Below are 107,293 nucleotides of genomic sequence, written 5' to 3' on the forward strand. Positions count from 1 at the left end.
TCAATAATAATTAAGTTAATTTTTTCGGTGATTAGTTTAATCCATTTAGTGACTATATTTACTTTTATACTTATTAAAATAAGACCGTCTCTTTTAATATTTTTTGTGGACCTTAATTAAACGTTTATATGCAAAGCTCATAAACTAACATTTGGAATAGCCAACTAATGCATCTGCAACTGGGTTGGGCTGTATTGGGCTTTAGGAATTCAATAATGCATTCTCTCTTTCCTTAATCACAGCCAAATTTGAAGGTCGAGGTCAAACTTGTAATTCCCACCTTCTCAATCAACGCCATAGTTGAAGGTCAAGGTGACAATTATGTCACGTGCATGACTCCTAACCCACGTGACCTCTCTACACATGCTACCACGTTGATTAAGTAAGTAGACGCACGTGTGAGAACCCACAAAGAAATTAGGGGAGCTCGAGTGGTGAAAGATTGTCATTGACCACCGTTCTAGGTTGTAGCTTCCTTGGCATTGTGCAAGTAAACTTATTTGACAAATTCAAAAAATATACTTCTTTCGAGCTGTTTTAAATAAAATATTAGATGAAATGATATTATCTATTGATCAATTTTAACTTTAATTTCTCGTCATTATATAAAGAAAAACATAGTCAAGTGGGATCTTGTTAGATCCGTCTTGGTGCATACTATCAAATTATAACTTTTTTATATTTTTTACGTTTGCACAATTAAAGAAGCGTGTTGAGTTGCGTGAAAAAGCAAACGTTTCAAATTAAACAGAACAGAGGAAGTATATATATTTTTACGTAATATAAAATAATTTTTTTTATAAAAGAAACAAATTATTCTTAGAAAAAAGCCCATAAAAAGAGGTCACATGATGGCTTACACCCACTTCTACCTTTGTCACGTGCTTGCCCCCCCCCCATAGTCTCACCTTATTAAAGAAAAAACAAAATAAAAAATCTTTTAAAAAAAGAGAGAAATAAATAATTTGAGGAAACCACTTTCTCACTTTGACAAAGAAGATAGAGGAGGCTCCCCACTTATAGTTATGTTATGTCACATAGTATATAACTATATACTATAAGATAATATATATGATTGTTCCCAAAAAAAAAAGATAATATAAATGATTGAGGGTATTAAAGATGTAGAAATAAAAGAGAGGTTAATAAAAATAAATAAATCAGACAAGAATATGTATTGATTGAGGTGGGAACTAGGAAAGGGGTATGGTGAATGCACCACTTGAAGGGTAAATAATTAAACTAATGTCAAAACCTTATCCACTTTTACCATTACACAAGCACTAAGAATATTTATCTTATAGTTTTTTTATTTCACTATCTCATAGTTGTGGTAAATGTGAGCACACATCATTAGTTATATATTGACTTTAAGCCTTGTACTTTTACTTTTTTTTCAACTATATATTTTCTTAATACTAATCCTAGACCGGTTGAGATTTTCCAAATAGTATACATGTTAATTAATTATTATATAAATATTTATTGATAAAAATTACAAATCTTTTTTTTACATAAATTAATTGAAAACTTCATTCAATAATAAAATGATAGATGATAATTAATATTATAGAAAGAGTATATGCAATTAGTAATTTCAACAATAATTCAAATTAACATTGCAGAAAGAGTATATGCAATTAGTAATTTTAACAATAGATCAGAATTAACATTGTAGAAAAAAAACTATGATTTCCTGTTAACTAATATATAGAAATAATATACATGGTTAGAGGAATCAAATATTTTTATGCTATATCTAGTTTTCTAAAAATAACAATAACTTAAGGATACTTTCACGTTTGATGCTCAAATTTTTGATGTCAACAAGTAAATAAGTTTATGATGGACAATTGAATAACACTTATGCATGACTCATTTCTAATTGCATTCTATCTCTTAATGGAGAACCTTTTGTCCAAGTAAAATGAATAATTTGAGATTGTTCAAACTTATTGTTGTCTATTAGAAGATATCAATATATCTTCAAATAGTTTTCTTTTTAAAAGAAAAAAAAATCTAAATTCAATCCAAATAATATTAATACATTTTCATTTGAATTTAGTAAACAACGATTAAATTAGATCAGATTTCAATTTATATACGAGTAACTTTCACCTGTACAATTTACAAATATCGGGCAACTTTGTATTATGATTTGTGAGTTCAATACACCTAAGTTCCTACAGCTAATAATAGACATACAAATTACAATATCGATAATTACAATCTTGATACCATCTACAATTTACAAATGCAGAATATCATAATTATAACGTATCATCACACATGCTAACAATCGCTCATAACTAATTAAATTAATCAAATCAAACTATATGAATGCACACAAATGGCAAAATATCTTTAAGACATGTCCAATTGCTTGAAAATGATTGAAACCAAGTGCAAAAACCGAGTGCCAATTAAGCTATTGGACCCAACTTTGCTAGTTGCTACCCACCAAACCAAAGCATGGCCGCTTAACCTTTGTTCAAACTTAGGAGTGAGAAAAATATATTATCTTATCCATTTCTTGATACATACAATATTGACAAATGACGTATAAAATATAAATCAAGGAGTCGGCGAAATAGTGAAATATGACCCGTGTGCTTAAAATAAAAACAATCAAAACATCTTCCATCCCACGTGGCACTTTGCGACAGTGTAACAGATAAAAAGTGAAAGTAAAAAGAAGTAAGAAAATGCCACGTGGGAAGGACTATTGACGTCGTTTCTATGGCACTGAGCTGTAGCACTCGGGCGTTAACATGGGTTAAGGGATGTAAATGAAAACGGATATGAACAAAGGCATTCGAAATTCAATGAGGAGAATAAAGGAAAAGTAAATTAGTTTTCATTAAGGAATATAAAGTTTAGGAGTGTAATTTTTGGGTAAGTAACATTTTACTCACTTCCTCTATTTTATGGAAAATGATATACATAGCTTTAATTTTACATTTTACTTTTTAAATAGTAGTTGTTTAGCTTTAATTTTACATTTTTCATAATATATTGCTTTAATTGTATATAAAAACAAAATTTATCATGCACAAAATTATCAAATTTCTCTTAATATATTTGCAATACCAACTTCTTATAACTTCTGTAGCAATCTTATTATTATTTTAAAAGTGATTAAAAATATTAACAGACTAAAGTTATGAATTGACAAATTCAAAAGTCAAATTAAAACAACAACAACATAAAACGGCAATAAAAAAAAAGTGCAAAAGTTATTGTTAAATATTGATGTCTAAAGTTTTTGTTTCATACATAAATAAATGCAAATTCTAAGTTTTTGACGGACAAAGTTATATCTATTATCTAATTTAGATTATTCAGATGAAATAGATGATTAAATGCTAATTATTTTTATTAAGTTAATTCGACCACTAATTTTATATCTAGTTTTACCTAGCATCATGATTGTGGCCTTGTGGGTGAGACTTTGGTTTAACAAATAATTTACACCCAAACTTTTCATCCTTGTATCCCTCATCAAATAATTTATTGTTTAGTTCGAATTTATAATTTGCAAGGTTACTTAAAGAAAAAACAGTAAAAAGAGTACAATTCCTAGAGAGGTAAAAATAATTATTAAGTGGGAGCAAAAAAACTCGGCTACAGACTTGGATACTAATGGGATTGGGAAGGGGAAGAAGAAAAACCTCAAAAGATCGATTCTTTAGGAGTGAAAATTGCACTAATTATGTTTTATGAAGTATGAATTACGATAATTGATTATCCATAATTAGTGTTTGGATTTTTGTTTCTTGCACTTATATTATAAAGTCCAACATGCTTTTCTTTTTTACATAACATGTCCACTCCATTTTTAAATAAGTGTAGTTTTTAAGTTTGTGCTTGTCTAATTTCAAACTATTCTGAACAATTGTTTGCTTTGAACACATGCAAATGTTGTATATACAATTCTAAATGTTAACATTCGCCCTGTTTGGCAAAATAGAGTTTAGAGTTAAGCTGTTAGAGTTTAGAGTTTGCTGTTATAGTTTTAACTTTTTGTTCAGCAGATTTGACTGCTGATTTTACAACTTTTTTTTATAAATGTGTTTGGTAAAAATTAACTGATTACTAAAAGCTTATTGCCATTTGTTTGTGTAAAATGACATTTATAGACATTTTAATACATATGTGTAGTATTATTATTAGGGGCAAAAAAGTCATTAAATATATTTCTACCTAATCCTCTAAAGAAAAAGCTCCTAATAGGAGCTTTTTCATTTTGAGAGTTTTCATTCCAAAACTATCTCTAAAACTCTCTTTTACCAAATACCCCTTTTAGAGTTTTTTGTCCAAACCTCTCTTTTTGCTCCAAAACTTTAATTGCCAAACACCCCCATTGGAAAACAAACGTTTTGTATAAAATTCGACCATTATCTTATATAACTAATAGATGATAAAATGGAAATCTGATTTTTGTATACAACTTTCATAATTCTATATACAACACTTATGGTTCAATATACATCATTTTTTGTTAAATATACATCAACTAATTAATTGTTATGCACAAGAAAAACAAGCAAATCGTAAAATTTAAAAAAAAAACAGAATCGCACAAAAATCTATTGTAATCGTGATGGATTACAGAGATGTTGAACATTTTGCATTATTTTTTGAGTAATATGGTGCTCAAATAAAATTATTTAACCTCAATTGATTTCAAAACAGTGTAGTTAGCAGAAATAATTTATCGGAAATTTGATAAAATAATTTATTTTTCTAATTACCAATACATAGCCAAAACATAAAATTACTAATGAAAATTTCCCTAAATTATTATAAGTCTTCTTGCACTTGATTAACTAGCTTATTCATTAAATTCAGTTGTAGCTCCTTTACATACCATAGTACTGTTACTATTATATTATTTGAACAAAGTACTATATATATATACAAAGGCAATTTGCCCATAAAAAAGTATAGAAGTTACTCCCTCCGTTTCCTAAAGATCTTCCCACTTACTGTTCCTACAGATACCAAGGAAAATCAAGTTGTGTGGGGCATGGTGTGAGACTGTGAGTAAAGTAGGAGAGAGAAAGGGGTTAAGATAAATAAACAAATAAAAATGGGTTAAAGTAGGAGAGAGAAAGGGAGTAAAATTGAATTAATAATGTAATGGTGGACCATATGATAGTGACATGAGAGGGTAAATAGGGAAATTTGTTTTGCCAAATAAGGAATAAAACAAAAGAGGGAAGATCTTTTGGAAACACCCTTAAACGGAAAGAGGGAATATCTTTAGGAAACGGATGGAGTATTTCAGTGTAAGTTCTATTATTGGCCAATTTAAATATCATTATAACTCCAAGGTTGTGACTATAAATTCACGAGCTTCTCCAAATTAACTTTTTTTTTTTTTTTTATCATTTGAGTTTGTTTCCATATGATGCATATTAGATCAAAGAATATCCATGAGAATGAAAGTCTTACTCCTTCTAGATCATATATTTGTCTCACTAAGGTAAAAAATGATGAATTAAATTGGCAAAATTATGAATTTTGTAGATCAGGAGTGCACTATCTTAACCTGAACTTATTTGATTTGATTAGACTCGATCAAGCCTGATTTCACGTTATATTTTTACCTAATTACACTTGATCAGGCCTCATTATCTTAAACTTATTCTTTTAAGGTGAAGAAAACGCACTATAAGACCACAATTGAATGATATATATATATATATATATATATATATATATATATATATATATATATATATATATATATATATATATATATGGACATTCACCACAAGATGTAGGTGAGTGAATGAGCTATATTTTTAGCATAGAGCCATCAAAATATCAAATACATCATGCTCCTTAGACCAGCAAAATCATACATATAATGGAGCATATTTTTATTTGAAAGGTAAATAAAAATGGAGTAAGTTGGGATCACTTTGTTCAAGGGTACTCCTTGTCTATCCAATACAATAATGAAGGAAAAAACATCTATATGTATAATCAATGATTGTCATTGAAATACCGGATGAATTCTTGTTAGCTATTTAATTTGTTGTCCAATTAGCTACTTTGCATATACAGAAATTTTTCAATGGTCAAATAAATGAAAGAGATTGTAAGTATCCTTAATAATAATGTTGTAAATTTTTCATGACGATGGCCATTTACTTTGGACAGAGTTGATTAACAAAAATTTCATTAACCTTTTGTTTATAAAGCAAACAGATAGAATTAGATAGATATATATCATATTATTTAGTTTCCAAATAAATTGATTCCTAAATAAAGAACACAATAGCCTAAAATAGAGAAGTAGTATATGAGGGGAAGACAGGGTTGTCCCAAGCATGTACGACTATAATTAAACGAAGCCTTCGTCGGTGAACATGAACTACTATTTAATGGTAACGAGTTTAGGCCTGCCCAAATAATTATAATTTTCATTTCTTAACATTTTACTTCATAAATATAACACCAAATATTACTTGATTTGGTGGTTAAAGCTTTAGTGTATAAGTGTGAGGTTATGGGATCAAATTTTATAAGATGCATTTTCTATTTATTTATCATATGCGTGTTTATATAAAGTAAGCGCACTAAGAGATAGCGCCACGTGGCATAAATCCTTGCTTAGGAACACCTTTTAATATATTAGTATAGATATGTTGTTAAAGTTATAATTCATAATATAATGATTTTGAGTTTTATTTTTAACCTTCTAATGCTGAATGATGAAGTAACGGATCGTGAAGGATTTGACCTCCTAATTTCATAGTAACTAAAAAAAGATGCCAACAATGCAAGCTACGAGTCTGTTCTCCCCATCTTATTTTCAGTTCAATTCATTTGCAATCAGTTCATTTCAGTTCGATTGCAATCAGTTCAATTCAGTTCAGTCATTTAATTCTCTGATAATAAAACAATGACAATTATTATTACTATCGTTATTATTACTACTACTATTACTATTATAAATATTATTATCATGAATACAATTATTATTGTTCTTATTACTCTTATTACTATTGCGTTTAATTTTATTATTAGTATTATTTTAATATTGCTAATTATTATCTTGCTAATACTTTTTTCTATATGATTTGGCTAATTATATTGAAATGATAATTTAAGCCTAAGAAATACATATTCCAATAATATTTGTCATTGTTCAATGCACAAACTTTTTAATAGATAACAACAATAATATTATTACTAAAAACAACAATAATACTTGTCATTGTTGTAATGAAAAAAAATACACGTTTGATAGTTGAATTACTAGACAAAATAATAGTACTATCAATTATCAAACATTAACTAGTTTTCATAATCGGTTAATTATTATTTATTTAATAACTTATTATTATTAATAAATCATTATTATGAATTTATTATTGATTAAATAATATTATATTATATTATATTATATTATATTATTATAATTACTCTTAGTTATAATTTAATTACGTTCAGTTCAATTGTTTTATATCGAAGAGAACAAACCCTAATTCCTTCACCACTCAAATTGGAGGCCTCTCATCTTTCCGAGCCCATGCTCATGGCCGGGTTTGAGGGTAGAGATACCCACGTAAAAATGAAATGTGTGTAACAAAACCATATTTGTATAGCTCTATATCATTATTAGATAATCATAATTACTTCCAAGTAAAAGGAGAAAAAGTGGAAGACTAGAGTAGCAAGTCAAGCATTTTTTGGATGAAAGAAAAGGCAATACATGGCAGAGCGAAAATATTGCATTCTTGACTAGTAACTCACACTCACAAGTGACACCCAATTTAATCATCACAACTTACAAAGTTTTTTTTTCTAGAAAAAAAATAAAAAAATTTAACGGATAAATAACAATAAAAAAATGAAAAACTTATTCTCCAACAAATTAAAAGGAGAAATTAGCGTAATGTTCATAATCCACAACTAACATATGCGGTGGTAAAAGAATATACCAATCAATCCAACTGAAGAAGTAAAACCAAATTAAGGTTAAAATAGTAATTCCTCATATCTTAGACCATTTAAAAGTTGGAGATAATACACTATTCCTTTCAATAGTGTTATGAGTCACAAAAATATGTAATTCACTATTTATTTGCAATGCGCAATCTCAACCCTCCATTTTATACAAATACAATTAATACGTGTGTACTCAACGTCTTTTTAAAATACGTGCTAAATAGATATTTCACCACTTAAAGCTAACGGAGTACAAATATCACAATTACACTATTTTAGAGCGCCATATGCATAGGCGTACGGAGCAACAACTAGTAAAAACAAAAAATGGTAAGTAACTAAGTAGTAAAAAAATGAAAGCAAAGGACCCCAGACAAAAATTGAAAAGTGACCTTCAACCCACCCCCTAAAAATCAAACATAAACAACTGTAGACAGTTTAATCTAACATTAAATTAATGTACTAGTATACTACACCTTACACTTAGCCAGGTAAAGATGTTTCACATAAAAATACTAATATTTATAAACACAAAAAAAATAAAAACAAAAAAAACATAATTTAGGAACCCTCTTTTTAACACCCTCAAAATCCAAACACTCTTCCATCATACTTTCACCATCCACATACATTCCACAACTCTTTTTCTCTCAATACCACCTCTCTTTCATTCATTCTCTCTCTTACTACTAATCAACATTTCTATCAAAAACAACCAAATTCATACATCTATATATTTCAATTGGTTATAAAGTTAGTGTTTTTTGCGACGGTTAATAATAATAATAATAATGGAGGCACCGGATTTCTTCGTGGAGGATTTATTAGACTTATCTAATGGTGTTGATGAAATGATGACCGACGCTTTCTTCGACAATGTTACCGGTAATTCAACTGATTCTTCGACGTTTACTCCTGCGTCTGATAGCTGTAATTCATCTGTTTCATGCGCTCCTTCTTTTCCTGACTCCTATTTTTCCGGCGCCGACCTCTGTGTTCCGGTATGTTACATTTTTCTACTATATTATTGTTTGGTTTTGTTTAAAATGTACTTATTACTTGAGTATACATTATGCTAGTTTTTACTATTTTTTGTCGGCATTAAAATGATTTAGGATCGACTAACATGGATTATTGTAAGAAATTGTTGAAGTGATAAGTGTGACAAAATTGGAAGTGAAAAGAATTACTAGATGATGATTTTATTTTATTTTTTTTTACTTGGGTTAATTTTATTCCAAATATTGTGGAAAAGTTGAATTGAATTTTTTTTTTCTATTGTTTTTGTGAACAAAACAGTATGAAGATGTGGCGGAGTTGGAATGGCTCTCGAATTTCGTGGAGGAATCCTTCTCAACCGACGACTTGCACAAACTCCAATACTTCCCCGCGGGCCCGCAGCAGCCCGGCCCGGTTCGACCCGGCCCGAACCCGGGTGCGGCGGGGGTGGTACCGGGGAAGGCTAGGAGCAAGAGGTCCCGGGTGGCCCCGTGCGACTGGTCCACCCGGCTGCTAATGGTGTCGGCACCCTCCCCGGCAACTTCGTCCTCGGAGGCCGACATGAGCCCGTCAGGCACGAAGAAGCACCCGCCGTCCTCCTCGGGTAAGAGGAGGGATAGCGGGGGCCCCGAGGGGGTTCCCGGGGAGGTGAGGAGGTGCCTGCATTGCGGCGCCGAGAAGACGCCGCAATGGAGGACCGGGCCTATGGGCCCGAAGACGCTATGCAACGCTTGCGGGGTCCGGTTCAAGTCGGGCCGGCTTGTACCCGAGTACCGGCCCGCAGCGAGCCCGACATTCGTGTCGGCCAAGCACTCCAACTCTCATAGGAAAGTCATGGAGCTAAGAAGACAGAAGGAGGTGCAAAGACATCATCATAATCATAATCATCATCAACAACATCATCAACAACAACAATTTATCAATGGTGGTGATCATCATATGATTATGGGTGGTGGAGGAGAGGATTATTTCCTACACCATCATCATTTGGGCGGAAGTGATTACCGGCAAATGATATGATAGTAAAACATTATTCATTATCTCGGTAATCACTCTAATGTGGTGGTTTCATTCTAATTAGTGTAGTAATTTTTGATTCTTAGAATGAAAATTTCTTGTTTCCTTCAATTTTTTTTGACATTTTTAGATAATTCAGAGAATTTTACCACTTGAAAAAAATAATTAAAAGTAGAGTTAATTAAGTTTAAATGGTAATTTCTTGTTAGTATATCCTTGTCCCCTTTTTCTTTATTTCTTTTTCAATGCGGGAAAATAAGGAGAAAAGTAGAGCTAATTAGTGGCGAGACAAGAGGAATGAGGAAAATTCTCATTGTTGCTAGAGACTATAGAACAATAGAACTCTAATAATGGTTGTATTAGTCTTTATTTTTCTACTTTTCATAGTAATTGTGTCATCTTTTTGCCCAATTTGGCAAATGATAATGTTAATTTTTGTAATTGAAGCTAAGCTAAATATTTCTCCAATTTTGATAAATTGAGCTTTGTTAAAATCATATGTACAACTTTTATATTTAAAAATTCTCGATGTGGACGAGTAATATGGTTTAGGAACATAGGATGATAAGTGGTATTGCCTATTCACTTTCGTATGGTCTCTGATGCATATTTGTGATTTTTGATATTTTCAACAGAGTATTAATTAGTAGGAATTATAAATGTTGATATAGTATAATTATATGTTGAAACCAATCAAATTACATCATTTGACTACAATAATCAATATTAGGAGGTTTATAAACTTGAATGGACCTGGTACATGATAACAAGTAATGTATGATATAGTCAAATTTTTTATATATTAGTCAATTTTCTCGGTTATATATGGTCAGTTTTGTATGATAGAACAAATCTGGGTTTACAATAAATTATTGTAAACCTTGTCTACTTAACACTTGTAGAAACTAATTAAGAGGGAGTATTCCTTTATTAATTATTGTGTAAAACCGCCTTAAAATATAACTATCATAAGAAAATCTTACATTTCACCCTAAAAGAACCATTTTCTAAGTTAAACACTTAAACGAGTTACTTTAGGTCACTATAAGACAAGTGATTGCCATGAAAACTACCAATTTATTATAAGTTATTCTTTTTAAGATACCAAGTTACCTCGTCTTATCATAAAAGTGATATAAGATGGTTTTAGATGAGATTTTGTATTATACCTTTATGTATGCAACAGTTATCATTCTTGCTATATTAATACTCTGCCTATTATAATTGGTTGCCATGAAAAGTAACAATATATAGCTTGGATTCTAAGTCTAGAAATTGAGTAACAAGGCACAAAAAGAAAAGGTTCCGTAGGGAGGGGGAAGGGGTACTTACAGAACTTGAAATCACATGTTGTTGTCCCAGTTTTGACTTTTAAGTTGTGCAAGCATATGCCGACTACGGTAAATCAATTAACTATGAAAGGGATAAATTATAAAAATATGGTTTCGCCAATAATCCTACATTCAAGTTTTAATAAGATATACTTATGAAAATGTTAAGGTTTGACATTTTATTGTACTCATATCACTTGAAATACCAATTTAATTAATTCATAACGTATTAGAACATTCAATTGTAAACCATAAATTTTTTTTTTTGAGGGGAACAATTGTAAACCATAATATAATAGCATATTAGGCCAGATTTAGTAAATATTAATTTTGGGAGAATTTTCATCATACATTGTTGTGGTTTGAAAGATTGATATATAACATCATCTCAGCAACCTTTCGCTATATTCGGAAACACTAGCAGAAAATGAGCTGAAAATGATATGTTACTTTAAATTGATAAGGTAACTATTAAAACTGATAGATAATTGATTACTTTAATATAACTTTTTTGGTCTAGTTACTTTTTTTTTTTGAAAGAGAAATTTCATTAATTGAAGGCCAAACGGCATCTACAATAGTTATTGAAGTAAAACAAGATACAATTAAACAAGACTAAATCAAATTCGTCTTCGAAGAAACTACAATGAACCAGATCGAACAATACAGCACAACCCTCTTGTATTTGCTGAATCAAGCAGCTATTGATGAGGAAGTCTATCATTCTGATATAGTTTGGGAAGAACATTCTTGATCGAATCAGGTTGACCGCATCTGAGATTCTAATACCTTCATGTTGAGTCTCGAACTTCAACCAATGAGAATAATTTCTCATACATAAAAACAAAAGAACCATACTCACAACTCCCATAGGGGAGAAGGAGATTTCCAAAACAGAAACTAAAAACCCCAGAACAGAGTTTGAGAAAATCTCATAAAAAGATACTAATTTATTGAACAAAACAAGAAAATAAATTAAAAACTGGAAATAAAAGGGGAAAAAGGGCTTATCGTACCATGGATGAAAACATCCATGGCAACCCCTAATTGATGAAGAAGGAGTAGGATAGGCTAAGGTTTGAGAGAAAGAAAAAGAAAGGGGAGGCTAGGGTGAAATTCATTTTTGGTCTAGTTACTTAAGTTGCTAAATATTTTCACATTATAAATTGTAATTGTTTTTCTATACATTTCAACACTTACTTTTTTAAAAATATAATTAATCAATAAAATTACAACATTGAGATTTTAAAATTTTAGCTGATGTTTCTACCCTATAATACCCTTGTATTTTTTCAATTTACTACGTTTTACTCAAACCAGTTTGAAATTCCATGTAATATCCTCTGACGTACGCTAACTAATTACAATAGCCTCGTGGCTGGTTATGTGTCAATAACAACATTGAGTTTCACTAGATTACAAGCAAGCAGTAAACGAAATTGATGACGTATAATTAACAGCGGGGGAATTATGCAATATATATAAACGATAAGCTTGAGAGTATCGTATAGATTCTACAAAATATAAAGATATACAAAAGGTAAGCTTGGGAGTTTTGCCGTAACACAAGAGTATAATCAGAAAACCCTACTTTATTTGTATAATTTTATATATTTATGTAAGAGTAGCTAGTATTACATGTCGTATTTATTTTGAAAAATGTAAGAGTAATTTTGCCGTTATTATTTCAAAATATCATCGCAATAGTTTGTGTATTAATAGCATAGAGTCACAGCACAGGTTTCCATGTGTGAACTCTGTGAAGAGGCCTCACTCTTCAGCAAACAATTAGTACTGCTTCGGGATTAGGAGAACGAATTAAGGAAGGAGAATAAATCTTAATAGAAAATGAAGCAAATGTAGAAGCCGAACCTAGGCACCTTGAAAGGCCTTAAAACTTTCTTCAACTTATTTTTCACTTGATTTCAACTAAGTTGACCTTTTCATGTTTCATGTTTAATTCAATAATATCATTAAATGTACTTATACTTTTTTTTTTTTTTGTAGGGATATGTCTCAATTTTTTTTTCTTTTTTGATATGATGGAGTACTTGTTCAATAAGGTGTTCATGAATCATGATTGGAGAAATCTAAGTTCTTTTTACCTCTACTATATTTTTCATTCTTTTTGTAATATATTTATATCATCACTAAGGAATAATGTTGCATTGTTTTTTGAAAGTTAGAGTAATTATTATTTATATATGTATATACGTTTCCATCATATATATGAAAAAAAAAATTGATAATTAGTTCCTCTATTTTTCAAAGTTCTAGCCGCTTTCCTTTTTCATCCGTTATTTAAAGTTCTACTCACTAGGCTTTATTGCTCATTTGGCAAAAGATATACAATAATTTAATCATCTTTGGCCCACACTATCTCTTCTCATTAACAAAAAAAAGTAAAGAAACTAAATGAACCTACTTTTTCCACTATCTATCCAAGAGTTTGTCTTGTAAGAGACCACATATTTTTAAATTTAAATTAGGCAATGGTAAGTCCAATATTAAAAAGAGAATAAGCCTAATAGTGACTAGTTTATTTCTTTCGGTGACTAGTTTAATCCATTTAATAACTAGGTCTACTTTTATGTCAAAATTAAACCATCTCTTTTAATAAATTCTAATCTATCCAATTTGCCTTAAAGTATGTATCTAGAGTAACCGAGTAGAACTTTAAGAACAAAGAAAAGTGTTCCGGTATGGAATAAATGGTAGAGTGTGAACCGGTATGTCCTTTGTACGTAAGCCAGCTTGACTTCCTGCAAGAGAAAACACGTGAATTAGCCTCGGGGGTTGATCCGAGGAACGCCCCTCCCATGCCTAAGTCAGCAATGGTAAAATCGGTAGCTCTCAAGTAGAGTATGATTGTGTTTGTCAATGTACCTTATGACTCAGATCAACGGGGTATTTATAGGGGGTCGGTGAAAGTCCTTGTTCAAGTAGGACTCTGCGCCTATTGGAATATTCAGACCGGTATGGAACTTAATCAGCTCCCATATAAAAAGTATATGATAGTAATACTTGCCTAATTTATATTGTCTTCTATTGAAATTACCCAAATCATAAATTGAAAAAAAACTGGTCTAATTAATACTTGTAGTATCATATTACCACAAAAAAAAAAAAGGTTGAGGAAAAGATATGATTAAGCGAATGGTAGAAGTAGAGAATCTTGGTACAGATATTCGTTTACTCAAGCAATGAAGGGACGGTGGCCCTATGTATGTGTTATTAGGAGTAAATAACCTTAACTATTACACACTTACTCCAAGGAAAATTTCGCACTCACTTTAATATCCTAATCTGATTGGTCAATTAATACTATAATTAATTAATCTTTGGGATTATCAAGAGTAAAGAGGAAGAGAGCTCCTAGATTAGCCAGCCAATAGAAATTAATATTTATGGTTTGTTTGGAAATAAATATGATTTGTTCCTCTGCTTGGATTTCAGTGAGCTTAGAGATACACCGTGGTGGGTACGAAGGGTTTTCCATTTAAATTGTTTTGGATAATCTACTTTTCTTAAAGTATTCTCTTAATATTATTTAGAAGGTAAAATATTTATTTATAGTTTCAAAGCTATGTGATGACTACAGTATAGAAAAATCCTCTAATTAAATTAATTTTGTCTTAAAATTTCAATAATAATGTTCATATAATAATATTATAATACATTACAAAATATAATGTTCTTGTACAATTACCCTATCACATATATGTATTCATGTGTCCATATACAGAGCATGCATCAATGTAAAGAAGAATAACTTTTATATCCGAATATATAATAAATATATTATAATATTATTATAGTCCATTTATTTAGGGGTGGCAATGAGATGAGACAACTCGTTAGCTACTCGAGTTTGACTCGGTCAAAGCTCGACTCGAGTGAGCTCGAATTGAACTCAATCTCGAATCGAGATGTTGGTGAGTCGAGTTAAACAACTCGATACTCGACTCGAAAACTTGTGAGAAACTCGAATACCCAATTATCAATAGCAAAATACTTAAATTCAACATTTTTCTATACCTTATTTTTGCTTGTAACATGAGACACTTGCAAGTTACTCGAAATCTACTCGGTCAAAGCTCGACTTGGTCAATGCTCAGTCAAAACTCGGCCAAAAACCGACTCGAAATGCTAACAAGTCGAACTAATTCAAACTCGAACTCGACTCGCATCATGCCACCCGTAATCTTTACATACAAGAGAATTTCGACCTTGAATTTAGAAGCGTCTTTTATCAAAATAAAATAAAATAATTAGAAGCTATATATTAGAAGGGAATGAGTTGGGGGGGGGGGGGATATGCTTCTCTTTAAAACAGAACACAATGTCGACAATATGCCTAAGTAAAAGGGATATATTATCAACCCTAGAAATTACTATTGCTAATTTGTACACTAAATTTGATTTAATTAGCACTTATATAGTTATAGTAAAACAACTTAAAAGTAGTTGTAGTAAGGGACTAATCTTTGCATTTGGGGGTCATAAATTTTGTCTACCTGATCCTAGACAATATGCTGTCTTCCCACGGGGTCCACTCTAAATGTTCTTCATAAGTTTAGTGTTACACTAATTAATATAATATAATCATATTATTAATTAATTTTTTTAAAGATAATTATTCCTAGGTTGGAATATGGGCAGTTGGTTCACCCAAGGTTCTCCATGTTAGTGATCAAAGCAAGGGGGATCACGTGCAATATGCGTGAATGTATCATTACATTTTTATTCTTTTTTTTTTGGGGGGATGTGATCATTATATGTTTTTTGTGTACTTATATAATGTAAATAAACAAATAACGAATTTTACTGCGTTTCTTCAAAATTCTCTAACCGTAAGTTAAGTTAACCTTAAATAATTTTAGATAGGTTTAGTTATAAGTTTGATTAATTTAGTTGAAAAAATTCTAACATTCTATGAAATAAACTAATAAATTCTGATAAATTAAGGAGCATTGAGGTGAAAAAACAACACCTTTATATAGTAGCTAGTATTCTTAACAAGATCTTCCTTGATGTGATTGGTTAATAATAGAGGAATAATAATGAAATAAATATCTCATTAATTGTCTTATCATCAAACTTTCATGATTTGGGAGGAAGGGAAAGTAAAGATACTACAAAGAGTTTATTGCTTTTTTTCTTTTTTTTTTTGTTAAAGGAAAACTCATATGTGATTATGTCTTATGATAAAGGAGGAGGAATAACTAAAATACAAGTATGGTGGATTGAACAACTTACCGTCAATTGGTTTTAGGATGTAAACAAACTAAATTTACATATATGATCAAATCAAAATCCCTTCCAACAAAATTTTTGTGTGTGCAATATCATTTACCATTTATATATATTATGTATCAATACGAAGTTCAAAAGATTGTCGAACAAGGATGTTATGAGTTATCCATATTGTTATAGAATATAGGTTCACATGCGTGAAGGATTGTTAACGGGAAACTCATACGTGAACTTCTCACACGTTGAGAAAAATGACGCATAATTAAGGCTCAATTCTTCCGCAGTGAGAGAAACTAAACTAAACTGAAATTGAACTGCATTGAACTGTGAGAAAATTGAGCACGAGAGAGTGTTTAAACTGAACTGAAACTGGACTTAGAATAAATCCAAAAGTAGAGGACCTAACGTACGAGTCTATTGAACTACCTCACTTATTGTCAATTGATTTTAGGAAATACTAACTCTTTTGGGTTTATAATATGGTCATACTCTTTTATGTGTGCAGATACACGTTGAGAATATATCATACTTGTATTTTAATTTTCTAAAACGTAATTTGCAAAAATTAATTACTCCATATAGAGAAAATACATTTTCTATCTTATAATCAAATTCCATCCTCCCAATCAAAATAGCTAACTTGTTACAGACATTGTGAAGTTTTGAGTTATTTTTAGAGTTCTTTCTTTTGTTCCAATGGGTAATAAGGATATTGAAGTATGTCTAAGAGATTAAACATTACTTCCTCCGTTTCAAAATATAAGACATTTACGTTTACGAAAATTTACTTTGACCACAAATATCTCTCATAATATGATAAATAAAAATTATAAAAATTATACCTTTGGATCAGTCTTGGAAAATACTATAATAACATTATTTTTTAAGTTTTTTTATTAACATAAATTGAGAGTAATTAGTGGTTAAAGTTCGACCTCAAATATTGTGTGTGCCTTATATTTTGAAACAGAGGAAATACTAGATTAATACATACACACTATTATCAAGTTTCTTCATGAAGATGAAGAAGCTATGTTGGAAATTATAAATAGAGTAACCTACTAACCTTATTGGTAACTGGTCAATCAAATAATGCGTTTGACTTTAATTTATAATATATGTAGTCAAAGTTCGACAACAATTATGGCTAATTATTTCTCAAATTATTATAGAACGGTAATTATAAATAGGATTTTTCTAACCTATGCTACAAGTCATGGGGTAAGAATATCAAAAATTTTATATAATATATCATTATACAAAAGTTTACATTTCAAAATGTAACCAGACTAAAAAAAATTACATAATTATCTCTATCTTGAGTATCTATCCTTATTTGTTATCCACAGGTAGAATCTTATTGTATTGTATATATTTTTCAATACTATCTTAGAATTCTTAACATATACTTTGTGGCATAGGTTAGAAAAATTCGTATAATAATAAAGTGAAAATATACCCTTAAGAAAAATGCTTTAGCTCAATTATTGCAAGTGACAATAAGGGTCTGTTCTCCCCAACTTATTTTCAATTCAATTCGCTTCAGTTGCAATCAATTCAGTTCAATTCAGCTCCAACTATTAATTCTATTAGTTATAATTCAATTTATTTCAATTTAGTAATAATAAGTTCAATTCAATTCAGTTCATGTCAATTATATGTATATATATGGACCAACTAATTTAACTTTACATTGTAATTATTACACATTATATACCAAGTCACCAACTCCCTTTCGAAAATAAAAACCAAGTCTCAAACTTGGAATTCACATTCTCCTATATATTAGGCATTCATATATATATTCACTATGCCAAAGGAAAGACAATATTCTCACTTTTGGTTGAATGGAATTGATTACACTCAAATTGTTATTATGCTCTATCTTATTCAATTATGGAATTGAGGAACAAACACTTCTCCGATTCATAAGAAGAAAAAATAAATCATTTTACATTTTGTACTTGTAATCCTAGTAAATATTAGAATCTGGTTTTTAAGGACGTACAATTTTGTTTACTAAGAAACTTAATGTATCTAATGTAACTAAATAGATGTCTTTCTTTTAATTAATGCTTGTGGTCCTCCGTGCTAGCCTTATTTTGTTTTTTTTTTATAAATTCATGCAGCATTTTAAGAAAATAATTTGGTTTTATAGTTATCCGACTAAATCAACATGACACTTTCAATGCTTGTAGTCCTAAACTACTAACATTATAGATATATATATGCAACATATATATATTTTAAGAAAGTGTTTGGTTTTCTGATTATCCAACAAAAGCAACATGTTATTACATATTCATTAACCAAATCTTGTAGTTGTGTACACTACCCTACTAGAGATATCATCTTGTACATGCATGCATGACACAATAGTAAAGATAACTATTGAACAAAGACACCAAAAGAGAGAGAGAACATTTATGCGTATACTACTTTGTTGGCTCAGAATGGTACAATGTCAAGTACATTGCATTGTACATATTATTTGTGATAATATCATATCATGCCACAAAAATAAAAATAAAAATTAACAAATAAAAAAAATTATATATGTGCATGGACAGAGGATGACCTACGTACATGTGATACCAAAGCTTATGAGACATGCATGTGGGGGCGAAGGAACCTGGCACATGCGCTACGTGAGTGCATGACTTAGCTGTGTCATCAGATGTCCTTTTCTTTTCTTTTTATTTGAATTTTCTTTTGTCCCAAAAACATCTCACTTTTGTATCAAAAACTTTATACTTCTTCCGTTCTGTTTTAAATGAAATACTGGATGAGATAACACTAGTCATTGATCAATTTTTACTCCAATTTATCGCTATTATATAAAGAAAAACATAATCAACTGAGATTTTGTTAAATTTGTTTCGATACATATTATCAAATTAGAACTCTTTGATATTATTAATGTCTGCATAACTACTACAGATATTAATGATTAAAAAAACGTGTTGGGCGTGAAAAAACAAATGTTTCATTTTAAACAGAACGGAGGAAGTATTATATTTCGCGTTACGTATAATTATTTTAAACTAGTATGATAATTTATCCAAAATGAGGCACGGCTCAGTGTCCTTTGTCTAGGGATCTTTCCATGTTATTTGGTATGAAAATCAAACGATTCTTGTCCCCTATTGCCTTCATTACCCCATCCCTCTTCAAATTTCTCTCTCCTCCACCTTAATTTTCTGACAGTCTGATAGACTTTATAGTAAAATTTATCCTTTTGTTTTTATTATGATAACCCTCTCCCTTAAAAGTAATTAAATTAATTCACTTTATAATAATCTTCTGTAATTAACTCTGGTCATTAGTCATTAAGTAATTATATATGTTGTATTGTTGTGCCATCAATTATTACTGTAGAGGACAACTTCATGATTGTTGATCATCTGTATATTAATTTGATAGGAGAAGGTATTATTGTATTTCTGACCATTCCACATGCATATATGTGTAGTAAGAGAGAGTAGATGTTCTTCATTTAATTAACCACTTAATTATTCATTTTAATATCGAGTTTTTGTTCTTTTGGACTGAATTGAGTTGGACTAAACTAAACTTAATTTGTTTTTACTATCTTATTCAATACAAACTGTGAGAGAAAACTAACTGAATAAAAAATATGAAAGGAAACTAACTAAACTGAATTAAATTTGTCTGAACTGAATCTCTATTAATTCAGTGCAAAAGAATAGAGAATTAATGTTTTATATATATAGTACGGGTCATTATCATATATTAGGCTGGTAAATTGAATGAATTAGATTAAGGGTAGACATTAGTGACCCATTTTTTGGGTGGTACTCCACTTTCGTTAGGTGATTTGTCTCCAACCATATGTTATTAGTTGTGGGTGAAAGAAAGACACTAGTCAAAGTATATGTATGTGTTTCTAGTTTAAATAAAAGAAAACAAATTTGAAGTTACATTTTTGTTAGGTGCACTTGCATGTACTTATTGTACTACTACCTCAATATGTTACTCATAATAAATGCCTAAATATCAATATATATATGAGTATACTCTAGTAGTAGTGTTACTAGTCGTTTTCACTTGATTTAATTAATTTCTGTGGTCAAGTATAAAGTTAAGCACTTCCGGTGGGGGATGAGTTGAAGACTATTAAATTTTTGGGTGTAAATTAGACACTTAGCACAGTGACGACGTAGACAAATTCGATCTCAGGTTTTACATATCATCTTCACAAAACTTTATCAACTAAAATACATGATATCCATTGAAAACTATTAATAAGTAAAAGATAAATGACAATATCATATATTAACAATCTACTAACCGTAAATTAAAAAATGGTAAAGTTTTATACATAATTATTGAACTCCAAAATTACATGGGTAACTTTATTTTAGTCGAGCTCTGATACTCTGACCTAATTTTGAATAAGTAAAGCTATTAGTAATTAGTAGAGATGTTTAAAAATCAAGTTTGATTATATTATGTACTAATATGTTGCTAATCAAAGTCAACCCTTTCAATGCTCCGTATGTAATGCTTTTCAAATTCGGGCAGAGTGTAATTTTGCTTAACAAAAAGCTAACATATATGTTCCAAAGTATTATTTGATCTACTAATAATAGAGGTTTGTATCTCATAATTAAGATTGTGGGATCAAGCTCTATCATTAGCGACCTTTTGGCGGATGATTACCCTTATTCCTTGTTCCCAACAGGTAGTCTTTTATGTTGAGATGTTCCAAGTTAACCCTGTGAAATTGAGATTCCGGTCGAATAAGTGACTATTCTATACCAACCCAAACAAAAGCTTATAGGTAGGTAATTAGTAACTTAGATTAGATAAGCCAACTTTTGGAGACGATGTAATAGTATATACTAATTATTTATCAACCATATGTTAGTTAGTTTTATTTATGCAAAGTAAAATATCAGAATGTCAGTTTATATGTGAATTAAGGAAGTCACTTTCCCATATACTTCCTCCATTTTAAATAATTCGCAATAAATGGACTTTTACACTATTCATAGCATAATTAATATACATGTATGGTTAAATATACTTATCTAGAATCTTTTTAGATTTTTCTCGATACATACTTTCGAAATATCAACTTGTTATAGTTTTTAGTTATAGATAATAAATCATACCATGAAGTTGTGTATTGGGAGTGGTAGCCTTGTAGGTTGTAACTTATAATTATACCAGATCTATAACTAAAAGGTCGTTATTTTAAGCCTAAAATCCTTTCGTTAGTTTTGAGTCAAATTAAGCCAAAAGATCATCATTACCTAATTAAGTTTAGTTCATCTATTTGGTAGGCTTAGTTAACAAAGCACTAACAAATTAAAATTTCGAAGGTCAGACCAAAATAATTTGGTAATTTCAGTCAAAGCATTCCAGTTGTAACTAACAAATCTTCAAATGTCAATCATAGAGTTGAATTTGCTCTCGTATGCATTATATTGTGTGTGTTCTTCCCAAACATTATTAAGTAGGCACACAAACACACAGAATCATTCCAAATGTATAATCAACTTCAATAATACATAGCATTAGTTATTAGTTAACTAGCTAATTACGTGCTCTTTCAGGCTACAATTAGCCTTGATAATCAAATAATTAGAATACCTAGAAACTTGGACATAATGAAGATGCTAATGAAGTAATTAATTAAACAAGATAATTAAGGTAAAGAATGGGAAATATATATAAATTATTAATTATGATAGTTGGTAAGTGCACGAGAATGGTCACTCTGAAGGTGACTATAGTACTAGTGTTAGGCTGCTTAGTGCGTGGGCACATGGCTAGGAAGTTAGGCACAGCCGGCCAGTTGCTCTGTGATTATTCTTAATTTCTTAGACTTCTTAGGCTCCAGCTTAACTTAGCTTGATAATTTAATTATCATGGATTATATTCTTAATTAACTTGAATAACTTCGTCTCAATATATAAATTTTTAGATAATATATGGTGTCATTCCATTTCCTTACGCGTAGACTTGGATGAATTGAACATTATGAAAATTTTAATACTTCCTCCGTTTCATTTTAAATATAACAAAGAGGTATTTTTTGTGAGATATAAAATAATCAATTGTTGCACTTAAAACGAAACAGAGGAAGTAATAGCTAATGAACATGGCTGATTAGTTTAATTCTACAATATAAAGAAGTGTAAAATTGACTTAGACTTGGTGACTTGGTTTTATGAAATTGAACCCAAAACCAAACTCAATATGAACTTGTTAGTATTCATTTTGTATTTGCTGATGAGTAATTGTATGCCATATCATATTGTTAAAGGCTCAAATTTTGCTTAATATATATATTTTAATTATACACTTATAATCAATAAATTAGGATTTTGATTTCATTTTTGTTACGCCGGACCTTTATAGTAATTGAGACACCCCTTTCTTTAAAAATATATATTTGAGAAAAAGTATATAAAAGCGACGTTTTAATTAAATTTGTCTCAATTACGTGTTTTTATGTAAACTTCTTAGATATTTTCACTAATTCATAACTAAAGATATTAATGATTCGTCATCTAATACTTACATTGTATAATACTTATATAATTATATGGCTCATCTAGATCCATAGTCTATTCTCCAAAAATATTTAAAGTCTATTTCTTGGTTTGATCCTCACCAGGGGTACTTTGGTGGAGGGTTTCCCCTTACCATCCACTCAATCTTAAAGTGTCTGTCCACAAACTCAGGCCGGCTTAACCTACGAGAGGTGTCGGTCTGATAGGATCCTTCAACTTATCATGATTCATGGAGTACCCACTGGGCTCCAAAAAAAATTCAAAGTCTATTTCTTGTAATTTCTTGCATTGTTATGTATATTTTGTTAGCCATCTACTTTGCCATTTCCATTGCCACTCTAAGCTAGAAGAAACTCGTGGCAAAGCCAATACCTTAATATTGATACGTGATCCTTTAGAAGCTACAATTTTGTCCATATCGTTACTATATCTTTGGTATAATGGAATACATAACTTCGTTGCTAATAAGGTTGTAGAGTAGTAGCCCACTAGTGAGTGCATGGCTACTGCGCTTCACTATTGTAATATATTGGGCCTACGATGGACCTATAATTGGAATAGATATGAGCAATACCTATGTGGGCCATATCTAGTAATGGAATCAATTGATAAAAGGAGACAACGTAACAACTAAGGCCTTGTTCTCTTCATCCAATATTGAAAAGTGAAATACTTTTTATTGATTAATTGATCTTCTTGATTTAAACTGGTTTAACAAATTCCACCAAGTGATTAAAGTTAGTGATTTAATTTGTCTTTACTAATTTAGGTTGGAGGGGATTGATTTCTCATTCAAAAGTTGGCCCATATCTTTCAGCAGGCCCGTCTCGAACTATATAGAGGCCCTGTGCGATCTCGTATTTGAAGAATTCAATAATGTAATAGCTTATCCATACTTCACATAATCATATTATGAAAAAAAGTAGTCCAAATAAGTAGATAAACTTTTTCTTTTTACTACTTGAACTTTCTCTATTTTGGGGCCCTCACAATTAAGGGGCCCTGTTCCACAGAACATGTTGAACATGCTAAAAGTCGCCCCTGTCTTTCAGATGGAAGCTCATCCTTCTAGGAAGCATTGACACTTTATTTCTTTTATATTAGGGGAAAACCCAATGAGGGATATTCTATTAAATCAGAACAAGCAATAATGTTCACAACGCTATCCGGAAAATCATCCTCTCAACTACGCCAACCAAGTTTTATAGGTTGAAAATGGGCTAGATAGTGAGCAACTTTGTTGCCGGAGCGTTTTATAAAAGACCAAATAATAGAATGAAAGTGAGACAATAAAGAAAAAGTATAGAAATTAAATTAATTGTGTAGAAGAAGTGTCTTTATATTTTGTTATTTCAAAAAACTATTGTCCAATTTAAATGTGATACTTTTTCTTCATTCCCTTTTTAACGAAGTAGTAAGTTATCCTCTTTTTTTTTTTTTTGTTGCTATCTCTCATGTGTTGACATATATAATAGAAATATAAAATTACACTGTATTACAATAATACTTCTAATACTCTTAGGTAAATATATCCACTATTAGATGTATCATTACTCAAAGATAATGGTATTGGAACATGTAAACAAACTTTCTTTATCACTTATCTTGAGTTGACAATTAAGATAGGTAGGTAAACTTACAAAAAGAAAATGAGTAGGTAAATTACATACTTTCCACAAAAATTCCAGCAACATAACAGCTAATTTGTCCACAAGAAAAGGATGTGTAGATATTTTTTTTTTAATATTTTGATCACACTTATGAGTTATAACCATTCAATTATAAAACAAAAAATAAATAAATTTAACATGCACTAGTTATAACCATACATACAATTACAGTTGGAAAAGAAAAATAAAGTTAACAGCTGGTGAAAATGCCTTGTGAAGTTCATATACTTCTAATAATTATATCAACCAATTAGAACGACCTAGCTTTTGCATGCAAAATATAGTCGTACGTATATAAATGCACGAGATGCGAATGAACGTTACTTAGGTTATCTTATTGGTTGTATGTCCTTCTCTGTGATCTTATTACATTGAGTCAACATCTCGTGATCATGCTAGATTTTTCTTGTTTAGCTCTCACCAAGTTATTATTACTTCTTTTTTAAGTAAAGAACTGAAGAGAAAACTTAGCTTATTATTACTATTTGTATAGCTCTTTGAAAGGTTTTGATTATCTTACTTGAGAGTTTTGTAAATTGTTGTCGTTGTCGTCGTCGTCGTCGTCATTATTATTATGGCTTGTTTGCCTTGTGCCATTGAAATGGAGCCTAAGACCTTGAATGAAGGACAGATCAACCATGCTAGGGTAACCTTTTTCACTCTCTTATAGATAATTTTTATTTATTTGGTTTTAGTTTTGAAAGAGATTATTTGATCTAATTAGTATAATCTCTTATGTATATTATTCTTTAACTTGATTATACAACTGAACTAATCCTGTTGGTATTAGAAAATTTAGATTATTCTTCCATGTTTTGTTGTGTAGATGAATGTATATGTTATGCTACTTTTATTGTTTTATAGTATACATGCATGAATGATGAATGTATATAATCTAATTATTCTAGATTTTGTTTATTGAGGTATGCATAGTACATACTATGAGTTAAACAATTTGAGGTTTGGTTTGGTTATTGAGACAATAACATTCAGGGCTTCACGTACAATTTAGGACGTCTTCTTCTTACCTTATAAAAAACTAAGAAATTAAAAATATATAGAGAGACGGCTTTTCAATTTTCATTATACTTCATATGCAGATTATTCTCTTTACGTGTTTTAATAATTATTTATTTATTTAGTAGTTTACTGTTTAAAACACGAACTTAGAAGCTCTAGATTACAAATGAAAAATTTAAAGTTTGAATTATTGAATAACAACTCATTAATCAATTATCAATTATACTATATATAATAAGTCCATCTAACTAAAACATTCGATTTACAAATAGGAGCAGGCAGTAGCAATACAATTGATGGAGCCAGAAAGAGCCTCCGATATCTTCGTTCAGGTAAATTAATCAAAGAGTTTCATGTACTTATGCCAAGATATGTTGGGCCAATATTAATATATTAAATCTCGTGGGAGGTTAACTTGACATAAATATTGTCTTGTCAATATTAAATGACTCACAAGTCATAACAATTGTTATTCAAGTATTCAGACATCTCCCTTGTCTACTAATTAGTACACCAAAGTTCTTCAAATGGTATTTCATGTTCAATACTACTTTATAATTTTTATGGTAACAATTAAAAGAGATATGAGTACCCATCTATCGAATAGAGTTTAATTTGGATTTGATCAGATAGACGTGTATATCAACTCATATTTGATTGCATCATGTATAGTTATCTTCTAAGTATTTATTTAATTGATGCTATGTCTATATGAGATAAAAGTTGAATGAAAATTGAGAATGTTGATCTTCTTAATCCTAATTTTTGTAAATTTAAATTATGTTAGATTATGAAGGTTTATTTGTAAAAAGAAGTCATTCATTAAAAGTGAAAAATTATCTCAATTTCATAATAAATTATTATAAGTCTGTATATAATACACGATTTTCAGTACTAGTGAAACTCATGGAAAAAATCAACCTTCATTTGGTCGTTAAAATATATGAGTAGTTTTTTTGTGGATATATGTTTTGAAGCATTAATGATGATGAATAATATTGGTGATTGAACAGGGATTAAGAGAGGTGGAATCTTTGGAGGGAATTGAGCAAATCATTAAAGAGGATGAAGTAATTACAAAACTTGGTAATAGTAGGGTTGATGATTGCAGCAAGGATGAAAAGAATAAAAATGAAAGCTCACACCATTGCTTATGCACCACTATTCTCATTAATTCACCTGATGAACTTACTCGAAGGGAACCCGTTACAGCTCCATTTTAGACTCTTATAGCATACAAGTATTTTTGTATAAGGGGTAGGGTATTGGTTTCCGTATCTTAAGGGTAACTATTTACACCCATTTAGGCCGTAATTACCCTGCTCAACGCTAAAGTATGGTAACAGATTATGTTATCTTTCGAAACACTACACTTGTAAGTGTTACCTTTTCATGGTGTAACTATACACCTAATAAGAGTAACTATTGTTACCGTTTCTTTTCTTCGGTTGATTCTATTTTATGGTTTAAATCAACATAGACGTAATTTGACTAAATTACATGTACAAAGACATAACTTGAATAGTCAAAGTATGTAAATCCTACAAGTTTTATGCTTTGAGTAGTGTTGTCTTTTAACTAAAACATTAATTTTACTTTTCATCTTGTAATGATCTATGAAATCAGTTTTATTCATATTAGTATAAAAAGTGTTGAGAAAATGGAGATTAGATCAAAGCATGGGTTCAAGTAATATCTTATATTTGGGAGACTTACCATAATTTATCATGAGACCCTTCTATTAGAGACAATTAATACTCTTACGATAAGTTAGTCTAAGTCTACTTTACCTAAGACTTATTATGTGCAAAAGATTATACTTTATTAACCATGGAAACAAGAATGTAAAATTACCAACAATTTGTTTTTTTTACAAGTCACATTATAACTATCCCACGGAGATCGGCCATATAAAATATATATTGTCAAACACTAGAAAATATTACACAACATAGAAATCATTGGACATACTAAGTTTCCTATAAAAGGTATACAATATCCATAAAACACTAAATATAACAAGTTTCGATATCAAAATAATCATTCCTGATTTTTCTTGTTATGTCCCTTTCCATGCAATCGAGCAAATTTGCCGACTCTAGTACATACAACCAATGCTTGATCAAGATATGTCATAGAATCCACGACATTCACCTTTGCAAAAGGAATGGTGGTCATATTCTACGGTTTACCAACTAATCAAATATAATCTTGAACCACGACTTCAAGAGAACCTCCTCAATCCGAGATTCCAGAGCCTATCCTTATTGCTTCATGCCATTAGTTTCTCAGACATAAAAACCATATAAATAGTAGTGAGTTATAAGTGATCGAATTTGCATCAGGTTGCAAAATCACTAGTACATGTCACAGCTCTACTGGTGTTGATGTGCCGTTTTCCTTCTCAACTAGGTAAGCTCTTTGCCACCACAAACAAGCTATTCAAGCAAATAAAAACCGAATCCTACTTAACTAACCTGCTTTCATATATAATTCTTACCTCATATTTTCTTCTCATATAACCCTCAACAATATAATTTATCAAAAATCAATCGATCATACTCATGATACACCCGTACTTTAAACGAGTTTAAAAAATAACACGGCCATTAATTATTGTCAACAATACATTTGTACATACATAATTTGAACGCCAACTACCAAAAATGGAAAACCTCGCAACTTTGCTACTTTTATTCCGTTGGCAGCAATTTCCCTCTTCCCCGCTCTCTTCTTCTTCATCATTTGAATCATCCTTCACTCTTTCACTCTCGCTCAAAATTTCTCTCCCTCTCTCCTCGGTGAAACTAGCCGAATTCGCCGCCGCATCAACTAGCAGCGCCGCCGTATCGTACTCCATTTTCTCTCTCCTCTACTCGCCTTTATAAACCCTAACTCTCTTAAACCCTACCTACACCTTCAATTTCTGCTGCACCTAACTTTTTGAAGAAAAAGGTATATTCAACTTCTTATCCTCGCGTTTAATTAATTTGTTCATCCTGATTTTTCGGATGTGAAAATTGTTCAAATTCATGCCGCTTTTCGATTTGGTGCTATTATTAGTATTATTTGATTCATTTCTTTTTTGTATAAATTTGATTTGGCAACTTTTATGTGTATAATTAATTTCTTTCTATCGCGATTTGGTATGTGAAGCTGTTCAAATTCATTGAATTGAAATTTGAAATTTTTGATTCGGCGCTATTGTTAGTAATTTTCAATTCTCGTCTGATGATTTTATTTTCGGTTTTTTTTTTTCTATCGATAATTGTGGAGTATGGAGTTATTTGAGTTTGATGTTTGAGCCATCTATACATGTCTTTAGTTTCACTGGACTGTTTATTTATGTTTGTAGCTTGAAATTGTAAGCGAAGAAGTTTATGAGATTTTGTTGTTAAAAACTTGGAATTAGAGGGAAAATGATGGAAACCTTTTATATCAATTTCCAACACTTTTCTCCACTTTTAATTGTTAGAAGTTGTTGCTTTTAGTTCTGGATCAATGAGATGATTGACTATGATTTCGCCTAAACTTTGTCGAATTTGCGATGAGAAGATGAAGAAACTACTTGAAACTTTTGCAACCTTTTACACTGTTAACGGTATTTTTTTTAAATAGATTTGTTGTTGAATGTAGCTAATGACATAAAATCTCTCGAAAATTCTTCGAACTTCCCAGTCTTATTAAAGGAAGGAATATATTGTTAGTGAAAGCAATTGTTCATATCTTATGCTGAAGCTCGTTTCTATGTCGTTGGTATTTGTACCACAACTTAGGAGTGGTAGCAAGCTTTGCTCCTTACATTCACTAACTTCATTTTTTTTTTTAGATTTGTAATTGTTGCGGAGGTTTTTTTAAAACTATATATCAAAGATGAGTGCGACAACGCAAAGAACTCCTAAATCTGGAAGACAGTCATTGTTTTTCAACGATTTAGCTACACCTGTCTCATCCAGGAGGGGTAAATTTTCAACCCCCGGTCAGGCTGCAGCAGTTTCTGCCCTTTGGCGTGAAAATTTTGCAAGTTCCGATCTTCCCCCTCCACCAGTATTTACTTTAGAAGACCGCTCGGACTTCTCAACTGAATCTGGACTTATGGACTATCCAATGTCTCCTGAAACTAAGTCAGATCCTAGAACTCCCAATCAGAATTCTGGCAGAGAATTTGTAACACCGCTTAAAAGCAAAACAGAGGCTAGCACATCAATGGCTTTGACAACAAGTCAGCAAAATCAAGGGTCGGCAAGTTTGAATTGGTGGTCTCCTGGGAAAAGTGCTAGTGACCAAGAAGAGAAGGGAAAGGGTTCCCCAGTTGAAGGTGTTGTACAGCCAGGAGCTTTGATTACAGTTCCTGCACCAAGGGAAGTTGCGAGGCCTGAGATGCAAAGGAGTAGTTTACCTGCTGGAAATCTTAATGAAGAAGAATGGGTTACTGTTTATGGGTATGTTATGATATTCATATGATTATTATGCATGAACATGATGTTTATTGAAATATAAACTTAGAATCAATGCCATATTTTTTTGACTCGTAAAACAACAAATTTTTACAGATTCTCTCCCAGTGATACCAATTTAGTCTTAAGGGAGTTTGAAAAGTGTGGTGTGATATTGAAACATGTTCCAGGACCAAGAAATGCTAATTGGATGCACATTCTCTATCAGGTATCTAATTTTAGTATAACCTTGTGTTATTGCTTTTCTAGTGCTAAGCATGCTTCTCGTAGTAATCTTTTGGCTCTGCCTCCCCTCTCTGATTACATGTCCTTAGGTTTTGTATTACATTGCCAATTGATGAAATATCATAGCAATTAGTAAACTTCCTTGTCTGTGGAAGCAGTAGTGGACAGTGTCCAAATTTACCTGCTGAGGAAAAGAATGGGGCTCAGTCAATTCTTATCCAGAGATATCTGTGAGAGCCTAGCTGGATTTTGTTGCCAATCCTTCCTCCCTCAGCCCCAGTGCCTAGCATCTGACGCTTTTCGTTCAACTTATTGAATACCTTTATCCTGTTGGATTAGAATTTTCCTCACTGCATGCTTCTGTAATGAGTGCTTCTAGAGATGTGTATTCTGTCATAAAGCATTTATGCTATCTTTAGGGTCAGCAGTTATCTTATCTTTAGGGTCAAATAGTCAGGAAGAAGCTTTATGGAATATACTGCTGAATATCTTTAGGCTCAAATAATCGGAGTTTATGTTTCCGTGCATATATATTGAACCTAGAGCAGATTTCATTATGTTTTATGATTGAAGAAAATAATGGATATGGCACACTTTAAAATAGTTAAGGAGATTTGGTATTAGCCTAAGGACAAATTGAACATCGAAATTGATCATGCGGAATTTGTATTTAGGACTTTTAACGACGCGCAACCAACTTTTGTAATCTATTTATTAGTTGTATCTATAACTACTACTCTTTTGTTTAATTATATATATATGTGAGTCACAATGACAATAGTATAATGTCAATGATAATATTTGTAGAAGTTAAGGGAGTATTATTTTTTGGAATTAATGACCAAATTACTCATGGATTAGTGTTATTAATGATTATGTAGTGCTTATTATTTCTACTGTAAGCTTCTTATACTTATCCTTTAGGGATACATTAATTATCCTTATTGACATTCACATTTATTTTTATCATCATTAGATATAGTAATAGTAAATCTAGTAATGACTTACGCTATTGCTATTAGTATTCTGATTTCATAAATGTTCACATCATATCAGATAAGTTCTAAAATAAGTTCAGATTAGAACTAAATTCACGTGACAGTAGATGTAAAAGTAAGTCTAAGTAAACAAAGCCTAATTGCATGGAAGTCTTCAAACACGTGAAGCTGGTGATTCCACATGTTGATTGATGGGTCTGTCGTCCTAATAACAATTAAGAAGTGAAGTATTTTAAGTGGGAGGAGAAGTAGGCTATTCAAGACAATCATGGTTCTATGACAAATCATAGGATGTCATAAACATCTGGGTGGTGTTCATTGTTTTGGAGCAGACTTATCACACCTCCCTTAATTAGATAGTATGCTTACCCTGAACTTAGTGAATTGCCATGGTAGCTGATGATTTGAATGGTTTTCTTTGTGCGAGGTTCCATTGAGTTCTGGCTTTCTGGAGAATAATATAAGGATATGGAATGTGAAGAAGATGGGCTGTCCTTGTGTGCTACTCATGTTGTACTTCGTTTAGGGTTGCCTTTTTTCCGTCTCTCCATTGGAGAAAGGTTTGCTCTAATTAAGTAAATATGAAGTATATGATGAGACAAATAGAAAAGGATTAAGTGCGGGAGTTGATGGTTGCAGAATCCAGTGATTCAAGCAATATATCAATTATAGATATTATACACTGGTTAATTTTTTTTTTCTTTTTTTTTTGTAGTGGAGTTGTAGTAACTAGTAGTGTATAGATGGGATCCCCATTTTTTATACACAATTACATGTGTTTCGTATACTACTCCCTCCGTTTTTAAGGTTCTACGCGGTTACTATACATAAACACTTTAAGGCAAATCGGAGAGAGTGTGTAAAAAGTGGATCCACTTGGTTTCTTTACTTTTTTTTTAATGTGGAGAGTGTTGGTTTTTATATCTTAAGGGAGATAGAAAGTATGGAAGAGAGAGAGTAAGCCAAAGATGATTAAGTTATTGTATATCTTTTGCAAAATGAGGAATAAAGCATAATGAGTAGAACTTTAAAAAACGGATGAAAAAAGAAAGCGAATAGAACCTTTAATAAACGGAGGGAGTATTACAGAGTAAATGTTGTACTATGGTTATTATCAGCTTATATGTGCTCTATTTCAATAGCCAGCAACTCTGTTCTACAGTGTAGCTGTCCATCTTATGAGCTGTAATTTGTTTTATTCTTCTTTGGGTCTGAACTCTGATGATTTTGTGATTGCCTTTTATCGCTCTAAATGTACCATGTTACATTTTCTGCCACTACCCTACTCCTATCAAGGGTTCGAGAATGCTGGTTTGTAATTTGTACGATCCATGCCGTTGGAATGCAGGTTTTGGTGGCTTATCTGATATGCTGAATATCTGACACAGAAAAGTTCTATTATCAGCTCCAATTTTGGGTCAATTGCTAGTCATGTAATAATTTGCTGATACTTTTGATTGCAATGGCACATTTCTGTCGTAGTAGTCCTGACTAGTTTGTTCTCCCATGCTTATACTTTTTCATATCACTGGTGAAGTGGTAATAGCTGGAGATGGGAGCACCACATACATGGTGACAAGATGTGGAAAATCTAGTGTATAATTAGGTCTTTCATCAGCTTAAAGTTAGTGATCTAAGAGAAGTGCCTTAAAAGAGTACTGGTTATGTTAAAAAACTTATGAAACTTAATTAATTTTACGAAGTGCTATTAAGAAATCTAATTTTCCTTTCAGCAATTTTGTCAGACACTTAAGGTTCATAAAGTTGGGGCCATGTCTTGCTTTCCTAGAATTAGACAGGGTGGGGGTGGGGGCACCGTCTTCATGAAAGATATTTCTATTTCTTACAGACTGTTGCATGTTTTTGACTCTTTTCACATCACGAAAACGTAGACACACCTTTTAGATGGAGTTGTTTGATAGTTCTGTCAATATTTTTACCTCAAGAGTCAAGCCCCACTTTCAGCATATATCAGATGACTTTTCTATATTCCCATAGGCCATACCTCTAGTCACCTCTCTACAATTGTGTAGATCAAAATATTGAGGTCTGAGCTAAGAGTTTGATTGTCAAGAGTCGGATGCGGGTACTTAAAGGTATCAAAGAGTCTAAGTAGAACGATTTAAATGATTCTAAAACACATGGGTTGGGGCCTGGGGGTTGGCAGGTGGTCTGTTCTTATTCTCACTCCATCATTTCACCTTTCCACCATGAGTCTTAGTTGCCTCTATTCTTTGCATATTCTTTCTTTATACTTTTTTCAGTAGGCCATTGGTACTGGAAAACAGAGACCGATTTATATGGTTGGACTTGTCATCGTCACTTTTTTTCAGCATCTCCATGAAGCTTGAGCCCGCTTTTGCATCCTCCCCCCCCCCCCCCCCCCCCCCCCACCCACCCAAATGAACAACCTTTCAGTGGCCTATTACTGATTAGCCCTCATTCCTTCTGGCTTTACATTCTTTCCCCCTACCAATTTTGTGATAGCCGTCTAATTGTTCATTGCTGTGCAACACTTCTCTTTGCTGTGATTCTAAATTCTATAGGCTATGTCAGTTGTGAGTTGTTAAAGTGTTTATGTGAATTATTATGTGTCTTCTTCGAGGGTAACATTTGTGATTCAATACACAACATTTATGAGTCACTAACAACGTTGATGTTACTGGCAAAATATTTTTTGTGAATAGAAAAGGTACCTAACAGTTATGAAATGGGAATTTCTTCTCCATGCTTCTGGTGCATTTCTTGTATATGTGTTACATTGTGCCCTCATTTCCTGTCATTGGGCTTCTTGAATGGTTAATCTCTAAGCTATTGCTACTTGCCTTTTGTTTGCAGAATCGTGCTGATGCTCGTAAAGCACTTAGCAAGAATGGGGCACAAATAAATGGAGTCCTTATTGTTGGTGTGAGGCCTGTTGATCCGGTTCAGTGTCAGGCTCTTGATGAAAGGGCCAACAACCAAGGATTTATGCCTCTACCCATGTCATCATCAAATTTGAATACTGAACAAACTTCTTCAAGAACAACTGCTCGACCTTACTATCTTCAGAATGGTAACAGTACAGCGAAGCAGTCTGGTGCAATTGCTTCCCCTGCCAAATCCGTTGTAACTAGGGTCATGGATCTAATGTTTGGTGTCTAGGTGTGCCCTTCAAAACCCCGGGCTCAGTTATCTGAAAATTAGTAGTGTATTATCTTGTATTTCATCATTATTTCGTCGAGAAGCGATGTATGTGCAATGAGGAACCCAGATGATGATCAGGGGGGAAAATGTAATTTTTTTGTAGCAGCCCAATGCTGGATTATGTTCCTTTATCATTCTTTTGGTTCTTGACTTTGGATTTCTTTAAATGGAAATTATAGTGGGGGACATCGTACATCGTACCAAGTTGATGTTTGTTTAGTCTTGTCATGCTAAATCTTTCAGTAAAAAGCTCCATTGAAGGATTTGAGAAGCAACATAGCATGTTCTCACTTTAATTGTGTATACGACCTTTCCTCTTGTTACTCTTTTTCAGATGTTGGGATGTTAATAAATGAGGTTTAGTGGTCTCATGAAAATGACTCTACTAATCAAAGTTTAAACTCTTAAGTGTGGAAAGATTAAAGGTATGATAACAAGAGCTTAAACTCATGTGGCATATTAGTTGAATCTCGAACTTTTTTTTTTTTTTTTTTTGGACATCATCTCGAACTTTTTTGAGTTTAGATTTTCAATTCATACTTATTAAAACTCAACTTAGGTTTAGTTGATGTCACCAAGCACATCTGTATTATGCAAGTTTTTAATGTGAATTACACATCAATGTTAAAAATACGAGATAATGAAATTGTTCAATGTTTATTGACCCTAGTATCGAGTCTTTCAAGTCGAGGTCAATGTGCATTTGATTCATGTAACTTTACAAATTGAGTTTGAGTTGTTAACCAGCTAGACTCATTATCACTTATAAAATAAAATTACCTTAAAGTGAAACGATCTCGATAATTCATTAATATTAAACGTCCTAATATTCTGATTTTGGAGTATACTTTTTTGTATTATACTTCCTCTGTTTCTTTTTACTTGCAACAGTTTGACTTTCACGCTTGCCAATGCATATTTTCAACCATCAATAAGTTTAATTACCGATAAATAAAAATTATAAAAAGTATATATTCGGAAAATATACATTCAGACGAATCTAACAAGATCCCACATAAATATGTTTTTCCTTAACTATAAATCACCAAACACAAACTAAGTAGAGTTGGTGAATAGTGTAAAAGTCAAACCGTTGCAAGTAAAAAGAAACGTAGGAAGTAATTTGTTGTGAGTAAATGTTATAAAAGAGATTTAAAACGCATAGATTCACGTGTATTTGCCTTTACACGAACACAACTCACGGCATATTTACGGGTCTGAAGTTTAAGAAAATATTGGTGCAAGAAAGTAGAAAGTGCAGTTGTTCCAATATCTGTTCAACAGGTGTTGAACATGAATTCCCTCTTAGTTTGAACATAACCAACAAACAAAGAATCATATTTTCACCAAAAACAAACAAAGAAGCAATTCCCACTGCACTGTTTGGTCACGAGATCTTCTTCCATTACTTTTCTTTTCTTTCCTGATTCATCTCACTGTGTTCTATTATTTTTAAAGTCACTCATTTTTACTGCTTTTCTTTTTACCAACTTAACATAAATAAAGATATCCTTCTTTTCCCTTTTCTTCAACATTGTGCTAACTGCTAGTCAATTATTGCAGATTGACAGATTCTATCACTTTAAAGAGTTTGTCTTGTAAGAGATTACTTACTTTTAAATTAAAATTAGTTATTAGGCCCGGATTATGTCCCAGATAAAAAAAAGTCATTTATTAATATAATACTTCATGATAATAACACTAAATATAAATGATATGAGTTAACTCAAGTGGGTAGAGCGCTCTCTTTTGGCTAAAAGAAGTCACTGGGAATGACAACATAGCAAAATCTTGCAAAAGACTGAACCTTTTAGGTATGTAATGCTTATGTAACCCTTGAAGATAGATATTTAAAACCGTTTTTCAAATAATTTATAAAATTGTAATGTTTCCTACAAATCTCCTGTCTCCAGTCATGTTTTAGCTATTTTTTATTCATGTAACTTTCTTTGCGTCTTTGATTAATATGATTGGTCCTCTGCAAAAGAAAAAGTTATTATCTCTAGTTTTAAATTTTAACTAGTGAGTGTTCCGGACGATGTTTCAGGTTATTTCTTTATCGTAAATTTTTGTCTTATGAGAAAAAAATTGACGTCATAATTTGAAGAATACAAGAAATTGGAGTTAGAGTTTTGTCTACAATAGTCTATTATCGTTACCATTGATGTGTTAGTTATATAACTACTTATGTGATATTTTAATGAGATATAATTACAAGACCTAATTATATTTTATTTTGAAACATTAAACAATGATGCTATGTTCGATCAATGATTAAGCTCACTTTTCGTTTCAAATGTCACGTGTTCAATACCTTCTAACCACACAACATTGAGCATATGCATTAATATAGATACTGTTAAACCTCATGTTTATTGCGCACATAAGAGTTGTTCTTCATTATACCATGATGAGGAAAAGTATCACATTATAAGTTAAAAGAGTTACTCCTACTATTGTTAATTGATTTTAATATGAAACCTACTTTAAGCTTTTATTTAAGCCGAACTCTCCACCTCTTTATTGAATTGTCCAACCTATTTTAACTTTTATCAAATTTATCATATACTCCACCACCAATTAATAAGAATTAACAAATATTTCTTACTTGGGGTTGGAGGGTGATGAAATGTGACTTGAGAGTTGAGACTGTTGAGAGGACTTGGGTGGGACTGGGGAGTTTGAATTATTTGTCTTTCCAAGACACAATTTGATGAAAAATATAAAACGACAATATTGTTTTGTTAGTTCTAATCGAATAAGCCTATTTTTCGTAAATCTGTTGTTCATATCCTTTTTCTTTTTCAAGCTATAGTCTTTTCAATATAAAGAGAATGTTTCAATTATAAAATTCTTAGTTAACTCATGATTGAAAGATAAAAATTACTCCCTCCATTTTTCGATATAGATTTCATATCTTTTGAACATAAATATAAAAGAGGAATTGTAAGTGAGACCTTATTTATATTAAATCATAATTAAAAAATAAAGTTAGTACACTATCATTAATGGTTTATTAAGGAGAAAGAATGTAGGCAACTTTACAAAGTCATCTTGTTTATGAAGAAGTGGGTAATATAATAAAAGATAAAAGCTAAATAATATTTTAGTTGGTGAACTCATACCAAGTAAGAAATTGGAAATATATTTAGAACAAAAATAAATTAAAAAAAATGAGAATTCTATTTAAAAACGGATGGAGTAGATAGTTAAATATTACTTTATATTTATATTTTAGAATATGAATTATAGAATATTTTTGTAAATGCAATTATTCGATCATCACTCTCTCTATTTCACATTTAAATATTTAGATTAGATGTTTAGCGAGAATATTTATAGTACACATGGGTGTACCATGCTCATGGTACACCCAAGACTGTTTTCTCCAAATGAGCAAAAGGAACGAATGAGCAAATGAACTAAATGAATGAATGAACAAAATGAACAAATGAGCAAACATTTTTACTCATTTAATAAAATGAGCAAACACTTTTATTACAAAATAAGCAATTGAGTAAATGAGCAAAATTGCCGAGATGAGCAAATTTGGTGTCAAATAAACACCTGAAATTCTAATTTATTACAAAAATACCCCTGAATATACTATACAAATGTTGCACTTATTTAAAAACGGAGGAAATAGATAGCTAGTTAAAATTTGGCCAAATACTCATATGCCGGCCAGCGGCCATGCTATATCATTATTATAAAGTCATGCATGCCTACTTTTCATGAAAGGAGACTAGAAATAGTGCCTCCCTTTCTCAGTTTTTCTCCACTTCAGTTTGTCCTTTCAAACATAGAAACCCCGGGAACCCCAATGCAAACACACTGTCCTTATTACCCCATGAAAACATAGTAATATAGATTAAAACACAACAAAGACACACATTTCCAAATTTCAAAAATCCCCCATTTTTCAACTAAACATATATAGTATAAACTTCAACCTTAATGGGTGAAGTTGTGTTAGAGGGAAAAACTCCGGCGATCCAACCACCGGTGGCGGCGGCAGAAGCGTCGGAGACAGGGACTATGAGTGGGCCGTTAGTGTCTGCTCCGGCGTATCTGATAAGCCGGAAAGTTAGGCCAGCAACCATTGATGGAGTTCATGTAATATTAAGGCTTGTTTGTTTAATGACTTGTGTTGTAGGACTTAGTTTAATGGTGACTGCAAAACAATCATCAACTCTTTCTCTTTATGGCTTTCAGCTCCCTGTTTATGCTCACTGGTCTTATTCTGACTCCTTTGAGTACGTCAATATCTTCTCTCTCTCTTTTTTTTAATAGCTTTGCCTTAATTTGATACCTTTTGTACTACTTTCGTTTAAGGAAAAAGCAAAAGTAGAAAGTGTTGCGAGTAATTAATTATTTTTCTTTAAGGAAAGTGTTGCAAGTAAAAAAAACGGAGGAAGTATACAATTATAATTTGAATTTGGATACTTGAGAATTTGAGATGTTTTTTATTGGACAAATCTCGAAGATGAACTGAATGTCTTTTTTTTTTCAAGTTAGGTAATTCTAATAAGATTTTGTGTGTCGTGGGGAATTTTTTTGGGTACATTGTGGTGTTCCAGGTCTGATTAATTTCAATTTTGAGTCACATTTTTGTGTTAAATCTTGCATGGACCTTAAGTAAATTATGGGTTTGGTTAAGTTGGGTTTTTTTATTTGTCATGGAATGATGTTCAAAACTTATAATTTTGCTCACCCCATGATCTAAGGGTCTGTTCTTCTCAGCTTATTTTCAGTTCAATTCAGTTCAGTTCAACTTTGGACATTATTTTTACTCTCACATATCAGTATTCATTTCAGTTCGATTCAGTTAAGCTGTTTTATGTCGAAGAGAACAGACCCTAAAAAGAGTGTTGACAGATCTGTACAATGAATTATAGGATAAATTAGTTAGTTCAACTTGTGTGACTAAGTTGATATGTATGAATTAGCTGAATTTTGTTCAATGTTTAAGCATTGATGATTGAACATATGAAACATGTGAATAATCTTTTTGTCAGAATTTATCTGAACTTGGGGTTGTTATACAGGTATCTGGTTGGAGTTTCAGGAGCAGTTGTGGCTCACTCTTTACTTCAGTTGCTAATTAGTGCGTCGAGGTTGCGAAGGAAAGCTCTTGTTATTCCTTCTCAGAGATATGCATGGGTTATCTATGCTGGTGATCAGGTGAAGTGTTTGTTTGTCTATGATCATCTACAATGTGTTATACCTTCTCTTTCGAAACGAATGAATTCGAAAATGCATCTATGTTGCGTGAAAGATATTAATGTTTTTATGTGTCATGAAGTTTTTGCCTCTAATTGCCTTCCATGAAAGGCATCACTTCTGTTAAGCTTTAGGAATTCCTAATTGAAAGATGTGTCCTGATGATTGTAGTCAGGTAATTAGGAGGATAGTATGTAAATTCCCAAGCTTAACGCAGTCTGTTAATTAACGGCTTGTTTGGTAGGCGGTAAATTGCTAAGAGTTTACATATAGGACAGTTTTTTTGCCTTGTTAGTTGCCTAAAGTAGTTAGACAAATAAACTTGTTTTGCTTGTCGAGTTATAGATTGTTGCGAATTAGTGCCCAATATAGATGCTTTTGGTGGGTTCATAGATTGATCTGCGACAGATTGACATTTTATTTAGTGTGGATGCGAACTACTTTAGCTGGTGAAATTATATGGGGCAAAGGACTTGATTTGTTCATGGCAGCAGATTATAATCTTATAAGAAAATGCTGAATCTTTTTTGCCTTGTATGATTTTCTTGTGAGGCAGATTTTTGCATATGCACTGATGAGTGCAGGCTCAGCAGCCTCAGGGGTGACTAGCCTGAACCGAACAGGAATCCGACACACAGCATTGCCCAATTTCTGCAAGCCCTTGCACGCCTTCTGTAATCGAGTTGCTGCCTCCATCGCGCTCACCTTCTTGAGTTGCTTCTTGCTTGCTGCCTCTGCTGTTCTTGATGTTATTTGGTTAACTTGTTACTGATTTTTAACTGATCTAGAACCTATTCCTGCTATATATCCTTGTGAATAACAAGGTTCTCTGGAGATGTATTCTGGTGATCAATCCATTAGACTCGATTCCTCGAGTGAGATTTGTAAATGTTGGAAATTGGAAGTAACATCTTGATTGAATGATTGAATCATCTTAAAATCCTATTTTGAGAAATTGAAGCATATAGTAGTTCATCAAAGAACTGTGGCTAAAGCTTCATTTTTATTTATTTATCATGAATGTATGGAACAATATTGTACTTGTAAATGTCATTGTGCTCATGAAATTGGAAGAAGGGAGGAGGCAAGGAGTTCAATTGAAGCGGAGAAGCCCCCACGCGGTTAAGCAACCGAAATAGAAGCTCAAAATACTAAGCACATAAGTTCAAAGTTGCCATAACTGTTGGTATATGATCTGATTTATTGAAGGCAATAAGTTCCAAGTTTACTCTCCTAAACAATCAAACAAGCATGTCAATCATCGTAACATATGCCTTTGTGTTATTGTGTAGTTGGAGTTTGCTTTACTCATCATGAGTTTTAAGGGAAGGGACTTTACTGGGAGATTAGTCAAGTACTGCAAGAAATTCAGCTTCAAGTACATATATACACTCTCTAAATTGCCACTAAGCCTACCAAAACCTTGAATTAAGATGCGCTCTATTTACTTTTCTCCCATATGCATTTCCAATGTTTGATTTCAGAAATGGACCATCAATTTTTTTCTATAAACGAAAAGGATCGCGTTTCAGGACAGTATCACCTAATTGTTTAGGTTATTAGTTATAATCACATAATTGATAATACTCATCCCTTGTAAACATCCAGCCAAGTAAAAGCTTTTTTCTTAATACACATCCTCAAATCTCTCCTAATCTCCCCTAAACAATCTCTAATTATCTAATTATGGCTTTTCCTTAGGTATATAGAAAAATTACTACTGCTTACTAGGCAAATGAAACTAGCCTATCCTTTGTTTCCAGGCATGAGCATATTTTTGTGTGATTTGTGGGAATGTATGTGATTGAAAAAGGCCAACGTATTTTTGAAAAAAAAGACATAATAAACCTTGTTGAATTTTATAAATAATATACTCCCTCCGTCCCATAATATAGTGTTTGTTTCTTTTTTACACGGTCTTCAAGACGTAACTTTGATCTTTAATATCTTCAATTCTGTAGTAATAAAAAAATATAAAAATTTGATATTATAAAACTAACGAATCTAACAAGATCTCACATGAATATGTTTTTTATATATATACAAATGAGAATATTCAGTCAAAGATTTTAAAGTTTGACCCAACAAAAATGAGTAAGCATTATATTATGGGACGGAAAGAATAATTATGGGACCATTAAAGAAACATAATTCGTCCTAGATATGAAACCCGCGATTCCTAAAAGGATACCCAACTATTTTGCTCACCCTTAACATCAACTTATCAGGGGTGGAATTTGGTTAAATTACTCTACAATAGATGACATAGTAAATTAGTAATATTGCCATATTGGACAAGCCACATGTGACTTGTGAGTAGAACGAGCAATTGGGTTGGGTCATATGAAAACGCGTCATTTTAGATCTATTTTACTTTCGCATCAGTTTCAGGTTGGTTCGCGACTGGTCATGTTTTAATTTTAATTTGATTCTTTTTAGGGTCCGTTTGGTTGGAAATATTTTAGGTTTGGAAACGGATTGAGGTAACACACTCCCTTATTTTATGTTTGGTTGGGTTATCCATTTTTTTCACTCCCTTACTAGCCCAATTTTGATTCCCCCCATCTTGAAACCCTCCTCACACCATAGGAAACAAAAAGTAAGGGAGTCATTAGGCCAATGATTCCATTCCTACATCAAAACAAACAAGTGTCTAAAGTAACACATTCCATTTCCATTCCATCCTTTCATCCCATTCCATTCCCTTTCCATTTCTTATTTTGAACCAAACGACCCCTTAGTAGATCGGGTCAGTTAGAGTATTAGGTTTGGATTTTGAGTATATTTGGTCAGCTTCAATATGATCAGGTGGATATTGGGTCTATCATCCTTTGAAAATTCATGTGTTTTGGAGTATGTGTTTACATCGAGTCATTAAGGATCCGTTTGGTTGGAAATATTTTAGGCTTGGAAACGGATTGAGGTAACACACTCCCTTATTTTATGTTTGGTTGGGTTATCCATTTTTTTACTCCCTTACTAGCCCAATTTTGATTCCCCCATCTTGAAACCCTCCTCACACCATAGGAAACAAAAAGTAAGGGAGTCATTAGGCCAATGATTCCATTCCTACATCAAAACAAACAAGTGTCTAAAGTAACACATTCCATTTCCATTCCATCCTTTCATTCCATTCCATTCCCTTTCCATTTCTTATTTTGAACCAAACGACCCCTTAGTAGATCGGGTCAGTTCGAGTATTAGGTTTGGATTTTGAGTATATTTGGTCAGCTTCAATATGATCAGGTGGATATTGGGTCTATCATCCTTTGAAAATTCATGTGTTTTGGAGTATGTGTTTACATCGAGTCATTGGGTCCGTTTGGTTGTAAATATTTTAGGTTTGGAAACGGATTGAGGTAACACACTCCCTTATTTTATGTTTGGTTGGGTTATCCATTTTTTTCACTCCCTTACTAGCCCAATTTTGATTCCCCCATCTTGAAACCCTCCTCACACCATAGGAAACAAAAAGTAAGGGAGTCATTAGGCCAATGATTCCATTCCTACATCAAAACAAACAAGTGTCTAAAGTAACACATTCCATTTCCATTCCATCCTTTCATCCCATTCCATTCCCTTTCCATTTCTTATTTTGAACCAAACGACCCCTTAGTAGATCGGGTCAGTTAGAGTATTAGGTTTGGATTTTGAGTATATTTGGTCAGCTTCAATATGAGCAGGTGGATATTGGGTCTATCATCCTTTGAAAATTCATGTGTTTTGGAGTATGTGTTTACATCGAGTCATTAAGGGTCCGTTTGGTTGGAAATATTTTAGGCTTGGAAACGGATTGAGGTAACACACTCCCTTATTTTATGTTTGGTTGGGTTATCCATTTTTTTCACTCCCTTACTAGCCCAATTTTGATTCCCCCATCTTGAAACCCTCCTCACACCATAGGAAACAAAAAGTAAGGGAGTCATTAGGCCAATGATTCCATTCCTACATCAAAACAAACAAGTGTCTAAAGTAACACATTCCATTTCCATTCCATCCTTTCATCCCATTCCATTCCCTTTCCATTTCTTATTTTGAACCAAACGACCCCTTAGTAGATCGGGTCAGTTCGAGTATTAGGTTTGGATTTTGAGAATATATTTGGTCAGCTTCAATATGATCAGGTGGATATTGGGTCTATTATCCTTTGAAAATTCATGTGTTTTGGAGTATGTGTTTACATCGAGTCATAAGTGTAGTAATATGCTTAATTATTAAATTTATTACTATTCTTATTAAGAATTTATATTATTTTTATTATTGAAATTATACTTTTTTCTTTCTCGAATTCACGACACTATAAAAATATCTTCAACCCAGCCCAGCCCGAAAAAACGAGGGCTTCCTAATATTTTTTATTTTATTTATTTTTTTTTATTATTATTATCATTATTATTATTACATCATCATCATCATTACTACTAACATTATTAATACAATAGGTTCGTATTATAATATTATTACATTATTAGTTTTTTGAGAATTACTTCAGTTGTTATCTTCCATTTATCCACTTTTTTTTTCCAACTTTTCTCAAACTCTTTTTTGACATTAATGTTTTAATGAAATAGCTCGAATAAATCAAATTTGAGTTATCTCGCATTGGATCAATTTAGGTATCATGTTACTTTCTATCCACGTTAAATCTATTTAAATCACTATAGGTATTAGGTCAAGTTAATTTCGATTCGATTTCAGTTTAGTTCAATTTATGCCAAGTCTTGGTTGGGTCTCACATCGGATAAATCGATTCGGGTATTCAATCAACTTAGCTGGGTTTACTTGTGTTTGTGTTGTAAGTGGATATCTCCTTACAGGCCCTCTCCAATTACTCTCCTATTTCTCCCATATCCATATTCTCATCAAATAGTATAATTCTTCCCTTGAGCTAATGAAATCCTTCTTAAAACTTCAAATTCATCACTAAAATTATAACTACTCTAGTCTCTAACTAAGCATGTTGCAGCAATTCACTAATTTTAGTGGCGCCTCAATCAAGTTTGTCTCTCTCCTCTCTAAATTTTCTTTCTTTGTTATTTATCAGTTGTTGTAGTTTTAATTTCATGGCTTCTCTTCAAAATTCATTTCACTTGTTTAATAACCCATTAAAATCTTATAAACATAGTTACCCATTTCGTAAAATCCCACAAATTTCATGTAAATTGTCCAAAAACTTACAAGATGATGATGAGAACAAAAAGAGCAATGATAATAGATTAGAACTGCTTAAATTGTCTGTCACTCTAACAGTGATATCAACTGCGCTGCCACAACCAGCAGTGGCAGCAAAAGTTGCTGAAAAGAAGCGTAGTGCTAAGAAAACAACACAACTTTGGACCCCACAACAGTTGAAATCATGGTCACAAGGTTTGCCTGTAGTTAGGGATAGGTTACCCTATACTGATGTATTGAATTTGATGGAGGAGGGTAAGCTTAAGCATATAGTTAAGCCTCCGAATGCGGCGTTGAGGCGAAAAGCTGAGTGGGTTTTGGTTGTGTTGGATGATACTAGGGTTTTAAGGACTGTGTTACCCTCTTTTGAGGGTAATCCTAAGTTTTGGGATAGATGGGATGAATTGAGTATTGGATCCTTTTGTGTTAATGCATATAGTCCGCCGGTTAAGAATCCAGATCTTCCTACCCCGTATATGGGTTTCTTGTCGAGGATACCCATTCAGGTGGCTTCTTCGTTTTTTAAATCGAAGCCTCAATCAAAGAAGGCTTTAGAGTTGAAGAAGATGAGGGAGGAGTTGAAGAGGCAGAGGGAAGAGGATTTGAAGAACATGAGGGAGAATAGGGAGATAATGGAGAAGGCGATGAAACAGCAGAAAAGGATGCAGGACAGAGAAAAGAGAAGGGAGTTGCAGAAGATTAATTATGAAAAGTCTTTGCTTCAGGCGAGGGACAATTATGAGTATATGGGATCTGTTTGGAATACTTTGGCTAAGGACTCCAATGTGACTACTTGCATTGGGCTTGTGTTCTTTATCTTATTCTACCGAACGGTTGTTCTTGGGTATAAACGGCAGAGGAAGGATTATGAGGATAGACTGAAGATTGAAAAAGCTGATGCTGAGGAAAGGAAAAAGATGAGGGAGCTAGAGTGGACAATGCAAGGAAGGGAAGGTGAAGAAGATGAACAAGAGGTGGAGGGTGGTGAAAAGACTCCTTACATGAAGATGGCTTCGCAGTTCATGAAGTCTGGTGCTCGCGTTCGTCGAGCACGCCACCAAAGACCGCCTCAATTTTTGGAGAGAGATGTGGATGTGAAGTTTGCAGATGTTGCTGGGCTTGGTAAAATACGACTTGAGCTGGAAGAGATTGTTAAATTTTTCACACATGCAGAAATGTATCGCAGAAGAGGAGTGAAGATACCAGGTCCGACAATCTGCAAAATTGTCTTATGTCTCTATTAATATATTTACCTAAAATTGTCTTATTATGTTTTTGTTATTCCAGTCTCCTCTTGGGAAAAGAGCTATCTTTCATTAAGCATCCTTGTGTGGTGATGGTCAAATCATCTTTCATAACTTTGTACAGTTGCTACAAAACGTCTTTACCATTTATTACTGTGGACAATTATTATGATGATGCATCAATGGAGGGATATTAGAATCACAAGTTATCGACCAAGTTGTTAATAAAACCTCAAAGAACCAGATGAAAAAAATTTGGTTGAGTCAATATAGTGCTTCAATTGTCTTTTGTGTTGAGTGTCAATAACGTGTTGCATCATCATATTAAAGGTGGAATTCTTCTCTGTGGACCTCCTGGAGTTGGGAAGACACTGTTAGCGAAAGCTGTGGCTGGTGAAGCTGGTGTAAACTTCTTTTCTATTTCTGCTTCTCAATTTGTGGAGATATATGTTGGTGTTGGTGCTTCTCGTGTGCGAGCACTTTACCAAGAAGCAAAAGATAATGTAAGCAGTATTTTGCTACTTACAGGCATATGTTGTCAAATTAGAAATGTCCTTTTTTCTCTGAAATCTACATCTCTTGATAATCTTTTGATGCATGTGAAAACTTGCTCGAAACATGTTCAGCATTGGCAATTTTCACTCTTTTCTGTTATTACAAATTTCGAAATCTCCGCCGCTGAATTTTTGTGGAGGTCTCGCCGCTGATTTTTGTGGAGGTCCTCATCAGTTCTGTTTTGTATGTATTGTTTCTTTATTTCGTGAGCAAGAGACTGAAAGATGAGCTAATAATATCATGTCTTCAATGATTTGCACTTGGATAGGCTCCATCTGTTGTCTTCATTGATGAATTGGATGCTGTTGGGAGGGAGCGTGGCCTCATAAAGGGTTCAGGTGGACAAGAACGTGATGCTACATTAAATCAGGTTTCTGTGATGTCCTGCCCCATTTGAATCATCTGTTGAAGGAGAGAAATGAGAGATATCATGATATAAGGTGTTTATTGTCTTGTTTATCAACCGCAGCTCCTTGTGTCCTTGGATGGGTTTGAAGGTAAAGGGGAAGTGATAACTATTGCTTCAACCAATAGACCAGACATTTTAGATCCAGCACTTGTCAGGCCGGGTAGGTTTGACAGGAAGATACATATACCTAACCCTAGCCTTCAAGGGCGTATCGAAATTCTGAAGGTGCGTCAGCTTCACCTTTATTTTCATTCAAAATTTAGACATTGTCACCAATTCACCATATGTTATACAGTTATAGTATTACTTGCTTCTCGCCCTCTTGGACTAACCTTTTCCTAATAATCTACTTACTATTCCTGCGTGTCTTCTTGGCTTAGGTTCATGCTCGCAAGAAACCTATGGCTGAGGATGTTGACTATATGGCTGTTGCTAGTATGACTGATGGTATGGTAGGGGCAGAGCTTGCAAATATCATTGAGGTTGCTGCTATCACTATGTTACGTGATAACAGAAGTGAGGTAATTTTATTCTTAAAAGCATTGGACTTTGATGATTTTGTCAAGCCTGTGATAATGCTTGCTAGTGAAAGACTGCAGAAGTGGGAACAAATTTCAGTTCTTTTCTGAAACATTATTTAAAATGACATACTGAAGATCTCAAATATTAAGGTGATAATTTTTGCATGACTGGTATAGAAGTTTTAAAGAATCTAACACAAAAGGGAAATAGCCTGCAGGCGCTGCACTATTTCTTTCTTGAGAGACTCCTTGCTATAATTGATCCAACCCAGGAACCTAATTGAAGCATGCTTTGACATCTTGATCTTTCAATATGAATTTAATCTAAAGCAGATATCATAAGATCTCTGTAAGATTTCTTAGATTGGATTTGAGCAAGGAAGCTATGTTAATCATCCTTAACTCTTTAAATTTCAAATTCTGTTGCTGAGTGAATATGAAAACACAATATTTGAGACAAAATAGAATACAACCACAACAGTGATTCTGAAGCTAAAGCAATGTAACTTAAAAAAGATTCTGAGCATCTTTTGCCTTTAGAAATTACATTGTTTGTTATTCTCTTTGTTTCAGCATGTTCAATAATCTATATACATTATCTCTTGATAATTCTTGGAATTCTCTATGTAAGCAGTCATCAAACTTCATTGGAATTTACTTCATATGCCAACTATTACCCCTAGTATTCATCATTTATTCAGATGAATGGGAAACATAGCAGTAAAGCAAATACATCTCACGTTTATATATCCAAAGTGCACTGACGAAGCTGACATGATTGACCTGATTGGCTGATTGCACCTCTCTCAGTAACCACCATTGAAAAGCTACCAAGGTAGAAGTAGATCACTACTGTCTCTGAAATCATCTCATAATTTTCTTTGCGGTGTGCAGATAACAACAGATGACTTATTACAAGCTGCTCAGTTGGAAGAAAGAGGAATGCTTGACAGGAAGGAGAGGAGTCTTGAAATGTGGAAGCGAATAGCTCTTAATGAAGCAGCACAAGCTGTAGCAGCTGTGAACTTTCCTGATCTTAGAAATATAGAATTTGTATGATCATTTTGTATTTTTTCTTTCAAATTTTGTGCTAATTGATGAAGTTATCTCTGTAAGGATACCAAATTCAAATTTCTTTTGTTTATTGGGCAGCTGAATATTGCTCCGAGGGCTGGTAGGGAACTCGGTTATGTTCGTTCTAAATTGGATCCTATCAAATATAAGGAAGGAATGCTAAGGTATATTCCTCACCCTACTTCTTTTTCCAGTCCTTTTCTGTTTTGAGACTTACAACGACAGAACAGCCTATGTGGATCTTGCTGCTGGTAAGGACAGATTGTGTAGCCTTATACGAGGCTGTTTCCGAGATTTCTCATAAAACAGGTTTAGGTGACAGAAATCAGTAAGCAGAAGTAGCAACAAAACTGTATTAGTGTTGTGGTAGAAGTCATAGAGTCTAGCGCACTTACTATAACTAACCGAACTACAAAAGCCAGAGAAGGGACCTCCTGTCTTAAGTTGACATCCAAAATTTAGTACTCATGCCTTTTGCGCATTTATCTGAACCTCACAAGCAAGCAGATGTTATAGCTTATTGAGACATCTGGCTGACTATATCCATATTACATGGTGTCTTAAGAAATAAGATGCATATAGCTGCTAGAGTTTTCATCTGCACTTATAGAACTACTCATCTTCTCTATTGTCTTCTATATGCAGCCGGCAGTCCCTTTTGGATCATATTTCAGTTCAGCTAGCATCTCGAGCAGCTGATGAGCTATGGTATGGTGAAGACCAGGTGAGGAAAAATCAGCATGCCTTGTCCTATGTCTTGGAGATATGAAAACTCAAAATTATTCCCTTGTATCTTTAGGGATTGGAAGCTTCAGTCTGTAGATTGCTAATTCTGCTACCCATTTTGCTCCCTTTTTGTCAAATGTTTATTTCTGGATATTTTTCTTTGGCTTGATAGTTCTTGCCATCCGTATATTTTTGCTTTTTATTTCCCTTGCAAAGTTTGATATTTATCTTCCATTTGGATCCCATTTTTTTCGGAAAGGGTAAATTGTCAATTATTGCCTACTCAATATTTCACTTTGTGACTAATAGCCTTTTCAGAATTAATGCAAACACTTCACATCTACTATTGCTGCCTCCTAGATTCTGATGTTTTTATTTCTTTTTTTTTTTTGGGTAAGGTGGTGGTTTTTTTTTGGGGGTGGGGGGGGGGGTGATGAGGGAACTACTTGTAACCTTGACAATTACAATACACATTATGAGTCATTTTTGAGCAAAAAAATCCACCGGAATCCGCCAAAAGGTAGCAATAGGAATTATTAAGTACTTGAAAGTCTAGTAATTTACCACCTTCTTTTGAGAAGGATATAAGTCACCGTGTGACCTATTGAATAGGTAGAAATTGACATGTCGACATTTCCGTTTGAATTGTTGTCCATCTTAAGTTGCAATAAGGCTTATTAGCCTTACCCCTGTATTAGCAGTACACCTTTTCTGCTTGGCCTTTGATCCAAAAGACGACTGACTGGCCTATTGCTTGACAGTTGATAAGAAGTAATGTCAACTTAGACATTTCATATAGTTCATCGTGCTTATAGTTAAATTGTCTTCTATTAGGGACTCATGTACTTTCTTTATTTAAAACAATTGTTAAAGCGGCTTGTTTGAAGCATCACAGTTAAGTTCAGCAACCACATAAAGTCATTGTGTCTGCACACGTGTGATCCCCGGTGGCTGGTTGGGTGACTGATAATGACGCCTGAAGTCCCTATATTACTTTGATTGACAAATGTTTCTGATATCAGTGATTGGACAATTCTTAGGTGCATCTTATAAATGTAGCGTTTACTTCCTGGTGATGCCAATCATGGGGGACTTGCTTCTGGCCATGAAATTTTAAACTCTGAATACTCTAAATTGCAATGTTGTCCTAAGATTCTAAGAATAGAAAATGTTCAGGAATATAGTTCTGTGTTATGGTTAAGCCTTTCTCCAATATACTTATTGATTACATGTGAAACATGGAATTTTTTCGAAGATGGTGCTTGAAAAGTGATGGGTCCTTGGAGTCACTAGGATATTAGTATTTTACTTCCTGGTGATGCCAATCATGGGGGACTTGCTTCTGGCCATGTAATTTTAAACTCTGAATACTCTAAATTGCAATGTTGTCCTAAGATTCTAAGAATAGAAAATGTTCAGGAATATAGTTCTGTGTTATGGTTAAGCCTTTCTCCAATATACTTATTGATTACATGTGAAACATGGAATTTTTTCGAAGATGGTGCTTGGAAAGTGATGGGTCCTTGGAGTCACTAGGATATTAGTTTTTGAGCTATTGAGAAAAAGTTGTACTCAAATACTCTGTAGTCTTAATTATGTTTTTATTTTCTTCTTGGACAACTCATTTCTGTGCATCCGACTATTGTTAATATGTGGTGGTGCATTAATCCTCCTTTATTTGGTTTTCCTCATTTGCTGGTGTAATCAAATAGCCGACCAGGGTAAACTTGTGTACATCTGAGCAAAAATAAGAAAATGTAAATGAAGGCAAAGGAATGATGTGGTAGAGAATTAATTTCAGCCTTTGGCGTTGGGTACACTATATTCTGCTCAGTGCCTGCATGTTAATTTATGAATTTTTGCTTCTGCCTGCGTTACCATTTACTTGGCCCTATATGAAATTCTTTAGATATGACTAAAATTGCTCTGAACTCTTGCAGTTGAGCACGATATGGGCTGAAACAGCTGATAATGCTCGATCGGCAGCTCGAAGTTTTGTTCTTGGTGGCCTATCTGAGAAACATCATGGTTTAAACAACTTCTGGACTGCTGAGAAAATTGATGTATGCATTCCTAACAGGTGCTTTTTGTTTTTGCATTTGTAGCTCAGTTTCTGGCAGTGTATGCTGAACCCCCCCCCCCCCCAAAAAAAATGAGGCCCGTTCGAAACTTCTAGTCTGAACTTGCGTATTCCTAATTTCGTATGTGTATTAATGGTATTCAGTACTATTTTGCAATCTAATATTACCAGGATATCGATCTGGAGGCTCAAAGGATTGTCAACCTGTGTTATGAACGTGTGAAAAAGGTATATAATTGTAATATAAGAGTGTGACGATGTATCTGTTGTCTGCTTCTATTGTTTGACCATCATCCCCTATTAGATATTGCAACAAAATCGGAAGCTTGTGGATATTTTGGTTGAAGAATTACTGAAGAAGAAAACTTTGTTGAAGAAAGAATTGTTTGACCTGGTTGAGATGCATGGGTGTTTTGAACCTGATCCTCCGAGTATTCTTGACATCAGAGCTGAGAAACGTAAGCAGTTCCAACAAGTGGTAACGAATCAGAAAGCTGTTATTGCAAGCAATGTTTAAGCGAAAAATTCAGTGGATCTTCTGTCTCCTTTCAGGTGACTATTCTTTTCTTTTGTCATCTTGGAATTTCCATCGTTTCCTCTGGACGTTTCTTTTTTGTAAGAGTTAATTGGAAACATCTTCTTTATTTTTTAGCAATGAAGCTAAGTACATCCGACCTCCCTTTTCACTCTCAAGCTGAAAGTGTTTTTGAGTAATTCTTTGTTATACTTAACAGTAAACAGGATATCTGATCTTGCCAAAATGATGATGATGCCTTGTTAGCACAACCTGTAGATTAAACTTCTGAGATTTATATTTTTGTACATATGATTTTTGTATTTTGTACCAGCTCGCTTATTCTTTTTTTTTAGAAAATCAATTACAGAAAAGCAATAGAAGTATAGAACATCAAACCTCTTTCTAAAAAGATTGCTAACTTTTCCTTCACATCTCAGTTTACTTGTATTGGATATGTAAGATGAAGAAATATAGCATTTTAGTGAATAATCATTTATGTTTTATGAATACTATGCTTGAAGTAGACATTTCATGAAGCCATTGCATTATGTTTGCACTGTGTTGTGCAAAGTTGGCCAAATTGTGTGATTTAAGTAGTTTTTTTTTCATTTTCGTTGTACAGCCCGTTTAACAGCCTCCCACCCCTCACCCTTCCCTCTCTTGGCAGGATTTAGAGGGTAAGGAGGTGATGTCAAAGTGTCGTCTCTTGCTAGTTTGCTTGAGCATAGAATATTAGCATTTGATGGTTGGACTCGTTCAGATTGATGGAGAATGCTTGTTCGCTTAACCTATATCTCATTGGTTCCATAGTCGTGGAGCAGAAGTCATAATGCACCAACTTTTACTGCAGCTTTGGTTGAGTACGTTTGTCTTGTTCCTAGCTCAGCCTCAAACTCGTGGAATTCTGGTCATATAGAAGATAGATACGGCCGCAGAAGAGACAACGCCACATCTTCCAGTACGCTGATGTTTACCTTTTGTATATGAAATTGTTAGAGCTCTTTAGCTTCACCCCTGTGGAAACATATTGAGGGTTCTTTCCTCTTGTTGCTAGGTTTCCATTGTTGTAAACTCTAGCACAATCATAGAAATCCAACTGAATTCTTTTTCCTCTGTAAGACCAGTTCCGATGTCTTCAATTCAGTTTCGAAGTTTATCTCACTGACAGATGTTGAAGCATATCACAATCTTTCCCCTCACTTTATATGATTACTGTCCCGAAAGTTGTGATAAACGAATCCGGTTGTATGATGTTCATCATGCTCACGAAATAACGTGCAGTTCGAATATTAATCTGTGATATGGTTTGTGCAATGGAACCTGCGGCGACTGGCCAGGAGCCTTTTGTTCAACCAGCTTCACTTTTGGGAAGGCTAGCTTGTTTGAATGGAATCAATTAAGTTCTATGCATGAATTTTACTCATACATGATGGAGTATTATAGTATCATACATGTAGTAGTTCAAACTGACTTGTGTAACTTGGTCAACAATATGGTTCGTTAAGATAAACTAAGTGATCTATAGAAATAACTCTAAATTTTGTTAGGGTAAAAGATTGGCTTGAGAATATTTAAATTTTTGAAAAAAATATTACCTTCTCTAAATACTTCATCTAATAAAGTTTTTTTTTCCCTTCCAAATGGAGGGAATTTGAAAATTCTATTTTACAAGAGGTGGAAGGAGAAAGTATACGGTTTATAATAACATAGAGAATGAACTATGAATCCAATTGCGTACCTAAACCCACATGATGCACCTATTAAATAAAGAGGAAGTATAGGAATTATAATAACATATTCAATGTATTCTCGCTGTCCATGTTCAAAATTAATATTATAAGTATAAATACGACTAATTTTTTTTTTATCATGCAACTTACATCACATGATTTTCTAATCTTAGAAGCCAAAAAAAATGATCTTAAACTGAAAAATGAAAGTTGGTATTTGACAAAGATGAGAAATCATGTATAATTCTATATAATACATACAATCAAATAGAAGTGTATATCTTAAAAACCTAGTACCTAAAAATTTAAATTTTAGACAACATTAAGCTAAAACTTCATTTTTGACAGTCAAGATGAGCTCCTTTAAATTAGATACATTCTCATTTTCATTGATAAAATTACCGTTATCCCATCTTCAAAAAAAAATAAATCCCGTTATCACAATATTGTAATTTTCAACACTTTTTCATCATATAATTAAAAGTTACGTGAGGGTTTAACAAAATTAGCGAAAATATAGATTCAAAGCACCCACGTTTTTTTCCCAAACAGTCAACAAAAAAATCACCACTAAAATAATAACTTCTATAAAATAAAAAAAAAATAACAATAACTTCTCCCACGTCCCATAAAAAAATCCTAATTTTTCGAGATTATTTCAAACCGTTTTTAACCCGTTAATATTCTTCTTTTTCTTGTTATAAATACAAGCTAGTTTCTTCTATTTTATACACATACATATATTTGTTGTACTTAATAAATTACTCAAGTGAAAGAGAGATTAAGATACTTAATTAAGATGAAGATTAATATGAAATTTGCTTTATTAAGTATTTTGATGATTAGTGTGATGCAATTAGGAGGAGTGAAAGGTTTTAAGAATGTGAAAGTTGGTGGTGCTATAACTTGGAGAGTTCCTGATGGTAATGACACTTCTTTCTATGATCAATGGGCTTCTTCTAAGAGATTTCATGTTGGAGATTCTCTATGTAAGTATTTCTTCTTCTAATAAAATCATATTTTTGTCTTTTATTCATTTGTTTTAAGATGTAACCACGGTTGTATACTTGTACTTTTTTTTAACCGTTAATATCTCTTATAAAAGTTATAACTATTTGATCTGGTTTGATCTTGGAATATTATCCGTGTCTATCTCTTATAAAAGTTATAACTATTTGATCTGGTTTGATCTTGGAATATTATCCGTGTCTTATAGAAAATGGAGGAAGTACTTTTTGGTAATGATATTTGTTTTTAATTGAGTACATTTTTTTTGAAAGAAATTAGTACATACTTTGTTTCTTATTAGATATTTTTGTGTAGAAGAACAAAAGTATCATGTTATTTAGATTTAGGGTTTCATCATTAATCATTAATAATGCTCTCGTAATTATTTTCTATATGTGATGGTTCAGATTCTTTTTATGTATTTGTTTTTGTTTATTACATTTTAAAATGGAAAAAATATCATATGAACATATTGTTTACAATAAATTCAAATACTGTATACACGGGTCAATTTCTCGTTTCCGACACTTTAGAATACTTTCACAGACTTTGAATTTTTGTTTGAAGATATAGTGAATTGAAATGAGACGATAGTTTTTTTTGTTACTTGAAGAAATATTATTCCTCTCAACCTTACTTTTTCGGTTTTTTTTCCTTTCAATATCTTTAAATCTCTCAAAATATATCCTATTCTACTACCAAAACTGTAAATATTGTATTTCTCAATGTTTCCTCCGTGTTTTCTCACTTTTAAAATTTGTGTTTCCCCGTATCTATGAGTCTGTGCCAGTGTCTCGTGTCTATGCATCTTAGATAAATTTTTTTATTTATTATTGTAGAAACTTAATACTTAATTTTAAAAAACTGTAAATTAACTTCGAAGTGTGTGTGCGTCTTATAAAAACAAACTACTCCCTCTGTAAATTAATATAATACTTTGCGATAATAACACTAGTTACAACTTAACCTAGTGTTTAAAACTTTATTATATGTAGTTGAGGTCTCGGGATCAAACCCTATACTATACAATTTCTTAATTTTTTTATTGTACATCGATTAAATGAACTAAAACTCTCTAGGAAGAGTGCCACGTGACACAATTTCTTGTTTTCGCACGCCTTTTAGTATATTTGTATAGATTTTCATGACTGTGAATTGAGAAATATCGTGTATTTAATTCGACTATGGTATGTAAGAGCTAGAAAGCTTGAACCTAGTAGCTTTAGGTTGTAATTTGTCTTTCAATTAGTGCACATTTTAGCGATATCAAAAAAAAAAATTGAGTATGAACCATAGCATGATTTCAATTTCAATGCATCTTGTTATGCCTTAAAAATGTGAAAATATTGATGATGCAGATTTCCAATACAAGAATGACTCAGTTTTAGTAGTGGACAAGTATGGGTACTACCATTGTGACCCAAGCAAAGCCACTGGTTACTTCACTGACGGCAACACAACTATTAAGCTGGAACATTCAGGCCTAACCTACTTCATAAGTGGTAATGCTGAGCATTGCAAGAGTGGTCAGCGGTTGATGGTGGATGTTATGTCTCAACACTCGCCGTCGGTGGCGGCTCCACCAGCGTCTCATGATCACCACGCTCAGTCGCCGACACCGGCTCAGGCACATAACTCAGGCTCACAGATTGGTCCTATGGCTCAAGTATCAGCAACACTAGTAGGGCTAGTTGCTACTTCTTTGGTCTTGGTTTGATTATGTTCTTTTATTAGTTTTGGCTATTTGAACTATGCTAGTTTGCTATTGTTTAGCTAATTTATTATGCAATCAAGATTGTATTGAGTTTGGATTTTGGATTTGTTAGTTTGGTTATAGTGATAAGAATGTTGTTAGAGATACATTTTGATGACATTTGATGTGTTTTGAAGCTCAATTGATAGTTATCTTTACATGCATATTAGGAGTAGTATATTATACGTGGTGGAATCAATCACCTATTAATCCATTAGCTAGTAAGGCATAATTTCTGTTTATGGGGTAAACATCTCATTTTTCTTGAGCTTTTCAAAATTCATATTTAAGTTGTAGATACATTAGATATTGAAGGATTTAGGGTGCGTTCTCTTCAATTTATTGATCCTGAACTGAATTTATTGGAACTTATTAAACCTGATTGGACCTGATTCAACTTATTGGCAAATGGAGTTCTAGTTGCTAGCAATGGGATTAGATGTTAGCAGAAGACTAGTTGTTTATTTTGAAATTTGGAAAAGGTGTTCGATACAAACTACCAACCAACAAGATAATGGTATTATGATAGTATTTCTTTTTGACGAATTACATTTCATATTTTATCATAATGACACTTAAAAATAAAATCTCAAAAAAACCTTTTTCTCTAGTTGATGCATTTCCCATCCACTAATTTAAGAAATTTAACCAAGTGCATACTGGACAACTTTTTTTTGAGGTACTTTTAGAGATTTAACTAAGTGGATACACTTCTAAAAATAGAAAGTAGTGTTTGATGAATAATGTTTAAGATAGCTTTTTTTTTTTGAAAGAATGTTTAAGATAGCTTAGCGAATAGTGATTCACTCATTCAAGTGGTATTTTAAATTAGCTAAAAAAAGATATTTTTGCAAGTGTAGAAAATTTAAGATAGCATACCTCTAGGCCACTACACAACTTCAACTCACACCTATAAATAAATTAGATAAATCTAAATAGGTTAAGGGTCGATAAGATTTTGCTATCATTATGATCACAGTTTAGATCTCGCGACCTCAAACATCATCATTAAAAACTTACGTCAATGATCTAATTAAACATAATCATTACAATCTTAACTTACTATTATATTTGCGATCCTATTAACATTTTTTATATAATAGGGCATTATTAAGGCTCAAAACTCTTCCATCCATTTTTTACTCGCTACATTTTTAATAAATGGATGTCTTTCTTTACTTGCCATATTTCTTTTGGTAAACATGACCTCCAAAAAAGTATCTATATTTCCCCTTGTCTTTGTCATCTTCTTACCTATAACTCTCACATATTTGTCTTTTTTTTTTTACAAAGTTATTGTCCCCACTCCCCACTACAGTTTTTCGTCTTTCCTTAATACTGGAGCTCATAACACTGCAGCAATTAGATAAAGATGGAGTAGTTATTCTAATATAATATTCTCTCTGTCTCAATTTATAGTGCATGTAATTCATTTTAGATATCCTAAAATGTTCTTCTTTCTCATCTTGTATCCCCATTCAATATTTGAACTTTCTAATCAAAATATTTGTCTTTCCGACACACATACTTATTTTTTTAATGCAAGTAGTAAAAATATTTAAAGCAAATGATAAGTACTTTCATTCTCGAGAAACAACTAACAAGCACTATAAATTAAAACGAAAAACATATAATTCTTTTATAGTAAAGGCCTATGATAAATTAAAGTAGTTCAAAATCAGGATTTTCCTAAAAAAAAATCAGGGTTAATAATTTTTACTATCTTATTGAAATTGTTGAGAACAAACACCAACCTCATCCAGAACCTTCGATAACTCCTTATGTTATCTATGACTACCCTTTAATCTTTTATCTCCACAAATTCATTTCTCACTCACTTCAACGTCCATCTTCTTCTCCATTTTCACTTGTAAGTTCCTAGCATACTTCTCCAACAACTTAGTTTTCTCAGAACTTACTAATTTGTTTGGCCCTATTATCTGTTAACTAAATTTATGTATATGAAGCATGATTGTTTGTAATTGTTTTATGCATTGGGTAATAAAGTTTGTTGCTTTTTATCTTATTATTTCCAGTTTACAGAGATTTTCCACCAATTAAACATATTGGCATTTGTAGGTTATTTTTCTGTATATTTCCTTACTAGAGAAATAATGACAATTTAGGTTTTCATTGCTTTATTGAATAGTTTTGTGTTTCTCTTTTTTTTTGGTGTTTGATGAACTGGGAAATTGGATTATACTTTGCTTATTGTTCAGAAAATGCTGTTCATATTTAGAGCGTTAGTAAGAAATTTTAGGGGGTCGAATAGCAAAGCTCTATTACTTTCAATCGTTTTCTGGGTTTAGGAATTTTGTGGGTTTAGGAATTTTGTGGGTTTAGTTCATATGGAAGATATAAGAGTTATTGTCCCCCTTTCCAATATGTTATGCATTTGCATTTTGTTGGTGTAGCAGTGATGGAGGGTGAGGTAGGGGAAGGAAGGAGAGAGAGATGGAGGAAAGAAAAAATGAGAGAAGAGTGAGCTTGCGTTTTCCTTCCGTATCTTTACAATATTGGAAGGATTTGGTTTACAAATCGGAGAAATAAAATGAATATCTCCGATTCCATTATCTCCTTGGTGTATTGAAACAAGGGAAAAAGGGTGTACATCCTTTGTCCCTCTATATTCCCTTACACAAACAAACTATTACAGTATGTTTGTTTTGAGAGTTTGTGGCTAAGAATGGGAATTCTAATTCCAATTATTGATGAATTCTATGTTTGGCATACTTGTGAGTGGGAATATAGGGTTATTGGGATGAGGAGTAAGGTGGGTATATTCCTTCCTTTTTAGTACCTAAGTGGGGGTGGTATTAAAGGGATGGGAATGGATATGGGTTCGTTTCCGTTTAATGAAATGGAAGGAAGATATATTAGTAATGGTGGTTTTGCGTGTTTGTTATGTGTTCCTCTATTTCCAAGTCCAACATCTACCAAACAAGAGATTGATACCATCTTAACAAAACATCCCATTACTCCCACCTTATAATCCAAAATTCTCATTCGCGCATGGGCAATAATTTACTAATCTATTATTAATAAGTTACTCTTATTAATCTGTTTGTTTCATACTTTTTAGTCTTTGTACTAATTTGTTATGAACTGGAATCTGATCTTAGAGGATAAAGATAGATGGTGATTCTTTGATTAATAATCTGGAAATACAACTGAAATGAAAGATAAATGTCAGTGTCTTCGAGTGACTTGACATATTCCCGAACTTACAACTAAAGTTACTCTCAATAACTTTCTTCATGCCTCTTCCTCACTGATCTCCTATTTTTATAGATCTAACTCAAGGGTCTTTCTATCCAAGCTAGACTAATTATATTGTACTTCCAATATTACCCCTTCCTAGTTCCTAGACCCAACACATAACATAATCTACTCAGTTTTATCTATCTTATAAGAGGATGTGGTGTACTTGTCAATGAAGTTTTAGTGTCCTTTTCTTTTAGTTTCTGTATTTATTTCATAACCGAGGGCATCTTTTTTATGATGATCTGAAGTTGCATTTTTTCATTTCAGGACCCTAAATAGATGGCGTCAAGTTTTGTAACCATGTCCGCTGTTGGATCTTTGATATCTATGGGAAGCCACTCTATTGACAAGAGAAGTTTTAGCTCATCTCACAAATTATCTTCTTTTGATTGCATATCTTCGAGTTTCTCGAAAAACAATCAGATTAACATAGTACCCAGGAAAAGGTGCTCCTTTAAGATTAGTGCCGCTACAAAAAAATTGCATTTCAACAAGAATGGTTCTGCTATAAGGAAACTACAAGTATGTATTCAGAGTATTGTTTGAACTTGAAGTACTGATTTGATGATGTCAGCTTTGTATTGATGTATTGTCCATCGTGTGAACTGTAATTTGAAACTTTAGGCAGGTGTGAATAAGCTTGCAGATGTGGTGGGGGTTACTCTCGGTCCTAAAGGGAGGAATGTGGTTCTGGAGAGCAAGTATGGCTCCCCTAGAATTGTTAATGACGGTGTGACTGTGGCCAAGGAGGTATGAAAACTATTAAGAGATTAGTTCCTTTAGTGTTGATATTTACTACTACAAATATCAAAGGCTGAAATGGCTGTTAATACGAGTTAATTTCAATCTACTCCACAGCATGAGACACATTCAAGTTGGGGTTGAGCTAGCCATTTAGGATCATTTGGAATTTATGTATTTTTCTTGGCATCAATAAGTTGATTTTATATGCAGGTTGAACTCGAAGATCCTGTCGAGAATATTGGTGCACAGCTTGTTAGACAAGCTGCTTCTAAAACTAATGAGTTAGCAGGTGATGGGACCACTACATCTGTAGTTTTAGCTCAAGGTTTGATTGCTGAAGGTGTAAAGGTGTGAGGAAACTACCCATTTTCACTGTAGGCTTCTGAAAGTTGCATGTTATTGGCGTCGAATCACCTGCTTGACCAATATGATTAAATTATTTCAGATTGTATTAGCTGGGGCAAACCCTATTCAAATAGCCAAGGGGATTGAGAATACTGCAAAAGGTTTAGTAGCTGAGTTGAAGATAATGTCCAAAGAGGTAAGTTGCCTTTTGCAGTGATATTGGTTACTCTATAGCTATACGCATTTTGTTGTGTTTCCAGGATAAGTATGAAATCTTCATATGTTTTACAGATAGAAGACAAAGAACTTGCAGATGTTGCTGCTGTGAGTGCAGGAAACAACTATCAAATAGGTAATATGGTTGCTGATGCCTTGGGCAAAGTAGGGCGCAAGGGTATTGTGACTCTCGAAGAAGGAACCAGTTCTTCGGATAGCTTGTATGTTGTCGAAGGAATGCAATTTGACCGTGGCTATTTCTCACCCTACTTTGTCACTGATAGCGAGAAAATGATTGTTGAATATGAGAACTGTAAGGTATATATTCTGAAATACAGTACATTTTGTTTCAAATAATCTCGTTTCTTCAATCAGGATGATTAAATTATATCTTGTTTGCTTGCAGTTGCTCTTGGTTGATAAGAAAATTACAACAGCGAGGGACCTTGTTAATGTTCTGGAAGATGCAATCAAGAACAATTATGCAGTGGTGATAATGGCAGAAGATATAGAACAAGAACCGCTTGCTACATTAGTTGTAAACAAACTCAGAGGATCGCTTAAGATTGCTGCAATGAAAGCACCAGGTTTTGGAGATAGGAGACAGCAGTATATGGATGATATTGCTATCCTTACTGGAGGTCAATTGCCTGATTATTCAGAATCCTTGCAATTTTCACCTAGATTTCCCCCCAACTTTTTCTGAGAGCTCACTGATTTATCAACAGGAACTGTGATCAGAGATGAGGTTGGTTTGTCACTGGACAAAGTTGGCAAAGAGGTGTTGGGACATGCTGCAAAAATTGTGCTCACAAAGGAGACAGCTACCATTGTTGGGGATGGAAGCACGCAAGAAGCAGTTGTCAGGAGAATTGCTCAGATTAAGAAACTAGTTGAGGTAAAATTCTTATACTTCCTCCGTTTCTTAATAAGTGCAAGAGAAAGTGGGGGAATACCAAGGAATGTAGAGAGAGAAAGTTGGGACAACAATAAAGTAGAGTAATTCAAGTGATGAAACAAAAAAGTTGTGGTCCCCTCTTGCTTTTTGGTGGCATATTTGTAATAATATTGAACTTTTTTTACCATTTTGAGCTTGGTTGCACTTATTGTGACTATTCCAAATAAGGGAAATGTTGCACTTACTAAGAAATGGAGGTAGTATTGTTTTTCCTCGAATTCCGGTTGCTCTGCTAAATAGGTTTAAACTTGATCCAAACAACATTGCTTTATAGGATGTCGACTCGAACTATGAGAAAGACAAACTAAATGAAAGAATTGCAAAACTTTCCAGCGGGGTTGCCGTTATTCAGGTGATTCTTCACGGTGTTGAAAACATATTCATTTTGTCCTCCCAAGAAGACATTATTCCAACTCATAAGACTATTATGTCCTCTATAAAAATTATCACACAGGTTGGAGCACAATCTGAGACTGAGCTCAAAGAAAGGAAGCTGCGAGTGGAGGATGCTCTTTGTGCAACAAAGGTATCCTCTTAATATGATATTTTTGGGCTTTCTGTCCACCCTATAGTTGGCTGAGGGAGAACTGAACTGATTCAGAAACTTCACATCTTGTCAGGCAGCTGTAGAGGAAGGTATAGTTGTAGGTGGAGGGTGCACCTTGCTGCGTCTATCGACTAAGGTTGATGCCATCAGGGAGAGACTTGAAAATAATGAACAAAAGGTTCTCTGAACTTTCAAATCTGCCCTTTATCATTATGCTGTGAATTTCTCTCTCCCCTTTAGGATAAATCGATACTGATGCTTATACACAACTTGTCAGCTTGGAGCAGATATCGTCAAACGAGCTCTTAGTTATCCACTGGACCTGATTGCCAAGAATGCAGGAGTAAACGGAGCTGTCGTAATAGAAAAGGTTACAAGGAATATTAGGTCATTCGATATTTTCATACATGATAACAATGTGATATGGCAAATCCTCCTGTGATTGACTGAAATGCACATTATCTTTTCAGGTTCTCTCCAATGATGACCAAAATTTCGGATACAATGCTGCAACAGGAAAATACGAGGATCTGATGGCTGCTGGAATCATAGATCCTACCAAGGTTAGTTTCCTATTGTTCCAAAATTGGTCATGTTCTTATAAGCTTAGGGTGATGCTTTTGTGTTAGCTTTATTGGGTTGTTTCGTCGACTTTCAAATGTGTAAAATTGGTTTTTCTAGGAAGTAGTTAGCAAGTGCAATTGTTTGGTCAGCAACCATAGGAAGTTCTACTAAGTTATACTTCCTGTCAAATTGAGGAAGTTGCACAACTAGTTCGCCCTAGGTAAATGGGACTTCCTATGGGAAATTGAATTTCCTATGTTCAACCAAACAAACTTTAAAAACCTCATATGATATAAAATGTCACGGGCTTTACAACTTTTTTGGAAGTTATACTTTCCACATCCAGCCAAACAACATATTAAATTGGTTACTTTCTCCTGTATTAACGAGTTTTGCAATCTGAAGGTGGTAAGGTGTTGCTTAGAGCATGCTGCCTCTGTTGCAAAGACATTCCTCACATCAGATGCTGTGGTCACCGAAATCCCGGAGCCAGAACTTGCACCTGCTGCAAACCCAATGGACAACTCGGGTATGTTCCTGTTCCGTTATAGATAACTCCCGATCTTTTCATATATCTTCTTTCTAACCATTATTATGTAACAGGTTTCCCACCATACTAAGCGCCATGTTGAGAGTCCTGAATACAACTTCAACCAGTGCATGTCATTCTTTAAGGTTCTAGAATGGTGATGTTTGGAAGAGAATTTTTCCAAATAATACGATGCAAATTTAAAACAATACGGGTGGCGTGATCGTAATGAAAAGGATCTTATGTTAAACAAGATTTTATCTCTTGTTTGTGTTTCTTAGAGCAATTTTGAGAGGGATAGTGGCAGGAACAAATATCTGATGTAGGCTGATGTAGTTGGTGATAACAGGGTGTTCAGGTAACTTACCCAATTTTTGAGTATAATTATAAAAAATCTATTGTTATCCCTTCAGCTGGTGCTTAGAGATATGATTATAAACTATTAAGGCTGTTCTCTTTTTTTTTATCAAATAAAGAGGTCTGTGTTTTCATATATGGGTATTAACAAATGCTGTTTGTTTTGAAGGTTATTCTTTGGAAGGATTATCTAGTGATTTTCATTGTGTTGCTGTTTGTTTTTGTAGAATTGTTCAGCTGGGTGAAAGTAAGGGTCTGAATTATTTAGACTAGTGGGTCTGGGGTAAGTCTAGGTCCGCCTTCGAAAAAATTGGGTCTAGGTTTAGGTTTGGGTTTTGCCGGACCCGTCCTAGATCCGATCCACTGTCATTCCTACTGTAAAAATTAAACTTTCTGATGCATGCATGCATGCCTATGTGTTTTCATGGAAGCAGTCTTAAAACAAAATTGAAATGCCATAAAATTTGGTAAAGGATTTTCAAAGAATATGGTTGACAGTGATAACCAGCAGACTAACCAATGAGGTATATTAGTTAAACAAAACAGGTATGTATGAGGATCTTCCTTTGCTACCAAATTTACACTTTAAAAATTTAGTCAATTATCTTGTTTAAAGTTGTTTATTATTTGTTGTGTAATCGTAGTACTCCAAGATCTGTTTTTCTAGCATGTTTTCCATAGTATTCTTTATCATTTCTGCTGTTAATTAGTTTTGGTTAATGCATATGTAAAACAATTCTGAGTAGGTAGGCTTAAAGTCTAAAACAGCCGTAATAAAGCAGTTTGAGTCTCAATCACAACTTTTACTACAAATTTTATCAATGATTTTTATATTTAAGGTTCTTTAATAAGATATCCTTGAGGTTGACAAATTTCATGAGGGTATCTTCGTTGTTTCAGAAATTCAGGGGCTTATCTATGGTTTTGAAAAATACAATATAATATTCTCATAAGTATAATTAATAAAACACTAACTTCGTTAACAATAAACTTTTTGTGAAGTCGTCTGTCCAACTCCGTTTATGGAAGCTATAAGCAATTATTTATACTAATATATTAAAAAGTGTCCTAAGAACATATAATTGTACATGTGTTACGTGTCACCAACACACATTCAATAACGTGTTATTTCACGTCTTTCTCATATTGTAAAAAAAAAGAAGCTTCTTAACATGCAGATTTGAGCCCGCATCTTTAAGTATGAAAGAAAGAGATTCAACCATCACTTTACTGTATTATTATTGCTTATTTAAACAAAAATAATTAATAATGATATATGAATTGGAAAAATTTGAGATTCATACAATGAATGAGATGACCTTTTTAAAATGAATATGAAATGACTTATTTAGGTGTTACTAAATCGTAGCACAGAGAAACCTCGAGTATCGCCCAAGCCTAAATTTTAGTTAACAATACAAAACAAAACATTTCGCCTTTTCTCTCATTAATTGGCGAAAATCAAGTTTTATTTTTTTTTCTTTCTTCTTATGGAATTTTGTTGATACCGAATTTGTTATTTTGCTGTCAATCGCTGATTGCAAACTGGCTGAAATATTGAGGTTTTTCGGAAATCTTAAACAATGAACTAAAAATGGGGGATGATTTTATCATACTAGTGCAAAATCATTAACATGTATTTCTTGTATTAATTTAGGTGACAACACTAGGATAGCCACAGATATTTCCATAGTAATAGAGAAATATGTTATAGATTAAGGAAGGAAATGTTTTTTTTTTATCCATATGAGTCATAAAGGCAATACAAAGTATAAATAAGGGGAAGGAGAATTCAAACATATGACCTATCGTTCACACCACCTCAATCTTAACCATTAAGCCAAGACATCCTTGGAGGGAAATGTGCTAACGAGGCTAATTAATTGTTTTGAAGTTACAACTATTAGCAAACATCTCTTGAAATCTCAAGGTACTCTAGAAATATCTAAAATAATAAGGATAACTTATAAATTTTATCATATTTTGGGGATATAATTCCATAAAAAAGTCCCTAATTATTTTATACCATGAAACTTTGTTTGAAAGTATATTACTCCATGGAGTAGTATATTGTAGTAAATCAAAGTTCCATTTATCAATTCTAAATTGATACTAATACGTTTCTAGTCAACATCTAACTATTAAATTTGACTTATATCACTTAGTTAATCATATGATGTAGGATTACCACTAATATCATTTCAAGAACAATTCCTTTCAATAGGCATGATAATTGATAATAAATTAAAGTAGGTAGCATATATCGAGATAAGAACATCTTGGATTTAGTCATTCTAAATTATTCTAAATTTACAGTTAGATAGTCATGTATTTAGCAAACACTGTAATACAAGAATGTGACCACTCACCGAAAGCTGCTTAATCAAGCCCATAATTATAATTATGCATGCTATTGTCATTTGCAAGACATATTATGTGGAAAAAAAAGAGTAATGTTTCTTTTTGCCGTTCTGGTTCTTTTTGTTAGACTAGACATAGTATTTGACCACTCAACCAACCAACCTAAAAGTCAAAATCCCAACAACGTTTTTTTAACTAAGATGTTCACGGTCGACAATAGTGATTAATCTTGCCTCGGGTGCTCCACTTAAGGATAAAGGGTTGGTCAAGAGTCTCTTTCCATTTCCAAAGATTGCGATTATTAGTTAACGGACAAAGTGAACAATCACTAATCCACTATGTCAAGACCACTCGATTCTAAAAATATTTGGTATAGCAATTTCTTAGAAGAAAAAAGAAAGGGTTTAATGAGAAGTACCTAGCCAACAAGGTATTGATAGAAAATGTACTTATTTTAACCCATCTTTTGCTTCATTTGTAGCATTTGCTCTGGTATTTGAACTTCATTTAGTGCAACAATCATTTTTTTTGTAATTAATCATATGTTAATCGTTTCAATTGATGTATATATCTCAAATAATTGGGTCAAATCGAGCAAGCTCAAAATTGGTCATGCCTAAAATTTGTCCCTAAGTTAAAATGATCAAATGGAGGCCAAGTAGGCCAAGATGCTGGATTATAGAGGCAAGTTTAGTAACGTACCTAGGCCGGAAGTCCGAGAATGAGGTCAGTAAACTGTACAAGGTTAATAACTTAATATGTGTTGTCAATTTGTACCAAGCATTTTGAAAGTGATTCCAAGCTTATAATGACAAAAGTTGTCAATGGAACTAACATATAGCAAAACATTAATGATTTATTAATACTCTTATGAAAGACCCTGTTACAGTATTGATATCTACGTTAGAGGAAAATTTTTGGGAGCCTAGAGTATGCAATCTAAGATTATCATATCATATTAATTTATAAATTAAGTTTGAAATAAAGAGTTCATAGGGTGTCACGTGACGGATAAATGTTGTCAAGCACATATTTTAATATATTTGTATAGATTGTTCCCATGTGGCCATAGCAATTAATAGAAGTCATTCATTTGTGTCATGTGTCGCCAATTGATTAGTTGGGGCATTGGGGAGTAATTTACCATTTCTTCCAAATGGTATTTGCTTCCAAGAGCCCCATCAGATATATGTTTTTTAAAATAATGATTACCTGACTTATTGTTGGTTAATAGACATGTGGCAAAATTCTAGTGGCAGAAATATTGTGACACGTGGCAGATAGACGTAGTCAAGCACACCTTTTAATATATCTATATAGACGGTTCCCATGTGGTCATGTCAATTAATCGAAGTCATTCTTTTGTGTCATGTGTCGCCAATTGATTAGTTGGGTAATGGGGAGTCATTTCCCATTTCTTCCAAATGGTATATGCTTCAAAGAGTCCCATTGTTAGCATGTTGGGTAAGAAGTAAGTCTCCATTTTCCACTCTTCTTCGAGAGCTAATTGGATAACCCTCACAAGAACCTCATTGTACATGCTAATAACATGGAGCTTATTGCATGAGTCGGAGTATTATTCCATGATGTCATCCATATAGATCAAGTGCCTCTATTTTCTTATGTAAATGCTATACTAGAGATAAAAATCATCACCTTAATCCTAATAAGATGTAACTCATTTCCTAAGTTACTCCAAAATTAAACGTGTTTGGTAGGGATTAGTTTTTTGATGGTCATATAGATTGGCTCTTTACTCATAGTACTGTTTTAACACATAATACTTTTATATTGCATGAGTTTAAACTAGATTGACCTCCAAATATACTATAATTCCAAATATATTGCAATTTCGTAACAATAACTGCAATTCGCCACTTCTTCTTACCAAGAAAAAAAAAATTATCAATTAAATCCAATTATAGTCCTAGATGGCTAGATACCATATAATGACAACCATTGCCATCTCATATCAATTTTTGCTACACTTTGGTCTCTACTCTAAAAATGTCTCCTAGTACTCAACTTGTTGGGGGAGAAAATTCCATGTCAACTAAAACGGTATAAAAATGCAAACAAACACACCTATGATTCTTAATTTATAAAATTGTAAATGACAAAATCAATAATCATGATAAAGATTTATAATTCGGAATACTACATTTGAGTTTATTTGTCCTAAATTCCTGGTGCAATGTAGTGAATAGTGAATCTCTTTTATTCATGTCCGTACATGACCCTTTCAATGATTTCATAGTAGAAAAGAGTGAGTTGGAAATTACAAATAAAACTTAACTTAGCCTAAAAATACAAACAAATTAGTCATTTTCATGCTAGAAGTCATTTTTTTGGCTTACAATCAACAATAATATGAGGGTGGGTCATTAACTCATAAAAGAACCTTTAAATAGCTTTGACAAGAAAGCACTCTCTCCTTCCTCATGACACTTCCTAGATAGAGCCCACTTTTTTAAAAAATTAAGGTGTAAAAGAAGCCACATCATATCTACAGTAACCATGTCTAAAAGTGACACTTGTTACAGCTGGAATGGGCAAAAAACTTCATATATTTGAGCTTCTTGTCATTTTCAAATGAACATAACATATCACCAATCACCATATTACATTGATTATGCAAATGCACAAGGGTAAATCACTTGTAACAATCAATAACTTCTATTACGATTATATTATTTACACATGTAATTTTTTTTAAAAGCTCGCCTATTACACGAAATAAAAAAGTAGATACGTCTTTGACGAACTACATTAGTTCTATGAAGCATATTAAAGCGTGTATTACTCTTTCCAAGTCATACATGATGAATAGCAGACTTTATATAACTTAATTATGCTTTAAGTCAAATATATAGTCTTCGATCTGCATGGCAATATCAATTGATGATATGATGCTCTTACACTATTATTAGTTAAGACTTAAGAGCTAATTATCATATCATATGCAATATCAGTACATTGCATTGTTTGTGGGTGACCTATGACAGTCTTAAAACTTATTATTATCAGAATACTTTGAGATTACTTAGAATTACTTATGTGATAAAAACTTGTTTTCTTTTATATAATATATCTTTGTCAAAGAAAGAAAGTCAGCATTAAAGCCTAGATGGACATCAATACTACCATAAATGAAAATACTAAAATTGATCTCAGAACCATCAACTTATTCGTGAAATTGATAAAGAAAATATGTCTTTTGTGTATCAAGAAATCCGCAAATGCTATTAATAAAACTTTAAATGGAAATGAACTACGAAGTACTAAATCGTCCCATATCAAATTTGGAAAATTTGGTTTTCCTCCAAATTTAAATATTCTATGAAGCATATACTCCCTAAAACCTCGAATAATACCAATTAAGGTTTCATTCATCATGGACTCATGACCTACGCTAGTACCTACGTGAGAGATAAATGGCCCGGGTTAGTAAATTACATTCCCACACGTAAAACAAAGAGAGTCATTTTTATCATTTTCTTTTGTTTTACACAATTAAATCCTCACCATCACAGTATTACTCCAAGACATCAATGGAGGATGAAGGTAATGAGACTCCATTCTCAGCTTCTCACAATCTAGGAAAATCGAAAGAGCTAGCATGATGTCAACTTCTCAAATTATTTTTACTTCTTTTCTGGGGAGGTGTAATAAAAATAGAGTAACTTTTGTGTCATACGTTTGGATGACCAAACCTTTTTTATCAAATCATCACTTAACATTTTAACTTATCTTTTGGAGTTTTTGAGTACTCCTTCGTTTCATTTTAATTTAGTCATTTCACTTTGGGGAGAATCAAGGAAAAAATATAAAAGTATGAGAGATAAATTGAAAAGTGACAGAGAGAAACAAAAGAGTGGTTTAAAATATTAAAAAGTGAATGACATAAGTGTGGAAAAGGAGGAGAAATTAGATGTGATATATTACCAAAAATAGAAAAAACAACAGTGTGTAGATTAAAAAGAAACGGATTAAAAAGGAAAGTGTGTAGGATAAAAAGAAACGGACAGAGTATTACTTTTTAACTATCAAACTTTTAAGATTTTCGTATAGATTTATTTCATTTCTTGTCTTTTGTAACTTTAACTTATTAATTAATTGATGATCTGATCATCGAACCATCAAACCGTCTTTTTTAAGATTTTCCGTTGTAAAAAGCATTATCGTTATTACTATGAGGCAAATTGTTGTGCATATGCATGTTAAGTTTTGATGATGAAAAATAATATAATACTACCTCCGTTTCTTTTTAATTGTTACACTTTGACATTTTACACTATTCACAAATTGCACTTTGACCCTCGTTTGTGATTTATACGTGAATAAAAACATAGTCATGTGGGATCTTGTTAGATTCGTATTAGTATGTATTTTATTAATATGTAGTTTTTATATTTTTTACAAATACAAAATTAGAGATATAAAGGCTCAAAGTAGTGCATCGGCATGCGTGAAAAGTGTAAGTGTAACAATTAAAAAGAAACGGAGGTAGTATGTTATAGTATGAAAGTTTGTAACAGATGATTGAGAAAGGAATAAATAAATGAAGACTTTGAAGAAATGAAGAATCAAGATTGAAGTCCAAGTTTATATTCCTAAGTGTAGTTACTTTATGCAAAAGTGTAATGTACTTAAATTAGGTGATATACTCCCTCTAAAAAAAAGGTAATATACTATGTGTTAAATATAGTAATATAAAATTAGTATAATTATTATTTTCTTAGAGTTAAGGAAATAAATAATTATATTAATATTATATGTCTATATAAAAGGAAATTAATATTCGAAAAACAAGTTTATTAAAAATGATAAATTTTTAATAAAAACGTTTTGTAAAAGAATTTTTCAATAAAACGTGTTTTGTTACAAATGTGTAAAATAGTTTTTATAAAATATAAGATTTTCGAATATGGTTTTTTGGAAAAAGAATTTAAGATAATAAAAGAGTATGAGATAAAAAGAAAATCTATTGGTTAGTCAAAATATAGATAAACATTGATTTAATAAAAACTTATATATCTTTTTAGAATTGAAGATAAAGATGAAAAAGGATAAAGTTTATTTTTCTAAAAAAAAAAGTTTTATTCCTTAAATTAAGGAATAAAAGATAAATATATTTTGAAAGATTTTCGTCCAAGCCATGTACTATAAAAGGGTTTTAGAATTCACTTTTATAACTCACGTTTTCAGAGAGAAAAATCGAAGATATAAAGAGCTAAAAACAATTCCTAAGGCACAGAGTATAGCGTTGTTCGAGTCAGTTTGAGTTACTATTTTACGATTGTAACTGTCCTCTAAATTGCTTGAATAAGAAACACACATTTGAGGATCTTTTCTTTCTGTAATTTCTACATTATAGAGAGTTGCAACACTTAGAGTTAAGTGTTGGAGAGCACTACTAGGGTTAGTAGTGGATGAGTCTTATTGTATCAAGAGGTTGGTATTTTAGGATTCAAATAAAGGAGTTTGGTTCGTGTGGACGTAGATCTCAGAGGTGAGATTGAACCACGCACGTTATATTTGGTGTTTGAGTGATTTATTTCATATAGTTTTCGTTTTAATTTTCGCAAAAACTCAAATCAAAGATTTACGAGTATTTCGCACAGTGCCTGGCACAGTGCCATAGAAGAAGTTTTGCGAAAAGCAATTAGAGTTCGTCACTCAATTCAAATTACCCCCCCCCCCCTCTTGAGTGTCACCTTGTGCTCCAACACAAACTATTGGAAATAGGCATTAAAGTTTTCGAGGATGAAGTATATAAACTTGATGTGCTACTCCCATTACCAAATTTTAGGATGAAACTTTCATTGGGGTTATAAGTTGTCTAAAATCTCCAATAACAAGTGTACTTGGTGTTTATCAGTGTTCCTTAACTGAATAGTAAACTGAAATTAACTGAAATAAAATCAAATGAACTGAAATTAACTAAACTAAAATTAACCGAACTAAATTGAAATTAAAATAAATTCAAAAAACAGTGCTGGAGCACTCCCTTTTATATAAGAGTTTTTTATAAAAAGTGTATCACTTAGGGCATGTTCTCCCCAGCTTATTTTCAGTTCAGTTCAATTCAGTTCAGTTCAGTTCAGACCAGTTCAGTTCAGTTTAGTTTAGTTCAGCTCTTGACAATACTTTTACTCTCACATATCACTATTCATTTCAGTTCAGTTCAATTCAATTCAGTTCAGTTCAATTCAGTTCAGATCAGTTCAGTTCAGTTCAACTATTTTATGCCGAAGAGAACAGGCCCTTAAATGCAAGAAGTATTTATAGGATTTTTTTAAAAAAAAAAACGGGAGGAGAGGTGATAACTGTTAAGTATAATTCCAAAAATAGAATACTGCGGGAAACTTGTTTTGGCTGTGCACCATTTATTGGATTGGAATAATATCCAGTGAAGCTGTGAAAAGAAAGGAAGGGATAATTACCTATCTCCCCCAGTTAAGAGTTAAAGACAATAAAGACAATTAGATAGCACTGTTCCTAAACGAGTAAAAAGTCACTATCATGTCCTCTTAATTGCTTTGCTGTCTCCCAAAAGCCAGTCCAAAGTTTCTTTTATACCCAAATCATTTCATCAATTTACATTTCTGTCATAGATACATGGCAAAATTTGCACATAAAAGTTGGAGTGCTAACATCACTTACCAACGGCTACGTATATTAAAACTATTGATTTTTTTTTTTGCCTTCATTGGGTAACCCCGTAGTAAGATGACAAAACGTCGAAACCTGTTCCATCGTAATCTCTTGCAGGTTAATTTAGTTTGGATTTATAGACAGATACTTTGATAATGGGAAGGAGCAGTGGCGGATTCAAAATAACATATTAGTGGGTGCAATTATTTTTTTTTATGTATTTTATTTTTAGTAGGTGTAAATAGTTCAATTTTACAGAAATAAAACTAAAATTTTGATTGAAAAATACTGCAATTTGAAATTTAAGTGGGGTCAAATGACCCAACATGTCAATGGGTAGCTCCGCCCCTGGGAAGGAGGATGGTAAGGAAAAACGGAAAACCTTTCACAAAGTGTTTCTAGCGAGGATCAAACCCTAATTTTGAAGTTGGAATTTCTTTCCTTACCAATTAGGTCAAATTTAACTTGGTATCAAGACTATTGAAATTGGACCAACTTTTTTGTCCAATTAAAAGATTGTAAAATATCATGTTCAATGAGGAAAAAAATTAGGGATAATTGCACATGGTTGTTACGTGCTAATTCGTTCGTTAGTAGTATACAATTAGCATATTTCTAGATTGCCAAGTTCTAACTAATCTTGGGAAAATAATTGAACATTTGTTTTGTTTTTCTTGCTTTTTGAGCATGAATATAGTTGAATATTGTTGACCCTTGGCTTGTAGTTTCAACTTTCAAGGTTGATTCATCATTCTACCATTATATATTTCCATGTAATATATACTCTATTAAAAAACTGCACAAGGAGTTAATAACATACACCATTTTGGAACTTGACTTTAGTCGCTTAGTACCTAATTTGTTAAATCATACAAGTTTTTAATTTATAATCTCTATGTATTATGATTACTGATTAGGTTATTACATGACTATATGTTAGCAAATGGTGTCTTGTGCAAAATAAGTTTCTTATATGCTATTTAATGTAACGACGACAATACATTGTAAGACACTTGTCACACATACACCATACATTATCATCACCAGAATGTACGATATATGCTCTACATTGGAGTCTTTTATGTGAAATAATTATTAATTGAATATATATACTCATTTATTTTTATATTAGAACTCCCAATAAAAAAAACGATAATTTAATTGAAAATTGATAAAAGCAACAAACAAACAAACAAAATACTCCACATTTATGGACATTGTAGGCAAAAAAAAAAAATCATCTAACACACATCAATCCTAGAAGCTAAGAATATTTATACAAACTACTCAAAACATAAAATCAAAAAATAAAATTAACAAAGAAGTTTTGGTATTAACAAGATGAAGTTTCTACTTTCCTAAAAAAAAAAAAGTATGTTCACCTTTTCATAATGGCTACTTGGTCTAATGACAAGGTCCGTCTCTAATATGAAACCTCGTTAGAGGCACTTTAGGAGTGAAAAATCATGTACTTTCCCTCCCACCTCAAAAGGACCTTACTTGTATAGCCAAGTCGATTGGATTAATCTATGCGAAGTTTCGATCTAATATAACGGCTAAATATATATATATCCTACCCCACAATCAGCCAATGAAATGTGGGCCGTAGATTCATACATGTTTTCACACAAACCCATCTCCTCCGTCCAAAGAGCAGAGTACGTCCATTTCTCAGCCGAGTCAACAAAAAATGACTCGGCCGAGTCATCAGCAACCTCGTTTTCCAAACTCGGCAACTCAACGATTTGACTCAGTTCTTCTTCAGGCCCATTAACTTCCGAAGAAGACGATACTGATACTGATACTGCTTGAGCCGACTCCAATTCCATAGCAGCGGCTAAAGCAGCCGCTGCTTGAACATCACGTGGCGAACTCGACGCCGGTCGAGGTAGTGACTCACTGAGTTCAGGGAAGTTAAGGATTGCCGAGTTTCCTTTTATACATAACGCCGCCACGTCGTGTGCACGCGCCGCCATTTCTGGTGTGTTGAAGGTGCCTAACCATATTCGTGATTTTTTCTTGGGTTCTCGAATTTCCGACACCCATTTTCCCCACGCGCGCATTCTCACTCCTCTATAAACTGTGTGTTTGCTATTATTATTTGAAGTATTGTTATTGTTGGTCTCTCTCTTTCTCTTGTTGTTGTTGTTGTTGTTGAGGATGGAGGTGGAGGATGAGGTGGAAGAAGTGTCGTTCTGGGAGGTTTCGGGTTCAGAGTTATTGTGGTGTTCAGCCACTACTGAGAACATGTAATTAGGGGTATTCATCTTTCAATCCGAACAGAATGTGTTAATGATGAAATGAATGTCTCAAAGAAGGGAGGAGAGAAGAGAACAATGTTTGGCTAAAGATGGGAAGTGTGGAGTAATATATAAAGAAAGGGAAGGTGATGAACAAGGTGACAAATGTAAGAAGAATGGCTAGTTAGAGAGTGATAATTAGAGGAGAGAGAAATGGATGACTAATGAGGGGGAGACTAAGTAGGTGGAGATTTATAATAATGAGAAGACTCAAGAGTACTAATTGGGTTGGGTTGGGTTGGGTTTGGGTTACAAATATTATGGTAAAGTCCACCTGTTAAGTACAGCAGACCTCTCATTCTCTCAAGTCTCAATGTAGGATCAAGTCACTATTGAGGGGGAACTTTCTTATTGGCTTATTGCCTACTTAGGGTGGAATGTAGGATAACGAGAGAATAGAGGGTAAAAGTGGTCACTCAAGGTTTATGATCACTAATCACTATGGCCTAGTTTAATGAAGAACTGGTATTTAGGCCCGGACATTGCTCTGGGTTGGTACTGTCTTATAAATTTGATATACACTTTTTTCCATTCCCATTAAAATATATTAAGAAAAACTCAACATTTAAAAGGTACAAATATAATAATGTGAAAACTTAAACCATGATTAAAAGTTGGTTGAGATGGTAATTGTGTCATATATAATTGCAAGAGGTCACGGGTTCAAATCTTTTTGCAAGCTAATTTTACTTTTGTTGATTGACATGACTTGTCACTTGCACTGGAGTAATAGAGGTGTCACGTGGCGTGTATACATTGTCAAGCACACCTTGTAATATATTTGTTGAACAGCCAGTATGTCCATTTAAAAAAATAAAATTCTAAAAAGTTACTTTTATGTAAAAAAAAAAACTTTATTATTAAATAAAAATATAAAAAGACAACTTTTTATCAAAAAGTAAATATATGATCTTTGTCATAAAGTAAAAAACTGCATTCATTTACGTGTGCGTTCAGCTTTTGTCCCAAAAAAGTACATTTGTTTATTTATAAGAACCCTTATTTCAGTTATTTGTGTACTCAAAATCCCGGTTGTTGATAAACCAACTCCTGTTTGTGCGTTTGAAACCCTTGTTTTTGTTAAACCAACCCATGTTTGTGTATATAAATATGTTGAAATGACCATATTGTCCCTATTAAATATATGATCTCTGTCAAAAAACAAAATTTTCCATTTATTAGCGTGTCCCATTCAGCTTTTGTTCCCAAAAGTACAATTGGCTATAAGAACCCCTATTTGTGTGTTTAAACCCTAATTATTGATAAATTAATTCATTTTTTTGCGTTTGATATACTTGTTATTGTTAAAACAACTCTTGTTTATTTCTATGAGTGGATAAACTTCCCACTCAAATGAGAGTTTTATCACTACTACTCGTTTAATAAGGAGTATGGGACCGGCACTGGTTACATGCAACGTAGGTGACTACACAACCATGGCTCTAAAATAGACTTCATTTCCTATAAGTGAAATCATGTGCTTGGATGTAGACTGCATATGATATATGTATATATCAAAATACTAGTTACATGTTAATGAGTGTTATAAAACACTAGTTACATGTTCATTATGAAACCTATAAAGGACAACGGTGACCTCTAACCACACTTGGACTTACACCATTGTGTAAAAATTTGTTTTTGTATTTGTTTCGAATGACATATTAATATATTACACCCCCCTAATTTAGTGTTAACCCTTGCTCTTTCACGATAATCAAAACATAGAGAAGTATATTTTAGCACAATAATTGACATTGTTAAAAGTTTATATATATAAAACAATCATTATCTAGTTTCCTTATCTATCATCTTCTTGAAATTGTATATCAATGAGCTAGGTTGCAGCACTTGAAAATAAATAGATAAAATATATATAATAAAATAAATCGAAGTAGCTAAAAAAAACTAACAAAACTACACATGAATACATGATAATATCTCTCTTTTAATACTTCACAATAGTAAAAAAAAAAATTACACTTCATGTAACTCACACGCCAAATCTAACACTTAATTACTAAAAACAGATGGTTTAATTTCACAATAACCTTTACATTTGCACATTCACCTTATTTGTTATTTATTCAATCTTTTTCTTGTTCATCTCTAATACATAGAGCCACCTTTATATATAAGTACATATATTCTCCGTTGTTTTTTCTTGCATAACTCCAAATATTAAACTTATTATGAAATCGAGAATATAAAACACAAACATGTGAATAAGGAACAAATATTTGCTAACTACAATACAAGTATACAACTACGTACTACTAATTTGGGATGGTGTAGCTTGAGACGAAGGAAAGATGACCCATTAAGTTCGTACAATGGGGTCAACATGTCTTGCAAGTAATAAAACTTCAATAAACTTTACTTTGTTTGGCCATGATTCAGCCAAAGACCTTAACCTAGGGGCTACGGCCATGCACGTCTACATCAATCAATCCGTTAGGCCCCCTTACATATTTATTTTTGTCCGTTATTAATTCACTCATTTGGCATAAAAAAGAAGACATATTTTTACCACCTTTTTTTGTTCTCTTTTAACCATAGATTATTATCCTTTACTATTATTGTATATTGGCTTTCGTTTTCAACTCTTTTCTGTCTCATCTATTGTTTCATTGCATGAGATTTTTCTCATAGTATTATTCTCCCGTTGGAAACTTTGGACTAAAAATCTAATAATTCATGAGGTTGGTACGTATTGTTGATTTTGTCATGGTTAGGCATCAAGAAATGTTGTATTCTTGTAATATTCTTGTTATAGTATAGATTTCCTCACTGTTTTGTCATGGCATACAGATATTTTTATTAAGAATAATGACTCTGTTCAAATTTAATATATTGTACGGATGACTTGCAATTGACTATAATTTGCAGCCATTTGATTTGTATACTTCCTCCGTTTTTTTAGATGTTACACTTTTCAAATCACGGACTTCTAGGTAATTTTTGGAGAGGAGAGAGATAGAGAGAATGAAAAACAAAAGGGATCCATGTGAACATGTGATATAAGAGAGATAGAGAGAAGTTATTACCCAAAATAAAAGTGTAACATCTAATTTAAAATTTCCTAAAATAGAAAGTGTAACATCTAAAAAAAACGAAGGAAGTATATAAAAGAAAACCAATATTAACAAGAAGTATTAAAAAAATTACTTTTATATGCGTTTGAACTATTGTTGGTCATATTTCTTTTTATTGAGAAATTGAATAAGCTATACAAAGATTTTGTCAAGCTTATTCGTAGGGTATTTAGTCATATTGTACTAAGCTATATGTAATTCTCTTACACCAGTAGAATTTTAGTCTGTCTGGTTCAATTAGGAGAATAATTTGTGTAATTTCAAAGCGCTTACTTGAAAAATGATCGGATTTGGCCCATTCCTCAAAATAAGTTTTTAAGGGATCCCTGTTTGCCAAAATATTTCCTTCTAGTTTCGAAGAACAAATGATTAAAATATATTTATATATTTATTATAACATATTGAAAAATAGAAAATATATGTTTAGATAAAATTAATAATATTTTACATAATAACATTGTTTGTTTGTTTTTTGAAAATAACAATTATTTATTGATTCAAAGTCATACGACATCTACAATAGAAGTATAAATTAAACAAATACATATCAAAATGAAATAAATACAATTCTAGTATGACCAAACAACGATCGTTGAATAGATCTAACACTTCTGAAAACCTTCGTCTTTCACATCGTTGTCTGATGCAGCCTTCTGCAAGGGGTCTGTCGATCTTTTGCAGTTTTGAAATATAACTGGATTAATTTCAAGTTATTGTAAATAAAGTCTTGACATCTGTTGCAATTCCGCACAAATTTCGATCAACAAATCAACATCTTGAATTACACAAAAATCCAAAAACAAAATCTCCAAACTCTCACATGGAGAGAGATAAAACCCAATATACGGGTAGAAAAACTCTCCATTAGAGAGAGACTGAAATTTATTATAAACATAAACATAAAAAAACTAGTAATAAAAGGATAAAAAAAGGGTTTACCACCGCCCAAAAGGGCGGTGGTTTCCCCTAGGGCGAAAATTAGGGTTTTGCGGGAGAGGAGAGAGAAGAGAGAAAAAAAAGGAGAGAGGACGCGGTAAGTTACATAATAACATTGGTTTATACTCTATTAGTTATAAATACCGTACGTTAGAATATAGCAATGAATTTCCATGCATTATGGTTAGAAACCGAAAATGTTGATTCAAGTACTCCATTCGTTTCTTCACTATATCCTTTTTTATCCGTTTTTTTTTTATCTACACATGTCGATCTATTTTCTCCTATTTTTATACCCATGTGTTGATTCACTTTCTAATACAATACTTCAATATTTTGGATTACCTCTTTAGTTCTTCCATACATTTTTCCCAAAAATAAAGTAAGTAAATTAAAAAAATCGAAAAGAATACTAATTAAGGAACTTTTCCCCTTTTTGCCATCGCATGAAGATATCTCTACTCCCCTCAAAAAAAAAAAAAAAAAATCTCTACTCGATTCAAGAAATAATATTCTGTTCAAATTCAATTTAACGTAGAATTTTCGTAGGGGACACTTAAGTCGCAGGAGACTAGATTTAACAGTAGTGGGGAATGTGAAGGAGAAGTTCCTTTTCTTCTTCAACAACGTAGTTTAGCCTAATTAGGCATTATAAACGTGATTAGTCCAAAACAATTAAAATCTTTTGACCTATACAGCCAAGTAGTTAGTGGATCTACGACAAGAATTAAATAGCAAGGTGAACAAATCGATTGATCAAGTTGGAGTTGCAAAATCTTTTTCTTTAGGGGAAAGCATTAGTTGACAAAGTGTCGATTTGTTGTAATAAGTTATCAAATAATATATAATTAGTTTCTACAAAATTCTGCGTGAATTTTTCTTAATAGATTAGAGTCAACTACTTGTTAAGGGTCAGAAAATATTATAAACTTGGACATAATCAATCTTATTTCAAGTGAAGAAAATATAGGTCGAATATATTTGGCTCATAATCATTTGGTTTACTTCTGCACCATTTTGGAGCTTGTAATCTTGTATGATGCATACCGGCATTTTATTATCCAATAAAACCGAAACTTATAAAATAAAACAGAGAAAATAAGTCGGATTGAGTTTAATTTAATTAAGTTTTGTCTTCCATTCCCTTCAACTTTCACTATATATATCCAAAATATGACTTGATTATCAATAAATATGATGACTTGATATTAAACTAAATTGGTTTGGAGTAGATGTCCAGACAGTAGGGGTAAAAGTTATTCGGATAAAATCCAAAATTAAATCCAATTTAATCCAAATTAGTAATTTGGATCGGATTTGAAATATGTTATGATTGGATTCGGATTGAGTTTTTTTTTTTTGAAAAATTGGATTTTTCGGATTGGATTGGATCCAAAATCCAATATAACCAAATAGCAATGTTCATTGTATTATATATCTGGATTGGACTTAAGTACTAAACTGGATTTTTTTAAGAATAACCTAGTACATAGTCCAATAGGCGTATCACTTCAACCCTTTTCCTAAAAACCCTAACAACACTTAATTCCTCATTTCCTAAATCTATCAGACGTTGTTGTGCTTAATTTATTTCATCGAAAAACTAGTATTTTAAAAAAACAAATTTTCGGATCGGATCCAATCTAGAGTATAAAAATTCGGATTGAATTGGATTAGATTCAAACTCTAATCTGTTTGGATTCGGATTGGAAAATTCAAATTTAAATTTTGTTCGTATCAGATTGGATTAGGCCCTAATCCAAACCATACACCGAACTTTCACACCTACTAGACGGGGTTGAAGTTCAATTCTTCTTCAATTGTTTCATGATGCAACCATTTGACTTTTATACTATTTATATATATTTACTTTTACTTTTATCTTCTTTGACAATCTATGTTAAAGGGAAAATATATTCATGTGATATCTTATTAGAAATTTAGACTTAGGGATGACAATCCAGTCCGAATCCGACCCTAGTCCGCTCCGATCCGAACGAAAAAATCCGAGTTGACTCCGACAAAAAAGTAATCCGACTCCGACTCCGTTTAAAAAATCTGACTCCGAGTCGGAGGAGGGTCGGAGTTGGATCTCATAAAATAATCCGACATCCGAATCCGACTCCGACTTTGAGTCAATCAATCCTTTTTTCTTATTTATGTAATGTATTATTTATGTATAATCTGACTTCGACTTTCAGTCAATTGTATTATATAAAATTTTTCCATAGGAAAAATGATTGTTAAAAATAATAGTAATAATTAGATTATTTGTACTATATAAGATTTCCATATGATGATTAGAATAAATTGTAATGATTAAATTATTATATTATAGAAGATTATTCTATTATAAAAAATTGGAAGAAAAATAAGTCGGATCAGGTTCGGAGTCAGATGTTCGGATTTTAAGTCGGGTCGGATCTCGGAGTCGGATGTTCGGATTTTAAGTCGGGTCGGAGTCGGATTTTCGATGTCGGAGTCAGACTCATATTTAAAATCCGACTTTCTGTATGGTCGGAGTCGGATTATGCATAATCCGGTCCAAGTCCGACCCGTTGCCATTCCTATTTAGACTACTCATAGTATGCATTTTGAAAAAAAAACAAAATAATTTTAACTTATTATTAATTAGGATACGTTCTATCCAACTTATTTTACTTATTTTCATAGAAAAACTAAAAAAGTTTTAACAAATAAAAAAAAGTTTCAGAAAAAATCAAGATAAGTTTAGAAAAATAAGTTGAATAAAATAAAACCTCAAATTATTAGAAAACCTAGTGAAAATTTGCTCTATATATATTTCATAGAAGTATCCCCATCATTACATAATGATGTAATTAGCTCAAACATAATAATTGAGCAACAATCTTAAGGTTCTGGTTGAATGGAGAATCACATTGCCAATATATTAATAAAAGAAATACAACCACTATAGCTTGACTTTGAATAAAAGTTGGATCATGAAATAATATGCTCAAACAAAGGATATTAGGATATTATATCATGTGTTAATTAATCGACTAACTTACAAAATAAATGAAAAAGAAGTTTGCCACAATTATGGTGGGAGTCCTTTTCCTTCTTTTGATAGGAAATTGGAACATCCCTTTTAGCTTCTTTTTGCTACTATTGTTTTCCCTCTTTGTGATCACATGATTTGTGCCAAGAGCTGTGTTGTTCTGAGCAGCCCAAATGTGAGACAGCTTACCAGGGGCCCTATTACATATGTTGACATACGGCCTACAGAAAATTAGGATTCTTAACATGGTAACACATAAATTTTATAACACATTAATTTGACCGCTTTCGGGTCTGTTCTCCCCAGCTTATTTTCAGTTCAGTTCAGTTTAATTCATTTCAGTTCAGTTCAATTCAGTTCAGTTCAACTCTGGAAAATACTTTTACTCTCACATATCACTACTCATTTCAGTTCAGTTCAACTATTTTATGCCGAAGAGAACATACCCTTCATTTAACTGTAACACTTTCAGTTTTGATATTATTTATAATCACTCATATAACTAGTTTTTGTATTTTATATACATGGAAAAAATATAGTCATGTGAGATCTTTTTGGATTCATTTCAATTTGTACTTTATTCATATCTAATTTTTATAATGTTTACCAAAATATAACTAAAGATATTAATAGTAAAAATTGTATATATGTAAATGTAAAACTGAAAGTATTGCAATTAAATGGGAATAGAGGAAATACATTTATTATGTTTTGTTTATGCATTGTGTTAAGGGTTTTCTAACCTGTGCATAAGTTTTGTTTTTAGGATATTATTCGCGTGATTGATATTTGATCATCAAAATAATATCCTTAGGGCCTGTTCTCCCCAGCTTATTTTCAGTTCAGTTCAGTTCAATTCAGTTCAGTTCAACTCCAATAAGTTCAGTTCAGTTCAGTTCAGCTCCATTCTTTTATAATTATTTTGTTAAATATTATTATTATGTTGGTATAATTTATTTTACTAATTACTCTTATTATTATATCATTAATATTAAATATTATTATTATTATTATTATTATTATATTATTATATTATTATTATTATTATTGTTGTTTGTTGTTGTTGTTGTTGTTGTTGCTGTTGTTGTTGTTGTGTGTTGTTGTTGTTGTTGTTGTTGTTGTTGTTTCTATATATTATTTTGTTTATTATAGTTTTACTCATTATTATTACTATTATTATTAGGAGGAACATGATTTAGGTCAAAGTACAAATAAACCCACTTTTTTTAGCCTGTAAACCAATCAAATCGCGTCAAGGCGGTTTATGATGTAATTTTTGCGGTCCAACCCAATCATTATTTTTATTACTAAATATTTTTATATTATTAAATCTAATTATTAAAATAGTAATATTAATTTACTTCTGAGATATTATTGTTATTATATATCATCATCAAGTATTAATATATTAATACAAATAATATAAAATAATTATTATTAATTATCATTATTATCATTAATTATTATTATTATTAATATTATTTATTTATAACTATCATTTAAAAATATCCAAAATACTATTATTATTATTCATTATTATTACTTATCTTTATAATTATTATTTAATATTCATATTATTCTTGTTTAAAATATTATTTATATATTTATTACATTCAGTTTATTTCAATTCAATTCAATTCAATTCAATTCAGTTCAGTTCAGTTCAGTTCAGCTCTGATAAGTTCAGTTCAGTTCACTTAAGCTCCAATAAGTTCAGTTCAATTCAGTTCAGCTGTTTTATGCCGAAGAGAACAGGCCCTTAGTCAATTATGATATACTTATCAATTTGTTGAGCAAAGGTAAAAATCTATAGTTTTTTTTACTAATAAAATAACCCTTCATTGAGTAATTTAGTGAATAGGTGATTTATTTTGTTTTGGGTGGGAAATGTGGCAGGGGCCTTTTTATACAAAGATCGCATAATCGTGCAACTTATGAATATCTCGTTTTGTTGCATGAAAAACATTTGTTAGGACCTGTTATGAAATAAGCCCTTGATTATAAAATGTATAGATCAGATTTAACTCTACTTTGTAGAGTTTCACTATAATTATAGAGGATTCAGAATCCCGATTCTTTGACTTAAAGATGTTATTTGTTTGTAGACGAATTAAGGTGAGAAATAGCGGAGGAGAAGTTAGAAGTAGTAGGAAACGTCAAACATGTAACTCCAACCATAAACTCAAAATAAATACTCACTGTTGTGTCACTGTGTGGAGACTTGACCAATCTTGTGTTTGAGAGGATTTTTTTTTTTAGGATGTAGAAGACTTATGTAAAAAAAATGAAAGAAAAAGAAAAAGAAAAAATACCTAATCCTGTATAGTTTTGAAAAGATAAGCTTACAAATTACTTTCTCAGTTTATTAATTAGTACTTGTTAATATTCAATTTTAATGATTAATGTTTAACTATTAATTAATATAAGTTACTTATACAATTTTTGTGTATATAGTGGCAAATCTAATAACATCATATATTAATAATATTTGTGCTTATATTCAAATGTAAAAATCCAAAGTGAGATACGTGGGTGATACAAATTCAAACGTATTGTTAAAGTGAGACAACTGATAACAAATTTAGGGAACAATAAAAAGAGAAAACAGGTGGCCAAGTTAGTAATTAGTTATCTCTAATTTTTCTTATATGCTAAATATTATGAAGGGAAAAAGTAAAACACTATTTAATTATTTTAACTAGCTAAACATGAAATAAAAAAAGTGCGAGCGTTGCACATAATGTAGTTACGAAAAAACAACCTACACTATTAAACCTATGACAAAAAAAAACTAGGTACTTCTCCACGAGCTCCATCTCACATCATTCTTTACACTTTGTGTTTTCATCTATCTTACATCACCTTTAACGTTGTATTGCTTTCGTGGCTCATATGGATAAAAAAAAAACATCACCTTTAATGCTTTTAATTTGTAGTTGAAAATCACATTGTATATTATTTTAGTCTTTCAATTTTGTAAGCATATATAATCCACTGTTCTGGTGCTCTCTATCCTCCATATAAAATTCAAAGTGACTTATACAAATTCCATGCACCAGTACTACGCGCTAACCGCACCAGCCAATATGCGTTCAGCGGACAGACACCGCTCCCCACGCTTGGGTTTGCGCGACACACTGGCTTCGCACCCCCACACAAGGTCTACATAATTCAGCTTTCATAATTCCTTTTTTATGTGTCTACAACTGTGCACCCCTGATATAAAATCATGGCTCCGCCACTGCTCTTATTACATTTACTCTTTTAATAAAATAAGTATTAATAATAAATCAGTTATTTACTAAAACTATATACCATAAGCTTAAAGAATAACGATACACTCATATGAGAGTGAGATTGATACTACAAGTCTCGAACTTTACGGGGCCAAGGTATGCATTTTTAAACATTTTTTGAGGGGTGCATTATACTTTTTACATTAGAATATTCTATTTTTAACTTTTATTCGCATCTCTTTTAGGGTCACATTTGGTCCAAGGACCAAGTTATTCTCAACAGCCCAAAGTAAGACAAATCACAATGGGCCCTTTCAAATTTATAGATATATGACCTACCAAATAACAATTATAGACTATACTATAGAATGTACATACATTCTAGCTTTCTTCTATTTTGTTTTTTTCTATCTTTTTAATAAACTAAGAAATGTGCAACTCATTTAAATTTATATTTCCACTTAAGGCCCTACAATTTTTTTTTTAAATAGCAACATTATACATGAACATGAAAAGCATATGATAGATGTCAATCAAGGATTTGTCGGCAGTAGTAGATTTTCAACAAAGACTAATAATAATAATAATGATAATAATAAAGGTCCTAAACTGTAAATAAAAATTATTAAAAGGACGTCTAATTGCAATATAAAACTAAATTTAGTCACTAAATGGATTAAACTAGTCATTTAAAGAAATTAACCTAATCACTATTGAGATAAGCCTCTTTTTAATATTGGGCTTATCATTGCCTAATTTTAATTTAAAAATAGACGGTTTCTTACCAGATAAACTCAACTACAAAAAGAGAAAAATGAGACAAAAGAAAAAGAAAAGAAAAAAAAGCACTCATCTAAAAAGGAAGAAAGATTGTGTTCTTATAGTGAAAGGAGATTTTGTGCTGTGTGTATAAAGAATTGGATATCAATATATATATATATAATATATAATGGTCGAAGCAAATGCCTTGAGTTCATGTACCATGACTCAGGGGATTATATGCATGATTACACTTTATACATGCACCTTCGTGGGAGCTGCAAAAGAAACACCGCCGTTTGCATGTAATTATCACGAGCACGGAGATACTTACTAAACGTATACAAAATTTATCATATATCCGAATGTACTATGAGCATGGTATATGTAAGGTTATTTTCGTGCTCATTTCTTATTTGAAATCATCAGAATGAGCAAAATATACAAAAAAAAATGTTCCAAATAAGTACAATTTAGTCTTTAATGTATCACGTACATGTTACACTTAAGTTATGATGAATGAACTCACTAAACATACTGAGAAAAATGATAATGAGATACGTGAAATGGTCTAAAATCAATTAAGAGATCGTGGAATGAGGAGGATAAAGTTTTTGCAAAAAATTGAGTTGTACCCTTCTTTGACCTACGTTGTACTAATAAGCCTGTAATGATTAAAATAGGATAAAAGGATTAGTAAATTCAGGATAAAAAGCTATGAAATAATGTTTGATCTGGTAGTACATGTTTTTATATCTCACAAGTCACAATTGTGAGATTATCATAAAGTTCTCAAAACATACTAAGGACAATTCGGAGTGGAAATTCCTCTTATGTCCTACTTCAATATCTGACAGGTCTATCTTGTTAATTATGTTTATTTGGTTCGTGCAAAATTTCGATTCGATATGACACTTTTTCTTATCTACTCAAAAAGATCAGCTTACAAAATCAAATTTCAAACCTCTATTAACACATAAATGGAGTTTTTTTTTTTGGTAAACAAGGCATTCATTCATTAGCTAATAATGTTAAACATATTACAATCAGAGAGAAGTTGCTCATTACAATAACCAGGGGGGGTGGAGAATATCCTAGTTACAGCACTATCTCCATCCATGATCCTACAGGACTTGGCCATCTTGTCTGCCACGAGGTTATACTGCCTGCTACAGTGCTTAATCTGAAGATCCGGTCTCTGGGTGAGCCACTGCCTGCACATATTAATCAAATTCAAGTAACGGTCAGAACGACCTCCATGGAGGAGGTTTATGGCATCCTTACAATCAGAATATATAATAGCCTTAGGAAGGTTCTCCAACAGAACAAGTCGAAGAGCTTCCGCAATCGCCGTCAGCTCAGCTGCAAAAGAACTCTCTGTAAAGATCTTCTTCCCAAATCCCCCGAACCACTGACCGGAGGACTTACGTACCCCCCCCCCCAATCCCAGCACCTTGGAGAATGTCTATAAAGGAAGCATCAACATGGATCATTAGAAACTCGTTTGGTGAGCGAACATTGGGTGGATAATATTCCCCGTAATGGTCTCTGAGGCGAAGGAAAATTCCCTAACTCTCCCCAGAGCCCTCAGACATATAACATGGGGCGTGGAAGCCTTTTGATTCTTAAAGACACACTGATTCCTATCCTTCCAAATCTCATGACAGATGTACGGAAAGACAGAGGCCCAGGGTAGGTCTCTGAACTGGCCGGTGGAATGTAAGTTTTTCCTAATCCAGAGTCTGAAATCATCAGAAGATCCTAAGGGCATCCCAACATACTCCCAAACCTTTTGACTTATGTGACAGTCCCGGAGTAAATGGGCGCTATGTTCTACATGTTGGTTGCATCTAGGGCAGGAAGTATCAACGGTCATACCCCTACTTGCAAGCAGGTTCCGGTGAGGGAGTCTATCATGCCAAACTAACCAAAGGAAGAAGTGGAGCTTGGGTTCACATTTTCCCTTCCAGATCCACAAGAGATTATCATAAGTTGGGTTTGGGGGATTTGGGCTATGTATGCCCGCTGTAACACAAAGCCTTTATGATCAACAAACTTTGGGACAAGGAGATCTGCCTGCGAATCAGGCGTAGGAGGAAAAATGTTGAGGATGCGATTTCTTAAGTCAGGCGGGATGTGAATAGTTAATGAAGTGAGGTCCCATCTCCCGTGATGAGTCAAGCTATGAACCTTTCTAGAACTCTCGTCAATACTCATGGGTCCCTGAACCCAGCTTCGTATGGGACCTATGCCCAACCAATCATCATACCAGAAACTAATACTTTTCCCATCCCCAAGGGTCCAGGAGCTATTATCTTGTATCAGGTCCCACCCTTTCCCAATGCTTTTCCAGATGATGGATCCATTCCTAAATTTAGTGACCCGATTGTTATGCATATACTTAGAGTGGATACACTTTTGGGCCAGGCTAGGTTGGTCTTGCGCTAACTTCCACCCAAGCTTAGCCATATAGGCTTTATTCATGATTCTCTGGCTCCTAATGCCCAGCCCCCCCTATTCTTGGGTAGGAAAGTCGTTTGTTTGTTTACAAGATGCATCTTCTTCTTTTCCCCCTCCTCCCCCCATAGGAAATTGTTACATAAGGAATCAAGGTCATTAAGGGTGCTTGTCGGGAGGGAAGTGGCTTGCATGTAGTATGCCGGAATTGTTGATAAGGTTGAGGATATAAGACAAAGCCTTCCTGCCCTAGAGAGGAACTTAATCTTCCAAGAGGCCAGGCGAGCTCTCACCTTGTCAACAATAAACTGAACCTGTCTGCGCGTAGGGCGTTTGTGAGAGATTGGGAGGCCCAAATACACTCCTAGGTTTAGGGATTCATCACATAAATGGAGTTATATTTTCAAGTTTGGGATCATTTAGTCCTACTTAAATTTTGATTTGCTGATTTTGTGCTAATAATAAGGAAAAATATATAGTATTTTCTTTCAAAAATTACCCTTTGCTCCAATGAAAATTTAACATTTATTTTTTCATCCACGAAATATTGGTTTGGATTTGTCATTGCTTTAACAGTCGATGTTTATGCTTCATAGGAGTACTAAAGTGGAAGCTACTAAAAGAAATGATGCACTGAAAATGTAAATAGAGGTCTTATTAAACTTAATCAGCAATTTGCATTGAAAACTAAATCTTAATTAGTACCAAGTACATGATCGAATAAGTACATGGAATTATTTTTTGATTTATAGACTTTGATATTTTCATATGCATTAATTGAAAAATCTGAACATGGCTTCCAATTTACCCGGTATTTCCAATAATTTTAGAGAAAAAAATATTGGCTCTAATAGTTACTCCCTCCTTTTTTTTAATCTATACACTTTTCTTTTTGGTACGTTTTTATAAATTTATACAATGTTATTTTTTCTATTCTTGGTAATATGTCTCATCTATTTTATTATATTTTTCCATTCATATCATCCACTTTTAAGTTTTTCTCTCTCAGTTTTTACTTTTCTTTACCTTTTCAGTTTCTCTCACATACTTTTGTACTTTCTCCTTAGTTCTTCGGCTTCTCCCCAAAGTGAAGTGAATAAATTTAAAAGAAATGAATGGAGTACTAACTTACTGCTCCCTCCGTTTTTTTAATTGTTACATTTTTCTTAAATGGTCACTTTTTTTTATTATAAATAAAGACCATCATTCATTCACTACAATCGGAATAGATGATTACATTGGGGTAACCTTGACTTTTCACACGTTGCATAGCTTCTAAGATGGCGAGAAGTTCAGCTGCAAGAGGGGAGAGTTGTTTCTTTTTTAATTGCTGGAGTACATTTTACTCACTCCGTTCCATAATATAGTACTTACTTCATTTTGGTGGATCAAACTTTAAAATCTTTGACCGAATATTCTCATTTGTGTAGTATTAAAAAACATATTCATGTGATACCTTGTTAGATTCGTTTCAATGTTTAGTTTCATATAATATCAACTTTTCAATTTTTTATTAATATGGAATTGAAGATATTAAAGGTCAAATTTACATCTTGAGACCGTGTAAAAAAGAAACAAGCACTATATTATGGGACGAAGGGAGTACTTATTTGGGATACTTGGCCCACCACAAAGTAATACTATTATATTTGTTTTTCTCTTTTTCCACTCAGAAGTACTATTTTTTCCCATTATTTTACATTAAGGCTCCGTTTGGTAGGGAGTAAAACATTTTCTTGAAATTTTTTCCCCCTCTATTTTCAATTTTACATTCTTTGATTTACAAAGAGTGTAAAACCATTTTTCTTTGAGGTAAAATTGCTCTCCAAATGATGGAAAACCATTTTTTTTCCAAATGAAGCGAAAACTACTTTCCTTCCTTTTTTCTTATCTATTTTATACACTCCTCTCATTATCTTCTTACTTTCCCTTTCATTTTCCTTTCATGTCATCATTTTTCTTACATGTTACCAAACAACGGAAAACATTTTTGGAATTCCATGAAAATCATTTTACACCAAAAATGTTTTACGCCCAACCAACGCCCAACCAAACGAAACTTAAATAGGCCAAAAAGTACCATTCAAAAAGTTTGAAAGTGATGACATTTACTAAATTGTCGTGCATACAACAATGTAGCAATAAAAAAAACAGATAGAGGATATAGTTTTATGTTGATGCACGAACACAAACTAACACATAGATCTTGGCATCTTGGAGATCACATGGACTGATGGACACTTGGACAGTATCTGTAAAAGGAACCCAAATGATTTATTTAGAACCAAAAATAATATCGTATATTTGATCAGTAACTATTACAGATGCTGGCAGATTTTATGTTCGTGGTTCATGAAATTCAATCAATAATGTTTTGCATCCTTCACAGTTGTGAGTTGTGACCCAACTAATTAAGTCACATACTTTATTAGTTCACCAGTCCTTGTTGTGTTGCTGCACAGTTCATGCATTAAATCCAGTAGTAACTACTAGTAGTAGTACATATGGTACGCCTCTCATTTTCTCATTAGATTCTTGATTCTTCGCACAGCTGGATAGCTGCTATTGTTCCTTGCCAAATGGCGTATGAATGTATGATATATAATATGAAAATATCAACAGTTGTGTACATAAATCAATGATAAATCTCTATTGCTTAAATGTTAAAATTAATATCTATTCAAATATCTCCTTGTTCCCTAGTAACCCTACTTGAGGGAGATATATAGTAGATCAAATAATTAAAAAATGAAGGAAGTATATATAATATTTATATTGGTAATATATAGCGTTTAATCAATCAATAACACAATAAGTGAAGGTCGTCTAACTTTTTTTTTTTTTTTGAGGGGGAAAGAAAGTAGTGCATTAATCCAAGGACAAAGTGTCCATCAAAACATACGGAGCCACTTCACGAAGACAATGGTTCTCCCAACATTGTTCGACTCCAAAAGGCACTACTCTAGCGAGATGATGGGCTACAACATTCCCATCCCTCTTAACATGAAGAAATTTAACTGATTCAAACGCATTACATAAAGAAAGAATATCTCCTAGAATATTATCCAAATCTGCAAAATAGAGGGTCTCGTTTGTCAGCCTATTAGTCACCACCTGAGAATCGGACTCAATAATAATATACACTAGACCATGAGCCTTAGCCAACCTAGCCGCCATGTAAATTGCTTTGCACTCCGCAATAGCCGCGGGCCAGCAGGCCCTGGTGCGACGCACAACCGAAAAGCATACTTTCCCTCGAAAATCACGAGCTACAATGCCCAACCCAATCCATCCTTCTGCCCCAAGGTAAGCATTTGTGTTGAGCTTAATCGTGCCCCTAGGAGGCGCACACCATTTTGTCGAGCTCACACAACCTCCCATTTTCGGACCTCCATAAATTCGAGTAGTATAAGAATTGAACTCATCACATTGCCTACTCGCACGTTGGACTATGACAGGCACCGGTTGCCTTTGGCCTTCAAATACCAACTTATTTCGTTCGGTCCATACATTCCACGCAAAAAAGCTTCCTCTTTGCACCATCTTAGCATCTAGATCACTCCATCGCACCACCGTCTCACACATCGTCTCACCCTCCACCCCATTGACCATAGCCTGACATCCTAGTTCCCCCTACACCGATCTCCAGCGAGCGCATGTGAACAAAGAGTGATGAATCGTTTCCACGCCATTCAGACACCATGGGCACTCGTCTTGATCAATGAGATGGTGGGCCCTAGGTACAGCACGTACCGGCAGTGAATTGGTACAGACTCTCCAAAGAAAGTGGCGAACTTTTGGGGATACCTTTAAGCTCCATAAAATACCCATGCCTTATGAACATCTCCAAATTACCACCCTTCCCAAGCATATAGGCCGTTTTCACCGAATAGGTCCCATCTTTAGAGTAGCCCATGTTAATTCATCCTGCAAGCACCTTGAGCTCAACGGAATTGCTAGAATGCATTTTTGATCACGTTCCTCAAAAAGATTTTCAATCACATCCGTTTTCCACTCTTTTCGGTCATTATCAATTAAATCTCCCACCAACTTCAATCCTGCAACTCTATTGCTCAAAACAAACCGGCCATCCTCATCACTAAGCCACGGATCGTGCCACAGATTTATCGATTTCCCATCTCCCACCTTCCAGATCAAACCTTCCTTCACCAAGCTTTTCGCACTCCATATACTACTCCAGGAATAGCTATTTGAGTATCCTAACCTTGCTTGAAATATATCTCCATGGGGATAATATTTTGCATTCATTACACGGCTCAAAAGGGAGTTTTTATAATGTAAGAGTCGCCAAACTTGCCTGTCAAGTAAAGCATCATTGAACACCCAAGATCTTTAAATCCATGCCCCCATACACTTCGGTTGCACATCTTTTCCCAACTTAACCAATGCATCTTCTTTTCCACACCTTTGCCACCCCACCAAAACCGCGCCATAACTGAATGAATCTCTTTTATAATTGCCGTTGGGATCTCATAGACCCCCATCAGATAAGTAGGGAGAGCCTGTATCACAGCCTTGATTAGAACTTCCTTTCCAGCTCTTGACAACAATTTTTCCTTCCAACCCCGCAATTTCTTCCACATTCTATCTAAGAGTTCCCGAAACACCATTCTCTTTGACCTCCTAGTGATTGTGGGAATGCCAAGATATTTTTGGTGCTTGTCAACTTGCCTCATTTGGAGAGTAGATATCAACACTTCCTTTTGCCCACAACTTACACCTTTACTAAAAGAAACCTCCCACTTTTCATAGTTAATTTTCTGCCCGGATGCTGCTTCATATTTGTTGAGAATATCAACTATTGTCAAGCATTCCTGACGGGTGGCTCTTGTAAAGAGAAGACTGTCATCTGCAAATAGAAGGTGTGAAATTTCCGTTCCGTTGCGGCTAGCTTTTGCACCATGAAGTTCTTTTGCATTCACTTTTTGCTGAATCATCTGAGAAAAGGCTGTTAATTAGGTATTTTATTTATGAGTAATAAGGTCGATTAACTTGATTAGGTTGTACTAAATATAAAAGAAAAACAAAATACAATCTAACTTGATTAATAAATTTATTTTTTGTTGTAACTATGATGACAATAAACAAAATCTGACAATACAAGATAATTTTGTTTGTTCTTTTAATTATGTAGACTTGTATGAGAGATTTTATCATTCCAACATAGTTTTCTGAACACTGATTTTGTGTAGATTGTAAATGACAATCTATACTAATTGCAAAATTGTATGACAATCAATCAATTAAACATCTTTGATACCGAATTTTAAGCTCCTTCAACCGAAAAGAAAAATAACTCAAGCTCTAAAGTCTAAACTACTACTAGATGAGACAAAAATTGCAATAATTGGACAGAAAAATCTTAAAAAGAGGATCATTAATGAGAGAAAAAAGTAAATAATTTTAATTTATTACCTATAACATTTTATAAAGGTGAAAATAAACATACTTATGATAAGAAACAACTTTTCTTCCACCCACTTCATTACTTATCAATAGTCATTTTCCTCACGACTGGCAAGACACATGCAGTCATGCACACATGCAGTAAACTGTAAATACTACTCCAAGCAGAGCTAACAGGGAAGGGAAAGAAAGTAACTTATACTTAATTATTTTACGTTGATTTCTATATTTGGCACAATTTTTATCATTAATATGCTTAAATACCTATAAAATTATAAAATGTTGATATTATTAAAATATATATTGAGACAAATCAAGCAACAACTTTAAAATAATAGTTGGTTTTATATATTGGTACAAATATATATACGGTCAATTTGGATTATGTCAATAGTATAAAAGTCAAAGTAAAACAAAACAAAGGGAGTAGTTGTTAATATATTGTTAGAGACATAGAGTTAGATTATCTAGAGAATTGTTCTCCACAAAGCCAAGAGAGAGTGGTTGCTTAATAATACTTCCTCTGTTCTTTTATTATTGCGATATTTTCCTTATTATTTTCAAGTTTCATATTAATTGTAACATTACTAAATTTGAATATCATTTCTCTTTATCTTTCTCCTCATCACATTGGTCCCTTTTACATCTCTCTCGTCTTTTAAAAAAAATGTATAATCCCTACATGTTGCAATTATTAAAGAAGGGAGGAAGTATATCTTTTCATTAGACCTCACCATTCTTCTCTCTTTTTTCATATACTAGTTGTTGCTCCGCGCGCCTACGCGCACGGCGCCCCAAAATAGTATAATTGTGATATTTGTAATTCGTTAGCCTTAAGTGGTGAAATATCTATTTAACACGTATTCCAACACAGACGTTGAGTACACACGTTGTATTAGTTGCATTAGGCAAACCAATGAAGCACGGTGTGCAAACACGAACGATTTATTTACTCGTTAATTTCATTTGAAAAGAGAATACATAATTAAGTTTATTTGAAGTGCAATTCCAATAGCTAAGGTAACAACTTTGATTTAGAACTTGTTGTTGACTTGTAGGTTTTTCGCGTGCCTTTGAAGTGTTTTTCAAATGGAACTATAAGTGATGTTTAGGCATAACACTATATCTCAATTCTCAACACCGTGCAAGTTCAAATAAAATGAAGAAATATCATGTAGAAAGGAGGCACTATGAAGCCAGTAGAAGGAATTAAAGGTACATTAACCTTTAAAACACCACCAATGATAAGTTAAGAACTTTTCTTGATATATCCCAGATTTTCAATATCATAGAAGAGATCAATGTGTAAGTGAAATATGAGGGTAACTTTAGAGGATAACTAACTTGTAAATGAAATATGAGGGTAACTTCAGAGGCTAAACAATTTCAAGCAAATGTTGGAATGCTTTAGAGGGTAACTAACTTGATCTTTAAAAGGGTGATTATATAATTTAGCCTTTTTTAAACCTAAAGTTAGTAGAGATTCACTCAATCAATTAGAATTTTAAACCTGCAATTAACCTCATATCACCTTCTTCTCAATTTGGTTGTAAAGAGAAAAAAAATTTAAACAAAGTCGAGGGAGAATTTATAATTCGATTATATTATGAGTAAGTGGAGAATAGCTTAATATGCAAAATTTGGTGAAGGAAGCAGAAAAGCAGAGGGAGGAAAAGGAAAACCTAACTCAAGCAAAACCAAATATCCTGACTTCAAAAAAATGTGATGTCCTAGTTGAATCAGGGATGGTGGTGTAAGGTTGTAGTTGTAGTTGTAAAATTTGCAGTTTCTTTGAAATGTTTGTTGAAGGAACGGGTACGTCAATGATCCACCTCTAAATTTCACTCAAACCAATCAGACCTATGTTGTGATGTTCGTAGTCGGTTAGGTTACATTGACGTTTTTAAAACTATTTTCTAAAAAGAGAACTCCTTAGATACTCTACATTTAAACCACCCGACATTTATAATGTTCACTATCTCGTCATTACTTCAAGTGAGCTCAATTACTTAACACTCATCGAACATAGACATCATCAATTTGACTTAGGCCTTGTTATTTTGGACTTATTTTCAATTTAGTTTAGTTTCTCTCTACAATTCCAAAATTCCATTTTTTTCTCTAATCTGTTCAATTCATTTTAATTCAATTCAATCCAAACGAATTAAGCCTTAGTGCATAACCAAAGTGGTCATATGTAAATTAAATTCATCGAAAAGATAAGTTGATGACCCACGTAATACCAACACTTTACACTTAAGTAACAATATCTTTTTTTACTTATCAAAAAAAGAAGTAACTATAATGTTTGCTTCCCAATCACTAACAATTAGCCTATAAAACTTTTAAAAAGAGAGGGCTTTATAAAATGAGTACTTGTAGACTGATGAGTGAATCATAAATTCAGATACAATAAACAAGGGATGAAGAAAGGTTTCTGCAACTAAAGATCTCTTTCCTCTTCTAGGAACCGAAAAATATAATTACAGAGAAAAGGCACTGCAGGCAATGATATACTCAACTTTCCCTTTCTTCTTAAGAACCCTGAGATTTTGTTAGGACTCATCACTATCTTCCCTTCCTTTTCTACTCTCTACTTTCTCAGATATGAAATGGCAGCTGTCATTTGGGCTTTCAAGACTTTTTGATATTCTACTCTTTTAGACCCATCCTGCGAGAGAGAATGAAATAAAACAAAACATGAGACAAAAGAGTAAATAAAAATGCTCATACCTGCAATGTACTAACACATCTTTTTCAAAGAATTTATAATACAACAATGGTTATAAAAGTGTCTTAATGATGCTCCTACTGTTAGTAAAATTCTTTATGGTAAGAACATATATTCTAGGTGTAAAACATATTTTACCAAAACAGAAAATTCAAATAAAAAACAACCCCGAGTTAGAAAAATAAATCAAAGGAAATTAACTAAGTAAAACTCTAGAAATCGATTAGAGGAAAGGAAAGGGAATTTACCAACTTTCTAATTACTAACTTTCTGCCAAACTAAATTACTCTAGCCATAAATCAATACAACACTTCAGATCCAAAAATTCCTAAAAGAAACGAAACCATAAACTCATGTGAAGGTGGAAGATAGAGAAGGAATGAAATAGAGAAAGTGGAAGTCGTAAGTAATGGATTACCCCTTACCCGTCAAAGGTAGTGTTGGCGGATCTAATGAATGTGGTGTGGCTTCAAAAGGAGTTTTATTCTCTTTAGATGGTCCATTAACAACGGTTGAAGGCAGCAATGAAACTATTCTTACATCATCTGCAAGCGCTCGTTTGAAGTTCTCCGAGCCGAATATATCTGAAACTCGCTGAATCATGAACATATAAATAAAAACATGGTAAAAAAATTTACATTAAATTACAACATTTTAGATCTCAATTTCCTTCACAAGATCAAACACAAAAGAAAAGGAAATCAATACCCTAATTCAGAAAATCGCAATTTGTAGAACAACCATAGCCCAGAATTCGCAAAAAAAAGTATCAAAAACTAAAATCTATCAAAAAGCGTGGTCCATTCCTTCAATTCAAATAAAATTAAAGACTTTAAAAAGTAAAAATGCAAAAATCAAAAAGAAAAATCAAGAACCCTAACTAAAGATATGACAAACACAAGAACCGAATTAGCATCAATAAAAAGCCAAAGCAAAACAGAAAGCTACAATTCAGATTGAATAATAGAGCGAGAATCGGACCTCTGTGATGTTTCTAGTGATGTTAACTCCATACCAATGGCAAAAAATAAAAATAAAAACAGAGAAAGAAGAGAGAGAAACAGCAAGAGAGGCGAGTAAGAGGAGAGAGAGAGGAGAGAGGCGAGTAAGAAGAGGGAGAAGAAAACATTGTGTGGCTCAGACGGAAGGAGTAGATGGAGAGCTGAAATTGCCCAAGCCTTATGAATAGTGATTTACATGCTTTGACATGTTAATTAGGTCTAGCATTGAAAAGTATGAGGCATGAAAGGTATGGAGTATGCTATGACCCTCGCTTAAGATATGGAGTTAACATCAGATAAATGTCTTCCAGCTACCCAAGCACACCAATCACTCATTGAAGTATGAAGTCATCATACACCTTCTAGTTCCGGGTATAGTTACCATGAAATACAAAATGTGCACATTTCATATTAGACTACTTTCCCCACCGAAGTATGCATAGGAAACAAGCTAAAAGTAGCACCCAATGGTCTACTACTTGCTCAAGGTATAGAGACATAGAGTTACCAAGGTGACAAAACACTGCTAATTTGTAAACATAGAAACACCCAACAACCCCCCGCACTCCCTGCACCCCGTGCATAGACCCTCTACATGGACCCCCTGCATAGGCTACCCTGCACCCCCTACATAGCCTCCTGCACTCTCTGCACAGTCCTTCCACCTACACAGCCTGCACCACCAGCTCAGCCCACACACATGCACCCCCCTGTCAACCTCTTCCGCCCTTGCACACCTTCAAGAGTATGAAAGATAGATTCACCTTCAGAGTAGCTATGATAAAACAAATTTGAATAGAAAGGTCACACATTTATGTCTGATATTTCCTATATGAATGCGCCAGTTTTGTGTTATTCAGGTTCACCCTTAAAAGAATTGGTCATTCACAGTGAAAAACAGTTTGGAATGAGCAAGCAAGAATGGCTAACATTGATGACCGGAAAATATATTTTCACAGAAGAAGAGAGGAACTTTGTAGAAGTTGGATATTTGAAAGAAACTGAGCAACTATTTGAAAATCTGAGTTCATGTGAAAATCAGTTTGAATGTGGCACATTATCTCAGTTGCTGATTTATATCTTGTTTGTTTTGCTTCTTTAGAAGTTGTATATGAGATTACCAATGACATTTTAACCAACAGGTTGAGATTAGGTTATAGTCGTAATAGGTCCTTAGTTGAAAATTTTCTCTATTTTACATGTATTAGTGTACAAACTTTTCAAGATCATTGATAGGGTGTTCATAGTGAATTTTGAACACAGGACCTTCAAAAAGAATGGAAGGTTGTAATTTTTCTACAAAGGAGAATATATCACATTTTTTCTTCCACCAGATCTATTCAATACTATAAAATACTAATTCCGTCCCTTAATAGGGATTTTGTTAAAAACAATTCCAGTGTCAAACTTCATAAACGTTGACCAAAGATTCTCACCAATCAGATTGAACTTATAATTTTCTAGCTTAAATCTATATGTGACATTGAGTATAAAAAGCTACTTAAATTACCCATTTCCAACCCCTCAGCAATTAGGCGTAAGAGGTTTCTAAAGTTGAAAGACCAAGACAGCACATCGATATTACATTGCATATTTCTGATTTTATCAACACTTACGCAATATACAATGTTGCTAAACCCTTTCCAGCCTTTCGATTCACGACCTCTATTCCTCCATCTTGTGTTCTCTTTGTAAGAGCTTCAATGTCTTGATATGAGAGATTGGCTTGTGGAAAAGCCTAACAAGAAGAAACACGCACAGTCACACACTTAGAACCAATAACATGGAAAGATAAAAATCAACCCAATTATTTACCCCATAGTATAGAGGATAGAGGTGGAAAGGCAGGGGAGAGAATGGGGAGAAAAGCAACAAAGTCCATGAAAATACCTGAGAAAACCATGGTAGAACGATTGTGCCAGCGTGTCCTCCAACAACAGGCACATTAACCCTGCAAGTAAACATAAAAGGTAAGACAATTAGCAAAATCATTACTGCAACTACGGGTCACTGATATAAATGTGTGACCTTAAATTTTAAAATCTGTTTCAATATAGGGTCACACATTTATGTCTGATATATCTAGTAAATTTGTGGCCTTATATCTCGTAAAATCAATCACATTACTCAAAGATTGAATCCTTCGAAACACCCACTAATTGCTAAAACTGGAAACTGGAAACAGAGAACATACCAACAGGCAACAGGGGTGCAGAAACAATCTAAATTATACACACATAGTTGTTCCTTTGAATCTGCAAAAATATACAAATCAACCAAATTTAACACATAAAAGTGAAAGCTTAAGAAATCAAATAATAGTGAGGATCGCTCACCTTCAAAACTCGATCGTTTAAATTTATCTCTCCTCTAATTCGCATTTCCTTCATAAAACCCAAGAAAACAAATTAACCACCGGAAATCGAGAACAATGAAAAACATAAATAGTGAGGTAGATAAAAGGAAGTTGTAGCTAAAAGAACATGAAAATCATAATAAATAAATAAAAATTTATGCAAATACTCTTCCTCTGTTTTGAAGAGAGAAAAATTGGAGAAAATAGAAGAAGAATGAGAGAGATTAAGAAAAGCTCACTCATCATCCAGGTAATGCTACTTCAGTGCTTCTACTGAGGATGATATGCAGGATGAAAGAAGCCATGACAAACTCATGAGCGAATCCAATAAGGTAATTGTATTCAAGATGATTCTATGATAAATCTAAATACCAAAGGCTCTATTCAACAAAAAAAATTAACTAAAAGAAAGAGACAAAGAAGTATAAAGTAAAAGGTAATGATGAAAGCACCATCACAACTGCCCAAAAGAACACGCTGTAAATGAAAAAAGATACTCATTTACAAGTCACAGAAGATAGTGATTGGCCGAGATTGTTGTGTTAAATTGGCAGAACAGCACAAGCATCTAAAGTGGGAGAGTAATATAAGGTATAACTACTCTTTTACTTCAAAACTATGGATGAACTTGTTAGTCGTTATGATACATGGAAGCAAAATTCAGGCATAGCTGATGGTCCCTTGTATCTCCCAGACCCCCCAACCTTTAAAATCCAGCTTTATATCCTGCTTGATGGTCATAGAAAAAAACATCCCACTGTGAGTTAATGTTCATAACTCTGTCATCATTCTGTACATCAATGTTTACAGAACTATCATCGATACAAGTAAAACAGATACCTCATAACCTATCCAAGCAATGGAGAGAACCACAAATATCGCAAGATAATTTGTAAAGTTCCGGTACAGCTCCAATTTGGTCATGCTTCTACGAATCTGAATAAATAAATAAAATATTAAGATGAAGCCCAAACATCTTATGTTACCCATAAGCATTGAAACATCAATATTTGATGAAAAGACAACAAAGACAGCTTATACATATATTGCACTTTAGTCTCTACCTTCTATGAAGGCTACTTGGGTTTGCTACCTTCTATGAAGTCTCTACCTTCTATGAGTAAAACCTTCTATGGGTTTGCATATTCTGTTTTTGCTGTTGTTGAGGTACTGAGTAAAATACAGAGGGATTGTATTGCATGCTAGGCATCCCTAAGTTGAATGATTCTGAACACTCCATCATCTCGCCTGTCGCCATTCTAAGTCTCTCCACTTCATGCTTTAACGCTTCATTCAGGGCTGAGAATAAAACCAACAAATGATTCAGTGACCTTAGAAACGATTTAGAAGGTCAGATGTTGATGTATCTCTAACTACCTAGATGGGGGGAGGGGGGCAAGAGAGAGGAAGGAAAAAAGTTGATGAAAATAAAGTCATCACTGTCAACTTCAAAATCATTTTGGAAAGACACTTCCCAGAGCCGCGATTAACATGGGTAAGTTTCTTGTTTTTTTTTTTCATTGGAATCGAGATACTTGAGATATGTATATACTCGAGAGTTTAATATTGACTCGCTACTGAATCAGCTGTTCAAACCTTGGTTTTGCTCTTATCCCTGTTTAAAGATATACTATAGATCAAACAGGGCATGAGACTCACCATCTCGCAACTGAGCTTGTTGTTCCATGCCCTGTAATCGAAGCTTGAGTACTGTGTTTTCACTTGATAGACCAGTTGTATCTCTCTAAACAACAAAATCATAGAAAAATAAGCACATACAGAAATTACCAGTGAGGACTGAGGATACTAAAATGCCTTAGACCTCCAGGATACTACAAATTCATAATTGTAAGTCTATAAAAGGGATGAATTAACCAAGCAACTCTGTGAAGTTACCTATGAGATGTATGGTATGAGTCTAGCAAATATACTTGATACAGAATGAGCTGCGCAGAAAGAGTCGTTGCTTCAGTTTGAAGAGTCTGGACTTTTAGCTCCAACTCCAATATATACCGAGCTTTTCTCTCTTTTGAGCGTGCAGCAGACTACCGATGTGCTAAAATCCTGCAGAAACAAGTAAATCAAATAGGCAAAAAGACATTGTCAGAAATGGAGATGCTAGAAGTATGAACAAAAAAAGCAACATTATAACACTTAAGTTGAAAGTCCTCAATTTTCCGAAGTATTAAGATAAAAAAAATCATATTCTTCACAGAATGACAGAATTGAACGACTACCTCTAGATAATCACAAAGGCAGCATATAGCAACAAATAAACAGAACAAACAACAAAGAATGCCAATAACCCCGTTCGAGTGTACTCTAGATGTGAGCAACTTTGCCATTGATTTACGATATCATTCAAACACCTAAAGTCAGCCATTCATTTACGATAACATTCAAACACTCGAGTCTAAATCTGAAGAGCAATCCCCTATCCTTATCGATTTAACTCTGAATTAATCTTTACTTATCGATATTCATTCTTACCAATCAACTTATTCTTACGAATAAAATCTGTTTTTTGTCGATCAAATCTAATTTGCATCAATCAAATTCTTCACCAAAACTCTGATCAAAACTGATTTTTACCGAAACTCTTACCACGTCCCTCTAAGAATCATAGCACATTATTAACAAGCCAGAATTTGCAATTGAAAAATCCAGCTCCTGCAAAAAGGGAGAAAAATGAACACAATTGAAGAGAAGGAGAGGGTATGAACCAGAATTTGCAGAAAACGAACCAAAATCGAAAACCCATAAAGTTAATTGAATGAATTACCAAATGAAATTCAAGGTTTCTTGATAAAATCAATATGCGGCCTTGAAAGTATACCAGTTCCTGCAAAAAGGGAGAAAAATGAACACAACCTGTACAACAAAAAAATAGAAATAGAAATTCTTTAAACAATTCCAGCTTGCGATGCGATTCAAAAATACAACGAACACAATGATTCAAACAACCAACTGAAGAAGAATTAAAGACAAAAGCAAAAAAGTAATTAGGTTAAAACCCTAGAAAACGATAAAGATGAAATGAAATTCCAGTAAAAAGGGAGGAAAATGAAGAAAAAAGAGAGAAAATTTGATGATTAGGTTAGAAATGAAGAGGAGAGACACCGTGAAGAGAAAGAAGAAGAAAAAAAAAACAGTCAAAATTCAATCAATACCTCAACAGTCGAGATGGAGATGAAGATGAAGAAATCGAGAGGATGAGACGGCCGATCGTTGTTGATCTCCCAAATTACATAGTTCTCTGCAAAAAATTCCAAAACCAAAACCCTAATTTGACAGATCAATCGTAAAAGTCCTCAATTTCAGATCAACTTCACCCAAAAATCATCAAAGAAATCAATATAATAGTAAGGAAAGAATTACCAGTAAAAATTTGGGGGGAATTGACGCATTGATGAAGAGAGACGTGAAGAATACGTGAAGCACAAGAGAGTGGAGAGAGGAGAGGGGAGAGAGGAGAGAAGAGAGAGTAAGAGAACTTGTGGCTCTCACGGAAGGGGCGACCTCTCGTAATCACGTGAAGGACGCGTGAGGGTTGAAGCTTGCTCTATCACGTGGAGCGCACGTGATGCGCTTATGAACAGTGAATTTCGCTTGTTTGTGACTCAAAACACTGTAGAAAGGAACAGTGTTGCATCTTGCAACTTTTAAAAGGTCTAGGACTAGGATCTAGGATAACATATTTCATATATTATTATGATAGTAATGTATGTAGCACCATAGCATGGATGGTTCTCCATAGTCCATACTCATATTTATTTCAGGTTTACGTATCTGTTATTTACAACGTCTATAAACTTTTTAACATACTTCCCTCAAATGGCCCCAACATAATGAATATAAATTTCAAACTATACTTGCATTGTATTTATATAATATAATATCCAATATCCATTTATTTTTTCTCTATTCACCCCCATCAACCGTGTTAAATTCTTGTTAGAATTCCCCTAATAAAAATATTGTGAGATTATGAGCAATTGACTCGCTAAGGAGATGAGGCATTGTGTAGATGAGTATATACTACCACTGTTTTTTTTTTAGTTGTAACGACTAGACATAAAATGTGAGTAGAAAATGTCTAATCGTTGTAACTAAAAAAAAAAAAACATAAGTAGTATAAGTACAAGACTAGTACTAGTCAAAGTCTACAACCTAATACAAGAATGCTCACATAACAAGTATCTACGTACTTGTACTTCATTATGCACCAAAAATTGGAACGAGAGTAGGACGAACGCTCAAACCACAACAAAAAGTTCATGCAAAAGAAGCAAGGAAGGTCCTCGATGAAATGCCAACATACTGAAATGCGAGTAAAACATTCTGGAGTCATATATGATCAAGTACCCCCTTTTTTTTTTTGCGCACCATATTCAAGCTTGCGCACTATGGGAATTTTGTTGCATGAAAAACTCTTCTAGCAGTGAGCTTTTGCCTTTTAGGCTGTTTTCCTTTTTTGGGAGTTATGTGACGAATGATGATACACTATATAAGCCCCAATTATGTTAATACTATAATGGCCCATTTTTTCCCAATGGGCCTAGCAAGATATATGGGGTTGTAGTTTTTTGAAGTTTGGAGTGATTTAAGCAGATATGGGCCTCATACTGCTTCACACTAAGATCAGGTTAGGATCAATCAACTAAGATCAGGTAAGAATTCGGAAGTTTAAATCATTTTTCTCGATTCCAAGAAATTTTGGTCTTTGAGATCGATTCTCACACTTAACAAGTAGGGATCCTTTTTATTCCTTTCAAGTTATTAAGGTTTATCCTTATCCAAATTTTTTTATTTGAAAAGAATGAGGGTAAGTAATTAAATGGCCAATATATGAGTGAAGCAACAATTACAAAACCATCAAGACAACTGTAAAATTAGTTAAGAGGCCATTCAAGAGAAAGAGATAATAAGATTAACTTTCTCATGATATGAGCAAATCTATTAACAAGAAGGTTGATAGTGCTATTGAGACTTCTAAAAATAGAACTAACGCAAGGTATGGGCAAATCTATCAACAGGAAAATGTCGACAGTGCTGTTGAGACTTCAGAGAATAGAACTATAAAAGTTTTTTCTCATCGAAAATTTCCAGTAATCCTAGGAAAAATTATCTTTTATATACCTTTTATCGCGTTAATTGTTGTCTGATCTTGTTATGGTTGTTCTAATGATTTTTTTTTCATTTAAGTTGCTCAACTTTTTGTTTGGTCCAAATTTTCTATGAACATTCGAGAACAGTTTTTATATATCATACGTATTCTGGCATTCTAAATGGAATAGCTAATATACTGAACACTGGTGAGTGAGTTTGGTTACCTAATGAGTTATGTTTTATAGTCCTATCTCCTATTAAGTTTGTGCCCCAACTGCATCACAAGTCAGTGAACAAATATACCTCTCTTACAAGCTTAGGTCTCGTTTAGTTATTAGCACAATTAGGTGGTCCATCTTCATAACTAACTGCTTCCATATATGATACTAGTTCTAGTTTTATATACACTCGATGTGTGCAAAAATATATAGATTTTTTTTTTTTAGGAAATGTAAAAAATTAAATTAATTGCTAATTATATATAATAAATTAGGAATTTTTGAATTGTTGACGTTTTTTTGTAATGCTTTTTTTATTTCTTTTTTTTATTTTTTTTAATTAATAGATAGTTCCCTTCTCTATTTTTATTTTTTAATTAAAGTAAGTAGTTATTTCTCTTTTTTTTTATTTTCTATTTTTTGTTGTCTTAACTCCTACCTCTCTTGAGATATAGAATAGAGATATTGTTAAGCCACGAACTGCAACTAGGTCAACTCGCAATATAGAACAACCTCTTTTTTCTTTTTCCATTATAATTCCAATTCTCACGACTCTCATAGAACAAGATTAGTGGACATTGCCAAATACTGAATTTTTCAATTGCGCCTGATAATTGAAAATTATAATAAATTAAATAAACAACTTATCTAAATCCATTAAGGCTCTGTTTGGGGAATCATTTCAGGTAACTTAAATGATAAGGTGCTACAATTTTAAGTCACATTATATGATTAGTGGTGTTTGGTGGAGGAACTTAAATAAAATTTAAGTCCAAAATTTGACTGAAATTGAGTTGGAGTAAAATATAGCTTCTGAGATAAGGTGCAGAAATTTATTATTATTATTATTTTCTTTTTATCTTTTTAAGCCTAAAAAGATATTTTCTTTTTATGTTTTTAAGTATAAAAAGATATTTCAGCTACAGTCATAAATAATATTACCAAACAGGTTATGTAATCAGCTAGCTTATCAGTTTGAGCACCTTAACAGTTTCAGCTGTTACCTAATCAGTTTCAGCCACCTTATCAGTTTCAGCTCCATTTCAGTCGGTTTTGCCAAACATAGCCTAAACCTTTTCAATTCTAATCCAATTTGGATTGGATTTGACCAAATTTTAACCCTACCCTAGATTTTTAGTTTGCTATCAGTATTAAATTGTGAAAGATGAACTGGGTTTTATTTTTCTTAAAGGAAATCCACTCTTTTAATTTGTAAATAAAGCTTTGTTCTGTTCCACTTATCTATACAAATATATTAAAACAATAAATTGTGCCACGTGGCGCTCTCTCTAGGGAGTTTTAGTTCATGTAATTTATGTACAACAATAAAAAAATATTAAGAAATTGCATAGTATAGGGTTTAATCCCGAAACCTCAAATACATATACTAAAGTTCTAACCACTATGCTAAGTTGTATTTAGT

At 32.9% G+C, this 107,293-nt stretch overlaps 11 protein-coding genes across 19 annotated transcripts; 7 read left to right on the forward strand and 4 right to left on the reverse strand.

The window, feature by feature from the left end:
• Nucleotides 1-7,773: 7,773 nt before the first annotated feature.
• On the forward strand, nucleotides 7,774-10,432 carry LOC104904754 (GATA transcription factor 12). The gene is made up of 2 exons (XM_010693124.4): nucleotides 7,774-8,966; nucleotides 9,265-10,432. Exons 1-2 carry the CDS (start codon nucleotides 8,757-8,759, stop codon nucleotides 9,982-9,984), a joined length of 930 nt encoding a protein of 309 aa, XP_010691426.1. The 5' UTR covers nucleotides 7,774-8,756; the 3' UTR covers nucleotides 9,985-10,432.
• A 14,738-nt stretch (nucleotides 10,433-25,170) lies between these two features.
• On the forward strand, nucleotides 25,171-27,241 carry LOC104904755 (uncharacterized). 3 transcript variants are annotated; one of them, XM_048636238.2, is made up of 3 exons: nucleotides 25,171-25,429; nucleotides 26,082-26,135; nucleotides 26,817-27,241. In XM_048636238.2, exons 1-3 carry the CDS (start codon nucleotides 25,358-25,360, stop codon nucleotides 27,024-27,026), a joined length of 336 nt encoding a protein of 111 aa, XP_048492195.1. In that variant the 5' UTR covers nucleotides 25,171-25,357; the 3' UTR covers nucleotides 27,027-27,241. The 3 variants fall into 3 exon arrangements, with proteins under 3 accessions (XP_048492195.1, XP_010691428.1, XP_010691427.1); XM_010693125.4 differs by having other exon boundaries at nucleotides 25,182-25,429; nucleotides 26,076-26,135; XM_010693126.4 differs by lacking the exon at nucleotides 26,082-26,135.
• Nucleotides 27,242-28,452: 1,211 nt separating this feature from the next.
• On the forward strand, nucleotides 28,453-34,862 carry LOC104904756 (nuclear pore complex protein NUP35). The gene is made up of 4 exons (XM_010693127.4): nucleotides 28,453-28,758; nucleotides 29,633-30,245; nucleotides 30,357-30,468; nucleotides 34,322-34,862. The coding sequence occupies exons 2-4, from the start codon at nucleotides 29,677-29,679 to the stop codon at nucleotides 34,625-34,627; spliced, it is 987 nt and encodes a 328-aa protein (XP_010691429.1). The 5' UTR covers nucleotides 28,453-28,758; nucleotides 29,633-29,676; the 3' UTR covers nucleotides 34,628-34,862.
• A 3,553-nt stretch (nucleotides 34,863-38,415) lies between these two features.
• Nucleotides 38,416-40,906, forward strand: LOC104904757 (CASP-like protein 3A1). Of its 2 annotated transcripts, XM_048636735.2 has the most exons (4): nucleotides 38,416-38,785; nucleotides 38,885-38,925; nucleotides 39,718-39,853; nucleotides 40,449-40,906. In XM_048636735.2, the coding sequence occupies exons 1-4, from the start codon at nucleotides 38,627-38,629 to the stop codon at nucleotides 40,662-40,664; spliced, it is 552 nt and encodes a 183-aa protein (XP_048492692.1). In that variant the 5' UTR covers nucleotides 38,416-38,626; the 3' UTR covers nucleotides 40,665-40,906. The 2 variants fall into 2 exon arrangements, with proteins under 2 accessions (XP_048492692.1, XP_010691430.1); XM_010693128.4 differs by having other exon boundaries at nucleotides 38,420-38,925.
• Nucleotides 40,907-44,693: 3,787 nt separating this feature from the next.
• Nucleotides 44,694-53,351, forward strand: LOC104904758 (probable inactive ATP-dependent zinc metalloprotease FTSHI 2, chloroplastic). Of its 6 annotated transcripts, none has more exons than XM_010693131.3 (12): nucleotides 44,695-46,270; nucleotides 46,639-46,811; nucleotides 47,132-47,233; nucleotides 47,333-47,497; nucleotides 47,653-47,793; nucleotides 48,688-48,846; nucleotides 48,946-49,031; nucleotides 49,513-49,591; nucleotides 51,534-51,656; nucleotides 51,845-51,901; nucleotides 51,978-52,225; nucleotides 52,813-53,351. In XM_010693131.3, the coding sequence occupies exons 1-11, from the start codon at nucleotides 44,956-44,958 to the stop codon at nucleotides 52,188-52,190; spliced, it is 2,613 nt and encodes an 870-aa protein (XP_010691433.1). In that variant the 5' UTR covers nucleotides 44,695-44,955; the 3' UTR covers nucleotides 52,191-52,225; nucleotides 52,813-53,351. The 6 variants fall into 6 exon arrangements, with proteins under 6 accessions (XP_048492131.1, XP_010691433.1, XP_057247805.1 ...); XM_057391822.1 differs by having other exon boundaries at nucleotides 53,001-53,351; XM_048636173.2 differs by lacking the exon at nucleotides 52,813-53,351 and adding an exon at nucleotides 52,326-52,770.
• Nucleotides 53,352-54,437: 1,086 nt separating this feature from the next.
• LOC104904760 (early nodulin-like protein 7) lies at nucleotides 54,438-56,708 on the forward strand. Its single transcript, XM_010693133.3, has 2 exons — nucleotides 54,438-54,909; nucleotides 56,287-56,708. Exons 1-2 carry the CDS (start codon nucleotides 54,720-54,722, stop codon nucleotides 56,643-56,645), a joined length of 549 nt encoding a protein of 182 aa, XP_010691435.1. The 5' UTR covers nucleotides 54,438-54,719; the 3' UTR covers nucleotides 56,646-56,708.
• Nucleotides 56,709-58,391: 1,683 nt separating this feature from the next.
• Nucleotides 58,392-64,341, forward strand: LOC104904761 (ruBisCO large subunit-binding protein subunit beta, chloroplastic). The gene is made up of 15 exons (XM_010693134.4): nucleotides 58,392-58,551; nucleotides 60,213-60,467; nucleotides 60,570-60,695; nucleotides 60,900-61,037; nucleotides 61,135-61,230; nucleotides 61,326-61,568; nucleotides 61,657-61,891; nucleotides 61,979-62,148; nucleotides 62,483-62,560; nucleotides 62,663-62,734; nucleotides 62,829-62,933; nucleotides 63,033-63,125; nucleotides 63,226-63,318; nucleotides 63,725-63,848; nucleotides 63,923-64,341. Exons 2-15 carry the CDS (start codon nucleotides 60,225-60,227, stop codon nucleotides 63,937-63,939), a joined length of 1,833 nt encoding a protein of 610 aa, XP_010691436.1. The 5' UTR covers nucleotides 58,392-58,551; nucleotides 60,213-60,224; the 3' UTR covers nucleotides 63,940-64,341.
• A 10,023-nt stretch (nucleotides 64,342-74,364) lies between these two features.
• Nucleotides 74,365-75,697, reverse strand: LOC104904762 (ethylene-responsive transcription factor ERF039). Its single transcript, XM_010693135.4, has one exon. The coding sequence runs from the start codon at nucleotides 75,488-75,490 to the stop codon at nucleotides 74,780-74,782; it is 711 nt and encodes a 236-aa protein (XP_010691437.1). The 5' UTR covers nucleotides 75,491-75,697; the 3' UTR covers nucleotides 74,365-74,779.
• A 16,199-nt stretch (nucleotides 75,698-91,896) lies between these two features.
• Nucleotides 91,897-92,640, reverse strand: LOC130590246 (uncharacterized). Its single transcript, XM_057392306.1, has one exon. The coding sequence runs from the start codon at nucleotides 92,638-92,640 to the stop codon at nucleotides 91,897-91,899; it is 744 nt and encodes a 247-aa protein (XP_057248289.1).
• Nucleotides 92,641-92,910: 270 nt separating this feature from the next.
• On the reverse strand, nucleotides 92,911-93,659 carry LOC130590247 (uncharacterized mitochondrial protein AtMg00310-like). The gene is made up of 2 exons (XM_057392307.1): nucleotides 93,433-93,659; nucleotides 92,911-93,346 (listed from the first exon to the last, which is right to left on the reverse strand). Exons 1-2 carry the CDS (start codon nucleotides 93,657-93,659, stop codon nucleotides 92,911-92,913), a joined length of 663 nt encoding a protein of 220 aa, XP_057248290.1.
• Nucleotides 93,660-96,815: 3,156 nt separating this feature from the next.
• LOC104898247 (transcription factor RF2b-like) lies at nucleotides 96,816-104,080 on the reverse strand. Its single transcript, XM_048636962.2, is given in 14 exon segments — nucleotides 96,816-97,126; nucleotides 97,612-97,780; nucleotides 99,804-99,925; nucleotides 100,078-100,138; nucleotides 100,382-100,442; nucleotides 100,524-101,269; nucleotides 101,384-101,479; nucleotides 101,608-101,842; nucleotides 102,203-102,287; nucleotides 102,475-102,607; nucleotides 103,148-103,213; nucleotides 103,326-103,385; nucleotides 103,714-103,799; nucleotides 103,922-104,080. Coding segments are annotated over 4 exon segments (423 nt in total). The 5' UTR covers nucleotides 103,168-103,213; nucleotides 103,326-103,385; nucleotides 103,714-103,799; nucleotides 103,922-104,080; the 3' UTR covers nucleotides 96,816-97,126; nucleotides 97,612-97,780; nucleotides 99,804-99,925; nucleotides 100,078-100,138; nucleotides 100,382-100,442; nucleotides 100,524-101,269; nucleotides 101,384-101,479; nucleotides 101,608-101,657.
• Nucleotides 104,081-107,293: the final 3,213 nt, after the last annotated feature.

This window comes from Beta vulgaris, chromosome 9 (genome assembly GCF_026745355.1).
Source record: "Beta vulgaris subsp. vulgaris cultivar EL10 chromosome 9, EL10.2, whole genome shotgun sequence".
Classification (NCBI taxonomy): Eukaryota; Viridiplantae; Streptophyta; class Magnoliopsida; order Caryophyllales; family Amaranthaceae; genus Beta; species Beta vulgaris.

Excerpts from the sequence above, each read along its gene's own strand:
- LOC104904758 (XM_010693131.3), top strand. The coding sequence starts at position 44,956 with ATGGCTTCTCTTCAAAATTCATTTCACTTGTTTAATAACCCATTAAAA. Across the intron at positions 49,592-51,533 it reads TATGGTATGGTGAAGACCAG|TTGAGCACGATATGGGCTGA; the intron begins GTGAGGAAAAAT and ends GAACTCTTGCAG. Across the intron at positions 51,657-51,844 it reads GGACTGCTGAGAAAATTGAT|GATATCGATCTGGAGGCTCA; the intron begins GTATGCATTCCT and ends TAATATTACCAG.
- LOC104904757 (XM_010693128.4), top strand. The coding sequence starts at position 38,627 with ATGGGTGAAGTTGTGTTAGAGGGAAAAACTCCGGCGATCCAACCACCG. Across the intron at positions 38,926-39,717 it reads TCTTATTCTGACTCCTTTGA|GTATCTGGTTGGAGTTTCAG; the intron begins GTACGTCAATAT and ends GTTGTTATACAG. Across the intron at positions 39,854-40,448 it reads TTATCTATGCTGGTGATCAG|ATTTTTGCATATGCACTGAT; the intron begins GTGAAGTGTTTG and ends CTTGTGAGGCAG.
- LOC130590246 (XM_057392306.1), bottom strand. The coding sequence starts at position 92,640 with ATGGTCAATGGGGTGGAGGGTGAGACGATGTGTGAGACGGTGGTGCGA.
- LOC104904755 (XM_010693125.4), top strand. The coding sequence starts at position 25,358 with ATGGCTTGTTTGCCTTGTGCCATTGAAATGGAGCCTAAGACCTTGAAT. Across the intron at positions 25,430-26,075 it reads GACAGATCAACCATGCTAGG|GAGCAGGCAGTAGCAATACA; the intron begins GTAACCTTTTTC and ends ATTTACAAATAG. Across the intron at positions 26,136-26,816 it reads CCTCCGATATCTTCGTTCAG|GGATTAAGAGAGGTGGAATC; the intron begins GTAAATTAATCA and ends GTGATTGAACAG.
- LOC104904760 (XM_010693133.3), top strand. The coding sequence starts at position 54,720 with ATGAAGATTAATATGAAATTTGCTTTATTAAGTATTTTGATGATTAGT. Across the intron at positions 54,910-56,286 it reads TCATGTTGGAGATTCTCTAT|ATTTCCAATACAAGAATGAC; the intron begins GTAAGTATTTCT and ends TTGATGATGCAG.
- LOC104904761 (XM_010693134.4), top strand. The coding sequence starts at position 60,225 with ATGGCGTCAAGTTTTGTAACCATGTCCGCTGTTGGATCTTTGATATCT. Across the intron at positions 61,569-61,656 it reads TTGAATATGAGAACTGTAAG|TTGCTCTTGGTTGATAAGAA; the intron begins GTATATATTCTG and ends GTTTGCTTGCAG. Across the intron at positions 62,561-62,662 it reads GCGGGGTTGCCGTTATTCAG|GTTGGAGCACAATCTGAGAC; the intron begins GTGATTCTTCAC and ends ATTATCACACAG.
- LOC104904756 (XM_010693127.4), top strand. The coding sequence starts at position 29,677 with ATGAGTGCGACAACGCAAAGAACTCCTAAATCTGGAAGACAGTCATTG. Across the intron at positions 30,246-30,356 it reads GAATGGGTTACTGTTTATGG|ATTCTCTCCCAGTGATACCA; the intron begins GTATGTTATGAT and ends AAATTTTTACAG. Across the intron at positions 30,469-34,321 it reads GGATGCACATTCTCTATCAG|AATCGTGCTGATGCTCGTAA; the intron begins GTATCTAATTTT and ends TTTTGTTTGCAG.
- LOC104904754 (XM_010693124.4), top strand. The coding sequence starts at position 8,757 with ATGGAGGCACCGGATTTCTTCGTGGAGGATTTATTAGACTTATCTAAT. Across the intron at positions 8,967-9,264 it reads GCGCCGACCTCTGTGTTCCG|TATGAAGATGTGGCGGAGTT; the intron begins GTATGTTACATT and ends TGAACAAAACAG.
- LOC130590247 (XM_057392307.1), bottom strand. The coding sequence starts at position 93,659 with ATGGTGTTTCGGGAACTCTTAGATAGAATGTGGAAGAAATTGCGGGGT. Across the intron at positions 93,347-93,432 it reads GTGGAAAAGAAGATGCATTG|GCAAGTTTGGCGACTCTTAC; the intron begins GTTAAGTTGGGA and ends TTTACTTGACAG.
- LOC104904762 (XM_010693135.4), bottom strand. The coding sequence starts at position 75,490 with ATGAATACCCCTAATTACATGTTCTCAGTAGTGGCTGAACACCACAAT.